This window comes from Podarcis muralis, chromosome 9 (genome assembly GCF_964188315.1).
Source record: "Podarcis muralis chromosome 9, rPodMur119.hap1.1, whole genome shotgun sequence".
Taxonomy (NCBI): domain Eukaryota; kingdom Metazoa; phylum Chordata; class Lepidosauria; order Squamata; family Lacertidae; genus Podarcis; species Podarcis muralis.
This window is the reverse complement of record NC_135663.1, coordinates 76,330,652-76,451,137: the sequence shown is the minus strand read 5'-3', so window position 1 is coordinate 76,451,137 and position 120,486 is coordinate 76,330,652. Positions and strand designations below refer to the sequence as shown.

The 120,486-nt window shown below is 48.1% G+C and overlaps 6 protein-coding genes across 10 annotated transcripts; 4 read left to right on the top strand and 2 right to left on the bottom strand.

The window, feature by feature from the left end:
- Positions 1–2,855: 2,855 nt before the first annotated feature.
- ISLR2 (immunoglobulin superfamily containing leucine rich repeat 2) lies at positions 2,856–8,742 on the bottom strand. Its single transcript, XM_028744475.2, has 2 exons — positions 8,104–8,742; positions 2,856–6,497 (listed from the first exon to the last, which is right to left on the bottom strand). The coding sequence occupies exons 1-2, from the start codon at positions 8,109–8,111 to the stop codon at positions 4,373–4,375; spliced, it is 2,133 nt and encodes a 710-aa protein (XP_028600308.2). The 5' UTR covers positions 8,112–8,742; the 3' UTR covers positions 2,856–4,372.
- A 17,005-nt stretch (positions 8,743–25,747) lies between these two features.
- Positions 25,748–43,174, bottom strand: PML (PML nuclear body scaffold). 3 transcript variants are annotated; one of them, XM_028743664.2, is made up of 9 exons: positions 42,902–43,174; positions 39,916–40,385; positions 37,431–37,808; positions 35,857–36,065; positions 33,456–33,511; positions 32,877–32,960; positions 31,593–31,884; positions 30,578–30,630; positions 25,748–25,959 (listed from the first exon to the last, which is right to left on the bottom strand). In XM_028743664.2, exons 1-9 carry the CDS (start codon positions 43,172–43,174, stop codon positions 25,957–25,959), a joined length of 1,818 nt encoding a protein of 605 aa, XP_028599497.2. In that variant the 3' UTR covers positions 25,748–25,956. The 3 variants fall into 3 exon arrangements, with proteins under 3 accessions (XP_028599497.2, XP_028599498.2, XP_028599499.2); XM_028743665.2 differs by having other exon boundaries at positions 42,869–42,994; XM_028743666.2 differs by lacking the exon at positions 42,902–43,174 and adding an exon at positions 40,579–40,672.
- Positions 43,019–58,406, top strand: STOML1 (stomatin like 1). 2 transcript variants are annotated; one of them, XM_028743667.2, is made up of 8 exons: positions 43,019–43,125; positions 45,118–45,349; positions 47,874–47,980; positions 49,449–49,598; positions 50,282–50,485; positions 51,916–52,147; positions 54,805–55,032; positions 57,641–58,406. In XM_028743667.2, the coding sequence occupies exons 2-8, from the start codon at positions 45,202–45,204 to the stop codon at positions 57,841–57,843; spliced, it is 1,272 nt and encodes a 423-aa protein (XP_028599500.2). In that variant the 5' UTR covers positions 43,019–43,125; positions 45,118–45,201; the 3' UTR covers positions 57,844–58,406. The 2 variants fall into 2 exon arrangements, with proteins under 2 accessions (XP_028599500.2, XP_028599501.2); XM_028743668.2 differs by lacking the exon at positions 43,019–43,125 and adding an exon at positions 43,164–43,300.
- Positions 58,407–63,787: 5,381 nt separating this feature from the next.
- On the top strand, positions 63,788–84,455 carry LOC114604613 (protein PML-like). Its single transcript, XM_028744881.2, is given in 10 exon segments — positions 63,788–64,061; positions 66,040–66,512; positions 67,810–68,384; positions 70,324–70,361; positions 71,651–71,779; positions 73,567–73,831; positions 75,168–75,223; positions 77,413–77,530; positions 82,963–83,663; positions 83,665–84,455. Coding segments are annotated over 10 exon segments (2,433 nt in total). The 5' UTR covers positions 63,788–64,022; the 3' UTR covers positions 83,704–84,455.
- Positions 84,456–85,452: 997 nt separating this feature from the next.
- LOC114604651 (zona pellucida sperm-binding protein 3-like) lies at positions 85,453–98,567 on the top strand. Of its 2 annotated transcripts, none has more exons than XM_077934452.1 (9): positions 85,453–86,705; positions 88,634–88,752; positions 90,681–90,784; positions 93,923–94,100; positions 94,936–95,053; positions 95,751–95,842; positions 96,547–96,695; positions 96,809–96,934; positions 98,393–98,567. In XM_077934452.1, exons 1-9 carry the CDS (start codon positions 86,322–86,324, stop codon positions 98,506–98,508), a joined length of 1,386 nt encoding a protein of 461 aa, XP_077790578.1. In that variant the 5' UTR covers positions 85,453–86,321; the 3' UTR covers positions 98,509–98,567. The 2 variants fall into 2 exon arrangements, with proteins under 2 accessions (XP_077790578.1, XP_028600818.2); XM_028744985.2 differs by having other exon boundaries at positions 96,809–96,937.
- Positions 98,568–101,118: 2,551 nt separating this feature from the next.
- On the top strand, positions 101,119–111,023 carry COMMD4 (COMM domain containing 4). The gene is made up of 8 exons (XM_077934451.1): positions 101,119–101,139; positions 102,121–102,192; positions 103,081–103,146; positions 104,498–104,537; positions 105,441–105,560; positions 106,950–107,030; positions 107,551–107,727; positions 109,908–111,023. The coding sequence occupies exons 1-8, from the start codon at positions 101,137–101,139 to the stop codon at positions 109,946–109,948; spliced, it is 600 nt and encodes a 199-aa protein (XP_077790577.1). The 5' UTR covers positions 101,119–101,136; the 3' UTR covers positions 109,949–111,023.
- The last annotated feature ends 9,463 nt before the right edge of the window (positions 111,024–120,486 follow it).

The following is a 120,486-nucleotide window of genomic DNA, read 5'->3' as shown; positions in this document are numbered from 1 at the left end:
GCCACTATCCTGCTAATTTTGTCTGGCAGTAATTGATATCCAAAGGCATTTCGCTATCCGTCCATTTTCGCTGCCCTGGCCCTGGAGAAGCCTCTCTTAGAAAGACCCAGCTGTCTGGGCAGGAGAGGACTTGGGGGCAGAAGTCCGCGCGGCGGAATGGTCAGGAGGGGGACCCCCAAATGCAGTAGGGCTTTTGCATTAAGTAAGGTACAATTTGCATTGTGTAACCATTAAGGCTGCAACTCCCATGCCCGATTCTGGGAGAAAGCCCCGCTGAATTCCATGGGACTTACTTCTCAGTGGACGTGCACAGGATTGTGCTGTTAAGTCTCGAATCTAAAATTACCTAAATGCACACAACGGCAGCTGTGCGCACATAATACAAACATGTGCTAATCATATACCGATATGTGCCAGACAGGCATAGATTGCCTACGTAGTCAATTAAGAATCCATCTTTCCACAATGGCTAATAATGTTGGGTTTAAAAACCTTTTTATATATGCCTTTTATTGTATATTTTTTGTTTCATTGCTGCGAACTGCTTTGATATTTTTCTTTTGATGATATAGTGGTATATAAATATTTTTATAAATTAAAAAAAAAACCATACCTTTCAAGGATCTGGTTCTGGCTGCTTCTCATGTGTTCGTATTTGGATTTTACTTCCGTCCAAGAAAATGCATGATATAGCCCAAGATATGTATTTTGATATGTATTTTGCTGGGCGCATGCACAGCAACAAATAAACATGCATTTTGTTGCATGTTGTTGCATCAGCGGTGTTGCACACACTCTCTCCTTTCCTATTTGGAATAGCCAAGTAGGAATTCCTGTGGCTTTGATCGTGCCATCCCTTTCCATGCACGGGGCTGCAATCCTTTGCACACTCGAGCAAGCTCCGCTGCAGACACAATGGAACTTACTTCCGCGTAAACGGGCACAGGATTGTGCTGGAGCGCCTGAGGACTACGAGCTTTTCCTGCTCCCAAAAGCAGTTTGGAAAAACGCATTGGCCGGGTCAGTTTGTGGGACCTGGCAGAGCACACCGATAGTCCCGGTGCATAAGGCAAGGCTGGCTGCACATACGCTCAGCATTGCCACTTGTGCTTAACTGTTATCTTGAAAGAGGCATGTTCGAGCCTCAGGTGGGATGCGGATGGTTCGGAGGGCTCGGGGGTCCCCACCCTCAAAGCCCCTTTGCGCTTCCTGAAAGACGCGCTCCCTTTGCGTTGTCCCAAGCGTGAGACTCCGCTCGCGTTGGAATTCAGCCCTGCGCAAATACGCGCGCATTTCCAAGCTGTTCCGCGCAGCGGTGAGACCTGCCGCAAGCTGCGCGGCTCGGCTCGGGCCTGCTCTGGGCGGTGGTGCTTAGTGGGCGCTCCTTGGAACTGAGATGGCGAAGGAGGCCAGCAGCAGGTGGCGCCAGAGCCAACGGACACGCGGAACCAACGAATTCCTATCGCCGTCCCTGCCCAGCTCCCCTTCGCTGAGTTCCGCAAGGGAGCTGGAGAAGCTGTCAGGAAGAGCCATCCCTCTAGGCTGGAGGGATTGGGAGAAGGTAGGCAGGTGGGTCCTGGCCGAGGGCAGCTGAGGTTGGTGGGCTGGGGGCTCCGTTGAACCTAATAGACCAACATCCTGCAGCTCTGGGATGGGCGACGCACCCTTTGCCTGGCTGAGAGTTTCCCTGAACCAGCCATGATTCCTGTATTGCAGGGGGTTGGATTAGACGACCCCCAAGACCCCTTCCAACTCTACAATTGATTCTATGATAGGGGGCTTACGTCGCTCTGCTTCTCTACGCGGCAGACTGGGATCAGGTCGTGGTGGCCACCCTATTTTGTTCTTTGGCCCAGGCAGGTTTTTTCAAACTCAAAGTAACCCAAAGCCAGAGTGCCCTTCGTGGGGCGTAGGCCGGGGCAGGGTGTCCAGATGACAGGACCCCCCCCCCCTTAGGGTGAGAATAGGAAGCGATGAGGGGTATTTTCATTTTAGGGGTCTTTCCACTTTGCCTTTTTCAAAGCACCGCAAACAAAATGTCGTGTCCAGTCTGACACCTCATTTATGGCAGTTTCTTCCCTAAGAAAAAGAATGGTATATCCCCTTACCTGAGAGTAAACTCCATTGGACGCAGCGGAGTTTCTCCCGAGTGGACATGCACGGGAATTGCAGCAGAAGACACGTTGGGTTGTATTCAACTGCTGGTTACTCAGAGTCGACCCATTCAAATTTATGCATCTGAATTATCAATGGACCTTAATGGGTCTACTCTGAGTAAAAGTCTGTTGACTACAACCCGTGTTTTACAACGCAGTTCCCATGCATGACTACTCGAAAGTAAGTCCCATTGCGTTTACTGGAGCTTACTTTCAGGTAAGACTTTCAGGTATGATTGCGGCGGCCTTATGTTTCTTAGCGAACAAGTGCGTGCATTTTTCTTTTTCTTTTGTACATTCCGCCCACCAGGAACTGAGGACTTTGCATTCTTCCTCGCCCATAAAAGGCCATCCATACCATTCACCTGTCCATAAAAATCCATAGCAGGTAGATGCAGCCTAGAGAATCCCATATCCTTTAAAAAGGGAATGATTTGGGTATTAAAGACTCCGGGGTGGGCCGGGGGTGGGGAGCCTGAAAAATAGATGCGGTTTGCTCAGCGCAGCTGTTTTAATGTTCAAAGCCGCCGCGGCATCTGGGTGCAACGTTTGATCGCCAGCTCCGTTTCATGCTAAACGGATCCTGGGGAGATTTGCTCAGACATTCCCTTTCGATCTAGCGCCGCTTTCATTCTCGGCTCTGAAATCTAACATAACACACTTTGCCTATTTGCAAATTACAAAACAAGGCTCCGAATGTCCACTTTTAAGTCTGTTTTTATTATCATTATTCTTGACTTTCCACATACAGAGGCACGGTGAAAAAAGGTTATCGTTGCTCAGCCTGTTCCTTTCTAAAGGATTCCTTGCACAATAATAATTAACAATCACACATTAGTGATACCATCGTTATTTTTTCCCCTCTCCGCTCTGGAGACGATTGTGCTGGCTTTCTTAGTTGACATTGGGTTGCATATATATCTCTCTCTCTTTCTACTTTAACAGAGGCAAAAACCACCATGATCATTCCAAGCCAAGCACGACTGCACCCTTTGCAAACGATATTTAAATTGTTTCCACTCTCAACACAGCAAAAAAATCAACCCACCGGGACCTCCCATCGTTTTTGCCTTTGAACATCACAGAACCACATCAAGGGCAAGCACGTTTCTCTAGAAGCAAGACTACTCTACCCAATAAACATTTAGCAAATACGGATCTTCGTGGAGGTGACATGACTCAGACAGGGCTGCAGGAAGGGGGGGGGAAGGGGGTCAGTATCCAGACCAGGAGCTGGGAGCCCTTAGGACTCAAACTCCACGCGTCCACCAGCGGTCCAAAGTCACGCACAGACATAACACACATTTATCTACAGCACGGCTCCATTTATTTAACACAGGTGATCCTGACCAGCCGATGAGACAAGCTGGGGATCTGGGCCGCTGCCTGGCACGGATCCTCATTTCACTGACCTCCTTGACCGCAAGCTCCTTCACACGGGGTTAAGGGGCTGGAGAGGGGAAGGCAATTCGGGGATGGGGATTCGGGAGCTGTCCAGCACCATTAACCTCCTGAACTGAAATGGACACCCTTTCCCTAAACGCCAAGGGAGACTCTCGCTCCCAGACTAGGGCCAACGACTTTTAATGCGTTGTTGTCGTCGTGTTTTCGTTAATTTCCTTTTTAAAAAACAAAACAAAAAAAGCAAACCATAACCAATTGTAAATTTCAATTTTAGAAAAGAAGTTGCATCTGCGAAAACGCGGAGGCGCGTGGGAAAAGTGGGGTGCGTATTTCAGAATATTGGTGCGGGAGCGGACCCTAACCAATTTAGTTTCCAGCCTATCAAATCCACGAGGGAGTGAGTGGGAAAGGGGGTGCATTGTAGAAGACAGGTGATGGAGTGGGGTGGAAAACGTAAGCTTTTGTGTTTGGAGCATATGCAGTAGAGGGTTTTCAAGAAAGGGGGGGGGGGTGAATTTCTCCAGGCTGTGTTGCCCATACCCAATCCATTCTTTTGCCCGAATATTTAAGACATCTCTATAAATCCGTGGGGGGGGGATCCCTCCTAAAATCAGCCCCTGAACAAAGCCAGCCTTAGGCGCCGGCTGCTGGACGCTCTCGGTGGTGGGGAGACGTCCCTTCCCGGCGGCAGGAGCACCTTTCCAGAGAAGGTCGCAGCCGATCAGGCAAGCGGTGCCCGAGCCCCAGTGAAGAAGGGCGCTTCCCTTCGGTTTCTGCGCGCCCGGAGCTCCGGGAACCGCCCGAGGGAAGCCTCAACGGGGCGGTTGCCTGTAGTTGCCGTTGATCTCCTGGGAGATCGTCACAGCCTCGGCTCCGAGCGGGAGCCGGTCACTGTATTCGGAGCCCACCTCGAATTCCTCCGGGTTTGTTTTGGATTGGGACTCCGGGATGGAGCTGGCGGCCAGGCTCTCGTCTCTCTCCAGCTGTCGTCCCCCAGAAAGCCCCCTCCGCCCCTCCGCCTCTCCCTCCGCCCTCGCCTCCTCCTCCTCTTCCTCCTCGCCTTCCCCTTCCCCCACCTCACTGGGGTCGTAATTCTTCTCGGATTCCAGGTAGGAGGCCCGCGGGTCGAAGTCCGCCGCCATGTGCTTCTCCATCTGGTCCGGGTTCTGGGCTTTCATGATGAGCTTGTAGGTCTTGCCCTGGTACTTGGAGAGCAGGTGGCAGCAGGTGGCGCCCAGCAGAGGGATGGTGGCCAGGCCCAGGAGGAAGACGCTCACCACCACGATGATGACCAGCGAGGGCACCTCCCGCTTGGTGGTGAAGACCACCTGCACCTGGCAGTCCTCCCCGACGTAACTCATGCAGACGGAGTAGTTGGTGCCGGGGCTGAGGCCTTGGAACCAGTAGGAGTTCACCCCTTCCTCGATCTGGGACCACTGCACCAGGGAGTGGCCCCTCCGGCCCGCCTCGCACAGGTAGAGCCTCCTCAGGTGGACCTTCTCTGGCTGCGTGTAGAAAGGGGTGATCTGCACCTTGGCCTCCCTCTCCGAGACGTCCAGCGCGATGACCCCCAGGTCGAAACTGTGGGGCTTGAGGGCTCCGCTGCGGTTGAAAGCGTGGTTGGAGACGTACTGGGGGGCCTCGCTGGAGCCGCACTGCTTGGCCAAGACGGGCGGCCCCGACGGCCCGCTGGCGTTCCGGGGCCCGGGCGCGTGGTAGCTCCTGGGCGTGGGTCTCTCCGGAAGGAGCTTGGTCCTCTCCTCGGCCTTCATGACGCTGTTCTTGGAGGCCTTGCCCTCCGGCTTCCGATCCCCGGGCTGGGCCTTGCGGTCCCCCAGCGAGCCCGCCGAGTCCTTCGCGGGGGCGTCCGCCACGGCGACGTGGACCGAGCTCTGGTTGCTGCCCATCTCGTTGGCAGCCAGGCAGGTGTAGGTGCCTTCCTCCTTCTTGCTGAGGTGCGGGATGAGCAGCGTGCCGTTGGCGAAGGCCTGGAACCTCTCCCGGTCTCCTCTGGACCAGCCGTCGGAGGGCAGGGCGTTGCCTTCTCCTTCCGCCGCCGGCGCCTTGATCTCCAGGGTCTCGCCGGCGGCCTGGATCCTCCAGGTGACCTCGGGCTGCGGGAGGCCCAGGGCGTGGCAGTGCAGGGCCAGAGCCAAGCCGTAGGAGAGCCGGGTGCGGTCCAGGTTGGGGTGGTAGCTCAAGCGGACGCTAGGGGGCGCGCAGTGCAGGTAGGGCACCTTGGCCAAGGGGAGCCCCTTCCAGGGCTCCGGGGCGGCGCAGGTGATGGCGTTGCGGTCTGGGATGGAGATCAAGGTGTTCTCGGTCCAGTTCTTGAGCCACATGAGCTGGCAGGTGCAGTTGAAGGGGTTGTTGTAGATCTGCAGGTGGGACAGGGAGGTGAGCGCCTCGAAGGTCCCCTCGGCCACCTCGGAGAAGCGGTTGTTGTTGATGCGGAGGGAGCGCAGGTCCCGCAGGGTGCGGAACGCCTCTCCCGGCAGGTGGGACATCAGGTTGTTATTCATCTTGAGGAGCTGGAGGGCGCTGAGGTTGCGCAGGTCTCCCCAGGGGAAGTCGGCGATCTGGTTGTGGCTGACGTCCAGGTTCTTCAGCTGCACCAGGATGGCCAGGGTGCCCTCCTCAATGACCCCGATCCGGTTGTGCGCCAGCCACAGGGAGGTCACCTGCGTCACCTCCACAAAGGAGCCCCTGCGCAGCTCAGCGATCTTGTTGGCCGACAGACTCAGGGTGGTCACGTTCGACGGCAGCCCGGACGGCACCGCCTCCAGGTTCTTGTAGGCGCAGTCGGCGAACTGCTGGGCGTACTTGTCCACGCAGGCGCAGGGCTCCGGGCAGCCGCGGATCGGGGCCCACAGGAAGGTCGCCGCCAGCCAACAGCGCAGCAGCAGCAGCGGGGACGCCCCCGACAGCATCTTAGCCCTACAAGGGTGCGGGGAGAGAAAGCAGAGGACCACCGTCAGAGTTGGTCTACAGCACAGCCAGCAGGCCGTCTCCTACCTCCAAAAACATCCGCCGTCAGCCACCGAGGCCACTCAACTACAAGTCCCATCACCCATGACCATTGGCCACGCGTGCTGGGGCTGGTGGCAGTGGGAGTCCTTAGGCGTCTCCTCCTATTTCTCCGTTTGCCAACGTAGGAGGCCGCGTTAATCCATCTAGCCCAGTATTGTCGATACTGGCTGGCAGCAGCGGCTGTCCAGGATTTCAGGCAGGGAGCCTCTCCCAGCGCTACCTGGAGATGCCAGCGGGGATTGAACGGGGACCTTCTGCATGCCCAGCAGGGGCTCTGGCGCTGAGCCACGGGCCCCTCCCTCCTTTCCGCGCGCTCTCTGCCGAGACTACCCTTTCCCGGGCCCTGGGAAGCAAAGCCCCTCGAGCTCTGCAACGCTGGTTCCCTCGCCAGAGCGTTCCGGGTGCCTCTGAGGCTGTAGCCCTAACCGTGGCTTCCCGTGGATTCAGCGGGGTTTGTTCCCAGGATTGCAACCTTACTCTCTTTCTGTGGCGGGCAGGAAAGTCAGTAAATGAGAGAGGGGCTTCTCAGGAGAAAAGGAGCACCCAGCCTCTTTCCCGCTCGCTCTGTTTGACTGCCAGCGCCCAGAAAAATAAGGGGTTTCGAAATGATAGAGAGCAGGCTTGTCCTCTCTCTCTAGCCAGCCCCTCTCCTCTCCTGCCTCGCTCCTTCTCTTTCTCCGTCCAATTTGCAGATCAGCCCCGAGTCACCCCCTTGTCACCAGCTAGCCCCGCTTGTCCTCCAGGTGACACGTAGATCCCAGCGCAGACTTCCTCCGGTTTCTATCCCCGACGGCAGCCCCTCGACGTCACCCCACCCTCTACACAACCTAACCTCCATATGGAGATAAGAATATCAGAATAATGTAATCCTGTATTGCAGGGGGTGGACTAGATGACCCCTAGGGGTCCTTTCCAGTGGCCCATCCAGTCCAGCATCCTGTTCTTACATTGGCCCCCCGGGTGCCCATTATGCGAAGCCCCCCAGCAGGATTTGAGCACAAGAGCCCTCTCCCCTCGCGGCGTTGCCATCAACGGAAGCATCGCTGCCTCCGACTAGCGTGCGCATCGTGGCTAGTAGACCTCCATAGCCCCCTCCTCTCCATGAATGGGTCCCATCCTCTTCTAAAGCCACGAGAGATGTCGAGATTCACACCTCTTCCCGCCCCACCACACACCCAGCCACTGCTTTCGGGAGGTGCACGGCGGTTTATCTTTGTGTTCCCAGCCTGGCTCTGCTATGTCCCTTCCCAAGCCTTTACTCTGCGCTTTAGGAGAGCCTTCTGGTCTGCAAACCGGGGGAAGCAGCTTCAGCGCCGCCCCCCCAGCCCCCTCCCCTACAGTCCGCTGAGCCCCGACAGCGGACTCTGCCCTGCGCCAGCGAGCGAGCGAGCGCATCCTTCCTCGATCATCTCCCTGGATGCCTTGGGTACCAACATCCCATCTTCCCTGGGTTCCTTCGCGGGATGTAGGTCCCCTCTCTCACGCAAGCCCAAGCCGTGCCCGCCTCCCTTACCGTTCCATCCTGGGCTCCTAAGGGTTCCTTCTAGGGCGGCAGCATCACCAGGAGGGACCCCACGACCGGACGAGTCCTGCGGAACTCCCGGCGCAGGACCGAAGGCGCCGCCATGGAGGCTCCTGTCCGGAGCGCGAAGAAGAGCGGCGGAGAGGCTCTCCCCGGCCCCGGAGATGCCTCCTAGTCCTGGGTCTGCCTGAAGGCGGCGGCGGCGGCGGCGGCGCTAAGCTCGCCCCCTCCTCTCCCTTCCTCCCGCACCTCCTCAATTCCAACCCACTTTAAAAAAAATAATAAAAAAAATCACAATCTCGATTACTAGGAGAGGCCAAGCGCGCGCCCGAGGCGCCCGGGGATGCGCCTGGCTTATCCCACCTCCTTGGGTGGATGTAGAAATCGCAGCCTATGCCCACCCCCAAGTAAAGACCATGCAATATTTATCACGTCAATATGTCTCCAAGTCACCCTCCTTCGCCCTCCGCCACTCCGCAGCAATCCAGCCGGCAGGTGGGCTGCTGCTGTTATGATTATTAATATTATTACTATTTAATCCGCCTTTGAGGCGCAAATTGGAAGCAAATAGCTGAGCAGAGAATTGTATCTGGGGATCCAGGAGGAGATCAGAACGGATGGAAGGCAGGAGCCGTCGAGATCCCTCTGATCCCCCGCCCCGACCTACTCTCATTGCCTCCTCTCTGCCCCACCCCCCATTATTCCCGCTTCCTTTATTAATTAATATTTTTTATTGATTTAAGTACAAAGTGCAAATTCATTATAAAAACACGAAATAATCTCAGGCCCTCAGTAAAAACAATCTCCCTCACCCCCACGCGGCACAATAATTCACACGATCCTGACATTTGAGAGGAAAATCAGCTGTTGCAACAAGAAGCTTCGTGAAGGGTCCTGGTGCAAATCCTCCTTTTTCTCCTTGCCACCCGCTCCTGAACTCAGTTCCAGCAAAATATCCCAAGTGTTTAATTGCCAGAACTGGACTCCTGCGCCAGCCTCCATGGGAGAGATTCTGCACCCCCGCACACTAAAAGTATAAGTTTGACAGGCTGTTTTTCAGGTTGTACTTGATAATTTAAAGAAGGGAACGTGTTGCGGGGCAGAGTGCTGGAAGTGACATTTGTCCTTGGCGGGGGGTGGCATTTAGCCCAAGGGCCACATCTTATTGTGGCGACCCTTCTTGTACCAACCTGTCTGGAACAAAAAGCGGGCAGAGCAAGGCATGTGACTCTGACCTCTCTGAACAGTAAGCAGGGCTGGCCCGAGACATTCGGGAACCTGAGGCGAATTAGAAAATTGCGCCCGCAAGAATACTCGTTTGTTAAGTGTCCTACGCGCGCGCGCGCAAGAGACGCGCCTCTTTCTCATAGCAAAGGCCACGGCATAAATCGCACTGCTGGTGCATATGGTGCTTCTGACAGTTCAGAACGATACACAATTCAAGGAGAGGAAAGTAGGTGGTGCTGGCTGTGCTCCCCGCTTCCAATGCCTGCCTAGTTTTCTGTGCTTTGTGCAGGAGCAGCAACCGGGCCAGGGAGAAACCCGGCGCTTTTGAAAGTAACTCTGTCGAAAAGCCGGAGGTTTGGTTGCAAGTGAGGGTGTCTCCAAAGGAGGAGAGAAGGGGAATCAGAAGGCGAAAGCGAGACAATAAATGAAAACGAGGACTGAAGTTGGTGCACACTCTTACTTGTGTAAGTAAGCCTCATTGTTCTGAGTAAACACACCCGGGAATGGAAGTGAGAAATGCAAATTGCATTTCCTGATCGCCAAACCAGGAAGCAAAGCTGAGCACGAACGCGGTCGGTCGGGATGGGGAGGGGGGCGGACTCTCAGAAAAACCACCTGCAAGGCTTTGCTCGATGGTCCCTCTCCGCCCTGTGGGCGAGCAGGTTGCGGGCGACGCCAGGAAGTAACGCTGCGCTTGTTTGTCGGAAAGGGACGGCAGCTGGAGGGGAAGCTGTAGCAGCTGCAGCCGCTGCTGGGGCAGACATAGCAGCAGCAGCTGCAGCCGCCAGGGCTTGGCGAGGGCCACCCGGATCTGACCGCGCCCCGCGGATCCTGCCGCCCGAGGCAGTCGCTTCACCTCACCTCATGGGCGAGCCAGCCAGCCCTGGCAGTAAGCTATGTGCGCGCCGCGCAAAAGCCGGTGGTTTTCTATGGATGCGCTCTATAGAACCCACCTCTACAATCATAATTGCAGAGTTGCAAGGCACCTCTTAGGATCATCTAGTCCAACCCCCTGTCACGCAAGAATCAATAATCCGGGACAGATGACCATCCAACTTCTGTTTAACCTCCTGTGCAGTCCATTCCCCTGTCGAGCAGCTTCAGGCAAGCGAGGCATCCTGGCAGTTCAAAGGCACCTTATAGCCAGGCGAAGGCGCTCAAGGAGAGGGCAGAACAGGGCTGGGGAGGGGGGTGGCATCGGAGGTGCAGAGCTGGGGTGAATCCCGAGGCCTAGAGGTCAGCAGCCATGCACCCACCCACCCAGCCAGCAAGTGAAGGCAGCACAGGTCTTCTTCCTTACTCAATCAAAATAGATCACATGTCGGCAACCTAAGGCCCATGGGCCACAAGTGGCCCACAGGAGTCGTTTAACCAGCCCACGAGCCACCCCCGAACAGAGCTGCCCGCTCGGTGAGTCCCCGTGCACTGCGCTAAACCAGTGCAGCGCCTTGCTTCTGTGGTGCCGAAAATCATGCCTGCGCACGCGCAGTTGCTGAAAATCACATCTGCACAGGCGCAGACATTGGAAATCGCACCTGCAGACGCCGGAAATTGCGGGCGCACACGTTCGCTTGCGCATGCACAATACTACGCACAGAGGGATCTCCACTGGAGTGAACCGGCCCAGACAAGGTAAACCTTGCTGACCCCGGAAATAGACTCTTTCTGAAGGACACTTTGCATGGCCCACTAAGGGAACCATTAATTGCAATTAATTTATTCACACTCCCTGTAAAACTTTTTATTTTAAGCAATTCAACACAAACTATGAACTTGATCCAGTGGTAGTCAGCGAGTCATTTACACCTCCTCACACGCACACCCTGCTGTGAGTCATTTACACCTCCACACAAGCACACCCTGCCACCCCCAGGGTCTGTCGTGCACACCAGTTAACAGTCCACAGTTCTTTGAAGGTGGCCCATCACTGGTTTATAACCCAGATCCCACTAGCTCAGATCTGGTTTCCCCTTATGCTGGTGGGGTCGGAAGGTGCGAGGAACATACTCGCCTATGTGGTGGGGATGTAACTGTGCTCAAGAGTTCTGGAACCACTTTGAATGCTGAGTTATGTCTTTTGTCCATTTTTGATGGTGCAAGTGCCAATCTTTTTTGTCAGCAATTCTATATCTGCTGACCACCACTAGGTTTGTGATCTCTTGAAGATGGATGGAGGCATCTTTCTACTCTTTGGACTTGTGATTTTAAAAAGTCATGTTTCTCACCATCTCTGAAAAACAGGTCCCCAGGGGGTGAGGCAGACCCCACAGACTTTGCTTCTGTTTGTGGGGCTGTTCATGATTAATATGACTCAACAACCTCATGGCCGACACGTTCTTGGTACATAAGGTTTTGTCTGGTGGTGTTTATGAATAGATTTTACTTTACTTTACTTACTTACTTATTTGTTTGTTTGTTTGTTTGTTTGTTTGTTTGTTTGTTTAATATGCTGTCCTTCATCAATAGACCACATTACAACATAATGCAGCAAAACTGTACTGCAGATAAAATTGCAGACAAAAACATCATGCCTCATCTCCCAGTGAGCAAGGAACGTATGAAAAGGTTTAAACGATTAATTGTAGAACAATATTAAACCCAAGAAATAAACAGACCACTTCAAGTATAAACACAATGTACTGAAACCATATAAATTCTATATTCCAACCAAAGGCAAAAATATGGCTAGGGATTGCTCTTCATTTAACAATATGGAGATTTAGACTGCCAGACTTGCTTCAGGTGTGCAGTTCATTTCCCCCTGTGTGCTCTTTTCCATGAGGACACTGAAGGACTTGTGTCAGAGCGTTCATTTTGTAAAAATATGAACCTTGTATCCCACTAATAGGGACGCGGGTGGCGCTGTGGGTTAAACCACAGAGCCTAGGACTTGCCAATCAGAAGGTTAGCGGTTCGAATCCCCACAACAGGGTGAGCTCCCGTTGCTCGGTCCCAGCTCCTGCCAACCTAGCAGTTTGAAAGCACTTCAAAGTGCAAGTAGATAAATAGGTACCACTCTGGCGGGAAGGTAAACGGCATTTCCGTGCCCTGCTCTGGTTCGCCAGAAGCGGCTTAGTCATGCTGGCCACATGACCCGGAAGCTGTACACTGGCTCCCTCGGCCAATAAAGTGAGATGAGCGCCGCAACCCCATGACTGGACCTAATGGTCAGGGGTCCCTTTACCTTTACTTTTATCCCACTAATGTTTTGCATTAGGGGCCACATTAGGGGCTGTGTGTGTGTCCTGTCTAGGGCCACATGTTGATGCTGGGTGGGGCCAAAGCTGGGAGTGGGTGGAGCCAGTGTCCCCCCAGACATAGTGTGAGTATTTTAAAAATATGATCCCCAGAACTAGTTTAAATGCTGTTGTGCTCAGGTCCTGCTTATGGGCTGACCACTGGGGCATTTGGTTGGCCACTGTGAGAGCAGGATTCTGGACTAGGTGGACCACTGGCTGGATCCAGAAGGCTCCTTTGATGTCCAGTCCAGTAATTTTTGACCTTCCTGAGCTAACCTCCCAAGCCAGTTCAACTGCAGCATGCACAGCATAAATGAGCACAAAACTGCCCCTTTGTCTTTCATTATGGCACGGAGCGGGTGGTCATTGCACTCTCTGAAACAGACTCTGCCACAGGCTCATGCAGATCTTTTTTATGAATGGTTTAAATTAAGCAATACATTATTGATAACGCCGAATCAGGCAAGCTGCATATTGAACTGCGTTTGGGGAGATTAGTTCAAATGAGCAAAGCAATATATTCCTTCAAAAAGTAAATGTTATTTCACAGGCTGTTAAAACATTCATGCTTTATTTTCACCAGGATTGGCTGGACCAGGCTTCCTCAACCTTGGCCCTCCAGATGTTTTTGGCCTACAATTCCCATGATCCCTAGCTAGCAGGACCAGTGGTCAGGGATGATGGGAATTGTAGTCTCAAAACATCTGGAGGGCTGAGGTTGAGGAAGCCTGGGCTGGACCAACATAAACAGCAACAGCAACAACAGTATGGCCACAGTTCAGAGAAAGAGTGGGCAGTTTGTGTTATTGGACTCCAGCAAAGCCAATGGACTAGGGAGCTGGGAGCTGGGGTCCACAGCAACATCTATAGGGCCACAGGTTACCCTTCCCTGGGGTAGAGTGGAATTTCTGTTTCAATGCTTCCCACATATGCATTCAAATCCCAGGCATATTTATTTATCTCATTTACAGTGGTACCTCGGGATGCGAACAGGATCCGTTCCGGAGCCCCGTTCGCAACCTGAACAGAATGTAAGACGTGACAGCGCATCTGCGCGTGCACGGGTCGCTTTTTGCCACTTCCGTGCATGCATGTGACATCATTTTGAGTGTCTGCGCATGCGCGAGCGGCAAAACTCGGAAGTAACACGCTCCGTTACTTCCAGGTTGCTGTGGAGCGCAACCCGAAAGCGCTCAACCTGAAGCACATTCAACCTGAGGTATGACTGTATATTCCAACTTTTCTGTGGATGTAAGTGTGGCTAACCTGGTTCTCTCTTCCTTCATTTAATCCCAACAATAACCCTGTGAGGTAGGTTAGGTTGAGAGAGGGAGCGACTGGTCCCCAAGGTAACCCAGTGAGCTTCATGGCTGAGGGGGTGGGATTTGAACCCTGGTGTCCCAGGTTGTAGCACTCTAACCATTACACCACATGGGCTCTCGGATTTAGAGCTCTCAGAGCTAGAATTCCTATCACCCTTGGCCAACTATGTTTCCCAGGATTCTTTGGGGGAAGCCAAGTTGTGACCCAGGGAAGGGATTGGGGGCAGAAGGCTCAGAAGAATGAGCAGGAGGGCCCCCCCGAACACAGCAAAACTGACTTACCACATTTGGGAGCAAGTGAAGCAGTACACCTTGCTGTGGGATGTGAAACACAAGAGCAGTCAACGTTCCTAGAGTGAACATGTTTACACATGGGGAGGAATGTTTGTCCAGCCAGCAGGTAAACTTCCTGTTTCCTTCTGGGCTGGGACAGACTTCCTCTGCATGTGACTAGAGGTGGGTGTGGCCTCACCTGTGCAGGTAATGACAAAAGCACAGGGCAGGGCAGCCATCTCTCTCTCTTTCACTACATGCATCGAAGAAGCAACATCTGCTTAGCCAAAGATGCCCTCTTGGCTTCCAGCCAAGAGAGGACAAAGGGACTGTCTCCTTATGAGATAGTTTCCAGGTGTATGTTACTTTTCTAAGCTAAGTCTGCCTTCTGGGATCCGATTGTGAACAGAATGTGAGTAAACTCTTTTTATACTTTTATAGAAGACTGTCGTGTCTTATCTTTTATGAGGGAATAAGGGGGAAATACCAGAACAGTTATTACAGAGGCTTTAGCGAGCCTGAACAAACGCATCCGCTGCAAGTTTAAAAAGGGGAGTGTTACTCTGCTAAATTGTGAACTTGTTTACACAAGATGGAAAAGACTACAGTGGTGCCTCGCAAGACGAAAAGAATCCGTTCCGCGATTCTCTTCGTCTAGCGGTTTTTTCATCTTGCGAAGCAACCCCATTAGCGGCTAAGCAGATTAGCACTATTAGCGGCTTAGCGGCTATTAAAGGATTAGCGGCTAAGCTGCTAAAAGGCTATTAACGGCTTAGCGGCTTAAAAAAAGGGGGGGAAAGCGGGTGGGAAATGGCGAGACTCGCAAGACGTTTTCGTCTTGCGAAGCAAGCCCATAGGGAAATTCGTCTTGCGAAGCGCATCGCAAACGGAAAACCCTTTCGTCTAGCGGGTTTTCCGTCTTGCGAGGCATTCGTCTTGCGTGGCACCACTGTATAAGCAAACAATATATCCTCTCCTGCATCCCTGAACATTCCCACACTTGCTACCTAAAGAACCCACACGCACGCACACCGTAAGATAGCAGAATCATAGAATCATAGAGCTGGAAGGGACCCCCAAAGGTCATCTACTCCAACCCCCTGCAATGCAGGAATGACAACTAAAGCATCCATGATGGATGGGCATCCAGCCTGTGCTCAGAAACCTCTAACAAATGAGAGTCCACCTTACAAAGGAGTCCATTCCACTGTCAAACAGCTCTTACTGATAGAAAGTTCTTCCCAATGCGTCGTCCGAATCTCAATCATTTCTTGTCATCTGAATCCGCTGGTTCAGTTCCTCTAGAGCAGCAGAAAACAAGCTGGCTCCACCTTCCATCTGATTCCTGAGGACTCTTGGGGTCCCTTCCAATTCTACAATTCTATGTTATGATTCCTGGTGACAGCCCTTCAGATATCTGAAAATGGCTCCATCTTGGCGCCATCCGCAAACCAACAAAATAGCGTCTTTCCATCCATCCCTTCCCCCACAAACAAGCCTCTTGCTTTTAGTCATACGCAAATATACGTGTGTCAAATGATTAAACACTCATTTGATGAATCAGCTAAGATTTCTTCAACCTGGCAATGGCCTTCCTGTCTTCCCCAATGCTGCTTGCCAATTTGCCTTGACATGGCAGCTGTCCATCTTGTGTGCTCACTGTGTGTGCTGCGAAGTGTGAAGGGGAATTGCACGTCTTCAAACTCACTGGGAGAGAGGTGGTGGACGTGCGCTAGGAATGGCCCTTGGCCATGCTCCCTGACGCTTCTGCATCACATAGGGACCACAGCTTAATGGCCAAGCCCTGTGTGTTGCACACAGCAGGAACCAGGTTTGATTCCCGGTCTCTCCGCTGAAATGCTTGGTTGCCATGTGGCAGGAAAGTCCACAGCCTGAAACCTTGGAGAGACATGGAAGGATTTGAAGGGCCAATTTTCTGGCTCAGGGTGTAGGGAGGGGAGGGGAATTTGCTCCTGTTCGCATTACAAAAAAGAAAAATCTTCACTGAATAATAATTTAAAAACATAAAGGGGTGGGAAATGCAGCTTCAAAGAAACAAACAGACGATAGATAGAACGATAGAACGATAGAATGATAGAACAATAGATAGATAGATAGATAGATAGATAGATAGATAGATAGATAGATGATAGATAATAGTTTAGATGATAGATAGATGATAGATAGATAGATTAGATAGATAGATGATAGATAGATAGATAGATAGATAGATAGATAGATAGATAGATGATAGATAGATAGATAGATAGATAGATAGATAGATATAGATAGATGATAGATAGATAGATGATAGATAGATAGATGATAGATAGATAGATAGATAGATAGATATAGATAGATGATAGATAGATGATAGATAGATAGATAGATAGATGATAGATAGATAGATAGATAGATAGATAGATAGATAGATAGAGATAGATAGATAGATAGATAGATAGATGATAGATAGATAGATAGATAGATAGATAGATAGATAGATGATAGATATAGATGATAGATAGATGATAGATAGATAGATGATAGATACTGTAGATTTAGATATATAGGTAGATAGATAGATAGATAGATAGATAGATAGATAGATGATAGATGATAGATAGATAGATAGATAGATAGATAGGTGATAGATACTGTAGAGATAGATAGATGATAGATAGATAGATAGATAGATAGATAGATAGATAGATAGATAGATAGATAGATGATAGATGATAGATGATAGATAGATGATAGATAGATAGATAGATAGATAGATAGATAGATGATAGATAGATAGATAGATAGATAGATAGATAGATAGATAGATAGATAGGTGATAGATACTGTAGAGATAGATAGATGATAGATAGATAGATGATAGATAGATAGATAGATAGATAGATAGATAGATAGATAGATAGATGATAGATAGATGATAGATAGATAGATAGATAGATAGATAGATAGATAAGATTAGATTTATATACTGCCTTTCACCAAAAGATCTCAGGGTGGTTCACAATATATAAACACAAGATAAACACACAAATAAATAGTTAAAACGAAAACAAGAAAGTAATTAACTCCCGCTATCCCACAAGCACATTTAAAAGGCTGTAGAATATTAATCACCTCAAGGCCTGGTTGAAGTCGAACATTTTCACCTGGCACCTAAAGGAGAGCAATCCACAAATGGGGAGCTATTGCGGAAAAGGCCAGTTCTCATGTTGCCACCCTCTGAACCTCACATGGAGGAGGCATGTGAAGAAGGGCCCTAAATGATAAGTGCGGAATTGAGGTCAGTTTTTATGGGGACAGGTGGTCCTTGAGGTATTGTGGTCCTGAGCCATATCCAAAACATATCAGCCAGGCAGGTAAGCTTGTAATCCATTTCTCTCCGAGTTCAAAATAATTTCCAGAATTTATACATTAAAAACCAAACTTTTTTTTTGCCGTGTTAGGTACATTGTGTGAAAAGGAAAGGGGAGCCTATGTCCTGTTTGCATTTTCATTAGGAATTTCTTGGTTCATATTTCTCAAAGCAGAGTGCCAAAATGAAACTAGACTTCTCCCAATCCTGCAAGGCAGTTCCCCAGCCGAATGTTGTGTGCTTGTATCGCAGGAAAGTGTGCATTAAAAACACACCTATACTGGTGAAAAAAGCATACAAAAATGCATTAGATTAAGTGAAAGTGCTTGCAAAAATGTGCATTGCTCAAGACTGCATACAAAGAAAATACGTTTATTGGGAGAAACTGGCACTAAAATTCTGATGAAGTTTTGTGAGTACAGTGGTACCTCGGGTTAAGTACTTAATTCGTTCCGGAGGTCCGTTCTTAACCTGAAATTATTCTTAACCTGAAGCACCACTTTAGCTAATGGGGCCTCCTGCTGCTGCCGCGCCGCTGGAGCCCGATTTCTGTTCTCATCCTGAAGCAAAGTTCTTAACCCGAGGTAATATTTCTGGGTTAGTGTAATCTGTAACCTGAAGCGTATGTAACCTGAAGCGTATGTAACCCGAGGTACCACTGTACTTCAGAGAAAAATTGGCAAACTGCTGTAGAAAGGTAGATAACTGGATTTTGGATGGGGGGGGAGGGAAACTGAAATTAACAAATTTGTCCCTTTCCCCTTACAGGACAGGTGCCCCCCCTTCAGGCTTGGTGGTGTTCTTGATGAATCCCCGAGGCCATTCGTATGGCACTTGACTCATGCACACATCTCTGCAAGCTGTTTTCCTGAATGCCATGCATTTTGGATATTCTTTGCACTCCTGCCTTCATTCCTGTGCATGCCTCGCTCAAATGTATGGATTTTTGTAGACACCAGTTAGAGAACTGCATCGCAACATTCAGAGAAGTGCCAGTCTCCAAGGATGGCTGTGTTTCAGTTTGCATATTTTGGGGGAGAGTGTGACTCTCGTAGATCCCATCTGTTAGGGATGCTTTCAGTTGCGATGGGTGGCGCTGTAGGTTAAACCACAGAGCCTAGGACTTGCCGATCAGAAGGTCGGCAGTTCGAATCCCCGCGACGGGGTGAGCTCCCGTTGCTCGGTCCCTGCTCCTGCCAACTTAGCAGTTTGAAAGCATGTCAGAGTGCAAGTAGATAAATAGGTACCACTTCAGCGGGAAGGTAAACGTCGTTTCCGTGCGCTGCTCTGGTTCGCCAGAAGCGGCTTAGTCATGCTGGCCACATGACCCGGAAGCTGCATGCTGGCTCCCTTGGCCAATAAAGCGAGATGAGTGTCACAACCCCAGAGTCGGCCACGACTGGACCGAATGGTCAGGGGTCCTTTTACCTTTACCTGCATTGTAGGGGTTGAAGTATTTGACTCTTGGGGTGTCCCTTCCAACTCTACCATTCTGTGATTTTATGAAACAAATTCTCGCCTCCATCCCCAGCTCCCGTATATTGAATTGGCGGAAGCAGGGGTGCCATCAAAATGTCTTGGGGTGGCCTTGATTATTTCCCACTGCCTTTGCTGAGTTGAGAAACTGAGACGAGGCACTGTTCTTCCTGGGGCAGAGTTAAAGGTCTGATTTCTATCATCCCATCCCATAATTCCTAGTCTTGGATTAGGAGACGCTGAAGGAGTCCCCTTTGCAAAAGACCTCTTATCTTTCAAGGCAGCCTTCCACTTGGCAGCAGCTAATCGTTCCACAGTAGGATACAGCTCCAAGGTATTATGGCTTCCTTGCAAGCAAACTCCCTTCGCACCAAGCTCTGCAGGGCCGCTATTATTAGCCCAGGGTGCTGTGTGCTCTGCAAGCCACCCAGATATTTCAACACAGGAGGCCAAGACAAGGGAAACTGAAAGAGGGGAAGGCGATGGGCTGGGGCAGGGGTCAGCAACCTTTTCCAGCCGTGGGCCGGTCCACTGTCCCTCAGACCTTGTGGGGGGCGGACTATATTTGGGGGAATGAACGAATTCCTGTGCCCCACAAATAACCCAGAGGTGCATTTTAAATAAAAGGGCACATTCTACTCATGTAAAAACATGCTGATTCCCAGACCATCCGTGGGCCGGATTGAGAAGGCGATTGGGCTGCATCCGGCCCCCGGGCCTTAGGTTGCCTACCCATGGGCTGGCGAGTGACTGTTCCTTAGCTCTCCCTCCCTGCTTTGATTTCAGTCCAAGCCCTGCCTTAAATCAGCCCTAGGAAGCCTGAGTTGCCTCGGTTACTGGACCGAAGGTCAGTCTCCAGCTAGGCGTTGGGTGCTTGGCTCCTCTGAGAGTGGCTTGAGCAGGTGCTGCGTTTGCTTGCTGCTTTGACCCCCCTCCCTCTGGAGCACAGTACTTTTGACAATAGCAGGAAACTACTAACCAGAGACTGCAAGGTTGCAAAATTAGTTGGCGCTGTGGGTTAAACCACAAAGCCTACGACTTGCCGATCAGAAGGTCAGCGGTTCAAATCCCCATCACGGGGTGAGCTCCCCTTGCTCAGTCCCTTCTCCTGCCAACCTAGCAGTTCGAACGCACATCAAGTGCAAGTAGATAAATAGGTACCGCTCCGGCGGGAAGGTAAACGGCGTTTCTATGTGCTGCTCTGGTTCTCCAGAAGCGGCTTAGTCATGCTGGCCACATGACCCGGAAGCTGTACGCCGGTTCCCTAGGCCAATAAAGCGAGATGAGCGCTGCAACCCCAGAGTCGGCCACGGCTGGACCTAATGGTCAGGGGTCCCTTTACCTTTACCTAAGAACAACAGACTTGCAAGCTAAGTGGGTCAGAGCAGCTGGTTTGTGTTGCCTTTTTCCATATGTGGTGGGAGTGTCCCAAGATGAAAGACTTCTGGGAAAAGATTGATAATGAGTTGAAAAAGATGTTGAACTTCTATTTAAAAACCAGAAGCCTTTCTACTTGGAATAACAGGTTTGGAATTGCCCAAGAAAGATGTTAGACTGTTTTTGTATGCCACAACTGCAGCAAGAATTTTGTTAGCCAAATATTGGAAATTACAAGAAATACCAACAGTGGATGAATGGCAGATGAAGATGATGGACTTTTTGGAGCTGGCCGACCTGACCGGAAGAGTCCGCGAACAGAAGGAGGAGGAGTACCAAGAAGAAGGGAAGAAATTTAAGGAATATTTAGTAAAATATTCTAAGATAATATAAGTAGTACTATTTGTGAGTACCAAATTGGCTTAGGAGTTAAATGTTTTAAATTGTATAACATTATGGATATATGTGAATATGATAAGAAAGAAAGATGTTAATTGATTAGGTTAATTTTATTAGAAATTAGTATTGGAAAACTGCTACAATGACTCCTATGGGAACTCGGCTAGAGGGATTTGAGGAAGTCATCTAACAATGGTAACATAAGTGAGATTATAATGGTTAGGATAAATGTTTGTTTGTTTGTTTGTTATATTGTAATGTTGTTGTTGTTGTTGTTTTTGTTATAAATTTGGAAAATCAATAACAATTTTGGAACCAGGCAGGCTGAGTGCGAGTGGGGATGCATCATGGTTGAACTCATGTCAGCTGGGTCTGTGGCCTGGGTCCCCGTCCAAGTCACACCCCCAGTTGGCAATTGATCTTAGGCTTTTTATTTCAAAAGCAGGGGGTGGGGAACTGAAGGCAAGGTTTGCAGATTGCGCTGGCCCTAACAGGAAGCACGTCCCTGCCCAAGGGGTGGGGGCAAGAAGCAGCTTTGCACAATGGGCTCAGTGCCCCCTGGCAATTTCAGTCGAGCAATGCTATCACATTCATAGAATTGCAGGTGGAGGGGTCCCAAGGGACATCTAGACCAACCCCCTGCAATGCAGGAATCACATTGACTGATTCAACGCTAGCCTTGTTCAGGCATCTGAGGAATGGGTCCATATCCCCTGGCCAGGCCTCTCATGTCCTCGTCTGCTCCATTAAGCAGAAGCTCTGAAGGTGCCTTTGGCTGAGCAGTGCGGGGATGGAGGCTGCAGTGTCAGAATGTGACCCGGGAGACCAGGGCTGCAATCCCCCCTCGGCCTTGAAGCTCACTGGGTGACCTGGAGATCCAGTCACTGTCCCTCAGCCTGACCCACCTCACAGGGTTGTTGCAGGGATTAAATGAGGGGGAGAACCCACTTGGAGAAAAAGGTGGGATTTAAATGAAATAATAAATGAGGGAGGGTTGTAAGCTTCAAGTTATTTTCTCGTGGGACGTGGGTGCTCCCCGTTTCCACACACCATTGTCAGGACCTGGAGTATTCACAAAGCCACTACAGTTCTTTGAATTGTGCCTTTGCTGCAGCAAGTAGAGCCACATTCATTATTGTCCAAGGGCGACACCTGCTGCCTGACATGAAGAAGTCTCATTTGAATAAAGGTAAAGGTACCCCTGTCCGTACGGGCCAGTCTTGACAGACTCTAGGGTTGTGCGCCCATCTCACTTAAGAGGCCAGGGGCCAGCGCTGTCCCCAGACACTTCCGGGTCACGTGGCCAGCGTGACGAAGCTACTCTGGCGAGCCAGAGCCGCACACGGAAACGCCGTTTACCTTCCCGCTAGTAAGCGGTCCCTATTTATCTACTTGCACCCGGGGGCGCTTTCGAACTGCTAGGTTGGCAGGCGCTGGGACCGAACAACGGGAGCGCACCCCGCCGCGGGGATTCGAACCGCCGACCTTTCGATCAGCAAGCCCTAGGCGCTGAGGCTTTTACCCACAGCGCCACCCGCGTCCCAGAGCCACCCACGTCCCAGCTCTTTTGAATAGGAGTCTTCAAATATTTAACACAAGAAAAAGAAAGAAGTACAGTGGTACCTCAGGTTACATACGCTTCAAGTTACAGACTCCGCTAACCCAGAAATAGTGCTTCAGGTTAAGAACTTTGCTTCAGGATGAGAACAGAAATTGGGCTCTGGCAGTGGGAGGCCCATGAGCTAAAGTGGTGCTTTAGGTTAAGAACAGTTTCAGGTTATGAACGGACCTCCAGAACGAATTAAGTATTTAGCCTGAGGTACCACTGTACCGGAAAAGAGCAGAGTCTGTTCATGGTTTAAACCAGGCATAGGCAACCTTCAGCCCTCCAGATGTTTTGGCCTACAACTCCCATGATCCCTAGCTAACAGGACCAGTGGTCGTGGATGATGGGAATTGTAGTCCAAAACATCTGGAGGGCGGGAGGTTGCCTATGCCTGGTTTAAAATCATTCAAAGATAAGAACTCAAGAACAGACCTGCTGAAGAAGAAGAGGAGTTTGGATTTGATATCCCGCTTTATCACTACCCTAAGGAGTCTCAAAGCAGCTAACAATCTCCTTTCCCTTCCTCCCCATAACAAACACTCTGTGAGGTGAGTGGGGCTGAGAGACTTCAGAGAAGTGTGACTAGCCCAAGGTCACCCAGCAGCTGCATGTGGAGGAGCGGGGAATCGAACCCGGTTCACCAGATTACGAGTCCACCGCTCCTAACCACTACACCACACTGGCTCTCTGAACCAGTGGCCCATCTAGTCCAGCATCCTCTTCTCACAGGGGCCAACCAGATGCCCATTATGTGAATCCTGCAGGCAGGACCAGTGCACAAGAGCAACTCCAGCAACTGGGATTGGGAAGCAACCATGGAGGCAGAGCAGAGACATCCTGGCTAGGAGTTGCCGATAGCTTGATCCACCATGAATTTGTCCCATTCCTCCTCATCTGCAGCCTGACATGGGGCACCCCCTCTACAGAGCCCCCATCAGGAGTTCAGCCTACACTCGAGTAGGACCCTGGCAGAGACACATGCCCGAACATTACAGTGACTGATGCCAACTGACACTGGCACACTTAGGGATCCGCAGAGTTAGCGCAGTTGCGTGACAGACCTCAGCAACTCAGCAGTTAAAACAATGGAATATGCTGAAATGGCAAAACTGACAATGAAACTAAGAGGAAGAGACATAAATGAATTTAAAGAAGAATGGGAAATGTTTATTGCATATATAGAGAAGCATTGCACACAGGTTAATACATTAGCAGGGTTTTAAAATTACATGTAATTTTGTTATGAATGGATAATGAGTAATTTAAACAGGTTTCAAACTGGACAATAGACATGCGCTACATTGATAAGTAACGGAACCAAGGAAGGGACTAGAGGGAAGTCAATTACTTCTGTTTCGTTTTGTCTTTTGTAGTGTTGTTGCTTTTATTTTTGTGTGTGGAAAATCAATAAATCGTCATTTTTTAAAAAAAAAGTGAAATCAACCAGCAACAGACATGACTGAAACTTAAGCTCAAATTTCCAATCAGTGCAGATCCCACAACTTCCTGCTAACTTTTCATACCACTGATCTTGCAGGGTTTTTCTAACATCCCTCCTTCGTCGTGCTACAGGGCAGGAGCGTCCACCCAGAAAGCAATAATGCGGCAACGCAGGGAAAGCGTCTCAGAACAACTAATGAAGCGGACTGATCTGGGGACAACCCACAATATTGCACTGATCCTGCGTCAAGGAGTTGCTGCGGAAGGAAAGCAAAAGCAAGACCACAACACCAGGCTGGAGGGGCCCTAAATAATCTGAGTGTGTCAAAGGAGCCTGGCTGCCGGATGAGGCCCATGACTCCTGTTCTCACAGTGGCCAACCAGATGCCTCAAATGGGAAGCCCACAAACAAGACGTGGAGGGAATAGCCCTCGTCTTCTAGATTTCCCCCCAACAACCAGTAAAGAGTGTCATGCCTAAAGGCCAAATTAAGACATCCACATTGCTCACAGGCACTGCCTCTATTGCCTTTTTGCTCCCTCCAGTCTTTTAAGTGGGTATCCATGTCCCAGTCTGTACCTGTATACAGTGGTATCTCTACTTACGGACGCGATCCATTCCGGGCTGCTGCTCACACACCGAAAAGTCCGCAAGTAGAGCGCCGCTTCTGCGCATGACGTGATAGAGCACTCCTGCGCATGCACGAAGTTTGCAAATCGCTCCTGCGCATGCGCAAAGCGCGCAGATCGCTCCTGCGCATATCGGCGAACCCGGAAGTAAACGCTTCCGGGTTTGCCACATTCGTAACCAGAAAAAACACAACGTAAACCTAACACTACTAGAGGTATGACTGTAACTATTTTTAAAAAATCTATTTCTACAGTTAATGTCTTTGGGATGTTTTGTCATGAGTAGCAATCCAGAAATGAAATAAATGTGCCTAATTCTCTGTTAATGCCCTCTAAGGCACCGGCTGGCAGCAGTGAATTTCTGAAATGAGTCAGAATCCAGGTGGGGCTATTGATCTCCCGCTTCTTCTAAACATCTGGCTGGAAGACAGGCTGGGCCTTTGCTCTGACCCAGCACTGCGCTCCTGAATTTCTAGCCCCCCATACAAAAAACTGGGCATAACGTTTAGTCTTGCCAACCCTCCTTGATTTTTTCAAGCCTCCTGGGTGCATCTGTTCCCATGGCAGGAGAGAAATTAACCGAGGGGCTGCATGTAGCAAACAGTCAGCTTTCCACATTAAACATGTTTCATGACAATAGTACCTTACAAAATTCCTAAGCTAATAATTGGACAGAAGGGATGGCACAGGCCAAATCTCAGCTGCCTTAAGGCTGCTACCAGCCCCTGCCAGATAAAAGGAGAGGGGTAGCAAACTATCGGGGAGAATCGTTGGGCGGTGCCTTGGCCCACCGATGGGCTTAAGGTAAAATTCACTGCTGACCAGGGAAACACGTGTTCCTTCTCAGAAGACCGCTACCTGTGATCCGCCTGTGATCAGCTGTTGCTCCTGGTGGATGCGAAGTACTCATAAGGTATTGCAGCAGCATCACCTAAAGGCACTTGTGTTGTCCGGGCAGGAATGAGGAGTGGGCAGCCTTGGGGTCAAGAGTGGCACAGCTCAACACAACCCTGGGACGAGCAGGAAGAAGAAGAGTTTGGATTTGATATCCCGCCTTTCACTCCCTTTAAGGAGTCTCAAAGCGGCTAACATTCTCCTTTCCCTTCCTCCCCAACAACAAACACTCTGTGAGGTGAGTGGGGTTGAGAGACTTCAGAGAAGTGTGACTAGCCCAAGGTCATCCAGCAGCTGCATGTGGAGGAGCGGAGACGCGAACCCGGTTCCCCAGATTACGAGTCTACCACTCTTAACCACTACACCACACTGGCTCTGGACTGTCTGTGTGCAAACGAACTGTGAGAAAGACGTTCTCTGCAGAATCAATCAGCCAGTGGAAGGAAGGAGGGAGCGAGAGAGATGTGGGCATCTTGGCAAGCGATGTCATGGCTGGGGTTTTGAGGTCAGCTTTGGAAAAGGCACCTCTGCCCTGCTGCTGTCGACACCCCCTCAGACCTCGGGCGGACATTCCAGCGGCGGTGGTCAATCACTGAAAGGAAACAGACCATAGTGAAAGTTTTCGTCCAGCAGACCAGGAGGAAACGCAAGTGCAGCGGTGTAATGGCAGGTGCCAATCTGAACTTTTTGTTTTAATTTCTTTCTTTCATAAAATCTGTGCACGGCTTGATTGTGGGGGGAAACCTCGAAGCGGTTTACAAAAAGATAAAGTGAGACAACATGAAAATGCAGCAATACTTTAAAACATACAAAAAGATAAAATACTAAAACAGGTTAAAATTCTCCCCAGTATTTCTAAGCACCTGGGTAGGTTTGTCTAGGCACGAATGTTTTTAGCAGGCATGGACAGGAATACTGTTGAAGGCACCTGGCTTGATATCCATAGGTGGGGAATTCGAAACTTTTTCTATGGCTTCTCATGGCATCAGTACGGAGGGCATAAACTTGATGTAAAATATATCCTTCAGTGAACGAAGGAGCAATCCTAGAAGAAATTGACAAGACCCTCTTTCCTTAGACATTTTTGAAGAGACTGGATGGCCAGGGATACTTTGGTTGTTATTCCTGAACTGCAGGAGGTTGGACTAGATTACTCTTGGGGTCCCTTCCAGCTCTACAGTTCTGTGGTTCTATGATTTCCTAAGTCTTTATATGTAAAGGTCAGCATGGTAATAAAAAGGATGGTTCCTGCATTGATTATGGTAAGATAAAGTTAGACATTGATGCCAAAATCCAGCATCGCCTGAGCTCTGTGAGTGCGGCTTTCTCCCGACTAAAGTGCAGAGTGTTTGAGGACCGGGACACTCGCAGGGAAACCAGAATGCTTGTTTACAAAGCTATTGTACTACCAACCTTACTATATGCTTGTGAAACATGGACCACTTACAAAAGCCATCTCCAACTTCTCAAAAGAGTCCATCAACAGTGTCTCTGAAAAATCTTACACATCACTTGGGAAGACAGGCGAACTAATATCAGTGTACTGGATGAAGCAAAGATCACCAGTGTTGAAGCAATGATTCTTCAACATCAACTTCGTTGGACTGGTCATGTTGTGTGGATGCCTGATTATCGTCTTCCAAAGCAACTACTCTATTCTGAACTTAAAAAATGGAAAGCGTAATGCTGGTGGTCAACAAAAGAGGTTTAAAGACTGTCTCAAGATAATCTAAAAAAATGTAGTATAAACACCAACAACAGGGAAACACTGGCCTGCGAGTGCTCCAGTTGGAGAACAGCCTTTACCAAAGGTGTCATGGGCTTTGAAGACACTCAAACTCAGAACGCAAGGGAGAAACGTGCTAAGAGGAAGGCACGCTTGGCAAATCCACATTGTGATCAACTCCTGCCCGGAAACCTATGTCCCCACTGTGGAAGGACGTGTGGGTCCAGAATTGGCCTCCACAGTCATTTACGGACTCATTGTTAAAACCGTGTTTATGGAAGACAATCTTACTCGGCTATGAGTGATCGCCGAAGATGGTAAACTAAAGTTAGAACTCCGGAAACAAAGAAAGATAACCTGTTATTCATTTCTCACTAGGAATATCTTCTTTAACTAGCGACTAAATAAGGTTAACAATATAAGGGGCAAACAAGAATTTGTAAGAAATGGACAATGAAATGAAGGAATTGTCGTGGAATTCTACTCTTATGATCCAAAGCAGAACTCAATGTATAGTTAGCAGAGTAAAAACTTAAAACACGTTACAGGATCCCCAAACAATAGACCAGAGGCCATTGTATTTCATCCAGCAGAGCTTTACTGCCACTGAAGGCAAATGAGCATAATGGTCACAAATGCAATACATTCAGGATTGGCACTGTCCATTAGAAATCTAGTTGCAGCAGACTTAACTTAAACTTACAATAACTTATAGGAAGACTAAACCAAAACACTATATGCAGAACAAAACATCACACCAGAACAAAGAGCTAGAAAGAGAAAGTAAGTGAAGACCCAGGTTCCTTTTGGCCTTGCTATTATAGTCAGTATGACCTTGATGGAAAGAGATAACAGAATCAGTTTAAGCCAGCTGTACACAGCTGCTCTGAAGTAATAACCCAAACACCACAAACCGTCTGCTTGTTTCTTTCATACAGAGAAGCTTCCAGAACCCTATTGAATTTGAACCCAGTGGAATTTGCTGCCAAGGAGTGTGGTGGAGTCTCCGTCTTTGGAGGTCTTTAAGCAGAGGCTTGACAACCATATGACAGGAGTGCTCTGATGGTGTTTCCTGCTTGGCAGGGGGTTGGACTCGATGGCCCTTGTGGTCTCTTCCAACTCTATGATTCTATGAATTAATTAGAGTAGGAAAGATGTCTACACACCAGATCAATACTTTCTGTACTAAGAAATGCATACTGACAGGAATGTCTGTAGGTGTTACAGCCAAATCCTCAATCCGAAGACCCCCTCGCCTCACCATAACCAAACATGGGCTCAAAACAGCACTTAAACCCCAGATTTGCGATGGTGGGTGAGCTCTCACAAGCTCCAACATGGATCCCCTTTGCTTAACTCAATGAAGGGGGGGAGCCCTCTCTGCAACCAAATGCTTTTTCCCCATCTCCTCTTAATCCCCCTGCTTTTCTACTTCCTAGGAGCCCCAGCTGCCAGTCTGGCCCAGTCTGCTGCCTTCCAGCTCCCTGGCAGCGTGGCCAATGATGGACACGGGAGTCCAACCAGATCTGGAGGTTAGGAGCCTGGGAGAGACAGCAACATCATCATCCTAGCAGCACCAGCAAACTCACTCCCTGCATTGCAGGGGGGCTGGACTAGATGACCCTCAGGGTCCCTTCCACTAGTCTATTACCGCAAGACCTCAAGGACCGCCTCTCCCCATGTGAACTGAACCCTGCAACCCTCTCCTGAGGACCTTCCTTGGGTGCCTCCTCCATCTCTTTAGGGGCCAGGCAAAAACATTACTCTTCTCTCAGGCCTTTGGGTAACTAAACAATGTATGGCCTTTTAAACTGGGGGGGGGGGGGGCTTTTGTTTGCTACTATGGCATATATTTTTATATTATAAACCGTCCTGTGATCCTCAGATGAAGGGCAGTATAGAAATTTAATGAATGAGTGTCTGGTGGCGGTTGGAGGATGGATGGCAGCTAACAGATTGAGGTTGAATCCTGACAAGACAGAAGTACTGTTCTTGGGGGACAGGAGGCGGGCAGGTGTGGAGGATTCCCTGGTCCTGAATGGGGTAACTGTGCTCCTGAAGGACCAGGTGCGCAGCCTGGGAGTCATTTTGGACTCACAGCTGTCCATGGAGGCGCAGGTCAGTTCTACGTCCAGGGCAGCTGTTTATCAGCTCCATCTGGTACGCAGGCTGAGACCCTATCTGTCCGCGGACTGTCTCGCCAGAGTGGTGCATGCTCTGGTTATCTCCCGCTTGGACTACTGCAATGCGCTCTACGTGGGGCTACCTTTGAAGGTGACCCGGAAACTGCAATTAATCCAGAATGCGGCAGCTAGACTGGTGACTGGGAGTGGCCGCCGAGACCATATAACACCGGTCCTGAAAGATCTTCATTGGCTCCCAGTACGTTTCCAAGCACAATTCAAAGTGTTGGTGCTGACCTTTAAAGCCCTAAACGGCCTCAGTCCTGTATACCTGAAGGAGCATCTCCACCCCCATCGTTCAGCCCAGACGCTGAGGTCCAGCTCCAAGGACCTTCTGGCAGTTCCCTCATTGCGAGAAGTGGGGTTACAGGGAACCAGGCAGAGGGCCTTCTCAGTACAGTGGTGCCTCGCAAGACGAAATTAATCCATTCCGCGAGTCTCTTCGTCTTGCGGTTTTTTAGCGGCTTAGCGGCTATTAACGGCTTAGTGGCTTTAAGAAAAAGGAAACAAACTCGCAAGAACTCGCAAGACGTTTCGTCCTGCAAAGCAAGCCCATAGGGAAATTCGTCTTGCGGAACGACTCAAAAAACGGAAAACCCTTTCGTCTAGCGAGTTTTTCGTCTTGTGAGGCATTCGTCTTGCGGGGCACCACTGTAGTGGCGCCCACCCTGTGGAACGCCCTCCCATCAGATTTCAAGGAAATAAGCAGCCTTCCTATTTTTAAAAGACATCCGAAGGCAGCCCTGTTTAGGGAAGTTTTTAATATTTAATGCTGTATTGTTTTTAACACTCGATTGGGAGCTGCCCAGAGTGGCTGGGGAAACTCAGCCAGATGGGCGGGTAATAAATGATGATGATGATGATGATGATGATGAATGATTCTATGACCTTGCAAGGTGGTGGGCTCTTCTTCCTTACGGGAGGCTTTTAAGGAGAGGCTGGATGGCCATCTTTATGTCGTTCCCGTCGTTCTGTGGCCATCAATGGACCCTCAATGTACAAAGGGCGTGAGAGAAATCAGCAGGCTTGAAGGAACCTCAAGGTTTGCAGGAATTGGGGGGGGGGGGGAGAATGCAATGCTGAGTGTCCAGGGAAAGAGGGGGACCCAAAAACAGACAGACTGGAGTAGCCTGGGAGAGGGCACAGCTGCCTATCTGGAACCCTGCAGAGAAGACCAGAGAAGAGGATGCCACTCGCCTCCTCTAACTCCTGTCACCCCGGGAGTCACGGGACCTCTTGAAATGTGCAGGCTGGAGCTTTCCTTTCCACGGAGCCTGCTGGGTGGTCTCTGGCCTACTCACCATCATGTCGTCTTCAGTGTCCTCGGAGCTGCTGATCAGGATGCTGGCGACCTCTGCAAGCAGATGGAGGGCAAACAATGTGTCACCCACACCTCAGAGCGCATAAACCGTGGAACTCCTTCCTAGCCAGCGGGGCTCTGCTCTGCCCCCCCACTTGCTGGAGACGGCAGGAGCCGAGAGAGCTGCTCTTGTGCTCGGGGGTCCTGCTTGCTCCCTTCCCACAAGGAAAAAAGCACACCAAGAACTCAGGCCAACCTAAGTTTCAATAGTGGGAGTGCTCCTTACTCGCAAATCAATAGTCAATAGTAACAAAAACTCATCCATTCAAAAGTATGTATTCTGGCAAGGATTACAAACTCAAATAGAGATTACAAACTCTAACATAAATTACAAACTCAAACTCATAAGGATATGTATAACACAATAATTCGTTACAGAATTAGGGATAAGAGTTTATGAGCAGAGACCAGTTCATGTTAGTCCATAGTCAGATTCGACATGAAAGTCTTAGTTTCATTCATTGAGCAGAAGTCAGAAGTCAATTATGGATCAGAAACCAGGACAGGGCCCTGTTTCGATGTATACACCTTCATCAGCTAATTTTTAAAGGGTCGTGTAAGTTTGAAGACCTTCGGATAAATGTATCCTGTTATTTTCTACATTTCTCGTCGAATCTGACTATGGACTAACATGAACTTGTCTCTACTCATAAACTCTTATCCCTAATTCTGTAACGAATTATTGTGTTGTACATAGCTTTATGAGTTTGAGTTTGTATACTCTATTTGAGTTTGTAATCCTTGTCAGAATACATACTTTTGAATGGATCAGTTTTTGTTAAAATTGACTATTGATTTGTGAGTACGGACCACTCCCACCACTGAAACTTACATTGGCCTGAGTTCTTGGTGTGCTTTTTTCTTGGTATATTTAATAACAAGAACTCCAACTTATTTAACCCTTGCCACAAGGGGCATCTGGTGAGCAGAGGAGGCCGGGCAAGATGGGACGTTACCCGATTCACAGATCTCGTGAACAGAATTCTCCAGGAGCTCCACCGCGTTGACCGCCCCACACTGCTCCCTCTCTGGGGTCGACTCGCGGGGGGAAGGGGACCAGGAACTCAGCCCAACATCCTGGACATGCATCTCGGAGTTCTGCCCGTCGTCATGGTAATGGACCTGCATCTTGGAGCTCTGCCCGTTGTCATGGTAGTGGTCCTCCAGCTTCATCGCCTTGGGAGAAGCCTGAATGGACTTTTCCGTCTGTCCCATCAGCCGTTTCACTGGGCAGCTGATCGAGGAGACCTAAAAAGCAAGAGTAACACAAATTTAAAAACGAGAACCAGCTATTTTTATTCACAATAAATCGATAATAAATTATTATCAATAGTAAATCCATTGGAGAACCTCAGGAAATCTGCATTTGTGCAACGTAAGAAGTTGTGCGCTTGGGCGACTGCGGAAAAAACGGCAGACGAGCTGTGTGTTTCCAAAACACTTTTTATGACGCCTGGTGGGATTTTATTTCTTGAGCTTCAGATTTAAGATACTTGACTTAAAGATACCCTCCATACCCTCATCCACAGGGAAATATGGATGCCTCAGTTGGTATTGGTGGGTAACCATTTTCTTTTATTATATAATGTTTGCTTGCTTTGTATATGACATGAAGTAACACACAGGTGGCGCTGTGGTCTAAACCACAGAGCCTAGGGCTTGCCGATCAGAAGGTTGGCGGTTCGAATCCCCGCAACGGGGTGAGCTCCTGTTGCTTGGTCCCTGCTCCTGCCAACCTAGCAGTTCGAAAGCACATCAAAGTGCAAGTAGATAAATAGGTACCACTCTGGCGGGAAGGTAAACAGCGTTTCCGTGCACTGCTCTGGTTTGCCAGAAGCAGCTTAGTCATGCTGTACGCCGGCTCCCTCGGCCAATAAAGCGAGATGAGCGCCGCAACCCCAGAGTCGGCCACGACTGGACTTAATGGTCAGGGGTGCCTTTACCTTTACCACCCTGATACCACACTTTTGGGCTGCTAGTAATGGCAACGAGGGAAATCATTCTTAATAATAATAGTAATTCACAACTCAGGGATCCTTTAGCTGTGATTCCTGCATTGCAGAGGGGTGGGCTAAATGTCTCTTGGGGTCCCCTTCCAGCTCTACAACTTTATGATCTTCCCTTGGCTGAAAGTACAGCACCCATCAGCTCAGAAGGAGCTGGGACAGCCTGTCAGGAAAGAGAGGGAAGAATCAAAAGAACAGAAGACACAAAACTGTTATGAGCAGCAGAGAACTTACAAATCCATGAGGTGTCTTCCTGAGACTGAGGGTGTAGGTGGGCGCCTGGCTCCTTGGCTGGCTTTTCTCATTATGAAGACCTTTCTGGACGCAAAAGTGACAAAGGCAGGATTTTTAAAGCGCTGTAACACTTAGGGGGCGTCTGACAGTGAACCTTGGAGACCAAGAAGACAGGCTGATCTTGTGCTTCAAGAAACAGAACAAGCACATCGTTCTCCCGGGCAGACTGTCATCTCACATACCAACTAACCTTACATTCTTCTGTTTTATTTTCAAGAGATGTGTCCTTAAAGTGTTCATACCAGAAAAAAAGGAAATTTGCAGCGATATGAATCTGCTAAATTACAATACATCAAGAGGTTCAGTCCTATTGCTTGGGCACTGAACTCAGGAAATGATTTTTATTTATTTTTTTATCCTACCACATGTTACCAGTGCCAAGATATCTGTGTTCTCAACAGCAGCTGTTTCATGAATGGCCACTGCTCATTTCCACTGTCTTGGTACTTTCTACATTTTGTTCCCCTCTCAGCTCCCTCTTTCTCTACGTCCACTTCCACGTTTCCTATCACAGCTTACCGAACTGACCGCTGGGGCAACTGGCCGAGAAACAGAAGGCAGGCAGCCGACAGCATCTGCAAGAAAGGAAAGAGGGCAGAGTGTTCCAACATGTTTGGATGAGGCCCCTGCCCAAGAGGTTTCTGAAGGGACTCATTGTACTTCATTTCCCCCATATTATACTATCTTTTTCTCCATGGAGGTCATGACTCTCCCCTGCTCCTCATTTAATTCCAACAACCCTGTGAGGTAGGATAGCCTGAGAGCGAGTGACCGGCCCCAGGTCACATGCAGTGAGCTTCATGGCTGAGTGGGGATTCGAACCCTGGTCCGTCCCAGGTCCTAGTCGCTCTCTTAGCTCAGTCGGAATGGACTCAGCTGTTCAGCACCAGAGTCTAAGCAGAGCTAATAAAAGTGCGTGGTCTAAAATTGTGCACCAAAAATTCCTCTCCTGCGGACTCCACCCACATCAGCTTCTCACGATGGGCTTTATTAAAGCAAAAGGGCTAATTGGACAGTGTCTGAAGGACTTGGAGCAACAGAACAATCTGGCCATTATAAAGAAACTCTGTTCTTGGTATGCCTTTTCCCCCCCTTCTCAGTTTGATTCCCTGGCACCATATTTGTATAAATCAACTATCCCAAAATACAGGCGTGCCGTCACACTGGCCAGATTGGATGTGATGCCCTCTGCCATACTTGAGGGCAGATACCAAAAGATTCCAACTGAGAAACGACTCTGCCCCTGTGGAGATGGCAATGTGGAAACAGTGGCTCATGTTCTCCTGTCCTGTCCTCTTTATAAAGACCTGAGGAATGAGATCATCACCCCACTCCTACTCACCATCCCAAGCCGCCCATCTGTGGCTACATTGTTCTTTCTTTTATCAGATCAAAATGATCAGACAACAGCAAAGGTTGCTAGGTTTATCGAGGGTGCAGTGAGATTAAGGGCCACTATCTGAGCGATAATCTTGGTCATTTGATTGCCCTTTTTACCCATTGTTGTCTTTTTAATTGTATATATTGCTTGTTTTAAGGGACGTGGATGGTGCTGTGGGTTAAACCACAGAGCCTAGGACTTGCCGATCAGAAGGTCGGCGGTTCGAATCCCCACAATGGGGTGAGCTCCTGTTGCTCGGTCCCAGCTCCTGCCAACCTAGCAGTTGGAAAGCACGTCAAAGTGCAAGTAGATAAATAGGTACCACTCTGGCAGGAAGGTAAATGCCATTTCCGTGCGCTGCTCTGGTTCGCCAGAAGCGGCTTAGTCATGCTGGCCACATGACCCAGAAGCTGTATGCCAGCTCCCTCAGCCAGTAAAGCAAGATGAGCTCCGCAACCCCAGAGTCGGTCACAACTGGACCTAATGTTCAGGAGTCCCTTTACCTTTTTTATTGCTTGTTTTATGTTGCTACGGCCGTTGGCTAATGCGAATAAAGTTTATCTATCTATCTATCTATCTTTGCACAGAGCTCAAGTCAGCAAAGGAGGACCCACAGGTCCAGGGTGGAGAACTTACATTCTTCCAGGTGCGGCTGGAGTCCAGCTCTCACCATCCTTGACCGCTAGCCATAAGGACCAAAGGAGAGCCTGCTGGATCAGGCCAGTGGCCCACCTAGTCCAGCCTCCTGGTTGCACAGCAGCCAATAGGATGTCTCCAGGAAGGCTGCAAGCAGGATTCAGTACAAGAGCCCTCTCCCTGCCCCCTTGTGCCTCTGCAGCTACTGGCATGCAGAAGAAAGGCACCTCTGACGGTGGGGGCACAAAAGAGTCCCTATCGCTAGCAGCCATCGATAGCTTTATCCCCTTCTGGTGCATTCAGTGCTAGTCCTACTCATAGTAGACCCATTGATGTTAATAGACAAGACTAACCAAGGTTCATGCTTTTGAATTATGGTGCTGGAGGAGACTCTTGAGAGTCCCATGGACTGCAAGAAGATCAAACCTATCCATTCTGAAGGAAATCAACCCTGAGTGCTCACTGAAAGGACAGATCCTGAAGCTGAGGCTCCAATACTTTGGCCACCTCATGAGAAGAGAAGACTCCCTGGAAAAGACTCTGATGTTGGGAAAGATGAAGGGCACAAGGAGAAGGGGATGACGGAGGATGAGATGGTTGGACAGTGTTCTCAAAGCTACCAGCATGAGTTTGACCAAACTGCGGGAGGCAGTGGAAGACAGGAGTGCCTGGCGTGCTCTGGTCCAGGGGGTCACGAAGAGTCTGACATGACTAAATAACAACAACAACCAAGATTCAATGATCAAAGGCGCCCTGTGATTCACATTCATTCTCACAACCAGTGGGACAGGGTGACAGAGAATTACGGCAACCAAAGCCCAAACCTTTTTCTTGCCAAAGAAGCCAGCAGGGCCCCCTGGCAAGGGAGGGGCGAAGAGAGCAGGATTGCAGGAAGTGCCTCACCTTCGCAGCCTCTCACTCTGTTAAACAGGGCCTGGAGTTCGCCTCTGACCTCCGAGATGTTATCTGCCTGGACCCGAAAACCCACGGCCAGCACCTTCTCCCTGCGGAGATCGTCCAGGGACTCCTTGACGAAGGGGGCCATGTCCAGCACCTCCTGGTCCGAAGCAAAGAGGTTCATCTTCTCCACCAGCCGCTCTCCGGACTCCAACCTGCAGTGGTTATAATCATTTAATAATAATTTATTATTTATACCCTGCCCACCTGGCTGGGTTTCTCACTGAATCATTACCGCTTTACGGAACTGTCTTGGTTGCTCGGATCAATTTGTTGCTGTGCATTGCTTCAGTTAAATGCTATTGTGTTTTAACATTCATATCGATGGCACTGTTTTGCTGTTTCTTAAATTATTATCACTTATTTTATAACATTTATAAACCTCTTGATTGGTAAACGAAAAACAAAAAACAACCCTTAAAGCGGTTTACAGAGAGAGAAAACAATAAAATAAAATAAAAACTTTAAAATAATGCTTTAAAACATACAAAAATTTAAAATACTAAAACCGACTTTTTTAAGAATCTAGGTAGGCTGGTCTAAACAAGAATGTTTTCAGCAGGCCCTGAAAGGAATACAGTGAAGACACCTGCTTGGTCTCACTAGGCAGGGAGTTCCAAAGTGTACATGACATCACACTAAATGACCGAGTCCTTACAAAGGCGGAATGGAGATTATGGGGCATCTGTAACAGGGCTCATTCCATCAATTGGCATGGTGCAGTGGACATACGTCAGGTAAGCAGATTTTGTAGGCCAACTGGTCTCAAGTTGTTAAGGGCTTTATATACTGTATCATATGTGGTGGGATTGTAGCAAAATTTAAAAATTTTGGGAAATGATATATGATGAGTTGAAGAAAATGTTCCATTTAACATTTGTGAAAAAGCCTGTAGCTTTCTTGTTAGGGATTGTGGAGAAAGACCTGCCAAAGAAACTAAAAAACATTTTCATGTATGCGACAATGGCGCAAAAGTCTTAATAGCACAAGGATGGAAGAATGAGGAAATCCCAACTAAAGAACTGTGGCAAGAAAAACTGATGGACTGTGCGGAATTGGCAAAATTGACACACAAACTACATGACAAGGATAACTGTGACGTTAAAGATGAATGGGAACCTTTCACGAAGTATTTGAAGAAACAACAAAATGAACTGGACTCCTTGGCAGGTTTTGAATAAACATTCACAAACTCTTTATCGGTAATATATAGATAGATAAATTGAGGATCTTTACAACATGCAGATAAAATTCTTTTTTCTCTTTTGGGTGGGGGGAAATAATGTGAATGATGTATTTCTGTTAAAATTGTTATGTTGGAATTCTTAATAAAACCATACAATAAAAAAGGGCTTTATATACTGAGAGTATCGCCTTGAACTTGGCCTAATAGAAAATTGGCAGCTCCAAGGATCTGGGCATAGACATTTTTGCACATATGCAAAACCCTTGGACCCAAAACCCCAAGTAAGAGGCAAACGGGCTGCACAAACATTAAACCAAATAAAAACGAAGCAAACCTCTTGACGATGCGCTCGGCGCACTGCAGCTTCCTCTGCACGTCCTCGCGCTCCTGGTGGAGCTGGCTGTCCACCTTCGCCAGGAGCTCCTCCCCCTTACTCTGGATCCACTGGACCATCTCCTCCACCTTCTCCTGGATCTCCTCTCGGGTCTCCTTTCGCACCTTCTCCAGCTGCTGCAGCCGTTCGTGGACGGCGCTGTACGTCTTCTCGTAGCTCCTCCTCTTCTCGCCAAGCTCCGCCTTTATCCTGCCCAGCTCCTCCTTCCTGCCTTCGATTTCCGCGCGGATGTCGCAGTACAGCTTGGCGTTGTAGTGCTCGCCGTCGAGCAGAGCGCAGGAGCAGCAGAGGGGCTTGCGGCACCCGCGGCAGTAGATACTGTCGACGTAAATGCAATGTGCAAGGAATGAATGAATGAATGGTCGCAGCAAGAAAAAGAGACTGGACTACAGTGGATGGGCCATTGGCTTGATCCAGGAGGCTTTCCTTAGAGTCTTAAACAGGAAGGTAGTGTGGCACAGTGGTTAGAGTGCTGGCCTAGGACCTAGGAGACCCAAGTTTAAATCCCCACTCAGCTACGAAGCCCCCTGGGCGGCCTTGGTCCTGTCACCACCTCTCAGGCTCACTTCCCTCACTGAGCAGAATTCCTTGGAGAACAGGTACAGTGGTACCTCGGGTTAAGAACTTAATTCATTCCGGAGGTCTGTTCTTAACCTGAAACTGTTCTTAACCTGAAGCACCACTTTAGCTAATGGGGCCTCCTGCTGCTGCCACACCGCCGGAGCACGCTTTCTGTTCTCATCCTGAAGCGGAGTCTGTAACCTGAAGCGTATGTAACCCGAGGTACCACTGTATAAGTGTAATAATAGATAGATGATGATAGATAGATAGATAGATAGATAGATAAGCAACACCAGGCTTTGTGCTATCAGTTTCTCTCTGGAAGGGGAAGGAGGGAGAACACTGGGAAGAAAGGAAAATGAAAACAGAAGGGGAAGGAAGTGGGAAGTTATGGAGGGACAGATCAACCTGTTTCTCCCCAATACAGTGGTACCTCAGGTTACATACGCTTCAGGTTACAGACTCTGCTAACCCAGAAATAGTACCTCGGGTTAAGAACTTTGCTTCAGGATGAGAACAGAAATCGTGCTCCGGCGGCGCGGCAGCAGCAGGAGGCCCCATTAGCTAAAGTGGTGCTTCAGGTTGAGAATAGTTTCAGGTTAAGTACAGACCTCCAGAACCAATAAAGTACTTAACCCGAGGTACCGCTGTATCAGTTTTCCATGTGCTTGGAGCACAGGTCTATTCCATCCAGTTTTTTTCCAGATTTAAAAACAACATGCTTGGAAAAAATTGCATTTAAACTGTAAGCATTAGAGTGCATTTAAATGAAAGTACTAATTAAACCGTAAGTATAAACTGTAAGCACTGCATTTAAACTGTAAACATCAATTTACTGTTGGTAATAACAATGATCATAATATTGTGCCTTTCCCCCACAAGTAGGATTCAAGGTGGCTCACAAAACTCAGAACAAGCATGGAAGAAAAACAGAAAGGTAATGTTTAAAAGTGATTAAACTCTTGAAAAATGAAAACTGTATAAAAAACAAAGCTATTAAAATACAGATAATAAAAACAGCACAGCGCTATTAAAAGCCCTTTCCTTAAAAAGCAGTCCATTCCCAAAGGCCTGTTGGAGTAAGAAAGGTATCCAACTGCCAGCGGAAGGCCTACAATGAAGGCACCAGTCTGGCTTCTCCGGGAAGGGTGTTCCGAAGTTGCCTGTGAGAAGCCACCACCAAAAAGGCCCTCTTCCCCTGTCCCCTACCCAGGCCTCACCTGCTGATCGTGGGGTCCCAGGTGGCTGGCAATGCAAAATGAAGTTGCATGTGTGCCGTATGAGTGGGGCACAGCCCGGATGAGGGCCTGTATTCCCTCTCCCCCTTCACAGGCAGTGGCCTGGTAAAGGTAAAGGGACCCCTGACCATTAGGTCCAGTCGTGACCGACTCTGGGGTTGCGGCGCTCATCTCGCTTTATTGGCTGAGGGAGCCAGCATACAGCTTCCGGGTCATGTGGCCAGCATGACTAAGCCGCTTCTGGCGAACCAGAGCATCGCACAGAAATGCCGTTTACCTTCCTGCCGGAGCGGTACCTATTTATCTTACTTGCACTTTCAAGTGCTTTCGAACTGCTAGGTTGGCAGGAGCAGGGACCGAGAAACGGGAGCTCACCCCGTTGCGGGGATTCAAACCGCCGACGTTCTGATCGGCAAGTCCTAGGCTCTGTGGTTTAACCCACAGCGCCACCCGCGTCCCTTCAGAGAAGTGTGACTAGCCCAAGGTCACCCAGCAGCTGCATGTGGAGGAGCGGGGAATCAAACCCGGTTCACCAGATTATGAGTCCACCGCTCTTAACCACTACACCACACTGGCTCATAGTGGCCTGGTAGCTTCCTGCAAACTATGCATCCCCACCCCATTACCTTATAACCTGGGTGTGCTCCGAACATAAAAGGTTGCTGGACTTCTTTGCCCCCTCCAGGAAGCTCTGGGCAGTATCCTTCTTCAGATCGGCCAGTTTCTGGGTCTCGTGGCTCTTCTGCTTCAAGTACCACTGATGAGACTTGTAGCATTTCAGGCAGAGGAACTCGGAGCACTCAGAGCACCAGAACTCGGCCGCATCTTTGCAGTTATCGCACACCAAATCCCTGTCACCGGCGATCTTCCGGTAGGTGCTCAGCTTGGCCTGCAGGCTTGAAAAGAGCACGTTATCTTGGAAGGGGACCCCGCTGGCGCGCGCGAAGGAAAACCGGCAGACGGGACACTGGCCCACGGGCTTGTTCTCTTCCAGGCACTCCATGCAGATGGTGTGAAGGCAGGCCAGGAGCTTGGGGTTCGGGGCCTCTCTCTGGCACCTCCCGCACAGCAGGAACTCAAATTCTTCCTCCATTTCCTGCAAAAAAAAAATATTTTTTTTAATGAGGAGAGGATGAAGAAGAAGGAGGAGGAGGAGGAGGAGTTTGGATTTGATATCCTGCTTTACCACTACCCGAAGGAGTCTCAAAGCAGCTAACATTCTACTTTTCCCTTCTTCCCCCACAACAAACACTCTGTGAGGTGAGTGGGTGTGACTAGCCCAAGGTTACCCATCAGCTGCATGTGGAGGAGCAGAGATGAGAACCCAGTGCCTCAGATTACGAGACTACTGCTGCAGTGATACTGGGAAATCTTAGCAGGTTAAAAATGGCTCATGCAGAAAAAGAGCATTATGGGAGAGCCAAAAGCTGTAGAATGCTGGGAATGCGTATCTGGGTTTAATTACAGACTTTCTGTCTTTAAAAGTGTGAACCGGGTTATCTCCTTCATCAGAATCTGGTCTGTCTCTGGGAATGAGGGGAGTGGGGCTGAGAGACTTCCAAGGTCACCCAGCAGCAGAAAGGGTTAGAGTTCAGAATTGCCTCTCTCTCTCTCTCTCTCTCTCTCTCTCTCTCACACACACACACACACACACACACACACACACACACACGAACCAGGGAATCTGTCAACATGGACTAGTGCCCTATCTTGGCTGCACCAACAGCGTGGCTCACAGCCAAGTAAGAGGCGATGTGTTTATAAAACGATGCACAGTGACAGAGAAAGATTTTAATCCCTCTGTCATCAGACTGGATCTTGTGGACAAAGCTCAATGTTGGAAGATTCTGGGCAGATCAAAGAAAGTCCTTCTTCAGGCAACGCAGTTAAACTATGGATGGCTTTTAAGAAAACAGAACACAATGGCAGAGTGCAAAGACTTGAAGGAACAGAGGTGCCAAATACTGGAGCTTTGATTTTGGAAAAACAAAAGGGAAACCAGGAGTGGAGGTGCAGATGAAAAAGGATAGACTCTGTGTGTAGTCTGAATGGAACCTGGAAAAGTGGGATGTTAATACAGCTGCATTTCTAATGAACTGGACGAGGAGGAGGAGGAGACGAAAGAACTGAGAAACAAGATTGATGGACTGATGTATGAATACAAACCAGGAAGCTGTGGCCCTCCAGATCTTGTCGGCCTCCACTTCCCTTGGGCCCCGGACATCATGGCTGGTGCTCAGGGAATGGTGGGCATGCACAGCGTAGTCCAAGAACACTGGGAGGGCCACAGGACCCCCCAGCCCCAGGAACCTGCCCTATACATTGCTCTTCGGGCCGTCCTGTGGGGCAGACATCCGGGCAGGGGGGGCTCAACTGTGGGAAAGGGTCTTTGCATACCACAATTCAGAGTAAGTGAAGTCAGGCACCCCGTCACTTGAAGAGAGGCACACACGTGTATGACAATTCCTAAGAGCAGGGGAAGAGGCTGCTGGATGAGGCCAGTGGCCCATTGAGTTCAGCATCCTGTTCTCTTAGCGTCTGAACAGTTGCCTGTGGGAACCTGCAAGCAGGGGGTGAGCCAAAGGTTTCACTAGGGCGCCACTCCGACCCCCTGGTCATTTTGGTGACCTTTTCGGAATCTTTACAATATCCTTTTGGACATGGGTAGGCAAACTAAGGCCCGGGGGCCGGATCCGACCCAATCACCTTCTAAATCCAGCCTGCGGACGGTCCGGGAACCAGCATGTTTTTACATGAGTAGAATTAGCGCTTTTATTTAAAATGCATCTCTGGGTTATTTGTGGGGCATAGGAATTCGTTCATTTCTCCTCCCCAAAATATAGTCCGCCCCCCCCCCCACAAGCTCTGAGGGACAGTGGACCGGCCCCCTGCTGAAAAAGTTTGCTGACCCCTGCTTTTGGAGGATTCCCTCGTTCCTGACCCTTGTCCACACTGGCAGGGGCTAATGGGAACTGTAGTCCAACAGCACCTGGGTGCCCAAAGGTCTCCTTTCCCCCCTGATCTATAGGAGGCGTCGTCCAGCTGCACATTAAGAGGCTGTTGCGTCCAGAAAAAGCAGATAAAGTGTGTGTACATGGGAGAACAAAATCCACTCCCCCCCCGCCCCCCATCTCCAGGCACAGAGGCCCCCCCCACAAGGCTCTTGGGCATTATAGGAGGCTGTTGAGTTAAGCAGGCCCCGCAGATTCAGCCAAGCCAAGCCCCCCCCCCCCCCCACGATTCTTCGGAGGAGGGAAGGGAATCTAGAGGGTCGGAGAGATCAGGACATCACAGGGGGTTGGACTAGATGACCCTCAGGTCCCTCCCGCCTCTAGGGTTCAAATCCTCCCCCCCCCCGCCGCCCTGAAGCTCCCTGGGTGACCTTGGGAGCCAGTCCCTCCTTCTTTCAGTCCAACCGAGCTCACACGGTTGTTGTGGGGGTGAAATGGGGGCGGGGGGGGACCATGCACGCCCCCTTGCGCTCCCCGGAGAGTCAAGACGTGGCGTATCGACGCAATGCACACATAAAAGTTAATGCATGAATAAAAGTTAATGCATAAATAAAACACAGCCACGCACACAATTCAAAGGAACTCAGCTGAAAGGCGCGACCTGCAGCGGTGTCCGGATCGCGAAGCAGCAGCAACCGCGACTGGGGATGGCGGCGGCGGCTGCGAGGCGTCTGGGTTCACTTTCGCTTTGTCCCTGCGAGGAGGCGGCGGAGGAAGCAGCGCGGGGCTGCCGGGAAAGGAGGGCCCTCCGGGAGGGAGGAGCAGCGCTGGACCGGCCCGCCTGCAACGGCATCCGGATCCCGGGGATTCTTCGCGCCGCTTCAGGTGCTTTCTCGGGGCCAAGCTCCAGGCCTCTCCGGTCCCGTGCATGCATTTACCCGGGAGTAACAAATAGGAAAAGGCCGCGCTGCGTCCGGCAGGACTGCATAGCATCCCAGGGAGCGGCTGTTGCAACGATAAGCCCCTGCAGCGCAGAGTCCGGCGGCGCCGCTACAAGGCTGTGTGTACATGCGATGGCTTTAAAGCATATTTTTTTTTCATCGCGAAGGATTCTGGCTACTGTAGTTTAAGGGCTGGTGGGGATGGGAAGTTAGGGAAGAGTAAACTGCAGAGGAGCCCGGAATCATAAAGTGGGTGCCTCAGGTTTGCTTTAGAAACGCTGCACTGTAGCTTTAGGGTGAACCCCTTTGTTGTTGTTTATTCCTTTAGTCATGTCCGACTCTTCGTGACCCCCTGGACCAGAGCACGCCAGGCACTCCTGTCTTCCACTGCCTCCCGCAGTTTGGTCAAACTCATGCTGGTAGCTTCGAGAACACTGTCCAACCATCTCGTCCTCTGTCATCCCCTTCTCCTTGTGCCCTCCATCTTTCCCAGCATCAGTGTCTTCTCCAGGGAGTCTTCTCTTCTCATGAGGTGGCCAAAGTCTTGGAGCCTCAGCTTCACAATCTGTCTTTCCAGTGAGCGCTCAGGACTGATTTCCTTCAGAATGGATAGGTTTGATCTTCTTGCAGTCCATGGGACTCTCAAGAGTCTCCTCCAGCACCAGAATTCAAAAGCATCCATTCTTCGGCGATCAGCCTTCTTTATGGTCCAGCTCTCACTTCTGTACATCACTAGTGGGAAAACCATAGCTTTAACTATACTGGCCTTTGTTGGCAAGGTGATGTCTCAGCTTTTTAAGATGCTGTCTAGGTTTGCCATCGCCTTTCTCCCAAAAAGCAGGCGTCTTTTAATTTTGTGGCTGCTGTCACCATCTGCGCTGATCATGGAGCCCAAGAAAGTAAAATCTTTCACTGCCTCCATTTCTTCCCCTTCTATTTGCCAGGAGGTGATGGGACCAGTGGCCATGATCTTCATTTTTTGATGTTGAGCTTCAGACAATATTTTGCGTTCTCCTGCTTCACTCTCATTAAAAGGTTCTTTAATTCCTCCTCACTTTCTGCCATCAAGGTTGTGTCATCTGCATATCTGAGGTTTCTTCCGGCAATCTTAATTCCAGCTTGGGATTCATCTAGCATGTCTGGAACCCAGGCCAGGCTACTGATACACAATGATCTCTGTGCTGTTTTTCCTGCACTGCAAGGGGTTGGACTAGATGACCCCCCTGAGATCCCTTCCCGTCTTGCAGCTCTTTGGCTCTGATGCCTTTCATAGCTTGTCTGCAAGGGGACACTGAGATTTCAAAAGTTGGAATCGGGCTTTAGAAACCCATGTGCTTCCCACAGGCTCTTAATGCATCGAAGTCCTCCTGATGGCAGAGGGAGTAAGTCTTGCAGCTCCCTGGAATTAAAAAACACTCACACGCCAGTCTCCTTCCTCTCCTTGTTGTTTGTGTCACTTGTCCAGTGTAACTGATCAAACAGGAAGGAGAAGAGAAGCACCATCTGCTCTCCTGTGATCAGAGAAAAAGTGTTGAGTGCAAATGTGCTTCTAATGCAAAACGATTTCAGCTGAGGTGCAAAATGCATTCATAGTGCCAGTGTGTGATTTCTTGAACACAGTGCAATTGCTGATTGCTCAGGGGCAGAAAATCCGAAAGAAGAGCGGATGAAGATTTGAGATTTCTTGTTGACATGGCTACAACTCAGGCTTTAGCGCTCATGTTGGAGCTTTTTCCTGTGGATAAGTGGGCAGTCATTCCCTTTATTTCTAATGTTCAGGCTGTGGGAGCGCTGATGTTTGCAGCAGTACTAAAAGCATTTAGGAAAACATAAAACAGGGCATTTCGTACAAACAAAAGAGGCGTCAAAACAAGGAGGTATGTTCCAAGCAGAAACTGCATGCAGACATCTTTCTGCTGATGCTTTGTCTTTGCAGAGTTAAAGGATGGAGGGCTCTTTATAATGCACATAAAGGGGGAAAACTAAGAGAGCTACCGGTAACTTGGGAGCTAACCAGAACATGTTCAGCCGGTCAGGATACCAAGCGTTGCCATTAGGAGACACTGACCAGTACCAGCAGTCGGGCAACTGGCCAGATGAACCTCGGAAGGCTTTCTTTCCACCTGGGCACACATGGAACACACTGAAGCTGATGCAGAAGGGAACAGGTAAGTGGCTGGGTTTGAAGATAGGAGAAAAGTCCAACTGGGTCAGATCAAAGGTCTGCATCAGCCCTGTCCCAGATAAACTAATCAGATGCACTGGGGAGGCATGCAAGCGAGAGCCCTCCTTTACTCTTTATTATGACAAGTAAAAAGGATCCGGGGGTCTTAGGAGACCACAAGCTTAACATGAGCCAACAGTGTGATGCAGCAACTAAAAAAGCGGATGCTATTCTCAGCTGCATCAACAGAAGTAGGGTGTTCAGATCAAGGGAAGTAATAGTACCCCTCCATTCCACCTTCGTAAGACCACAGCAGGAATATTGTGTCCAATTCTGGGCACCACAATTTAAGGAGGGTGTTGATAGGCTGGAACATGTGCAGAGGAAGGCAGCCAAGATGATCAAGGGTCAAGAAGCCAAGCCTTATGAGGAATGGTTGAAGGAACAGGGTAGGTTTAGCTTGAAAAAGAGGTGACTGGGAGAAGATACGATAGCCATGTTCAAATATCTAGAAGGCTGTCACATGCAAGTTAGTTTGATCCCACTTTAGAGGGTAGGATTCAAACCATTGGCTTCAAGTTACAAGAAAAGAAATTTCAACTAAATACCAGTAAGAGCTGGTCAACAGTGGAATGGTCTCCCTAGGGAGGTTGTGGACTCTGTTTCCTGGTGGTTTTTAAGCAGTGGTTGGGTGGCCATCTGTCATGGATGCTTCAGCTGAGATTTCTGCATTGAAGGGGGTTGGACTAGATGACCCTGGGGTCCCTTCCAACTCTATGATTATGTGGTGTGGATTGGAGATACTGTACTGTTGTCTGTGCTCTGGTAACATTTTTAAGTTATATTACTGCAACAGGGTTTGAGCATATTGCACCGATCTTGGCCAAACTGCAGTTGCTGCCAATTAGTTTCTGGGCCCAATGGAAAGTGCTGGTTCTGACCTATAAAGCATGGGTAGACAAACGAAGGCCTGGGGGCAGGATCCGGCCCAGTCGCCTTCTAAATCTGGTCCATGGGCGGTCTGGGAATCAGTGTGTTTTTACATGAGTAGAATGTGTCCTCTTATTTCAAATGCATCTCTGAGTTATTTGTGGGGCATAGGAATTTGTTCATTTTCCCCCTTCAAAATATAGCCCAGCCCCCCACCAAGGTCTGAGGGACAGTGGACCGGCCCCCTGCTGAAAAAGTTTGCTGACCCCTGCTATATAGCCTTAAATGGCTCCAGACCCCAATACCTCAAGGACCACCTCTCCTCATATGAACCTTCCCGGACCCTGAGATCATCCTCTGAGGTCCTTCTTTGTGTGCCTCCTCCACGAGAGGTCCAGAGGGTGACAACGCGAGAACAGGGCCTTTTCTGCAGTGGCTCCCCTTTTGTGGGATGATCTCCCCAGGGAGGTTTGGCTGGTGCCTTCATTATACACATTTAGGCACCAGGCGAAAACATTCCTCTTCAACCAGGCCTTTGGCTGGTTAATATTCTATGGCCTTTTAAATATTTTTGTGCAGGGGTTGTGTTCTGTTTTGTTTTTGTTTAAGCTACAGTGGTACCTCAGGTTAAGTACTTAATTCGTTCTGGAGGTCCGTTCTTAACCTGAAACTGTTCTTAACCTGAAGCACCACTTTAGCTCATGGGGCCTCCTGCTGCTGCCACGCCGTCGGAGCACGATTTCTGTTCTCATCCTGAAGCAAAGTTCTTAACCCGAGTGCTATTACTGGGTTAACGGAGTCCGTAACCTGAAGCGTCTGTAACCTGAAGCTTATGTAACCCGAGGTACCACTGTATTTATTTGTACTTTTATCCTGTATCTTGTGAACAGCCCTGAGATATTTGGATGAAGGGAGGTATATAAATTTAATGCATCCCTACATAATAGGGACGCGGGTGGTGCTGTGGGTAAAACCTCAGTGCCTAGGACTTGCCGATCGTATGGTCGGCGGTTCGAATCCCCGCGGCGGGGTGAGCTCCCATCTTTCGGTCCCAGCTCCTGCCCACCTAGCAGTTCGAAAGCACCCCTAAGTGCAAGTAGATAAATAGGTACCGCTTTATAGCGGGAAGGTAAACGGCGTTTCCATGCACTGCGCTGGTGCCGGCTCGCCAGAGCAGCAATGTCACACTGGCCACGTGACCCGGAAGTGTCTCCGGACAGCGCTGGCCCCCGGCCTCTTAAGTGAGATGGGCGCACAACCCTAGAGTCGGACACGACTGGCCCGTACGGGCAGGGGTACCTTTACCTTTTAAATTTGGCTGACCAGATGGAGACCCTGCCCTGCCCTTCAGAGGTCCTGCCTTGGGGCTTCCCATGGAGGCACTGGGAAGGGCCACTAGATGGGCGACTGGCCGGGTCCAGGATGCGGCCTTCTTGTGTTCCTCTACCCACACCACACATTGACAGCACATAGCTTCCTGGGAACTGGTGAAATGGTGCTGTGTGAGGGGTAAACTATAGTTCCCAGGATTTTTTTTTGGGGGGGGGGGTGCTCTGTGAATGTGCATTAATTAGTTTGCTTCTCTTTCTTTTCCTCAGATCCCCCTCAAGAGTGTTTGTCATGGGTTTGCCATGGGGTGGTCACCACTTTTGTGTTGCTGGTCACAGTCCTCCTCTTCCCCATCTCGGCCTGGTTTGTTCTGAAGGTAGGAACCGGAGATGGGGAGACCTGACGCCTGTTTGCTTTGGGTGGACGGGAGGGAGGTTCCAACCAATCAGTTTCATCTCCCTTGCAAATCTCTCTTCTCCAAGATGAGCCCTAATGCACGTCCCGCGTAGCACTGACATTGCTAGTGGCCATCGAGAGCCCTCTCCTCCATTTGTCGGAGGCAGAAATGTGGGATGTAAGAATCGGGCGCAGTCAAACATAACATGGCTAGAGTAGACATGAAGGTTGTCTCAGTCCTCCAGACAGAACTTCCTGCTTTCTAGGACTGAGACCAAACTTCTGATGTGTAACTTGAGATGGACGTAGCCTCTCCTGAAGGAGAAAGAACCAGAAGCGCAGGCTGGCGACCATCTTGTCTTCTCTTGTCTCTATCGATGCCATCTTAACAACAGCACTACAGTGGTACCTCGGGATGCGAACGGGATCCGTTCCGGAGCCCAGTTCGCATACTGAACAGAATGTAAGACGCATAGCTGTCAACCTTCCCTCTTTTTTTGCGGGAAATACCCTTATTCCAGCGCCTTTTCCTGCTGCTATCCCAGATTGTTAGATATCCCGTAGATCCCGTAGATCTGCTGATCCCTTATTAGAGCTGCTGATCTCTTACTAGAGCTGCTGATCCCTTACTTTCAAATCGGAAAGTTGACAACTATGGTAAGACACGACGGCGCGTACACAGGTCGTGTTTTGCCGCTTCCGCACATGTGCATGACGTCATTTTGAGCGCATGCGCGAGCGGCGAAGCCCGGAAGTAACGTGCTCCATTACTTCTGGGTCGCTGTGGAGCGCAACCCGAAAGCGCTCAACCTGAAGCACATTCAACCCCAGGTATGACTGTACTGAAATGCACCCTTGGCTCCAGGCCGAGAGAAGAGAAGGGGGTCTTTCTCCCATAAGGAGATAGTCACCACATTTAAACTATGTTCTAACCTTTTAAGTCTGCCTTCTGGAAACCCTTGTGTGAACAGACGATTACTTGTGAGTAAACGTTTTATACTTTACAGAAGACTGTGTAGCGTCTCATTTTAGGAGGGATTAAACGGGGGAAATACCAGGACATATTTACAGAGACTCTGACGAGTCTGAGCAAGCGATCTGCTGTGTGTGTGTTTAAAAGGGGAATGTTAGCTCTGCTGATTTTGTTGAACTTGTAAAGACAAGTTGGAATAGGATATCGTAGACAATATATCCTCCCCCGAATCCCTAAACAATCTCACAAGAAACACCTGAAATATTTTTCAAGCAGAGGTTTGACTTTACCAGATCACAGGGATCTGCCTTAAACAAGGCCAGACTATTTATCTATTGGGCCCAGTATTGTCTACTCTGACGGCTAGCAGTTGTACTGGGTTACTCTGCAAGCCAGAGCGGGAATGCAAAGAGCCTTCCTTTCGTTTATATGTGCACCTCTCAGTACTTCTCTTCTCTTTCCATTTCATTTCCAGATAGTGCCTACTTATGAGCGAATGATCATGTTCCGTCTGGGGCGGATCCGACCCCCCCAAGGGCCAGGGGTGGTTTTGGTGCTGCCCTTTATTGATCACTGGCAGCTGGTGGACCTCCGGACACGGGCCTTCAGCATCCCGCCATGCAAGGCGAGTTGCTGCCACCTTGAAAGAAGCGTCTCCAAAGAGCAAGGCTGCCCTGGACACCCAAGGGAGCCGGTTGGGGTGAAAGCTCAGAGCAGTGCGGGGGGGGGGGGGGGCAACAGTGGAAAATGAAACTGCCTCCCTCCATGCAGCCTGTCAGTGCTGGGGTGGGGAACCTGTTGCCCTCCAGATGTGAGACTACAACTCCCATCATCCCTGACTCTTGGCCATGCTGGTTGGGTCTGATGGGAGCTCTAGGATGAAGGATGCTATAGGGCCGTGTGGTCCCCAGAGTGGGCAGTAGTGTCCCAGGAGGAGGCAGGTAAAGAGGTGCAAATGATTACCAGGCTTTGAACAGCTGGATCAAGTTGATCAGTTTTGTTGAATTAATTGTGCTAAATAGTTTAAATTGGATTTTCAATAAATGTGCAACTTATGGATGCTATTTTGAATTTTATTATCTTCCTTAGTGGGTTGTGCAAACTGCTGCTCTGAATAATGTTTTTCTAGAGTAGGGAAAGGGCACCGGGGATGAGTTTTTGGAAGCAAGGAGACAGCAGCCCCCCAAAAGTTTGAGAACTGCTGCTATAAGCGGTTTATTTATTTCCATTGTGCTTGAAGGAATTGCTCAGGGCAAGTTTCCCCGTGAGGATCACAAAGTTCACTGCGACTGTCTCTGGCCTTTACAGCTGACGTCTCGGGATGGAGCGTGGGTCTCTGTGGGGGCCGATGTCCAGTTCCGTGTTTGGGATCCGCTCCTGTCAGTCATGATGGTGAAAGATCTCAACATTGCCACGCGATTGACGGCCCAGAATGCCATGACCAAGATTGTGCTTAAGAAGTACCTGCGGGAGATTCAAACAGAGAAGCTGCGGATTGCAGACCAGCTCCTGGTAATAATATCTGCTAATCTCTCTCTCTCTCTCTCTCTCTCTCACACACACACACACACACAGAGAGAGAGAGAGAGAGAGAGAGAGAGAGAGAGAGGTGAGGCTGGGACTCTGCTTAAAAAAAAGAGAGTGTGTGTTGGTGTTTCCTGAGGGCTGGCTGGACTGGTGCCCGCCTCTCGCCCCCTAGCAACGTGGGCTGGGAGGGGAATGCTGGGGGTGGCAGTGAGCAAAAGGAATATCTGCAGGGGCAGCAGGTCGTGTGAGGGGGGAAATATGAGGGGCAGAACACACACAAGAGACATGGCTCCTTCCACCACAGCAAGAAATCCCAAGGCTACCAGGTGGTGGGGAACCACACACACACACACCCTCACCGCCCCCTTTGTCCTGGACGGAACTGTGTGCCCTCCTCCCCAAAGCAGGAGGCGGACCTCTCTTCCTGCTTGGGGAGGAACACTCTGCACATGCTCAGAGGCACTCTGATAAATTCTGATTTTAAAAATATATATCCTTGCTTTCTGGGGCTTCCAGAGGCTGCTGCCCCAGCCGCAAATGGGGCGCAGTTGGTATTATATGCTGCCCCTCCATAGCCTTCCAGAGGGGTCTCAAGCGTGCCCGGGTACTGCCTCGTCTCCCCCGCAGCGCCCTTTGCCACCTTCCTTTCCTCTCTCCCTCCCTCCCACGTGCCCTCCTGCCCATTCATTCCCTTGCCAACTGCGTGAGGGAGCAGATTTTGCACCCCCTCGCCTGCTGAGACCATGCTCCCCAGATCCCCAGGCAAGAACACCCCCCCACACACACACACAAACACTCCAGCCCTCTCTCAGGGCGCCATGTCCTGCTCACCCCGCCACCGGCACTCTAACCCCCGAGAGCGCAGCACAGAGCGGGAAGGAAGGCAAGGAGGCTTGGCTGGAGAAAAAGGTGGAAGAGGAGGACAAGATGGCGCTGCTCAGGCTTGGCCGTTGAGACTGGCCTCTGCTGCTGCTGCATCCAAGGCTGTGGAGAAAGGCTTTTCTTTCTCGGCCTGCAATCCACGAGAAACAATCCCGCAATTGACTCCTCGGTTGTGATCGACGTGTTGGACATGCCTGGACTAGATGACCCTTTAGTTCTCTTCCAACGACAGTGGTACCTCTGGTTACGTACTCAATTCGTTCTGGAGCTTCAGTTCTTAACCTGAAACTGTTCTTAACCTGAAGCATCACTTTAGCTAATGGGGCCTCCCACTGCCACCGTGCGATTTCTGTTCTCATCCTGAAGCAATGTTCTTAACCCAAGGTACTATTTCTGGGTTAGCGGAGTCTGTAACCTGAAGTGTATGTAACCCGAGGTACCACGGTATACAATTCTACAATTCCATGAACACCTGCAGGGTCCCAGTTTTCGCATGCCCTCGATCTAAATCCCCTGCCTTCTCTTCTTTCTAGGTGGAAATCAATGACATCACCAAGTCTTGGGGCCTTGAGGTGGACAGGGTGGAACTGATACTGGGAAGCGTCCTCCAGGCGTCCCAGGAGACTGTCCCACAGGCGCCGGGCTCAAGGCCTCCGATCCCAGGACTGGAAGGGCTGGACAGCACCATTCAGCAGCTGGCTCTTCATTTCTTTGGCAGGACCCTGGCGGCTGCGGCCACCCGTCCAAATGGAGATTTTGAGACAGGTGACCACATGTCAGCTCCCCAAGCATGACTTAGTAAAATAATAATATTAATAATTTCTTAGGGCAGCCATCCCTTACTGTTTATCCCTAGTCACTCCTTGGTGTAATACCATTGTAATACAACAGTGTAGTGTTGGGCTTGGACTAGGGAGACCTCGACTGGAATCCTTGCTTGGGCCATGACGCTCATGGGGCGACCTTCAACCAGCTTGCAACAAAAGACTGTAGGAGCATGCTGGATCAGGCCAGTGGCCCCTCTAGTCGAGCTTCCTGTTCTCACAGGGGCCAGCCATAGGACCTGTGCCCTGGCCTCCTAAGGGCAGGTGTAAAGGGAGTTGGGGTTGCTTGTGCGTAAAGGGGGCTACTGTTCTAGGCAACGTAGCCTGGCTAAACCTTTCCCTGGCTGGACAGCCCTTTCTCCATGGCTGTGTCAGTCGCTGGCAGAATCCGTCAGTGGGCGTTTCCTGAACTTCTTCCAACATAGAAACTCTTTGACGCCAAGTCTCCTCCTCGCCTCCCTGCGTGGAAGTCTCCTGCGCAGAGTGGGCGTGCCCAACGGAGGTCCTGGGCTCTCCCCGCTGGTCTCTGTGGAAGAGTCTTGGAGCCCTCTCTCCGCAGTTCCCCCTTGCTTCCTGGTGTCACTCCCATTTCCTTCCTCAAAGGAAGTGTTCTCTCTCTCCCTGCTGGTCCCTTCTCCTGCATCGTTGGGGAGCCTTACCTCCACTCTAGGCTCCGATGGCAGTTCCCTGACATCCGGTAAAGGTTTCAAAGGTTAGCCCCATCAGTTCTTTCTGACCAGATGCCTGTAGCAGGCTCCAAGCTCAAGAGCCCTCTCCCCTCCTTGTGGATATTTTCACCCCCTCCCATTGCGAGAATCTCCTGACAATGTTTTCGGGAAAGAGGGGGCAGAAACTGCTCTTCCTGCCTGACTCTGGGAGTCTGAGTGTTATCTATGTAGTGATTAGATGGCTGAGTGAGAGCTGTAGCACTCATGCAAACCAGTACAGTGGTACCTCTGGATGCAAACGGGATCCGTTCCAGAGCCCTGTTCGCATCCTGAAGCGAACGCAACCCGCGCAGGTCGCGATTTGCCGCTTCCGCGCATGTGCGTGACGTCATTTTGAGCGTCCGCACATGCGCGAGCGTCAAAACCCGGAAGTAACGCGATCCATTACTTCCGGGTCACCGCAGAGCGCAACCCAAAAATGCTTAACCCGAAGTTACTTCAACCCGAGGTATGACTGTAACTCTTTAGTTTTAGTTTGTGGTAGCTATTAGAAAATAAAAAAGTTATGCTTCACAGCTTTCTTCCGTGTTGTTCATACTCTGCTGAGTTTGGTGCTCACAAGTCACAGTTGTGGGTCCAGTGCACTTAGACCTGATTTCCAAAAGTGGAAGGTCTCTGGAAGTGTGATGAAGAGCCAGTGTGGTGTAGTGGTTAAGAGCAGTGGACTCGTAATCTGGTGAACTGGGTTCGATTCCCCCGCTCCTCCACATGCAGCTGCTGGGTGACCTTGGGCCAGTCACACTTCTCTGAAGTCTCTCAGCCCCACTCACCTCACAGAGTGTTTGTTGTGGGGGAGGAAGGGAAAGGAGATTGTTAGCCGCTTTGAGACTCCTTAGGGTAGTGGATATCAAATCCAAACTCCTCTTCCTCCTCCAGTTCGCCCAGCCCAGTCGGAGCAGAACTAGTTGTTGAGCCCAGTCGTTGGCGTCGGCTCAAAGGCAGACTGACACTCCTGTGGTTTCCAGCAACTGGTACTCAGAAGTGTTTACTGCCTTCAACAGTGGAGACATGAGCTCTACCACCTTTTCAACAAGCCTTTTAAAGAAGAGATCTTTCCCAGTATGTGTTGGAATTGTTTTTAGATGTGCCACTTGTGTGTGGAAAACCCCCGAGTTCCTTTGTTGAGAGGAAGGTCGCGATATGGATTCAATAACGATACGGATCATAATTAATTAATACCACTGTGTTGTGGTCTGTCCGTAGGCAATGGCCATGATCTCTGGGGCTGATGGGAATTATTCTGCATCTGAGAGCCAGTGCAGTATAGTGGTTATAGCATGGGTAGGCAAACTAAGGCCTAGGGTCCGGATCCGGCCCAATCACCTTCTAAATCAGGCCCGCAGACAGTCTGGGAATCAGCGTGTTTTTACATGAGTAGAATGTGTCCTTCTATTTAAAATGCATCTCTGGGTTATTTGCGGGGCCTGCCTGGTGTTTTTACATGAGTAAAATGTGTACTTTCATTTAAAATGCATCTCTGGGTTATTTGCGGGGCATAGGAATTCGTTCATTATTTTTTTTCAAAATATAGTCCGCCCCCCCCCCACAAGGTCTGAGGGACGGTGGACCGGCCCCTGCTGAAAACGTTTGCTGACCCCTGGGTTGGAGTGTTGGGTGAGAACCCAGGACAAACCAGGGCTCAACTCAGCCATGAGTGGGTGACCTTGGGGCCAAACCCTGCCTCTCAGCCTAACCTACCTCACAGGGTTGCGGTGGGCATTCAGTGAGGAGGGGAGAACCATGTATGCAGCCTCAAGCTCCTTGCAGGAAAGGGTGGGATATAAATGCACCAAATAATTATAAGCTGGAGGAGGGCGCTGCTTTGGCCACGCCTGCCATAACCTACGTACCAATTGCCCTTTTTCTCCAGCTGAACATGTGGAGGTAGAAAACAAGATGGAGGAGCCACCGCACGCTGTCCACACAGAACCAGGCAGCAGCAGTGAAGGAAGGAGGTTTAAAGTTGAGGAGCACCTCTCCGTGTTGGAGCGTTGCTTGTCTGAATCCTTAGTGAACCAGGTCAAGGCTTGCTACCAGATCAATGTCCGGCTGGCCAGTGGAGCAAAGACTACTACTTATTTCATTGATCTCTCTTCAGGTCAGTTTCTTTTGTTGAATGTAGCCATTGACAAAGGCCCTTTCCTGTGGGGCTTCCCTCACTCAGCATCTGGAAGGTGCCGTCAGTGCAGAATGCTGCAGCACGATTGCTGACAGGTGTGAGGAGGCCTTGCCAGCATAGAACACCTGTGCCCAGAGATCTGCACTGCCTGCTGATTGGCTGTTGGGCCAAGTGGGACAAGTACCTATGAGATCTCATTGCCCCACATATGCCCACTTGACCGCTTTGAAAGGCCCTGTTGCCGGGGCTACATGATACCCATTCATAAGAAGTCGGCCTTTGGAACTCCCTGCCTATTGACACGAGGAAGGCGCCTTTGCTGTCTCCTTTTGGCATCTGCCAAAAACATTATTGTTTAGACAAGCTTGCACCCAGATGCATAGGAAGTAGGTGTGAGTTTTAAGCTGTTTTTAGCCTATTGTCGTTTTAACTTTTTGAAAGCCTTAATTTGTTGCTGTTAAATTTTCCTTGTTGATAATTTTACAGTGGTACCTCTGGTTACGTACTTAATTCATTCTGGAGGTCCGTTCTTAACCTGAAACTGTTCTTAACCTGAAGCACCACTTTAGCTAATGGGGCCTGCCACGTTGCCGACTCACAATTTCTGTTCTTATCCTGAAGCAAAGTTCTTAACCCGAGGTAATATTTCTGGGTTAGTGGAGTCTGTAACCTGAAGCGTATGTAACCTGAGGCGTATGTAACCTGAGGTACCACTGTATTGTTTTCTCTTTGTTGGGTGTTTGCTGTTTTTTACAATCAAGCAATGTGTACATTTTGGGAAGTAGGTGGCCCTAAGGCAGCACATTGGATCCAGCCATTGGGCTTCTCCACCGACAGCACCGAGAAGATTTACCAAGCCTCTGAAAACAGCCATGTTGGGCAAACCCCAGGGGGCCCACCTGCTAGTTACATCACATGAGAAACGGCCAATCTGAGGTGGCCATTTGGGTCCTCGGGACCTGTCAGGGTGGGGTGGAGTTGGGATCATAGAGTCTGGGCGTAACAGTGCTCTGGGTGTTAAAATCATCATCATCATCATCATCATATATTTATTTATAATAATAATATTTATTTATTTATACATAATATTTATACCCTGCCCATCTGGCTGGGTTTCCCCAGCCATTGTGGACGGCTTCCAACAAAAGATTAAAAATACATTAAAACATCAGTAATTAAAAACTTCCCTAAACAGGGCTGCCAGAACAGAGCAGTGTTCACTGCTCAGGCAAAAGAGGGAATGTGCAAATCCTAACATTGATGTCGTGGGTTTTGTATTTTTTAAAGGTGCATTCTGCAGAAGGCAGAGTGGACTTTCTTGGCTGCTGTTCCAGAGGAGAGGGCTGGAACCAACAGGTGGAAATGTCAGAGGAACAGAATTCACCTAAACATTAGGCGGTGACCTTGTTCTTCAGCTGTGATTCCCACATTGCAGGGGGGTGGGACTAGATGGCCCCTTAAGGTCCCTTCCACCTCTACAATTCTATGATTTTATGATAGAGGCACCTCCCCAATAGTGAGAGCTGTTTGACAGGATGGGCTCTCCTTTGCTGGAAGTAAATAAATAAATAAAAACTAAATTTTATTTGTATCCCGCTCTCCCCAGCCAAAGCCAGGCTCCGAGCGGCTAACATCATATAAATAAGACAATATGCATAATACAATATACAATATGCAAATAAAATAACATTCAACATTCATTAAAACAATATAGAATCATATTAAATATCAGCATTTCAAAATTAAACAGAAATCCACTCAACAGTTACAATAAGTAATTTCGAAACTCCCAATTTCTAAGTAGTTAAAGCGGTGTGAAATTCTCTTTGGAGGGGGTTCAAGTTTTGTATTTTGATTTTGTTCTGTGAAACGCCCTGAGACCTCCGGGTATAGAGCGGTATGTAAATTCAATAAATAACAACAACAAACAAACAACAACACAGAGGCCCACAGTAAACTCCTAGTTTATTCAGTAAAGCATTACTGGACACAGTCCAAAAATCCTGTGGGAGCATTTCTATTAGGACAGGCACTAATCTGTCAAAATATACATCATGTTAGCTGTTCATCCTCTCTCCAAACCGTTTCTGCCAGCCCAGCTCCCTATCCAACCACAGTCCCTGGAAACCCTGACTCAACCCTGACTCAGCCTGAGTCATGTTAGAACTGGAGTTGTTTTTCACTTTAGCATTTAGCCGTTAGGTTCATCCTAAGCTAGTTCTTTTTGACCAAACTGCGGGAGGCAGTGGAAGACAGAAGTGCCTGGCGTGCTCTGGTCCATGGGGTCACAAAGAGTCGGACACGACTAAACGACTAAACAACAACAAAGCTAGTTCTTGCCAGCTAGCGTTCTTGAATATGTGACACCCTCCTCACGGATAATGGATTTAACCAAAATTCCATGTCGGCAGAGTGGTATCAGTCAGGGATGCTGTAGTTAAAACACTGCCCTGAAGTGGCTGCCCTGGACTAGCGAACCTCCAACAAATTTTCCTTTTCTGTTATTTAGTGAACACTAAATCAAGAGCTGCTGTCCTGATTTGAATTCCTAGGCCTACTGGTCTTCCTCCCTTTTTTCCCCCTGCAGGACGAGGGCGAATAGGCCCTGGGCCGCCCGACCACAGTCCCGACGTGGTCTTGGAAGTATCTGAGAGTGACCTGGAGGCCTTCGTTCTGGGGGAGCTCCATCCTCTGAATGCCTACGTCTGCGGGAGGCTTCAGGTCCATGGAGACCTGAGTGTAGCCCTCAAGCTGGAAGAGCTCTTCAAAGTGATGAAGCAACGAAGATGAACACGTTGGGAGTCCAAGAGGAGGAATCATTCAGTTTGCTGCCTAAGGGTTACCGTATTTTTCACCCTATAGGGCGCACCAGCCCATAGGGCGCACCTAGGGGTTTTTTTTTGGGGGGGGGGAATAAAGAAAAAAAATTATTCCCCCCCCCCCCGACCCCAGGAACTCCCCCCGGAACTCCCCCCGGGCTCCCAAGGCTTGCGGATAGCTTCCTGACCCCTCTCGCTTTCCAGGCTTCAGCAAAAGCCTGCATTCGCCCCATAGGACGCACACACATTTCCCCTTCATTTTTGGAGGGGGGAAAGTGCGTCCTATAGGGCGAAAAATACGGTAATTCTGTGCTCAGGAAGCCAGCTTAACCTAGGTGGCGGGAAGGTGTTGCTTAGCAACCAGACAGAGTGGCATGATGCTTACTGGCATAGCGGTTCTGAGGGAGTTTTAACTCTGTATGTTAGTTAAGTGTCTCCCTGCCTGAACTAAGAAAGACACAGCCTCTCTTCCTTTCTCCACAAATGATACCCAGGTTTTTTCAGTTTGCTCAGTAAAGTGTCATCAAGACTTTTCTCTCTGGCCTCTTGTCTACGTTATTGAAGTGACTTTACTAACAGAACAAAGCCTGTGTAGCTATTTGAGTTAGTTCTAGTACAACAACCAGACTGTGGACTGGGTCCAGTTATGGGGATCATGTGCTTCGTGTGATGGAAACAATTGTGCATGATTCCCAGTTTATTTTCAAACTCCACAAAGTGCTGCTTATGACCTACAGAGCCCTAAACGGCTTGGGGCCTGGCTGTTGGAAGGGCCACCTTTTTCTGTACAAGTCTGACCTAATAGTAGTATTGTTAATTGTCTCTTATCTGCCCTTCAGCAAGTGATCTCAGTGCAGGTTACATGAATCTTAGAACAGAAGAAGCTAAGAAGCATTGTGCTGGATCCGGCCAATGGCCCATCTAGTCCAGTATCCTGTTCTCACAGTCCCAAGGGGAAACCTGCAGGCAGGATTGAGCACAAGAGCCACAGTCTGTCCTCTTGTGGTTTCCAGCAACTTGTATGCAGAAGCATGGCTGCCTCCAGCTGTGGAGACAGAGCTGGTAGCCATTGAGAGCCATCTCCGCAAATTTTTCCAGTTGTCTCTCAAAGCCATCCACGTTGGTGGCCATCCCTGCCTCATGTGGGAGTGAGTTCCATAGGTTAACTTTGTTCTGCATGGAGAAGTCCTTTCTTTCAGCTGCCCTGAACCCTTCTCAACATTCATTAGATGTCCCAAAGTTCTAGTGTGGGGGAAATCAAAGTACAATATTAAAAACAGTTAAAACCAATTATATTCAAGAGCAGAGGGTGTGTAGCGTCCGTCCGTCTGTCCATATGTGTATATCTGGGGAGGGGGGAGTCCCTTCCAACTCTGTTATCACAGTAACATTTGAGTTTTTAAGAGCAATGCCAAAAAAGGCAGACGTCTCCTACATGTTCCTGCGTGTTCGTCATGACTAAACCAACTCAATTTCTGTTGATTCACATAAATGTGGAATTGGTTAACAATGTATTGTCTTTGAATTTGGGAATTGGGGAGAGACAGGAAAGTCCTCACAGTGCCGGTTCTTCTCTGAGCTGGGTTTATTTACAGACACCCATCTGAGTCACCAGTCACCACCCTGCCCATTTGGGGTTGATTTACTATAGGACGGTGAGGGAGGGGCGAGAGCACTCCAGAGTTTCAGGACTCCAACTCCCATCTTCCCTGCTTGTTGGCCGTGCCAGGGTGGGTGGTTGTACGCTCATGGGAACTGGGATCCCACAGCCCCTGGCAGGGCAAGGCTTGCCCATCCCTGCCCATTAACACAGTAATAGCAATCTGGCTTCTCCAAGTGAGGAGTTCTGGGCACCCCAGTTTAAGGAGGATGTATGAGCTGCTTGACCGTGGAAAAGACTCCCTCAGAAGGTGGGCTCTCTTGCCTTGGAGGTTTTTAAACTAGGGTTACCAGACGTCCCCGTTTCCCGGGGACAGTTCCCAGATTTGTGAATAAGTCCCCGGACAAATTCCATCCCCAGAATGTCCCCGGATTTCATCTAATGTCCCCGGGAAATGCAGCAGCGGCAGTCTCAGCAGCCCGGAGCAGTTGGCTCTGGCTGGCTTCAGGAGATGCTCGGAAGTCCCCATATGATGGCGGTGCAGGGGCTCTCAGGTGCAGCTTCTGGGCTGCCTCCACCTTCCCTGGCCCCAGCAACTCAGCTGTGAAGGGAGGCTTCATGCTGCCTATCGGAGAAGAAGAAGAAGAAGAAGAAGAAGAAGAGGAGGAGGAGGAGGAGGAGGAGGAGGAGGAGGAGGAGAAGAAGAGGAGGAGGAGGAGGAGTTGGAGTTTGGATTTGATATCCCGCTTTATCACTACCCGAAGGAGTCTCAAAGCAGCTAACATTCTCCTTTCCCTTCCTCCCCAACAACAAACACTCTGTGAGGCGAGTGGGGCTGAGAGACTTCAAAGAAGTGTGACTGACCCAAGGTTACCCAGCCCGCTGCATGTGGAGGAGCAGAGACACAAATCCTGTTCCCTAGATTACAAGACTACCCCTCCTAACCACTACACCACACTGGCTCTCAGCTCCTACTTGTGTGCAAGCAGGAGCGGGGACGGGGATCTCGCAGGCAATAGGAAGCCTCCCTTCCCAGCTGAGGGATCCTCGGACCTCCTGCTTGCACGCAAGTAGGACTGCCGCTCTTGGCCCTCTTCCACCTTCCATGCCTGACCGCGTACCGCTTCACCACCACCACTACCACCGAAGAACCAACAACTCAGGGGCTGCCCAGGCTCATGGAGAAAGCAGATAGGAGCCTCGGAGGAAGGGGAAACATAGCGGTTGAGGTCAAGGCAGCGGCCGCCCCTTTGCCACCACCATCGCTGCAGCATCAACATCCCAAACGTGTAGTATTTACAGTGGTGCCACGCAAGACGAATGCCTCGCAAGACGAAAAGGTTTTCCGTTTTTTGAGTCGTTCCGCAAGACGAATTTCCCTATGGGCTTGCTTCGCAAGACGAAACGTCTTGCAAGTTCTTGCGAGTTTGTTTCCTTTTTCTTAAAGCCAAGTCGTTAATAGCCGCTAAGCCACTAAGCCGCTAATAGCCGTGCTTCGCAAGACGAAAAAACCGCAAGACGAAGAGATTCGCGGAACAGATTAATTTCGTCTTGCGAGGCACCACTTTATTTATTTATTTATTTATTGTGTCACTGGATTCATTGAAAAAAATCTGGTAACATTATTTTAAACAGGTGGGGCGGGGGAGGAGATCTGCTAGAGCAGGGGTCAGCAACCTTTTTCAGCTGTGGGCCAGTCCACCATCCCTCAGACCATGTGGTGGGCTTTGGGGGGAGGGGAAATGAACAAATTCCTATGCCCCACAGATAACCCAGAGATGCATTTGAAATAAAAGCACACATTCCACTCACGTAAAAACACCAGGCAGGCCCCACAAATAACCCAGGGATGCATTTTAAATAAAAGGACACATTCTATTCATGTAAAAACATGCTGATTCCAGGACCGTCCACGGGCCGGATTGAGAAGGCGATTGGGCCGGATCTGGCTCACAGGCCTTAGGTTGCCTACCCCTGTGCTAGAGTTCCTTTAGCCATGATTTCTGTTTTGCAGGGGTTGGACTAGAATGGATGGCCCTTGGTCCAACTCTCCAGTGCTATGATACTATGAGGGCGGATGAGTCTCTGGCTCCGCTCCATCTTTGAGGGGTGCCGTCACACACCCTGAGGTGCCTTTCTCAGGGCAGGTATCTCAGTCATAAGTGGTGAACCTTCCCCTGCCCCCTGGGCTTGTCATCGCTCTCTGCACTCGATGACTCCGGTTATGAACTTGCTCTTTTCTCGCACAGTCTTTGCCAACTGTCGCCTCATGACAACCCATCTGTGGCTGCCACACCTGGACTGTAGTTCGGGGTTCATCAACTGCAGAGCAGGTAGAAAAAATGTCCTAGGGCCAAGGCCAGTTGGGTCTCAGGAAGAAGGCCTTTCCCATGAAGAAACCAGAGGCCTTTCTCCTGGGCATTGTCGGCCAATTGGTGCTAAAGAAGGATAGAACTTTCTTTATGTATGCCACAACAGCAGGGAGAATACTTATTGCAAAGTATTGGAAGACACAAGATCTACCCACACTGGAAGAATGGCAGATGAAGGTGATGGACTATATGGAACTGGCGGAGATGACCGGCAGAATCCGAGACCAGGGAGAAGAGTCGGTGGAAGAAGATTGGGAAAAGTTTAAAGACTATCTACAGAAATATTGCAAAATTAATGAATGTTCGAATGATGTTGGAATGAAGTTAAGTGATTTTAGCAGCAATGTTATTAAGGAGTATGTAAAAATGGATTATTAACAGGTGAGAATCTAAAGTCATAATATATTAAGATAAAGGATTCAGATAAAAACAAAGAGGGAAAGGATTTGCTGAAATAACTAACTGAACTGGAATGCAAAAAAGGGAGGTGTGAGGAGGTCAGGGAAACAAGTGAATGAAAGACAAGATATGGAAAGACTGATTTGTTTTTAATTGTTATTCTATTTTTTGTATTTTCTTTTTTCTTTTTCTTGTATTATTGTAATTTTGTTTGAAACTTTAATAAATATTATTTTTTTTAAAAAAGGAAGAAGGCCTTTCCCATGACCTGCTTTTAACAGGAGATTATAAGAACTGAAGCCTCCGGCATGCAAAGTATAGTATCCTAGAGTTGGAAGGTTCTCCAAAGGTCCTCTAGTCCAACCCCCTGCTGAAGCAGGAGATCCGCTGCCACTGGATCCCGCCACCTTCTGAGACAGTCTGTTCCATGGAGCAACACCTCAGGCCATCGCGATGTTTTCTTTATTTTTATTATGTATTTTGTGCTTTGCATATTGTAACTTTGTGCGGTGCTCCGCCCTGAGACCTATGGGTATAGGAAGTATGCAAACAACAACAGCAACAACAACACTCTCAGGTAGCATTTCAAGAGGAACAGCAATGAATGGTGCCCAGTATGCATAAATCCTTGTGGTGAGTGATCTTTCTCTTGCAACAGAAACGGAGATATTATTAACACCGAATTGCAGCAAGATGAGAGAAAGTAGCCGGGCAGGACAGGGAACAGCAATGCCAGCAGAGAAGCTAGGAGAAGATAAACAGAGCAGCTATTTTCAGCAGCTCCCCACTAAATCAAGGAAATAAATGCAATGGTACCTCGGGTTACATACGCTTCAGGTTACAGACTCCACTAACCCAGAAATAGTACCTCGGGTTAAGAACTTTGCTTCAGGATGAGAACAGAAATCGTGCTCTGGCGGTGCAGCAGCAGCGGGAGGCCCCATTAGCTAAAGTGGTACCTCAGGTTAAGAACAGTTTCAGGTTAAGAACGGACCTCCAGAACGAATTAAGTTCTTAAACAGAGGTACCACTGTACAAATACCTCGGGTTACAGGTGCTTCAGGTTACGGACTCTGCTAACCCAGAAATAATACCTTGGGTTAAGAACTTTGCTTCAGGATGGGAACAGAAATCGCAGCGGGAGGCCCCATTAGCTAAAGTGGTGCTTCAGGTTAAGAACAGTTTAAGGTTAAGAACGGACCTCCAGAACGAATTAAGTTCTTAAACAGAAGTACCTCGGGTAACAGGTGCTTCAGGTTACAGGTGCTTCAGGTTACAGACTCCACTAACCCAGGTTAAGAACTTTGCTTCAAGATGAGAACAGAAATCGCAGCGGGAGGCCCCATTAGCTAAAGTGGTGCTTCAGGTTAAGAACAGTTTCAGGTTAAGAACGGACCTCCAGAACGAATTAAGTTCTTAACCTGAGGTACCACTGTATTTAACTGACCAGTCGTGTTGCAGATAGCTCAGTTCTGGTCCTCCCACCAATAAATCCTCGCCCCCCCCCCCCCCAACACATAGCTGCCAACCTTCCCTTTCTTGCGGGAAATTCCTTGTTGATCCCTTATTTTGGAGGCTGCTGATCCCTTATTTTCAAATTTGAAAGTTGACAGTTATGCCCCGACATAAATCTTAGCTACGCCCACGGGCGCACACAACAATCAGGAAGCCTTTCCGTTTCTATGAAAACGAAACCTAAAAAGCAGACGTTTCTGGGCAGCCTCCCTCCTCCGTTAAGAGCTCCTCTGGAAGAGGAAAGAGCTTCGTGGGAAGACAAGGATGGCTCAGGGGACCTCAGCATCCCTCTCCGAGAGCCAGGTAAGACCCTGGACTTGTCCTGGGAGGACTCGGCTGAGTTTCAGGGAACAAGGAAACTCTCGGGGGCATTTGCAGCCAAGGCATCCTTCGGAAGCTCTTTGCAGATTTGCTCCACTTCCGTGCCGTGACAAGAGATCAGTTTTTAGGGGGTCCAGCTTTTAGGGGGTCCTCAGTGCGCCCACCCCTCCTTTTCAAGCTACTGCAGCCCAGAGGGAGCTGTTCCTCCCTCTCCATTCCTTTGCCTTCTTTTGCATGGTGGGAAAAGGGAGCGGGGGGGGGAGGAGGGGGGGGAAGCTGCAAGACCAGAGACGCTCAAGGATGGTAGTGCGCCCCCCCCCCAGCCCTGGCACTGGTCCTGCAAGTGATACGCTCTAACATAGGAACTTGTGTGTGTGTTAAAAGTAGAGGAGAGGAGGGTGAAAGCGAAGGAGGTGGGGGGGGGGGAGAGATATAGAGAATTAAGGACAGGGCAGGGGGGGGGGACTCGGTTCAGTAAGGAAACCCAGCCAGATGGACGGGGTATAAATAATTTGTTGTTGTTGTTTACAGCTAAATCTACCAAGTTAATGTTTTCTGGACAATAGTCAAACCGAAACAGAGCTATTCTCTAAAATTTCCAGTTGTCCAAATTTTGCAATGTTTACAGAAATGCATATTTTACCAGCGAAAATGAAATGCAAGCATGCATTATGCTGGGAGGAATTGCAAAAATGTGTGCATTAGTCAAGACTGCATCTAAAGATGTGTTTATTATGAGAAAACTGCACTAAAGTGCTGGTGAATTTTCATGACAATTTAAAAAAACAAAAAACCCACAAATTCCTGCAAAATGTGGAGAACTGGATTTAAGATGGGGGAAAATGAGAAACTGAGGGAAATGAAATTGGCTTCCATCTGTAATACAGGGCTTGGTGGGAGTGAGGCTCTGAACAGAATCAATATCACAGTCACCAGAGTGGAACCAGCAAATACTCTGTCTTACCCAGGAAAGGGATTTGCTCCAATCTAAAAGTGTTTTGGGAAAAGGCATTTTTCATGCCCGCTATTGGAGGCAGTAAGACTTTGCATACCAGTCACAGGGGGCTGGGAGTTGTGCTCATGTCCTGCTTGTGGGTTTTGCAAAGGCATCTGGTCTTCCACCCTGAGAAGAGGATGCTGAGCTAGATGAACCATGGGCCGGATCCAGATTCTTACGTTCTTGTGTGTCCTTGCAAGAATACCTTCATCTTGGTTTGGTCCTTTTCTTACCTCAGCAGGAAGCTGAAAGTTATCAGGAAATGAGTAATTATTAACTCATTCTGCCTTCAATTGTGTTAGGCAATGCTAAGTACATAGTTTCCATTATAAATAATAATTCATGCCCTGCCTCAACCCGAAACTGTAAAAAGGAGAGCTCAGGGGGGCATATAAGGTGTTGGGACAACATCTTATCTTATGCCCAGCCATGTGCCTTAGTGCTCTGATACAACTGCTGGCTTGTGTACCTTGTAACCTGATCTGTGCTTGAGCCAGTTGTGCATTTGGCAACAGTGGCAGCTGAGAGGCCAAGTGTCAGGAGAGGCTCCCCTTCTCCAAAGGAGTAGGTAGCCATGTCCTCTGGCTCAAGAGGATGCAAACCCTAGGAACACCTGAGCGCTGAAGTTCCAAGATCTGGGACCAGAGCAGCAACCCCCTCTGAGAAAGGCCAGGCCTGTGAGTCACTAAACCCCTGGGCTGCTTCAACAAAAGCCGGTTCTGGGCCAGGAGATTCAGCTGCAAAGTGGGGCTTGTGGGATCTCTGATAGACAATGTAGATTCACCTTTGTTTTCCAAAATGTGCAGTTACAGAAAAAATGTCATACAGAAATGTGTAAGTTGGGGGGAATTTGCAGCAAAATGCTGATGATTCCCACCCCCACCCCCCATTTTCCTATCCCTACTTGAAGCTTAATGGGCACCTTCCAAACTATTGCCCCTTATCCTTGTTTTTTCACAACAGGAGATGGGTGAATTACAGTTCCTCTTGTGTGAGAGTTGCCAGGGGGAAGTTCAGAACCCCAAACTCCTGCCATGCCTTCACAACCTGTGCGCCCAGTGCCTCGAAGAAAACCAGCCCAGTGGTCACTGTGCCATATGCAGATCCCCGTACTCTCCGCCTGAACTGAAGCGCAACAAGCTCTTTGAAAACCTTCAGTCCCAGCTGAGCATCTTCCAGAAGATCAGCCAAGGCCAAGAGTTGGCCTGCAGCTGTAGCTCTGAGAGAGAGGCGGTGTTCTGGTGTTCCGAATGTGACTGGCACTTTTGCGACGGCGTGTGTTTCACAAACCACGAGAGAGTCAAGAAGAACAGCCTCCATGAAGTCAAAACACTGAAGAATCTCCAGGGCATGTCGAGCGCAAAGTTCCTTGCAGAGACCAGAAAGCAAAGTGTCATGAACTGCCCCAAGGAAAACCACAATAACGATACTGCAAGGTAGGTGGTCCGTCAGCGCTTCGTTCTCGGTCTGAGATCCAGGGCCGTCTTAAGCATACCCTGCGCTGTGGTGCCAAGATCCCTTTGGCGCCCACCTCCCCCCCCCCCCCCATTTCCAGGGATGTTGACCTTTTCCCAAGCCTCTGCAGGGATCACTCTCCTCCCGCGAAGGCTTGGGAAGGAAGCTGCACGCCCACCAGCCATATGGTTGACGAGGCACAGCTGGCGGGCGGGCAGGGAAAGGGGAGGCCGCCGGCAAAGCCGCACAGCTCCCCCACTCACTGCGGCGCCCCTGAAAGTCTGGTGCCCTGGCACAATGCACCACTAAGCCCAATAGGAAAGACGGCTCTGCTGAGATCTTATTTTGAGTGCCAGGGTTGAGCCCACTGTTCCATCCTCTGAATGCTTGTGGGTTTCCTCCCATGGGTGTCTGGTTGGCCACTGTGAGAATAGGATGCTGGACTAGATGGGCCATTGGCCTGATCCAGTGGGCTGCCTCCAACGGAATCCAACTTCCTGGATTCAGACGGATCTAAGGATGAGGTTTCCTTTTTGACTGTCTGGTCTAATTTTATTTTATATACAAATACAGCAGCTCAGAAGCATCAGGTTGCATGTATTTATTTAGAGCATTTGTGCCCTGTGGTTGAGCCAGAAATACTCCCAGAACAGATTACATACAATCAAAATGAGCCAGTACCGCAGGTCTATGTGAGTGTCTGGGTTCAGTAAACATTCTTTCCCTCTCTGCATGTTTTATCATCAACTCAGTGCATCAATATTGGCAATTGTGACAACTTATCTTTTTAAAAAGGATGCGGGTGGCACTGTGGGTTAAACCACAGAGCCTAGGACTTGCCGATCAGAAGGTCGGCGGTTCGTATCCCCGCGACGGGGTGAGCTCCCGTTGCTCGATCCCTGCTCCTGCCAACCTAGCAGTTCAAAAGCACAAAAGTGCAAGTAGATAAATTGGTACCGCTCCAGCGGGAAGGTAAACGGTGTTTCCGTGCGCTGCTCTGGTTCGCCAGAAGTGGCTTAGTCATGCTGGCCACATGACCCAGAAGCTGTACGCCGGCTCCCTCAGCCAATAAAGCGAGATGAGCGCCGCAACCTCAGAGTCGGCCACGACTGGACCTATTGGTCAGGGGTCCCTTTACCTTTAGCTTTATCTTTTTAAAAAGAACTAATTTTTGGTGTTACTAGAATTTAAAATAATCATAGTGAAAAAACTATTAATAATAATAATAACTATGAGCAGCAGTCCCAATAAGCAAAGCCAATGGCATTTGATTTACAGAGTCTATTGCAATGAGTGTAAGCGGCCCATGTGCGTGGTTTGCGCTACGCTGGACAGCAAACACCAGAGCCAGCACTGCGAAATACCGGACGAAATCAAGCGCATGCAAAACGAGCTGCAGAGCATGCAAAGAGAGCTCAAGAAAAGCAACCACAGCGAAGCCTACCGCAGCCTCCAGGAGCTGGTGGCAAGCATGGAGAAGACGAGGAACGAGACGAGGGAGCTGATCCAGCAACAGATTGGCAAGATGGTGAAGGTGCTGCAAGAAAAGGAGGCCAAGTTCCTAGCAGAAGTGGAGGACCAGCACCAGCAACAAGTCAAGGATGTAGAGAGAAGGCTCAAGGACGTGGAAGGCCTGGTCAAGAGGATGGCATCCAGCGAGCAGCTGGTGGAGAAGATGCAGCAATATGCCTCTGACCAGGTGGTCTTGGAGATGCAACCCTACATCAAAAGTTCACTGGAGAAGCTCAGAGATAACCAGCCACCAGTTGTCAATTTCCAGATCCAAGCGAGTGACTTTGCAGAGGTCAAGATCCAGCTCCAGGCTCTGTATGAAAGAGTGACAAAGGCCAGAGGTGAGAGTCTTGAAGAGCAATGACTGGCTGGTGTGACTGGCTAGGAGAGGAAGTGAGCCCAGTGGCAGACCTCCTGCTCTGTGTGTGGAAAGGCCTAGGCCCAGTGGTGGAACCAGGGCAGGACTTCTACACTGGTTCTTTGCCAGAGCAAAGAAATAATCAGAGCCACCTTGTTGGTGTTTCCTCTTACACACCCGCCAGTCAGAAGCTCTCAGCATACTGACTGTCATAGCTCATGTGCAGAGAGTTTTCAACTTTCAGAGTATCTAGATTGAATACTTTCTGCAGCTCGTCTCCAGATAGGCAGAACAAAAATATCTGCGCAGCTGCTGCCCACTTTTTGTGTGACAGATTTGCACAGATTGTAAGAGGTCATTTTTTTTGTATGCGGCCATCACTGTGACAAACTTTTGAGTGAAGGAGAATTGTTTAGCTGGTAGGCTTCAGGGTGGAAGTCTAGAGACCCCATCAACAGAATGAGCAGGAGGGGCCCCCAGGATCCCAGGTGAAGGAATGCACATGACCCATCTCAAAAAGTGCCGCCCATAAGACCATTAAGCCCAGAGTCTGGACTTAATGGAAAGGTGCATGCTCTAGTTATCTCCCACTTGGAGATAACTTGCAATGCGCTCTACGTGGGGCTACCTTTGAAGGTGACTCAGAAACTGCAATTAATCCAGAATGCGGCAGCTAGACTAGTGACTGGGAGTGGTTGCTGAGACCATATAACACCGGTCCTGAAAGACTTATAGTGGCTCCCAGTATGTTGGTGCTGACCTTTAAAGCCCTAAACAGCCTCTATCCTGTATACCTGAAGGAGCATCTCCACCCCCACCATCCAGCTCAGACACTGAGGTTCAGCGCCAAGGGCCTTCTGGCGGTTCCCTCACTGCAGGAAGTGAGGTTACAGGGAACCAGGCAGAGGGTCTTCTCGGTAGTGGCGCCTGCCCTGTGGAATGCCCTCCCAGCAGATTTCAAGGCAATAAACAACTATTTTACTTTTAAAAGACAACTGGAGGCGGCCCTGTTTAGGGAAGTTTGTAATGTCTGATGCTGTATTGTTTTTAATATTCAGTTGGAAGCCGCCCAGAGTGGCTGGGGAAACCCAGGCAGATGGGCGGGGTATAAATAATAAATTATTATAGTCTAAAATTTTCCTACCTGCACCACTGGCCCTGGTTGAAATCCTGGCATCTTGACACTGCCAGCAATAGCAGACAACACACAGCTGCACAGACCAGTGGTTCGACTCGGTATATAATTTGTCACCTAATCTTAGGTGACAAACACGGATGCAATGTTTTGCTGATACTTCATCCCTGCCCACAATTTGACAAAAGCTGGATGCTCCCAGGTCTACTATGCAAAGTCATAAGAAAAGACTGCTGGCCCAGGCCAGAGAGCCATCTCGTTCTCACCGTCAGCCAACTGGCTGCTCTTTGCAGGAAGCCCCCAGAGCAGAACCCGGGCGCAAGAGTAGCCCTCCCCTCAACCGCAGCTCCCACCTACTGTTGCTCAGAAGCAAGCTGCCTCTTACAGTTTGTGCTGTTGCAAAATGGAGATGGTCCTAAGAAGTGAGAGTCTGTAGGATTTATGATTATATAGAACAATAAGGATGATTGACAGGAAAGTTTAAAAGGTGTTTTCCTTAAAGCTTTATGGTGCAAGGATAGTCAGTTTTATAGAATAGTAAAGTTTCAAACTGTCAAAACAAAGTTTCGACTGGCCCGTACGGGCAGGGGTACCTTTACCTTTTACCTTTAAAGTTTCAAAGTGAAATACATTCCTTAACATTTTGTGCACTGAATAGGAAGATGGAAAACTAACAGAGATATGCCAGTAACGGCTGCAAGATTGAAATACTTGGTGATTCTGTCTCTGAATAGGAACAGACCAGTTTGCTCCATTTTCTAATTAATAATGCCTCACTCTTTTTTAGAAGCTGTCCCAGGTGGACCGGAAACTGCACCCAACCAGGTGAGAGCTGCTTTTGCATACATTGGGACTGGGGAACAAGTGAGCCTCCAGACGCTACTGGACTCCAGTTCCCATCAGTCCTAGGCGGCATGGCCAATGGCTAAGGATGATGGGAGTTGTGGCCCTACAAATTCTGGAGGGCTGAAGGTTCCCCCATCTCTGGTGTTCATCTTGAACTGTCGTCTCCACATTGACAAACTCCAGCTGCATATATAAGGGATCTTTTCAGAGACGCCACTCAGGAGAGAAGAGAGTTTAAGGGAGAAGCTGACAGTTTAACCATTGGATAGCGAATGGGGTTAGATAGGCAGGGCAACATGCTTTCGAATCCTTGAGCGGAAGTGAAATCCCATCAGGGGCTGAATGGCTTGGAAAATATGCTCATAGAATTAGAATCCTAGAGTTGGAAGAGCCCCTGGGGGTCATTGTCATGACTGAGTTGAATAGGATTCAGAAGGCAGCAGTCTGATTGGTTCTAGAATAATAGGATCCAAAATGCAGCAGTCTGATTGGTCCTAGAACAATAGGATACAGAATGCAGCAGTCTGATTGGTCCACAGGAGCCACCCAATCCAGCTCCAGGTGGAAGTAAATCCGCAACCTGATTGGCCTATAGGTGAATCCCGGAATTAGCCAATCATGTGGGGCCCATTGTGTAAATAATGTATATAAAGCAGACATCCTGGGGGAACTTCCATTCCTCCTCACCACTATGAGCTGAATAAAGAGCATGAAATCCACTCTCAACTCTGAGTATTTTCAGTCATCTAGTCAAAGGCAGTTCACAGATAAAACAGAAACAGCTAAAAACTGGGGAGGGGGACATCCTTAAAAACATTTAAGCGTGTGTGTGTGTGTGTGTGTGTGTGTGTGTGTGTGTGTGTGTGTGTCTAGTAAGATATACAGATTTTTGCAATAAAAACGCCCCAACACCAGTCCTTTCCTTAAAAACAGGCAGTTCCCAAAAGCCTGTTTGAAGAAGAAAATCTTTGCCTGCCATCAAATTGGGCTGCTTAAAATTGTCTGTAAACGGTGTATGTCTTGAACTAAGTTTTTGTGCCTCACTGTGGAAACCTTCACAGAGTGTTCAGAACACAATTAGATACACACATTGGAAGTGACTCCTCACATTTTGGACCTCTGGGGAGGGAATGAGTAGAGCCTTCACCTTGCTACTGTTTTATTATAAACACTACCACAAATAGCTAACTTCAGGGTATTCATGAAATAATAAGGGGGGTTTTCTCTAGTAAAACACTCATAAAACTGTTTGCATTACCCATCCGCAGGGAGGGTCTGAAAAACAGCCTCCCCGCCATATGGTGGCCAGAAAGACAGTGGCCAATGCGTTGGCCAGAAAGACAGATGCCAGCGACCCAGATAGCCCCAGCAGCAGCAACTCAAGCACCAGTAATCTGGTAAGTCAGAAAGCACAATTCACCTCCCTCTGTTCCCCTCCCACTGTCCTGCATTCTCTGGTTGTGACGAATGTGGGAAGGGGGCTTCCTTCTAGGGTGTGTGTGTGTGTGTGTGTGAGAGAGAGAGAGAGAGAGAGAGAGAGAGAGAGAGAGAGAGAGAGAGAGATTGGAACAGTAAAAATGTGGGATAATGCTAGGAATTGCTAGGATAATGTCTGGAATTTCCTGGTAAAGGTACCCCTGACCGTTAGGTCCAGTCGCAGATGACTCTGGGGTTGTGCGCTCATCTTGCACTATAGGCTGAGGGAGCCGGTGTTTGTCCGCAGACAGCTTCCAGATCATGTGGCCAGCATGACTAAGCCGCTTCTGGCGAACCAGAGCAGCGCACGGAAATGCCGTTTACCTTCCCGCCGCAGCGGTACCTATTTATCTACTTGCACTTGACGTGCTTTTCGAACTGTTAAGTGGGCCAGGAGCTGGGACTGAACAATGGGAGCTCACAGGGATTCGAACCGCCGACCTTCTGATCAGCAAGCCCTAGGCTCTGTGGTTTAGACCACAGCGCCACCCACGTCCCTGGACATACACATAATACTGCAGTTGGAAGCAGTTTCTGGGTGGAAATTGCAAAAATGCCAGTCGGATGGCAACCCATGTCGGCAGTGTTGGTCTGGGCAACTTTCTTTAAATTAGCTTTAAAGCTCAACAGCTTCAGGCAAACCCCGCCCCCCCAAAAGCTCAATAACTTTTGCGTCTGGATTTTATGGCAACACTATATGATGTGGAAGAATCAGAGGGCTCATCTATACTTCCCCTACTTCCAATACTTCTCAAACATATTCTGTACTGATTTATTATCCTGTGTCCAATACCTGATTTTCTTAAAATCAGTTAAGATTTTTATTAAAGTTTTGTTGTGATACAGTAAGGTATAGAAAACGAATGTAAATAAAAAACAGAAACAGCTACCCAAAGTAAAAATAGAATACGGAGCCCTCTCTTAAAAGTAGTTCTCTCATCTCTCACCCTGGGAAACCAGCACTTCCCAGTTTCTCATCCAGCGTCCTCCATCAACTATTTTCCATGGCATGCAGTCCCTGGACGCTAATAAAGATCCCAGACATGGGACTCGAAAGAAATAAGGACAGAAAATGAAGAAGAGAAAGGGAGGGATAAAAAGAAAGAAGCAGGAAGAAGAAAGGAAGGGGGGGGGGAGAAAAGAAAAGGAAACAAATAAAAATAAAACAGACTTCCGATTTTCCATCTGCCAGTTACATAAATAAGTTATTTAAGATATGCACTCCATGATAGCATCCATCTTCTCCACTTTCTGTTAAACAATATTTCTTTTAAATTCAAATGTCTCAAAATCACTCATTTCTTTTCCCCACAAAAATGCAAAGAGCCCAAAGTAGTAGTATTAATAATATAGTAGTAAATGCAACTGTGTTCAAAGATTAAAACCTCTCAGCTGAAAGATCAAGAGGGAACTTGGTTCACTTTTTATTAGGGGACAGGTCCCCTTAACATTTCTGACAAGATGGTCTGCACTGTCTTTAGAGTAGCATTTTCAATGAGAAATATTTGTGGGCCTAAGTTGAATTCTTCAGAAGAGCAAATTTTTATTAGATGGAATGCCTAACTTTAACGATTATTTTAACTGCGTAATATTTTTGTATGTGTGGTTTTGGGGTTTTTTTGTATCTCACTTTGTAGTGGCTTTCGCTGCACAAAGGAATTAATTAATTAATGGCCATATCATCCTATTCCGTGCTCTTGTCTCCCAGGGCCACCTCCCGAAGTCACCAGCAAAGAGGAACTATGCCTACCTGGAAAGGGCTGTCCAGACCCCTACAAAAGTGGTGAAAATGGAACATGATGATGATATTGCCAGATCCAGGCAGTTGCCTAGCAACAGGAGGCTGGAACAAACTTGGACCAGTTCTCAATCTCCAGGATGCTCCCCTTCCACAGGGAGCAGGGACAAGGCAGGAGAAGGCATGGACAGCTCAAAGTGTCCCCCCATGTCTGACCCAGAGCTGTCTGAGCCAGGTACAGACAGAAGCTGCTGTTTTACTCAGGGATTCTTGAGACCCAGTCACACATTTTTGATATCTTTTTTGAGGGGGGCGGGATACTAATGGCTTCTCATTGTGAGAAGTGAGCTTCTCATTGTGAAATCGACAGCCTAAAGAAGGCTGAATTGTTTAATCCAGGTATTTTTATTTATCTGTGGCATTCATATCCCACCTTTTTGGCCAATGAGCACCCCACCTCCCCATTCTTAGGCTGAGGGGCAGGGACTGGCCTCAAGTTACCCAGTGAGCTTCATGGCTGAGTAGGGACTTAAACCCTGGTCTCTCCCCGGTGATCTTCTGACCAACTACTACACCATACTAGCTCTCAAATAGTAACATTGGTATGTCGTCAGCAGGATTTGAACCCGTGGGGCGAGATCCCAGTGGATTTCTAATCCATCGCCTGAACCACTTGGCCACCAAGTGTGAGGAACCTGGTGCCCTGCAAATGTCGTTGAACTACAACTCCCACCCACATCCCTGACCATTGAAATCTAACAGCCTCTGGAGGGGTGCGGTCTCCCTACCCCTAGTTTAATAAGTCAGGTCACGTAGTGCATTGAAACCTTCTCTATTGATTAAAAAGCACCCACAATCAATCAGGTTTTCAAAAATACAGTGGTACCTCAGGTTACATACGCTTCAGGTTACAGACTCCGCTAATCCAGAAATAGTACGTCGGGTAAAGGACTTTGCTTCAGGATAAGAGAAATTGTGAGGCGACAGCAGGAGGCCCCATTAGCTAAAGTGGTACCTCAGGTTAAGAACAGTTTCAGGTTAAGAACGGACCTCCGGAACGAATTAAGTTCTTAACCTGAGGTACCACTGTATATATTTTTAATATACGTACATACACAAATCTCGGAAGAAGCATTACCTGAAAGAAAGGCAGGAATGCCTCTTTTAAACTGGAGCCAGCTGTGAGAGAAGTGTGCCTCGTCCAAAAATAATAATGTGTTTGTTTGTGTGTACAGTGGTACCTCAGGTTAAGAACTTAATTCGTTCTGGAGGTCCGTTCTTAACCTGAAACTGTTCTTAACCTGAAGCACCACTTTAGCTAATGGGGCCTCCCGCTGCCACCGTGCCACCGCTGTGCGATTTCTATTCCCATCCTGAAACAAAGTTCTTAACCCGAGGTATTATTTCTGGGTTAGCGGAGTCTGTAACCTGAAGCGTCTGTAACCCGAGGTACCACTGTATATTGTAACTTAACATTAGAAAGTGCTTTCCGATACTAAGAGCGACTTGGCAGTGGGAAAGGCCAGCGCAAAAGGCTAGCCTTCATTGTATGTCCGGCTTTTCTCTTGCAGGTGATGCTCCTGTGAGCATTTCCTCGGGAGACGAAATCACCGACGACGAATCTGTGGTGAGTGCAGAGACCCAGGTGCTGCCACGCTGTCGCTTGGTGCCCTCCTCACTGCCCCCTGGACAACGGAGTCCCTTGTGAAGGCCGTGGTCTCACAGCACGTTGGTGGCCCTTTTCAACTATACAGAATAATAAAAGAGCAATCCTTTTCTTGCACCTGATTGTGACATAGGCGCAGCGACGCAAACCTTCGATGTTCGTAGAATTGCAGAGTTGGAAGGGATGCCAGGAGTCATCTAGTCCAACCCCCCTGCAATGCAGGAATCTCAGCTAAAGTATCCAAGGCAGATGGCCAGCCAACCTCTGCTTTAAAACCTTCAAGGATGGAGAGTCCACCACCTCCTGAGGGAAATTGTTCCACTGTCAAACAGCTCTCACTGTCAGAAAGTTCTTCCTGATGTTTAACCAGAATATCCCTTCTTGTAACTTGAAGCCATGGGTTTGAGTCAGTACCATATTTACATATAAGCTAAACAAGCTATAGCTTAGGGCCCCACTCCAAAAAATATACTTTTTCTTAATTGTATTTCACTAATAATATACTTCTTAATTGTATTTCAGTTCAACAATTACTTGGATAAAATACATATTTTGTTATGTGCAAATGGCTTTAGATACCTATTAGGTCCATAAATTTCCATATAGCATATATTCAACAGACACACACAAAAAAGCAACATTTTGTTGTTGACAAAGGACAGCTGGACATATAAAGGGCCCCATTACCTTCAGTAGCTTAGGGCCTCATCAACCCTAAATCCAGCCCTGGTTTGAGTCCTACCCTCCAGAGCAGGAGAAAACAAGCTTGTTCTATCCTCCATGTGACAAGCCTTGAAATATTTGAAGATGGTTATCATATCTCCTTTCAGTCTCCTCTTTTCCAGGCTAAACATACCCAGCTCCTTCAACCACTCCTCATAAGGCTTGGTTTATAGACCCTCAATCATCTTGGTGGCCCTCCTCCGCACACCTTCCAGCTTGTCAACATCCTTCTTAAATTGTGGCGCCCAGAATTGGACACAGTATTCCGGGTGGGGTCTGACCAAGGCAGACTAGAGTGGTACTGTTCCTTGCCTTGATCTGAGCACTAGCCTACAATAGCATTCACCATTTTTGCTGCTGCATCACACTGTTCATTCATGCGAAGCTTGTGGTCTCCTAAGACCCCTGGATCCTTTTCACGTGTACTGCTAGTAAGCCAGGTGTCGCCCATCATATATTTGTGCATCTGGTTCCTCCTGCCTAAGTGCAGAACATTTGTACCCATTGAAATTCATTTTGTAAGTTTTCAGTCCAGGTCTCCAGTCTGTGAAGGCCCTTTTGAATCCGGAGTCTGTCTTCTACGGCATTGGCTACCCTTCCCAGGTTGCTGTCACCTGCAAGTTTGATGAGCACCCCCTCATTTCCTTCATCCAAGTCATTTGGAAAGATGTTTAACAACAATGGGGCCAGGACAGAACCCTGCGGCATCCTATTTGTCACTTTTCCCCAGAATGATGAGGAATCACCTTAATGGTCCACTTTGTAAATCAGCCGAAAGGTGATGTTTGAGTACAAAAATCTTACTCGTGACATTTTCACTGCAATTCCTAGGGGTTTGGACCAGATGACCTTTGGGGGCAGGGCCAGATTTATGTACAAGCTAAACAAGCTATAGCTTAGGGCCCCACTCTCTTGGGGCCCCCCCAAAAATATACTTCTTAATTGTATTTCACTGTTAATATACTTCTTAATTGTATTTCACTATTAATATACTTCTTAATTGTATTTCAGTTCAACAATTGCTTTGATAAAATACATATTTTGTTATGTGCAAATGGCTTTAGATACCTATTAGGTCCATAAATTACCATATAGCATATATTCAACACACACAAAAACAGCAGCAATTTGTTGTTGACAAAGGACAGCTGGACATATAGAGGACCCCCATTACCTTCAGTAGCTGAGGGCCTCATCAAACCTAAATCCGGCCCTGCTTGGGGGTATCTTCCTTCTTGACAGTTCTGTGATTCTGCGAATAAAATCTTGTTAGTCTTTTAAGTTGTCACAATGCTCTTTTTTCTGAGTCGTGGAACCCTCCGTCCCCAAGGCAGCAGTGCAGTGGTTGTGGCTGGGGGAGGGAGGTGAGTCAGTGGCCCATAATCTCTGAAGTGTCCCCCCCCCCCACTTGTCTGTCTTCTCGCCAGGAATCTAGCTTGCTACGGGACATCAGGAACAGATCACAGAATAGCCAGGAAGAACGCCTGAGGCAGGAGTTTCAGTTGGGGCAAGGGACCATGGTGTTCTTCGACCTGAAGCTTCTACGTAAGGGGCTGAGAGCCACTTTTGAAATCAGATACTGCAAAATTATCGCTTGGGAAGAAGGGGTGGGGGAGAAATTCAGCTCAGTTTGCATTTGAAGGCGAATCCACTTGATTTGCACTTTCCAAAACAATGCATAAACCAAAATCCAGCCATTCTGCAAAGTCTGCGCTTCTGCACAGTCTGAATTTTGCAGTGCAGTTATCCAGCCAAGTCACGGGCACAAAATTGCATATCCCAGGGTAAAGTGTGCATAAAAACACGCATGTATTGCTTAAAAGGATATATAATAATTTATTATTTGTATTCCGCCCATCTGGCTGAGTCTCCCCAGCCACTCTGGGCGGCTTCCAACAAAGATTAAAAATACATTAAAATGTCACACATTAAAAACTTCCCTAAACACAGCTGCCTTCAGATGTCTTCTAAATGTCAGGTAGTTGTTTATCGCTTTGACATCTGACGGGAGGGCGTTCCACAGGGCGGGCACCACCACCAAGAAAGCTCTCCACCTGGTTCCCTGTAACCTCACTTCTTGCAGCGAGGGAACCGCCAGAAGGCCCTTGGCGCTGGACCTCTGTCCGGGTAGAACGATGGGGGTGGAGATGCTTCTTCAGGTATACAGGACTGAGGCCGTTTAGGGCTTTAAAGGTCAGCACCAACACTTTGAATTGTGCTCGGAAACATACTGGGAGCCAATGTAGGTCTTTCAGGACCGGTGTTATGTGGTCTCGGTGGCCGCTCCCAGGCACCAGTCTAGCTGCCGCATTCTGGATTAGTTGTAGTTTCCAGGTTACCTTCAAAGGCAGCCCCACGTAGAGCGCATTGCAGTAGTCCAAGCAGGAAATAACTAAACCTTGCACTGCTCTGGCAAGACAGTCTGCGGTCAGATAGGGTCTCAGCCTGCGTACCAGATGTAGCTGGTAGACAGCTGCCCTGGACACAGAATTGACCTGTGCCTCCATGGACAGCTGTGAGTCCAAAATGACTCCCAGGCTGCGCACCTGGTCCTTCAGGGGCACAGTTACCTCATTCAGGACCAGGGAGTCCTCCACACCAGCCTGTCCCCCAAGAACAGTACTTCTGTCTTGTCAGGATTCAACCTCAATCCATTATCTGCCATCCATCCTCCAATTGCCTCCAAGCACTCACACAGGACCTTCACTGCCTTCACTGGTTCCAATTTAAAAGAGAGGTAGAGCTGGGTATCATCCGCATATTGATGGACACCCAGCCCAAACCCCCTGATGATCTCTCCTAGTGGCTCCATGTAGATGTTAAAAAGCATGGGGGAGAGGACAGAACCCTGAGGCACCCCACAAGTGAGGGCCCAGGGTCTGAACACTCATCCCCCACACCACTTTCTGGACACGGCCCAGGAGGAAGGAGCGGAACCATTGTATAACAGTGCCCCCAGTGCTCCTCTAGATAGTCCAGAATGATATTATGATCAATTGTATCAAAAGCCGCTACAAGAAAGTATTATATTCTGGAAAACTGGTTTGCTGAAATGTGCAGATTGGGCAAAACTGCACACAAATGTGTAGATGAGGAGAGATTTGAACTAAAATGTTGGTGGCTTTTCATGAGGAGTTTCTCTTTTTTAAAAAACTACAAACTGATGTGGAATTGTGGAGAACCAAACCTAAGACTGGAAAAAGAGAAACCGAGAGAAACCAAAATTGGCATATGTTCCCATCCCTATTCACTATCTGGGAGTGAAGGGAGAGGCTGGCGTATCAGAGGGGCATCGGGAAAGGGGCTGCTCACCTCCTGCCCTCCTTCCAGCAGGGAAGATGCTACCAACTTTTTCTTCTTCCAACATACATTCCAATGAGAGCACAAGCTGGTATCAGATCAGATCAGCCTTCTGTTTTCCAGTGGTGCCTAGCCAGGGGCCACAGGGGAAATCCACAAGTACCTGATGATGCCACAAACCCACCTTGACTTGGAGGCTCAGTCAGGGCAAGGAGAAAGCTGACAAGGCTCAGGTCCTGTGGCAGGTGGCCTGTTCCGGTGGGTGGGTGTGTTTGTCATGCACATACCCTTGAAAGTCTGGGGGTGCTCCCACATTGGGAGCCCCTTTCCCCAACTTCGTAGAAAGGGATATCCTGGCCACCTTGTGGTTAGATTACTGTGATGTTCTTTACGTGGGACTGCCCTTGAAGATAGTTTGGGGACTGCAGCTAGCGCTAAAGTCTTTTCGTAAGGCCCTTTGAGGTTTCCTCCAATCAAGCAGTGTTTAAATTTAACAAAATACAGTGGTACCTCGGGTTAAATACTGAATTTGTTCCGGAGGTCCGTTCTTAACCTGAAACTGTGCTTAACCGGAAGCACCACTTTTTAGCTAATGGGGCCTCCTGCTGCCGCCGCGCCGCTGGAGCCCGATTTCTGTTCTTATCCTGAAGCACTATTTCTGGGTTAGTGGAGTGTGTAACCTGAAGCGTATCTAACCAGAGGCACCACTGTAGATAAATAATAATATAATAATAATAATTTATTATTTATACCCCGCCCATCTGCCTGGGTTTCCCCAGCCACTCTGGGCGGCTTCCAACTGAATGTTAAAAACAATATAGCATCAGACATTAAAAACTTCCCTAAACAGGGAATCCTGTTGTCCTCAGTTGTCTTTTTAAAGTAAAATAGTTGCTTATTGCCTTGACATCTGCTGGGAGGGCGTTCCACAGGTCAGGTGCCACTACCGAGAAGGCCCTCTGCCTGGTTCCCTGTAACCTCACTTCTTGCAGTGAGGGAGCTGCCAGAAGGCCCTCAGCGCTGGACCTCAGTGTCCGGGCTGAATGATGGGGGTGGAGATGCTCCTTCAGGTATACTGGACCGAGGCCATTTAGGGCTTTAAAGGTCAACACCAACACTTTGAATTGTGCTCGGAAATGTACTGGGAGCTGATGAAGATCTTTCAGGACCGGTGTTATATGGTCTCAGCGGCCACTCCCAGTCACCAGTCTAGCTGCCGCATTCTGGATTAGTTGTAGTTTCCAGGTCACCTTCAAAGGTAGCCCCACGTAGAGCGCATTGCAGTCTCAGTCACCAATCTACTGTAGCTGCCACATTCTGGATTAATAAAGAGGTATAAGGGCGCTTTAAATGTATGGTGGTGATCTGATCTGAGCTTAGCTATGGTCTTTCCGGCTACAAGGTGTGCTGATGGTCACTAACTCAGGTGGTTTCTAAGCAGGGAGGAGCAAGGGTATTGCAAGGCACTTAAAAGATGCAGGAGCACAGATTCATGACACCCGCTGATTGGCCTCTGAGCAAACTGGATAACCACAGTGAATATGTTTGTAGGGAAGCGGAAGGAGATCAGGTGCTCACACACACACACCCCGGCGTTGCCTTCTAAAAATACCCTTAAAGCTCGGGGGGAGGAGGTCAGTCTATCAATGGCATATGGCTACCTGGAACGTAAGAGCCTGCTGCGTCAGGTCAGTGGCCCATCCAGACCAGCATCCTGTTCTCACAGTGGCCAACTAGATGCCTCTGGGAAACCTGCAAGCAGAATTTGAGCCCAAGAGCAACTCTCCCCTCCTGCTCTTTCCAGCAGCTGGGATTCAGAAACATCACTGCTTCCAACAGTAGAGACAGAGTAGTGGCATCCTAAAGGTAAAGGGACCCCTGACCATTAGGTCCAGTCATGGCCGACTCTGGGGTTGCGGCGCTCATCTCGCTTTATTGGTCGAGGGAGCCGGCGTACAAGCTTCTGGGTCATGGGGCCAGCATGACTAAGCCGCTTCTGGCGAACCAGAGCAGCACACAGAAACGCCGTTTACCTTCCCGCAGGAGCGGTACCTATTTATCTACTTGCACTTTGACGTGCTTTTGAACTGCTAGGTTGGCAGGAGCTGGAACCGAGCAACGGGAGCTCACCCCGTCACGGGGATTTGTTGGGTTGAAATAACGAGAGACAAGTAGCGAGTGTCATCTGGGAGGCATCTCCTGAGCAAGTCTCAAGGAGCCTCTTTTATTGAATATTACACCATTGCTACATATGTGCTTATTGCTGATTGGTTAACACAAGTACAAAGCAAAAGGTTGCATATAGGCATTAATCACCAAAGGATTAAATGGTGGGAAAGGGAACACAGAATTGGACAGGCGTGAAAACCTCCTTATTAAACTTTTACTAGTGATTGATATAGCATTCATCCGTAGATGTGGTCAACTATGCATTAAGAACAAGTCAGGTACGAACTCAATGTGAACTGAACATTCTAGGAATGTTTCAGCTTAGAACGGTTTGCGCAGCATCATATGCAGAAGTGAAGCTTTCCTTCAGGGATTTGAACTGCCGACCTTCTGATCGGCAAGTCCTAGGCTCTGTGTTTAACCCACAGCACCAGAGGCATTCTGGCTAGTAGCCATTGGCAGCCCCCTCCCCCTCCATGCATTTGTCCAGTTCTCTTTAAAAGCCACTGAAATGGGTGGCCATCCCTGCCTCCTGAGGAAGCAAGTGCAAGTGCCATAGTTTGAATTTGTGCCGTACGAAGGAGGACTTCTTTTCTCTGTCCTGAATCTTTCGGCATTCCGCTTCAAAGAGAAAAACAACTACAGTAGCAGACTTGTAGAAGACATCTGAAGGCAGCCCTGTTTAGGGAAGCTTTTAATGCTTAATAGGTTATTGTATTTTAGTGTTCTGTTGGAAGCCGCCCAGAGTGGCTGGGGAAACCCAGCCAGATGGGCAGGGTATAAATTATTATTATTATTATTATTATTATTATTATTATTATTATTACTACTACTACTACTACTACTACTACTACTGCAGACCATGTCTGGAACTATGTTTTTGGCAGAAGAACCAGGTCTGGGAACATAAGCCTCCAAACATTCTAGTGTTATGAGAGAGGGGGAAAGACTTTTCTCTATTCACTTTCTCATGCCATAGTTGGAGGCGCTTTGCCACTGAACCCCAACTCAGCCATGAAGCTTTCTGGATGACTTTGGGTCAGTCACCGCCTCTCAGCCCAACCTACCTCACAAGGTTGTTGTGTGGGATTAAATGAGACGCGGGGAGAACCATGAAGAAAAAAGGTAGGGTATAAATGCAATAAATAAATGATAATAAATAAATCAGCAACCCATTTGGCCTGGCTTCTTGCCTGAAATAACCTGATGGCTCTTGAGTAATATTTATTTACAGTGGTACCTCGGGTTACAGACGCTTCAGGTTACAGACTCCGCTAACCCAGAAATACTACCTTGGGTTAAGAACTTTGATTCAGGATGAGAACAGAAATCGCATGGAGGCAGCGGGAGGCCCCATTAGCCAAAGTGGTACCTCAGGTTAAGAACAGTTTCAGGTTAAGAACGGACCTCCGAAATGAATTAAGTTCTTAACTCGAGGTACCACTGTATTTGTGATGCCCATGCCTCTGTGGTCAATCTGGACTAACCTCCTCTCACTGCTTTTTCAGCGGGTGACATCCTGCACCTGGTTGCCCTAGCAGAAGAAGCATACTGCTGCTCTGTCATGATCCGGCCGCTGTTGCCTTCCTCTGGCGGAGATGCAAGAAGCAAATTCTCCGAGACTGGGCTGGAGGGGTTCTTCGACTACGTCTGCTCCCTCTCCCTGCCCATTTTGGTGGGGTATGACATCTGGTCTGTGGACCATCTCCCAGCCCTGGTTGGCGCCCTGCAAGCTATCAACAAGGAGGAAAGATTTGAAGCCTCCATCTTTGGTTTCATCGATGCCTTGCCCCTCATTAAGGAGAAGTTCCCAGAGTTGCCCAGCTACACGCTGAAAAGCCTGGACTACACATATCGCTGGGGCGACCTGAACGACACGCGGGCCGACGACTGCGCCAAGGCCCTGAAGGATTTGTGTACTGTCTTGGAGGTTAACCCTGTGATGGAGAGAAGGACAGTCATTGCCTACTCCAACATACGGTCCTACGCCTCCCTGCAACCCCTCCTGTCGCAGAAGCTCCTCTCTGAGGCCTCTGCAAAGACCTTGGCGCTGCACAATGTCTGCCTTTCCATGCTCCAGCACATCTACCAAGAAGACCCAGAAAGGGGGCTAAGCAAGTTGTGCAGGTTCCTGAATCGCCACCGAAAGGACACGGAGGAGAAAATCCAAAAGCTGAGCAAGATTCGCTTCTACTTCCAACAACTGCAATTCGGCTTCTTGGCATCTGCTGCCGGCAGCAACCTCCTAGAATCTCAGAACTGGAAGGGACCCAGAAGTCATCTAGTCCAACCCTCTGCAATGCAGGAATCGCACCTGAAGAATCCCTGACTGTCCGGCCGCTGCTTAAAAATCTCCAAGGAAAGAGAGACCATCACCTCTCATGGGAGTCTGTTCCACTGCTGAACAGCTCTTACTGTTTTTGCGAATCTTTAGTCGGAATCTCCTTTCTTGTGACTTGAAGCCATTGCCTGGAGTCCAACCCTCCAGAACAGCAGATTCTACAATTCTATGCTTCTACCATGTTAATGAAATAAGTACTAATTATTTTTATTTTTATTTTTTTACTAAAGCAAATCTTTATTTTGCAATTAAGCAATTAAGATCCACAAGTAAACTGTGTTTTTTTCTTCAAGTTTGTGCCTAGACAGCTATTTGTCAATCAAAATGCAGTCAGGGAACCATAATAGAAATACTCACACTGGCCCAAGCATAAAGAGAAGGGAGGGAAATTAACTCAGTCAACCTGTAACATCGTTCCATGCAGCTGCATGAGTTGATAAGGGTCAGCCATTATCACCAATCTCTGGGCCATAGCTGTCCACTTTTCCCTTTTCTTGTGAGGAATCCTATTCAGAATAAGGGAATTTACCTTTAAAAAGGGAAAACGTTGACAGCTATGCTCTGGGGTTGACTCATCTCAGCACTGGAGTTCCATTTTCAAGTCCAGCTGAAACCTTTTGAGTAGAGCTATCTTTGTCCTTTTTTATATATATATAAAATTTTTATTAGGGTTTTTACATTACAAAATAGAAAAAGAGAAAAGAGAAAATACAAAATAAAAATGGTTAAAAACAATCAATCTTTTCATCACATTATTTTTCATTAACTTGTTTCCCGGACCTCCTCATACCTCCCTTTTTTGTATTCCAATTCAATTTATTAGTTCAGCAGTTTCTTTCCCTCTTTAATTTTACCCTGATTTTTAATCTTAAATTATTTTAATATTAAATTTTTACTTATAGAAAATCTTTTTTTTTCATATTCTTTTATGCCATTACAGCTAGAAACCACTTAATTTCAATACAACATCATTCTAACATTCATTAATTTTACAATATTTCTGTAGATAATCTTTAAACTTCTTCCAGTCTTCTTCCACCGACTCTTCTCCCTGGTCTCGGATTCTGCCAGTCATTTCCGCCAATTCAGAGCTATCTTTGTCCTCTAGGACAGGGTTGGGGCCCCTATGGCCACCCACATGTTGCTGAACTAAAACTCCCACCATCCCTGACCACTGGCTATTCTGGGCAGGGTTCATGGGAGTTGAGAGTCCAACAACCTCAGGTCCCCAAACTTTCCTACCCAGGGGCGCCGACTTATAAAAAATATTGGGGGGGCCCATACCGACTTATAAAAAATATTGGGGGGGGCCAAGACCTCCAAACCGCTGCTGCTGGGGGAACGAAAGGGGCGAGCCCCGGGCTGCCCCGACCTTAAGTGAACCTGTGAGGGCCCGCCCTTTGTGGCAGCCGATTGGCTGCCGCCGTGGGCGGTGAATATTAATGAGCTAGGGGGAATCCCCGCTACTCGAGGGGGCTGACGGCAGCCCCGCGAGATTGTTGATGGGTCGAGAGCCCGCAACCCCACCCCCTCTCTAAATAAGCATAATATAACTAATGATTTTCTTAAATTATTGGGGGGGCGGAGCCCCCCCAAACGAATTTTTGAGGGGGCTCAGGCCCCCTCAGGCCCCATGGAGTCGGCGCCTATGTTCCTACCCCAGCCTAGAAAATGGCCCACAGGGCAACCCTATACGTCTACTCGGAAGTAAGCTCATTGAGTTTAATGGGACTTACTCTCAGGTAAGTGGGTGCAGGATTGGAGCCTAAATGTTGTCTCTCAACATCTGAAGAGCACAACCAGATCGTTTGCCCATTGCTTTGCGATTCCTGATTCCTGGCAGGCAGTAATAGCTGTGGGCTGTCCATGAGAGAATTTCAGGAGGTGCTGATTTTCTTTGCCTTGCATGACACAAGTTGCCCTTCTAAAATCCCCTGAAAATGGAGGGGCTCTACTGCACTGCAAGGGGTTGGACTAGATGACCTTTGGGTGCCTTCCAACCCTACCATTCAGTAATTCTACAATGCAACAGATCACCCTAATGCAGATATAGCAGCCAACCCAATTTAATATCGCAGCTCCAGACCACGTCAGTTTAAAAGCAGTTTCAGAACAGTTTCAGTTTCAGAACCCTTTTAAATGTGTGTGGCGGGTGGAACTATTAGTTTCTTATTGTTCTTATTTTTACTCTGCATTCTGTATTTTTTATATTGTATTTTTATGTTGTGAACCGCCCTGATATCTACAAATGAAGGGTGCTATGTAAATTCAATAAACAATAATAATAATACATTCAGGGACTAGTTGACCTCCATTTGCTGTCTGCTACAGCTTTCCCCAACAAGCACTGACTTGCACCTGAGGCTAATTTTAGTTCCTTCCTTTTTCCCTCCAGAGTTTGCATTTAGCACAAGGTGTGTTTGGGTTCCTCGTTACCTGAGTCAGGTGAGAGTGGACTTTGGGGGTGGGATATAAAGGTTTGCAGAGAACAGTCGTGTTTGTTGCTGGATTTCTTGAAGAAGCAAAATGGGGCTTGGGGCAAACTTGGCTGTTGTCTTGCTCTGCTGGGGGGTTGCTGCTTATGACCCCTGGCAGTTTGCTCCGAGGAACTCAATTTGGAGAACTGCCAGGCCCGTGTCCCCTGCTCCCTCCTGGCCTGAGTCCTCTCCCTGGGCTTGGGTTGATGCTTCCCAGGTGAGAGCGCTGTCCTACTTCGCTCCTGTGGCTGTGCAGTGTGGAGAGGCCCAAGTGGTAGTAACCGTGAACAGGGACCTGTTTGGGACTGGAAGGCTTATCCAGGCAACGGACCTCAGCCTGGGATCTTCGGGCTGCCACTACACCTCCTATGATGCTGCCAAGGATGTAGTGATCTTTGATGTTGGGCTCCATCAGTGTGGCAGCATCCTACAGGTAACTCTGTATTAATTACCTATGTTGACCTATCCTATGCATGCTTCTGCATTTGTTTCCAGGCTAGTTAAATGGCTTGGCCTGGGGTCCAGTTAAGAGGCCTAATCCTTACCCTTCAGGTTATTGTGACACTGGCTACCCTGGGTTCTTTGAAACTACAATAGGTTCTGTGAAATGCTGAGATCCTGAAAAGTTTAAACCTGGGGGTAGGAACGTGGTGCCCTCTCGGATGTCTTCACATGTGAACTGAATCAAATTCTTCCTCCATTCCTTGTTGCTCCTCCTCCTCTGCATCACCTGAGGGCTAGTCCTGAGGTTTGCCCTTTTTTAATCTTTGGATTCAGCCAACAGCTGTTTCACTTTGTGCAGTTGCTTGTTAGCAGGCTTTGGCATGCAAATTTGAAAGGGAGAATGTAAACTGCACAAGGCTTTCTAGCTACTGAAATCTAGATAAAGGTAAAGGGACCTCTGACTGTTAAGTCCAGTTGCGGACGACTCTGGGGTTGCGGCGCTCATCTCACTTTATTGGCCAAGGGAGCCGGCGTACAGCTTCCAGGTCATGTGGCCAGCATGACTAAGCCGCTTGCGGCGAACCAGAGCAGAGCACGGAAACGCCGTTTACCTTCCCGCCGGAGCGGTACCTATTTATCTACTTGCGCTTGACGTGCTTTCGAACTGCTAGGCTGGCAGGAGCAGGGACAGAGCAACAGGAGCTCACCCCGTCGCCGGGATTCGAAGCCCTAGCCTCTGTGGTTTAGACCACAGTGCCACCCGCGTCCCTGAAATCTAGATAAAAGGACTGTATTAGGAGACTTAGATTAGGCTCTGTGGATCATTATCTGTCTGAAGCATTCTGGCCTGACATCCTTCCCAACGGACTCCTTACACATCCTTGGTCCAGGTGTTTGTAAACAGTAGCTGAAACAATCTCAAAAGTCCTCTTGCACAAAAATTCCCTCCTGCTTTTATTTTAATATTTTATACTGCAACTTCATTTTTAAAAAAATCAAATTGATTTACAACAGTTGGATAGATACAAAGTCACAAATCACCAGCTGACTTTTACAGAACATTCTTAATTTTTCTGCATTAGCCTGGAAAGTTTTCAGCAAATGTTTGTTTTCCAACTAGGACATCTTCTGAATTGCTATTAGCAGAGCATTTCACAGGACTGGGCCAATGACACAAAATGCTTGGTTTCTCCCAAGTGTTCATTTTTCAGCAAGCCAGTTTTTTTCTAGGGAGGGAGAGGGATTTTTATTTGTTGCTATTGTTGGACATTTGGTAGTCAAACTTTCTCTAATCCACTGCAAAGCACCTAGACAATCTTCCTTTTAAAAAAATAAATATTTCCAAAACTGAAAAAATAAAAACTACAAACATCAAATTCAACATCCATATTCATTTTCTAACATAAACCTATTACATAATTAACTAAATTAAAATATACCTAATTACTCTAAACTTCTCTTTGCTGTATACAAATATAACAGTTAAAAATTTTATATTAAAGCTTTTATATTATAAATATTTCAAATTCCCCTATACCCCCGTTCCCCTTAACCCATGTGTGATCTTTTTTTTCCTTCTTCCGTCTTGTTGTGTTATAATTTAATCATTGTTCAGCTGGTTCTTTTATTATTTCCTTGCTTACCCCTGCACGTTTTACACGTTATCTATTAATATTCCAGTTCCGGAACCATATTTTTTCATGCATTCCTTCACTCCCTCCCACTCTTTAATTATTCTGATTTGAATGGCCTCTAATAGTTGCCGTCATTTTTGCCATTCTAATAACGATGGTACCAGCATCTAGACAATTTTCCTAAAGCTCCTGCAGTACATCTGCCCAGCTGTGGTCTTAAATTATCCTTGGACTAAAAGTACACAATGAGGCTCAATGGGTCGTCTTGCATTCCCTCTTCCAGATGACTCCAGAATCCCTGGTCTACAGCATAAGCTTATACTATAAGCCTAGTCCCAGCGCCAATGCAGTTGTCATGCGAACCAGCCCAGCTGAAGTCCCTATTGAATGTCACTATCCAAGGTGAGTTGGGGAGATGGCGGCAATGGCAGGCACTTAGGAGCCGTTCACATGCACAGCAGGGCAGTGGCTCCCAAATATTTTTGGGCTACACCCCCCCCCCCCGGTTGCATAAACTCATTCCTAGTGCCCCTACCATACCCTTTGCACGACCCACTAAGGAAGATTTTAAAAAGGTAAAGGACCACTGACAGTTATGTCCAGTCGCGAACAACTCTGGGGTTGCGGCGCTCATCTCGCTTTGAGCTGAAGGAGCAGGCGTTTGTCCACAGACAGTTTTTCCAGGTCATGTGGCCAGCATGACTAAGCCGCTTCTGGCGAAACCAGAGCAGTGCACGGAAATGCCGTTTACCTTCCTGCTGGAGTGGTACCTATTTATCTACTCGCAGTTTGACGTGCTTTTGAACTGCTAGGTTGGCAGGAGCTGGGACTGAACAAAGAGAGCTCACCCGGTTGCGGGGATTCGAACTGCCGACCTTCTAATCTGCAAACCCTAGGCTCAGTGGTTTAGACCACAGCGCCACCCGCGTCCCTGGTCTAAGGAAGATAATAATGCAATAATAGTTACGATTATGAATTTTTATTGCTCATTTCTTCAAAATCCAATTAAAACTTTCATTAATTCAGCAAAAGTGATGAACTTGATCCAGTGATAACAGCTATACAAGGTCTAGTAGTCATTTGACCACTTTGAGAACCACATAGCGTGTTCTGACTAGCAGAGAGCACGTGTTGCGGTTGGGGAGCAGGCCACCATCATGATTAGGCAAAATTGGAGATCCCAAGCTAGTAGGGGGTTAAATTGGGTTGCTGGGGATTTTTCGGTGTTGCTAATTTGGAGGAGGAGTCAGAGTCTATAAATTGAGGAGTAGGACTAGGGGACGTCCTCTTGGCCGTTTTGCATCGGATCACCCGCCCCCCTCCCTTTTATAGGGTGGTTCTTGGGTTCATTTGACCTTGCTATGCCTGTCATGGGGTCGTTCGCCTTTGAGCGGGGGCCTGGTAGGAATTTTGCCATTTGGCTGATTGGCTGTTGCCATTTGGTTTTTGCTTACTGCGTAGCAAATCGTCACAACTTGTAAGGTTGGCGGTTAGGCATTGGTTAAATTGGTGCTTGGAGGGGTAAGGTGCCTATCCCTCCAAATGATGCGAATGGGAATTCCGTTAAAGGAATCCAGGGGCTTGCCATTCTTTCGTCCTTGTCCGTGGTGCCGGGCTTGGGCCGTGCAAGCCCCACCGGAACATGAGGGTGAGAGGTGTTGGACTGCATTTAAAAAGGTAAAGGTACCCCTGCCCGTACGGGCCAGTCTTGCCAGACTCTAGGGTTGTGCGCCCATCTCACTCAAGAGGCCGGGGGCCAGCGCTGTCCGAAGACACTTCCGGGTCACGTGGCCAGCGTGACATCGCTGCTCTGTCGAGCCAGAGCCGCACACGGAAACGCCGTTTACCTTCCCGCTAGTAAGCGGTCCCTATTTATCTACTTGCACCCAAGGGTGCTTTCGAACTGCTAGGTTGGCAGGCGCTGGGACCGAGCAACGGGAGCGCACCCCGCCACGGGGATTCGAACCGCCGACCTTTCGATCAGCAAGTCCTAGGCACTGAGGCTTTAACCCACAGAGCCACCCGCATCCCTGTTGGACTGTTGGACTGCATTTACCCAGCCTCATTTCTCCCCAATACTTGTTTCCCACGCTGGCTTCCGGTGGTGCCCGGAAGTTTCAGCTCTGTCCTCGGGGGCAAGGACAGATAGTCATAACCAATGCCTAAGCAACCACTCACATTTTCTGTATTTTAATAAAGTTGTGGCCAAAAATTATGCCAAAAACCTTAAACAAAAATGAACGTGTGCTGTGTGAATTTTTGGGGGGTGGCACTGCGGAACTCAACACGCAACTATAGGGGCCTTTCACCTTATTCATTTCTCTTTCCAGGAGAAGCAACGTGAGCAGCGACGCCATCAAGCCAACTTGGGCTCCCTTCAGCTCCACCATTTCTGCAGAACACAGGCTGGGCTTCTCCTTGCGCTTAATGAATGGTACTTGAAAATTACAAAACAGGCCATTAGCCCAGTATAGGGTGGCAGCACTAGGCAGGGCCCACTGCTGAGGCAAGGGAGTTTGGGGGCAGGAGGCACTTTCACCTTTTTCCAAGCAAGCACCAGGCAGCTGGATCTGGCCACCCTAAATGTATCTGCAGCATCCCTAGCCGAGCACCACTCTGTGGGAATCAAAAGAGGGTAGCTAGACAGTGCTGCCCAGGGCTAATGGGTCCAGTGACCATAGCCAGGCAAGCCTGCCAGCTGGGCCAAGCAGGGGCCACTAACACCAAAGGAGCCCCTGAAAGCTGGCAGTGCTATGGCCATCTAGTCCTAACTTCCTGTTGGTTTTTCACCCGGTCACTTGTTTGTGATGGGTTCTACCTATTCTGCCCCTGAGGGGTGTCTGGATCTGGGGGTGTCTTTTTTTTTATATAAGATATTTATTAAACTTTTTCCAAAAACAGACATAAATTTACACAATAGAGAAAATAAGAACAAAGAATTACAAGAATCAAGAAGAAAAAAAGAGAGATAACATCAAAAATAGAAAAGAGATAAAAAGAAAAATACAGGTGTTATCAAAAATGCATAGAAAATACATACAAAATACAAACAACAAAATAGCTAAGAAAAAAAGTTTAAAAACAAATCCAGTTTTCAATATGTATAAACTCATTTGCTTATTTTCTTGACTTCCTCACACCTCCCCTTTTTGTATTCCCATTTATATAATCTATTCAGCAAATCCTTACCATCTTTCATTAATCTTTACTTTAAATCTTAACCTATTATAACAATATATTTTCATCCATTATCATTCCGTATTTACATATTCTTGTTAATCTTGTTACCAATACCACTTGTTTTCAATCCAACATCATTTTAACATTCATTAATTATACAGTATTTCTGCAAGTAGTCTTTAAATTTCTTCCAATCTTCTTCCACCGACTCTTCTCCCAGGTCTCAGATTCTGCCAGTCATTTCTGCCAATTCCATGTAGTCTATCACCTTCGTCTGCCACTCTGGATCTGGGGGGTGTCTAATGTGGTTAATTGAACTGCAAGCCATTGGCCTCTGTGAAGTGTAACTTTATTTGGCAATCTTTATTTTTAAAAAATATTTTTCGCTGCAGGCCTTCCTTTCTTTTAGACTCCCCCTTGAAACTTTGCTCCTGAATAGCCTTGTTTTTTTGCTTCACCTTAAATACTTGCCGCCTTTTCCTCTGTTCCTGGTTTTGATCAATGCAGCTGACATACTACCTACTTTTGTTCCTTTTTCAATTTAAATACAATTCAAATGTTGTTAATTGAGCAGTTTTTCATAGCTTTGAGCCTTGTTATGCTGTATCCTCTCCCCCACACAAATCATGGAAACTGGAGGTGACTCCTCATAGAGCTACAATTCCCTGCACCCTTAAACTACAGTTCCCAGGATTGGGGGTGTGTGTGTGCTTTAAATGTAATAAATAAAGGCCTGGGACAAGAGTTTATCTTCTGATAAACAAGAGTTTAAATTTTAGGTGCAGATGTGACCGTAATCTTTTTAGAGCTTAGAAATATTTCTGTTTTATACATTGTATTATTAAGGATATAAAGAGAACCTGCTGGTTCAGGCCAAGGGCCCACCTAGTCCTGCTCTCACAGTAGCCAACTAGATGCTGGTGGGATACTAGGGATGAAAGACCTTCCCTTTTGTTCCTTGTGATCCTGGGAGCAGTCAGAAGTCGTTTCAAAGAGTCAACTGACAGCAGTAAAATAATCATTTATTTTGCCATGACAAAAAAGGTTCAGACAGGCTAATGCTCATTGCCTGCCCTGCCTGCCCTCTCTGGGCTCGCCAGCCTTTTTATACCCTCTAGGATGGATGCTCATTTGATTTCCAAGAAAACATGTGATTTACGAGAAATGGCATAGAATTTAGCTTTCGTTTCTCCATATTTGGACTAACTTCCTCATTTCACGTATTTCCAGTCCCTCCCTCCCTCCTGTTTCAGGAGTCGGCATAGCAACCCGTTCTCTCTCTTCGCCTGAGCCACCTACAGCCCTCTCTCACAGCCCAGAGTTTATTGTTTAAACACAGAAGAGTTTATTTATTGTTTTATGGCCTTGTAGTAATCTTGACACCTCCCTGCAAAGAGAACAAACTGGCCTTTGTTCTGTTACAGACATTAATGAAGGAAGGAAGAAGCTTCAGGGATAAAAGGCAAAAGGCAGCGTTGGATATAAAAAAGGAAATAATATACTATAAAATAATAGTCTTATGGCCCTTCAGGGAGCTAAACATGAGTCCAAGAGCCCTCTCTCTCCCTCCAGCAACTGATATTGCTGCCTCTGACTAAGGAGGCAGAGCCTAGCCATTGCTGCTCATCGAAGCCATTGATAGGCCTCTCCTCCTCCATGAATTTGCCTGGTCTGCCCCGCAGAGGACCTCTAAGGTCCATGAATAATCTTAGTTTAGAGGTCCCGTGCCCTAAAGAAGTCAAACTATCCTCCACCAGGGCCTTCTCAGTGATGGCTCCGACCTGGTGGAATGCTCTGTCCCAGGAGACTAGAGCCCTTCAGGATTTAACCTCCTTCCATCAGACCTGTAAGACAGAGCTATTCCGCCTGGCCTTTAATTTGAATTCAGCCTGATCTTTTATTTCCCTTCTCTTCCCTCCCCCTCCCCTTTTATGAAGATTACCCACTCTGAGACCCCACTGCTAATTCTCCCCTGGCCTCCTCGCTGGCCCAAGTAGGACCAATTCACCCAGCTAGCCCTGGGGATTATCTAATGCTTATTTCCCCTAAATTGATTTCTGAATTTTGAATTTTATTGTTGTTCATGTTTTTATACTGTGTTTTATGCTGCTTTTACAATTAAGTGTTTTAAATTTGTTGTTAGCCGCCCGGAGCCCTGTTTTTGAACTGGGAAGGGTGGGGTATAAATAAAAATTTATTATTATTATTATTATCCTCTTTTAAAGCCCTCCAAATTGGTGGCCATCACTGCCTCTTGTGGGAGGGAGTTCCGTAGTCTAACTCTTTGCTGCCATGATGATGCATCCTTGGACAGGACAAGCCAGGGCTGAGGTCTGTGCTGGATAGCTTTATTTCCCTCTAGGTAAGATTCTGCAACTCTCTTGTCTTTCAGATGACTGGAGCGCTGAGAGAGCTTCCGGCACGTACCAGCTGGGAGACGTGATGTACATCCAGGCTGACGTGAACGCAGAGAACCACCTTCCTCTGAGACTGTTTGTCAACCACTGTGTCGCCACGCTGAGCCCAAGCAGGGACGCCACTCCCCGATATCCCATCATTGACCACAATGGGTAGGAGCTCTCTAGGGTCGTCCCTGCCAGTCGCTACGCCCTTGGGCAGGCCAGCGGCTGCGAGGGAGAAGGGACAAAGAGCAGAACGGGGAAGCCATGTGGGCAGAGCTACGCCTGCAGGCCACCAGTTCCTCACCCCTAGACTAAGACAGCCAGGAACCTCATGTTACAGGAAGTACAGTGGTACCTCGGGTTACAGATGCTTCAGGTTACAGACTCCACTAACCCAGAAATGGTACTTCAGGTTAAGAACTTTGCTTCAGGATGAGAACAGAAATTGTGCTCCAGTGGCACGGCGGCAGCAGGAGGCCCCCTTAGCTAAAGTGGTGCTTCAGGTTAAGAACAGTTTCAGGTTAAGAACGGACCTCTGGAACGAATTAAGTTCTTAACCCGAGGTACCACTGTACTGCTGACAGCTAGGGATGGGCGGAGGGGTTGATTCTGTTTGCATTTAAATGCAAATCTGGCGAGCTTGCTTTTCCTGAAACAAGACATCCTTTGAGAACTTCACTATTCTCTGAATTTTAGAGTGCAATTATCCATCTCCATGTGTAAGAAATGCATGTAAAGTGTGAATAAAAATACATATGTTTGGAGGAATTAACATACATAATACCAGGAGAAATTGCTCTGCAGAAACATGTATACTAATGGAAAATGGATACAAAAGCATATATTTAATAGGAGAAATTGACACTAAAATCTGGCAATTTTTCATGAGGTGTTGTTTTTTTTAAAAAAAGCTTGCAAACTGATGTGAAAATGTGAATGGCACTTAAGACAGCCTTTCATTTTCTTCCTTCCTTCCTTCCCCTTTCCTTTCCTTGTGTTTTAGCTGCCTTGTTGATGGGAGGTCAGATTCCAGCTCAGCCTTTGTGTCTCCAAGGCTCAAGGAGGATTTGCTCCAGTTCACGGTGGACGTTTTCAGATTTACAGGACATCCTCAAGAGCTGGTGAGAAGCCTCGTCTTGCACAGCCTTCCTTGAACTGAAGCCTAGAATGTCTAATGAAGTTTTTTTGTCTACTTGGCTTCTCACCCAGTGAGAAGTGTTCACCCAGTGCTTTTCAAACTGCACTGGCTCCTGGTGGAGTACAGGGTCAGATTTAAGGTGCTGCTTTTGACCTTTCAAGCCTTTCACGGCCTAGGACCCTCGTACCTACAGGACCGCCTCTCCTGGTATGCCCCACGGAGAGCCTCAAGGTCCATAAATAGCAACACCCGAGAGGTCCCTGGCCCTAAGGAAGTTAGATGGCTTCAACCAGAGCCAGGGCCTTCTCAACACTGGCTCCAGCCTGGTGGAACACTCTGCCTCATGAGACCAGGGCCCTGCAGGATCTGATTTCTTTCTGCAGGGCCTGTAAGACAGAGTTGTGCCACCTGGCCTTTGGCTTGGAGCCAATTTGATTCCCTCCCCCTCTTTCTTTTTTCCTTTCCTTCTCCTCTTGCGATGAGGCTACATTTTAATATTTTAATGTTTCAATATTTTAATGTTGTATTTTAATTTTGTTTTTTTAAGTTGTATTCATTCAACTTGTTTTTATTATTGCTTGTAAGCCGCTCTGAGCCCAGCCTTGGCTGGGGAGGGTGGGGTATAAATAAAAATTACTATTATTATTATTATTATTATTATTATTATTATTATTATTCAGATCTACATCACTTGCCACCTGAAAGTGACTGCAGCCAGCCAGGCCCCTGATCCTGAAAACAAGGCTTGCTCCTTCAACCAAGCTAATAACATGTGAGTGAGCCAGCATGGACTTCCTCTGGACTCTCCTTCGGTGGTTTTTAAAGAGAGCTTGGGTGGCCACCCGTCAGGGATGTTTCAGATGTGATTCGTGCAGGGGCTTGGACTAGATGAACCGTCCAATTCTACAGTTCTATGATTCTATGTTAATAGCCCTAGCCAAGCCTGCCAATGACCTTTCTATAGGACTAAATAGTTGGCTGTCAAAGAAGCAACTAGCTAGTGATGTTTCCTGTTTTTTGTTGTTTTTTGAATTTGCATTTTTTTTATTTGTTAACATTCTTATATTACATCGGTAAATATTACATTACAGGACTTACTATAATTTCCAACATGCATACAAAAATTATATAAAAATTTTATATACCTAGAAAGAAAATGAAACAAAAAAAAGAACAAAGGGGAAAAAACAATTTCCCCCCAAAATCATATACATACCAACACTAGTGATGTTTCCAGAAGCTTCCCTCCAACCCACCCAACATCATTTTTAAAATTTCATTCCATTTGTTATATTTTCCATGCCATTTTTCGCTCAAGTCTCAAAGCATCTTACATTACAGCACTCATAATCTCACTATGCAGAAATTGTGGTGCGGCGTCTAACAAAGTTATGTTGAGTATTTGACCTTGTTGCCCAAGCAAACCAATTCTGCAGGTAACAGAGGCCTTTCTCTTCCTTTTCCCCATCCCTCCAGGTGGATTCCAGTTGAGGGTACCCAGGGGATCTGCACCTGCTGTGAGACTGGGCACTGTGGTGTCACTGGAGGGCAGCCGAGGAGCGTCAACCCCTGGGATAGGTGGGCAAGAGGAAGGAGATCTGGCAGAGATGTATCCACTAAGCATGGTGCGTTCCATCCATGTTGGCGGGGGAGCCAATCTGTTCTGTGCAGGGGTCTCCAAATGAGGGGGGTGAGGCTGACCTACTGATGGGTAAGTTTAACCTTGTTCAAAATGCAGGTAAAATGGTGAAGGAACTGGAGACTGACGTGATGATTGGCCCTATTTTCGTCCGTGATGCATACATGGGCTCAAGGAGTCTTTCGGCCCAGCAAAGTGAAACCACGGAATCTCCAGAAGAACATGGTGGTACCTCCTCCTGCTCCTCCTTTTTTAGTAGTAGTAAATATTTCAAGAATGCAGGTGAGGGCAGAGTGAGAATTTGATTCAGGAATCTAGCTACCAAATTAGAATAAAATTCTGGGGCCAGTGATAGTAACGTGTGATTAGTTAGGGATGGCTTCTTTTTGCACTGAAAGGTTTGTAACTGGATAGCTTGTCTGGAAACAAGGAATTGGGTCACAGCATGAGAATAAGTGATGCTCCAGACTGTGTTTTGGGGGCTGCATTCTAGGCAAAAGCATTCAGGGTGAGATTTTGGGGCTTTGAGCTGGAGGGTCTCCCCTCCTCCTGGCTTACCATATTTTTCGCTCTATAGGACACACTTTTTCCCCTCCAAAAATTAAGGGGAAATGTGTGTGCGTCCTGTGGAGCGAATGCAGGCTCCTTGGCTTCAGCGATAGCAACGCGAAGCCTCCGAAGCGCAGAGGGCGCGCTCCCTCCACACTCCGGAGGCTACGCGTAGCTTTCGCTGAAGCCTGGAGAGAGGGGTCGGTGTGCACCGACCCATCTCACTCTCCAGGCTTCAGGGATAGCCGCCTGAAGCCTTTGGAGCGCAGCAGGAACTCGCACTGTGCTCCGAAGGCTTCGGGTTCCTTTTGCTGAAGCTGGGAGAGCAAGACTCTCCTGGCTTCAGCAGAGAGGGAGAGCTGTGCAGCGCCCCTTCAGCTAAATGGGAGGAGAAATGGAAGGGGCTCCGTTTCTCCTGCCGCTTCACTGAAGGGGCACTGAGCAGAGGGGGGGAGTTTTTTTTCTTGTCCTCCCCCTCTAAAACAAGGTGCGTCCTATGGTCAGGTGCGTCCTATAGAGCGAAAAATGCGGTAATCCTTCTCCCCCATCATAAATCTGCTATGCTTAGAACTTCCAGGGGCTTCCTTTAGGAAGAGACTGCTGGAGGCTTGCAGGTATTTGTGTTGTATTTACAAAAACATGCAAGTTGGATATAAGCAGAGAGAACCAAGAGCCCACTCCTTTCACATCAGATCTTTTACGGGGGGGGGGGGGAGCCAGTGCTCTAAGATGCTTACAGCAAGTCTAACACTGACCAAAAATGTAAGTTAGATTGCAGCATGAAGCCCTCCAGGTTTACTTGGAGGCAAGTTCCCTAAATCAATACAGTGGTACCTCGGGTTACAGACGCTTCAGGTTACATATGCTTCAGGTTACAGACTCCACTAACCCAGAAATAGTACCTTGGGTTAAGAACTTTGCTTCAGGATGAGAACAGAAATCGTGCTCCGGCAGCGCAGAGGCAGCTGGAGGCCCGATTAGCTAAAGTGGTACCTCAGGTTAAGAACAGACCACAAGAATGAATTAAGTTCTTAACCCAAGGTATCACTGTAGTAAAAGAGCTTGCAGCCTTATGACAGCTTTGATGTAAGTTGAACTTGTTCTCTTTCTCTCTCCCCCCCCCCCCATTTGCAGGATTCCTCTCAGCGCCTGGGCTGCTGGCTGGACTCGTCTTGATGTCTCTGGCTTTGCTTCTCGCTCTGATTACTTTTGGGGTCCCTCTGCTCAAAAAGTGCCGGGGGTCCCCTTAAAATGTAATGTAATACGTATCTCACTGTGGAAAAAAACTAAATAAAGAGATACAAATGGCTTTCTTTCTTGCTTCCTTCCACCTTTAAATGAGAAAGAGGGTAATAAGGGCTGGTGACTATATATGGGGGGAAATTATATATGATATATATAAAGCCTGAGTTGCGTCACTTTGCACTTTTTACAGTGAGAGGTGAATCTTTGCTGTTGATGATGGGATTTGGGGAATCGGGCTTTTTGGCAGGGTAGGGTATGTTTGGGGTTGCACTTGCTTCTCTAAAAATAAAATTCAAAATCTAAAACATTTTTAAATACAAGCAAATAAGTCTCACCTACAAGCCTGGTTTGATATGTATGTCCCTCTTTCCCTTCCTCAAAGATCTGGGCAATTTGCATGAGGGTTCTACTCACTTATCCTCACAATACCTTTGCTGTGGTGTTTGTTAAGATAACAGTGTGGCTAGTCCTGATTGAGGCCACCCGAGTTCCAAGGAGTGGGGATCTGCAACCTTCTCTCTGTTCCAACAGATACTGGGGGGCTAGAACCTCGGGTCTTTCACACTGAGACCCAGTTTCTCCCTCCTTACATCCCTTGCTTTAAAAAAACCCACACACAATTGTTTTACTTTGCTAACAACGGAGCTGGGTGCTCTGCAAAGCCTGAGAGGGTCCAGGCACTTGCCGTCTTAATTTGCCCAAGCAAATTTGTGTCCAGGGCCTATGTCCTGAGTTGTTTTTAAGTAACCAGCAATGTGATTCCTGTACTGCATGGGGCTGGACTAAATGGCTGTTTCCCCCCTTCCAATTCTGCAATTCTACCCCTGGGGTCCAGTATTCTAACCATGGCAAATGACGGACTCTCCTGCAGACAGAATCAACATCTCCATCTGGAACAAGAAATATTACTTAGCTTAACTCGCTCAGCCCCTGTGCATGTTTACTTGAGAGTACAACACACACCACAACTTGGCCTTTGTTATTCTCACCCATATGCAACTGTGCCCTTGCTTTTGTTGTTTAGTCGTTTAGTCGTGTCTGACTCTTTGTGACCCCATGGACCAGAGCATGCCAGGCACTCCTGTCTTCCACTGCCTCCCGCAGTTTGGTCAAACTCATGCTGGTAGCTTCAAGAACACTGTCCAAAAATCTCATCCTCTGTCATCCCCTTCTCCTTGTGCCCTCCATTTTCCCCAACATCAGGGTCTTTTCCAGGGAGTCTTCTCTTCTCATGAGGTGGCCAAAATATTGGAGCCTCAGCTTCAGGATCTGTCCTTCCAGTGAGCACTCAGGGCTGATTTCCTTCAGAATGGAGAGGCTGGATCTTCTTGCAGTCCACGGGACTCTCAAGAGTCTCCTCCAGCAGTGCCCTTGTTACCTGCCTGATTTATAGTTTTGTTTTTCATGTTAATGGAGAAATCTGAGGGCTCCCTTGGACCAAGAAACAAGGATACCAGCCAGGAATACCAGAGCAAAACAGCAGCCAGTAGGTTTGGTCTTTATTGAAGACTGTCCCGACAGGACTTCCACCTGCCACAAGGTGGAACAAGATGGAAGCCCCAAACAAAAGAGCCCCCAAACTTTTATTAGCTGCTAATCTCCATGTTACACCCCCCCAAACTATATCACTCATACATTACGGTTACATCATGAAAGGGGAGGTCTGGTGGCAGTAATCTTGAGTATCCTGGACCCTGCCCCATGGTTCCCCTTGCCCTCCACCAAACACCCATCAAGTGTAACAAAAGAGATATTTACATTTCCCTGTTTCCCAGCCAAGTTCATCACACCCTTTTGTCTTCATCTGGGTTTGTTATTTCTGGAATGGCCACCTGTCTGGCACTCGGGTATCAGGATGCCAGGGATTATCACTCAGGCAGAGAGGCTGCTGAGTAGCTGAGCTCACATGTCTATATGAATTTCTGAAGTTTTCCAGTGAGCCAGTACATAGATACATTTATCAGTGAATTCTTACATCTGGTATTGTGCGGCAGAGGCCCTTTGAATAGATAGGAAGAAACTGTGATGAAGTGTTTTGTGGGGACAAATCACAAAAGTCACAAAAATGATTGTGCTGGTTAGTGGGCTGCATGTGCATGATATCTGCTGGAGGGGCAAACCCCCCCCCCAACCTATACATAAATTCCTGCAACATTCGTCTGCTATAATAATTATTCTCTCCATCTCGTACATATTATAAAATGAAATAAAAAATATAATCTCTCTCACACGCGCCCACAGTTCCCCTTAGTGCTCAAGGAGCCTTATTACTCCCGTGTAACTCTGTCGGCACTGCAACCTCTGGAAATGCTGCAATTTCCCTTTTTCCTCTTGCTGTTGCAACCCAGCGTTGCTTTGCTTCCTTTTTTAAATTTGTTTTTTTCTGCTGGAAGAAATCTCTCCATGCCACGTGTAAGCGGACGCGCTGGCGCAGCAACGGCGAGAACAAGTTTCCCGGAAAACTCGCCCTCGCCGCCGCCCGCCCACCAGAGGAGGAGCCGGGAGGCTGATCAGCTGATCGCCCTGGCGGGATCAGCTGGTGCTGCTGGATCCCTTCCGCGATTGGGTGGCAGGGAGGAGTCAGGTGATCCAGCCTTGCAGGGCAGCGAGTAGCCGGCGCCGCGCGGGACAACATGGTGAGCCGGGGGCGCGTTGCGCGCGGGTGCCCAAGAAGGGCTTGCTGCGCCGCCTGGAGGACGGGTGCCCACGCCCTGGGGCTCTGGTTGCCCGAGCACCCACACCTTTCGGTGCCAGGCCCGCTCACGCTGCATGGCACCCATGGTGGCGGGGCCAAGGTGGCACTCCTGGCTTCGACGCAGGGGCTCCCGGGCTCCGGCGCGGGCTTATGAAATTGCAGCACGAGTTCTCGGGCGAGGCTCCGAACTAGGCTGGTGCCAGAGATGGGCACCCCGGGATGCTCGCCTTGCGCCTTCCCTCGCGCTGGATCCGGAAGCGGCAGCTGGCGCGGCGGGATGCTGCAGCCCGAGTGCTGACGATCCTGTCGCCGTGCGCCGCTTTTGCGTATTCGCGCACAGCCCCGGGCAACTTGGCACATAGCTGTCAACCTTCCCTTTTTTTGCGGGAAATTCCCTTATTCCGGCGCCGCTTCCCGCTGCTATCCCGGATTGTTAGATATCCCCGGGATTAGACTGTCCCCGGGACAGGTGAGGCTGCTGGTCCCTTATTTTCAAATCTGAAAGTTGACAGCTATGACTTGGCACCGGCCTCTTGGCGAGGGCCCAGTGCCACACACGCGCTGGCCACGCGCCAGCCGACGCAGCCAGGAGCATTGGGACGGGGTGGGGGCGCCTGGTTCACTCCCCCTCGAAAATTGTGTGCCTGGGACCGCACATCCACCCCGACACACACATACACTATGCCCTTGGGCTACGGAAATGTCTGCCTTACCTTTCGGGTTTTCTGCTGTCAATAGGAGGCTGTATTCCGAGTTTTTTCACTGAAATTTCTACTGAAAAGGGGAAAGCATGTAAAGTCTCGTTCAAATTCACTTCTCCATGGGTTAGATAGCCTCTTGTTTTCTGCTACAGACTGAAAAGTGGGTTGCTAAAACAAACTCTTGACTGTTCACAGGCACTAATGTTATTTCTTCCATCCAGAGGTTTCGGTTCTGCGGCGATTTAGACTGCCCTGATTGGGTCTTGGCAGAAATCAGCACATTGGCTAAAATAGTAAGTGCTCTTCTTTTCTCTGCTAAGTGTGCATGCCATTTCTGTTAGGATGTGTTGGCGGTGACACTTGACCACTGGTTCCTTGTTGGACTTACTCCGATCTCTGTAGAACTCATGGCTGACCAACACTGAGGCCTTGTCAGCTTGTGATTCCTTTACTCAAAGAACTGCACTAGTTGGCAACTTGCTACTGGGCTGAGTTCAAGGCCCAGTGAGCTATTAGTATATCAAGCCCTGAACATCTGGGGACTCAGATGTGCCCACCCAGCCACTTTGATCAGCAGAATTGGCACTCTTACATATGCCACATACCTATCTATTCTGCATCTGCAAGAAATTGATCTTTTCGCGTGGCAGCACCTACACATTGGAACTCCCTGCCTTTTGATACCAGGTATTCTTTTGGCCAACTGCTATAAACATTTTTGTTTAGACAAGTCTACCCAGATATTTACAAAGTTGGTGGGAATTTTAATAGGTTTTTAGTCTATATTTTATTTTATATTTCAAAAGTTTTTAATTATAATTTTTTTTCTTATGGATAATTTTGTTTTATCTTTTTTGTATACCACTTTGAGGGTTTTCGTTGTTGTTTTTTTACAATCAGTGTATAAAGTTTATGGAATAAATAAATAAATAAATGTTGCAATATTCCACTATATATCCAGAAGCTTGAAAAAGTCAGAGTGTTGATGGGGAGGTGTAAGTGCTTCTGTTTTCTTGGTCAGAAACAGTTGGACGCTACCCCATCAAAGACAGCATTATCCACTGTCGCTTCAAAAGTCCAGGCTGTTGTGGGACTGATCAGCTTTGGGTGGAGTTTATGAAAAAGCTGGTGTTACAGGCAAAAAATCACCAGGTGTGTTTTTGTTCTTGTTATTCTCCTAGTCCTCAGTGAAGCTGAAGTTGATCTGTGCCCAGGTGCTGAAGGATCTGCTTGGGGACGGGATTGACGTAAGCCAGTTTTCTCTTGTTTGACGCGTATTTGTGTAGACCCAACAATTGTACGAGATTTGAGCTTCCATCATACAACTTCTGGTGCTGTGTTTTGACCTCTCCCAGCCTGGGGTCATCCTGATGGACCTGCAGCTCCCATCACCCCTGACCTTTGACTGGTCTGGATGGAGCTGATGGGAGCACCAGGCTGGGGAAGATTGGTTTAAAGCAGGTAGGAGATCTTCTTGATATTTGTATGGCCAACACTTTCAGGCTTGTGTTTTTGAATGGACCCTTGCATGACTTCCTGAGAGGTCAGGAAGAGTAAACCACTCCAGATTCACCTGCGCAGGCCAACTGCATTTGTCTTTTCTGATGCTTCCTGAGCAGCAGAAGCAACAACAACATTGTACTGTAGCTGCAGCCCTAGAAATTTAGGGGCATGTCCAACTTGGAATCCCCACAATCCAGTTCTTCCTCCAGAAAAGTGTTTGTGTGTCGTGATAGAGCACCCCAAAACTGGAGATCATGCTTGAAAGCATTACATATTTGGGCTGGTGCCGCTCCCCCCCCCCCAGTTCTACAGTGGTGCCTCGCAAGACGAAAAGAATCCGTTCCGCGATTCTCTTCGTCTTGCGGTTTTTTCGTCTTGCGAAGCAAGCCCATTAGCGGCTTAGCGGGCTTAGCGGATCAGCTGATAAGCGGCTTAGCGGATCAGCTGATAAAAGGCTTAGCGGATCAGCTGATAAGCGGCTTAGCGGATCAGCTGATAAGCGGCTTAGCGGGTCAGCTGTTAAGCGGCTTAGCGGATCAGCTGTTAAGCGGCTTAGCGGATCAGCTGATAAGCGGCTTAGCGGCTTGGGGAAAAGGGGGGGGAGGAAAAAAAACCCTGCAGGAACTCGCAAGACACTTTGCGAAGCAAGCCCATAGGAAATTCGTTTTGCAAAGCACCTCCAAAATGGAAAACCCTTTCGTCTAGCGGGTTTTCCGTCTTGCAAGGCATCCGTCTTGCAGGGCACCACTGTATTTTCAACAACAGCCTTATGAGGTAGGTTATGCTGAGAGACAGCAATGGTCCCAGAGTTACCCATTGACTTTTGTGGCCAAGCAGGTGTTTGAACCCGGATTTCCCTAGTCTTAGCTCAAGACTCTTAGCCCCTATGCCACCCTGCCTGTCCCTAGCGCAATTTACACACAGTTGACATGATTCAGGAGCCACCCCGGGAAGTGGTTTTGCAGTGGAAGCTGAGCTGCAAATAGGACTCTGTGCCTGTGGAGGAACTGGGACTTCACGGTGCATTGAAGGACTTGGAGGTGGTGCAGATCTCCCAAAGTTAAGTGTGATCTGATTTGGTTTTTTCTCTTGCAGTATGAAAAGGTTCTAAAGCTAACGTCAGATGCCAAGCTTGGTAAGTGTCGTTTTCTACTCTTTCCAGTATGACTGACTCATGTGTTTTTCCTGCCTGAATTCATTAACCAACTGCTTTGATCGGCAGAATTGGCACTACTACATAATACCTGTTCTGCATTTGTAAGAGCTTGGTCGTTTAGTGTGACGGTGTCTGCACTTCAGAACTCCCTGGCTCTTGAGATCAAGCTGGTTGCCTTCACTGTACACTTTTGGGCGCCTACTAAAACATTCTTGGGACCCGGGTGGCGCTGTGGTGTAAACCACTGAGCCTTGGGCTTGCCGATTGGAAGGTCGGCGTTTCGAAGCCCTGCAACGGGGTGAGCTCCCGTTGCTTGGTCCCTGCTCCTGCCCAACTAGCAGTTCGAAAGCACGTCAAAGTGCAAGTAGATAAATAGGTACCGTTCCGGCGGGAAGGTATACGGCGTTTCCGTGCGTTGCTCTGGTTTGCCAGAAGCGGCTTAGTCATGCTGGCCACATGACCCGGACGCTGTACACTGGCTCCCTTGGCCAATAAAGCGAGATGAGCACCGCAACCCCAGAGTCGGCCACGACTGGACCTAATGGTCAGGGGTCCCTTTGCCTTTACCTTATCTTCTTCCAGAAGGCAGAAGCTGAAAGAGATCATTTCCGGGGTGCGTACTATCCTGCGCTATCTCTGCAGCTTTCTTATGGCACCTGGAAGCATAGATTTGATCCAAGGTGGGAAGAGTGCACCCAATTATTCTCTCCGCAGTCTTTACAACCCTGGACAGCATTGTTTTTTTCCCTGGCCGTGCAGCTCCCAAACCACACACACAGACCAGAAGTTAATGCATTCTCCACAGCACAATGGTAAAATGCCATTGACCTGATCCCGCAGGCTCTCACATCTGCTGCGCATGTTTCTCTCTCCTCTCGGCAGAGTCTGGGGATGTGAAGGCTACCATTGCTGTTCTGGGCTTCATCCTCTCCAGCGCTGCCAAACACAACGTTGACGGCGAGTCCCTCTCCAGCGAGCTCCAGCAGTTGGGGCTGCCGAAAGGTGAGCAGGACGGGACACGGGTGGCGCTGTGGGTTAAAGCCTCAGTGCCTAGGACTTGCCGATCAAAAGGTCGGCGGTTCGAATCCCCGCGGCGGGGTGCGCTCCTGTCACTCGGTCCCAGCGCCTGCCAACCTAGCAGTCCGAAAGCACCCCCGGGTGCAAGTAGATAAATAGGGACCACTTACTGGCGGGAAGGTAAACGGCTTTTCCGTGTGCTGCGCTGGGTCGCCAGATGCAGCTTTGTCACGCTGGCCACGTGACCCGGAAGTGTCTTCAAGACAGTGCTGGCTCCCGGCCTATAAAGTGAGATGAGTGCACAACCCTAGAGTCTGTCAAGACTGGCCCGTATGGGCAGGGGTACCTTTACCTTTACCTTTTTAAAGGTGAGCAGAGGAGACAGAAAAGGAAGCAGTGATGAAGGGCGAAGGAGGATCTCTATTCCAGCCCAAGGGCCACATTTCCTTGTGGGCAGTCTTCCGGGGAGGGACACGTGGGAGCGGTAGGTGGACCCAGAGGCAAATGTGGGCAGAGCAGCAATTGTGACTTTGCAATATAGGCTGCATTCCAGCTGTGTAGAAGCCTCTGAGATGGGGATCTCCCAGTCCCTTGAGTCCCGGCCAGCAGAGTCAGGAATGATGGGAGAAGGGGGGAGCTGTAGTCCGGCAACCTCTGAAGGACCACAGGTTCCCCTGCAACAACCTGAGCCCTTGGGAGACTGGCAGTCAGCCTGCTTTCTGGGCAGTGGTGCTACATCACCTTAAAATGGTGGGAAGGTGTGGAGCAGGGGTAGGCAACCTAAGGCCCGGGGGCCGGATGCGGCCCAATTGCCTTCTCAATGCGGCCCATGGACGGTCTGGGAATCAGCGTCCTTTTACATGAGTAGAATGTGTGCTTTTATTTAAAATGCATCTCTGGGCCTGCCTGGTGTTTTTACATGAGTAGAATGTGTGCTTTTATAGTGGTACCTCGGGTTAAGAACTTAATTTGTTCTGGAGGTCTGTTCTTAACCTGAAACTGTTCTTAACCTGAAGCACCACTTTAGCTAATGGGGCCTCCCATTGTTGCTGCTGCGCCGCCGCCATGTGATTTCAGTTCTCACCCTGAAGCAAAGTTCTTAACCCGAGGTACTATTTCTGGGTCAGCAGAGTCTATAACCTGAAGCGTATGTAACCAGAGGTACCACTGTATTTAAAATGCATCTCTGGGTTATTTGTGGGGCATAGGAATTTGTTCATTCCCCCCCAAAATATATATATATATATAGCCTAGCCCCCCACATGGTCTGAGGGACGGTGGACCGGCCTACGGCTGAAAAAGCTTGCTGACCCCTGGTCTGGAGTGAGAGCTTACTTTTGAACTATTTGTTCCCCATCCCTCTTTGCATTGCAGAACATGCCACAGGGCTGTGCCGGTCCTATGAGGAGAAGCAAAGCCCCTTGCAGGACAGCCTTAGGGGGTGCAGCCTGAGGTGTAAGTCAAGCCATCGGAATAGCCATATATATATTCATATATTTGAATATCTATCTATCTATCTATCTATCTATCTATCTATCTATCTAGGCTGAATCCTATTGCCACCTATCAGACTAAACAAAATTGGAAAGATCTGTGTGGGGAAAAATGCTCCTTTAAATATGACCTTTCTATACATTTAACTATATTTTTTTACATAAATACATGCCTTTCACTTTTATTTTAATGCAACTCCCCCCTGCAATGATGAGTCCAGTCTCTTGTTTTCCTTATAACTTTCCTTTACTTGCTTTCTGGCACCAAACTTCTTTCCGTGCTATGAATCTCTGTTTTAATTATCTCTTTTTTTTAAAAAAAAAAAGTTTTTTAAAAGAAACAAAAGTAAACATGGCACGCTTCAGAAGTGAGTGTGATTTGCAGTTAGATTAATTAATTAATTTGCAATGTGCTCCATGGATCTGAGGGTGCCAGGCCTCGCAGAGAGCATTCCTGATCTCTCGGCAACCTCTGCCTGCAGTGAACCGCCTGGATTCTGTCTCCTGGAGAGTGGATTACACCCTTAGCTCCAGCGAAATCCAGCAGGTCAATGAGCCCGTCGTGCACCTCAAGCTGAACGTGAAAGATGTTGACCGTGGGGTACTGGAGCCTGTTGCCATGATGCTGTCGGCAGAGAAGTTCCGCGTCTTGCTTGCAGGTGAGATGTCAGAAATCATCATGGGGGAAACAGGGACTGGGTTCAGGGGCACTTTTCTGCAACCAGGTCCTGTATGTTGTAACACACTGCCTGAACTCACGAGAGGATGGTGGTGGTGGTGCGACCTGGCAGGGATTCTGAGGCTATTTGTAAGGGCTGGGCAAGTCCAGGGGGATAATAATAATAATAATAATAATAATAATAATAATAATAATTTTTTATTTATACCCCGCCCTACTCCAGCCAAGACCAGGCTCAGGGCGGCTAACAACCAATAATAAAAACAAGTTGATTAAAATACAACTTAAAAAACAGGATTAAAATACAGCATTAAAACATTAAGATGCAGCCTCTTCAGAGGAGGAGAAGGAAAAAAGAAAGAGGGGGAGGGAATCAAATTGATTCCAAGCCAAAGGCCAGGCGGAACGACTCTGTCTTAGAGGCCCTGCAGAAAGAAATCAGATCCTGCAGGGCCCTGGTCTCATGAGGCAGAGCGTTCCACCAGGCCGGGGCCAGTGTTGAGAAGGCCCTGGCTCTGGTTGAGGCTAATCTAACTTCCTTAGGGCCTGGGACCTCTAGGGTGTTGCTATTTATGGACCTTGAGGCTCTCCGTGGGGCAGACCGGGAGAGGCGGTCCCGTAGGTATGTAGGCCGTGAAGGGCTTTAAAGGTCAAAAGCAGCACCTTAAATCTGACCCTGTACTCCACCAGGAGCCAGTGCAGCTGGAAAAGCACTGGGTGAATATGCTCCCATGGCAGAGACCCTGTGAGGGTGATAAGTTGGCATCTTCACTCAACTTATTCAATATTTATTAAATTTCTCGACGTCTCTTCACCCAAGGATGACATGGCAGTTTACAATATAAAGACACAAAAATATATAACATATAGTAACAAGCAAACAAAATGCCCCCCACCACACACAGTTTAAAAAGTCATAGATTGTTTAATTAGCTAGAGGCCTGGGAGAAGAGGGATGTTTTTGCCTGGAGCCTAAAGATATGTAATGAAGGGACCAGGTGAGCCTCCCTAGGGAGAGCATTCCACAAACAGGGAGCCACTGCAGAGAAGGCCCGTTTTTGTGTTGCCACCCTTCGGACCTCTCGTGGAGGAGGCACACAAAGAAGGGCCTTGGGTGATGATTGCAGGGTCTGGGTCGGTCCATATGGGGAGAGGCAGTCCTTGAGGTATTGCGGTCCTGAGCCATTAAGGCTTTATGGGTCGAGACCAGCACTTGGGCCCAGAAACTAATTGGCAACCAGTGCAGTCTTTTTTTTTTTTTTTAAAAGATATTTATTAAGGTTTTCAAATTTAATACAGTAGAAAAATCAAAAAGGAAAAAAGCAAAAAGGTTTAAAAACACATAAAGTTCACAATACTTATTTTTCAATAACATATTTCACTGACTTCCTCATACCTCCCCGTCTTGTATTCCAATTCAGATTATTAGTTCAGCAAATCCTTATCCATAATTTTAACCTATTTTTATACCCTTATTTTTTTCCCCCATATTGCATTACAGCTATAAACCCCTTAATTTCTATCCAACATCGTTCAACACTCATTAATTTTGCAATATTTCTGTAAATAGTCCTTAAATTTCTTCCAATCTTCTTCCGCCGACTCTTCTCCCTGGTCTCGGATCCTGCCAGTCATTTCTGCCAATCCCATGCAGTCAATCATCTTCATCTGCCATTCTTCCAGAGTGGGTAAATCTTGCGTCTTAGTACTTTGCGATGAGTACTTTGCGATGAGTATTCTTGCAGCTGTTGTAGCATACATAAAGAAAGTTCTATCCTTCTTTGACACCAATTGGCCGACCATGCCCAAGAGAAAGGCCTCTGGTTTCTTCAAGAAGGTATATTTAAATACCTTTTTCAGTTCATTATAGATCATTTCCCAGAAAGCCTTAATCCTTGGGCACGTCCACCAAAGGTGAAAGAATGTACCTTCATTTTCTTTGCATTTACAACAATTATTATCGGGCAAATGGTAAATTTTTGCAAGCTTGACTGGGGTCATGTACCAGGCAACCAGTGCAGTCTTGCCTCACTGAGCACCCTGGCCGCTGAATTCTGCACCAGCTGAAGTTTCTGAGCAGTCTTCAGAGGCAGCCCCATGTATAATGTATTTTTCCACCCTCTGACCCTTCCTGTTTTGTTTTGCTTCTCCTGCTGCTAGAACTGAAGCAGGCTGAAGCAGTCATGAAGACGCTCGACTGAGGAGCCTCCAGGATGGATGGTGCTGTGGCTGGAATGAGCTTTTGCCGCAAGCTGAAAAATCTTAATTGGACGGTTGCTTCAGAAAGAGGGAGACCTTGCATCCAGCAAGTTTTTTCCCAGTCACTGCAGGGCAAGAGGCTGTTACCAGAATCCATCCCTCTCTTCCGACTCGTCGTGTTCAAAGCCTAAGGCTGTTCTCGTTGTTTGGTAGAGCACTCTGGTCAGGGTGGGTAATACTTCTGAATGCAAATGACGGGTGTCCATGTTTGTTTAAACATTTTAATTCACTGAAAGCTCTTCGCAGTCAGAAAGTTAGTGCAGCGGGGAGTGGACTGGAATAGGACCTGTGCCCCTGATGTCCTGGACTTCGTTGTCCCCCGCCAGGAGAGAGTTCAAGAAATGGCACCACCGCCCCACTTTGAGTCATGGCCTGTCAACTCAGAACCACAGCAGCTTAGAGAACCCCAAGAGTTTCTTGGCCCTTGTGACGGTATCCGTGTCTAGCGCCGCAAGACCATTGTGGGAATCAAAATCGCCCCGCCTCATTCTCTCCGGAGAAGGCACATCAATCTCATCCTACCCTGTTCTTTTGTTGCAAATGTTGGAAGCCCCAACTTCCATTCGCGACTTTCTTGCTCCTGTTTTCTTAAGAGCCTTCTTCCCCTATTGCAGGGACATTGACCTGTAACCCTCCAGGTGTTGTTGGACTACAACTCCCATCATCCCTGGCAGTGCTGGCTGGGACTGATGGGAGTTGGAGTCCGGCAATACCAGGAGGGCTACAGGCCCTTCTTCTCCAAGTAGAAGAAACCTGGTCTGTTCCTTCTGTTTTCCAGCAATCCATCTGTGTGTGGATTGTGGAAGGAAGGGCAAAATAGCCTGTCCTCTCTCTTGCCAGATTCTTGATTTTTTTTGTGTGTGTCCTGTATCTTTGTATCACAGGGAAGGAAAGGTATGTGTGTCGACATCTCTCCATGTGCTTGAACCTTCATATCTTTAAATCCCAAAGGTTGCTCTTTGTAATGTTTCTATATTTTGCAGAACAGGAGAAAATTAAATCTTACTACACGCAGAACTCTTTGTCAAGTGTTTTTATTGAGTCCTCCTGGACACACAGTATTTCTGGTGACAAGAGAAGGAATTGTTGAGTTATCAAAGGTTTAAGACTGCAATCCCAAATATTTTATAGATAGTGTTTGTTGTTTAGTAAGAAGACTCAACTAGAGATAGCTTCAGCAGTAAAAAAAAATAAAAAGATTAAGCAGAAGCAGATTTGGTAAGAAACGAACATTTCTGTAGCAGAAGCCTGAATAATCAGAAGAGGTGCTGGGCATTCCACAGCAATGCCTGTGTCTGAAAAGGTCCTGTCTCTATAGGGGACAAAAACCGCTGAGCTTCCGAAGGAAGGCCAGGGCTTCTGAGCTCGAGAATGCATGGGAGGAAAAACATATACCTGTGAGATCACCTTACTCCAATTTGCTTTCCCAACTGCTTCGATCTGTGGAACTATTTATGCAATAGATAAATAGAGGAAAAAGTAGCCCATAGGGAAACGTGGAAACTTTTGGGTTCCCTGAGCCAAGGCAATCCAACTTGTCATGCCAAGTGGGCCACAAGAATACAGTGGTACCTCGGGTTAAGTACTTAATTCGTTCCAGAGGTCCGTTCTTAACCTGAAACTGTTCTTAACCTGAAGCACCACTTTAGCTAATGGGGCCTCCTGCTGCTGCCGCGTCGCCGGAGCACGATTTCTGTTCTCATCCTGAAGCAAAGTTCTTAACCCGAGGTACTATTTCTGAGTTAGTGGAGTCTGTAACCTGAAGCGTATGTAACCTGAGGTACCACTGTACTTGGACACGGAACTTGCGAGTTGTACACTGCCTTGTCACGCAGGAGGAGGCGGAGAGCAAGGCCAAAATTTGATGCCCTTGCGCTGCCTTCCCCAAACCAGCTAAGCAAAGTGCCAGGCTTTGGGGAGGAGAGCAAATTTCTTACACTTGATTGTAAAAAAACAACCCTCAAAGTGGTTTACAAAAACAAGATACCTGCTACTTGTGCATGGATGATACACATTTGGCTCAATGAGGATGATTGGCTCTCAGTAAGAAACAAGTAGGAGCAAAGGAAGTTCCCTTAAACGGAGTCAGGATTGGTCCACCTCGTACCATTGACACTGCCTGGCTGTGGCTCTCCAGGGTTTCAGAGGGTGGCTGTATTGTCCCTCCTAGCCCCCCCCCCCCCATGCTCAGGGTTGAAACAGGGGGCTTCTGTGGGCAAAGGTGATGCTCCAACACCAGGCTATGGTTAATAATAATAATGGGATTTCTTAACCACCATATGGCCGCAAGGCAGGTTACAGCAAGATCAAAATATCTGAACAATTTAAGGGGCCATTGGTTCCCCCTCCTCCTTGAACAATCTCCCTCCAAGCAGGGGATTAGAAGAACAAGGACCCAGTCACAATCGGTGCCTAACACATCATTATTTATCCCTTCCCTTGCCTGACTTTAAAGAAAATGAAAGAAAAACAAGTCCTTAATGCTGAATAAACTTGGGGTACTTTAAAAAGGACAGCATAAGAGCAGGATAAGCAGAGTCTTCTGGATCGGGTCCCACCTGCTCTTCTTAACCATGGCCAACCAGGCGCCCATGATGGGACGCCCACCACCAGGAGCTGAACACACGGGCCGCCCTCTCCCCTCCAGTGGCTTCCAGCAACCGGTACTGGGAAGCAGAGGGTTGCCCTTTTGGCTAATAGCCCTCCCTAGCCTTCTCCTCCGTGACCTTGTCTAATCTTTTCATGCCGCCACCGCACACCTCCAGTGGCAGCGAGTTCCATAGACTCTGCAGGCTGAAGAAGTTTCTCCAGCTTTCCTCGAACTTGGGTACCCCCAGGTGTTGTTGTTTAGTCGTTTAGTCGTGTCCGCCTCTTCGTGACCCCATGGACCAGAGCACGCCAGGCACTCCTGTCTTCCACTGCCTCCCGGAGTTTGGTCAAACTCATGCTGGTAGCTTCGAGAACACTGTCCAACCATCTCGTCCTCTGTCGTCCCCTTCTCCTTGTGCCCTCCATCTTTCCCAACATCAGGGTCTTTTCCAGGGAGTCTTCTCTTCTCATGAGGTGGCCAAAGTATTGGAGCCTCAGCTTCAGGATCTGTCCTTCCAGTGAGCACTCAGGGCTGATTTCCTTAAGAATGGAGAGGTTTGATCTTCTTGCAGTCCATGGGGCTCTCAGGAGTCTCCTCCAGCACCATATTTCAAAAGCATCAGTTCCTCGGCGATCAGCCTTCTTTATGGTCCAGCTCTCACTTCCATACATCACGACAGGGAAAACCATAGCTTACCCCAGGTGTTGCTGGACTACAACTCCCATCATCCCTAGCAACCAGGACCAGTGCCAGGGATGATGGGGGGCGTAGTCCAAACCACCCGGGGGCACCCTAGTTCGAGATCAGAGCCGGGCGCGCCCCAGCTCTAATCGGATTCTGTCCTGGCACGGATCCTCCCCTGCGTGGGCGTGGAAGCGCGCCTGCCCTCCCCTCCGAGACTTGCAAGCGCAGCCTCCGCGCGACAAGCGACGAGCCACGCGCCTCTCCGCCCGCCGAGGGGCGCTTCTTGCGCGGATTCTCTCGTGGGTCGGAGCCGGGCTCCATCCAGGCAGCTGCGCCCTCGGAGGGAGAGGCGGCTAAAAGCGCACGGGCGCTGCGCCCTTGGAACCGCTCGGGGCTGCGGTTATGCAACCAGCCGTCTGGGCGGTTCGAGGAGAAGCCGCGAAGATAGCCTCTGGGCATACGCAGAGCGCCTTTCCCTTCGCTCCTCCTCCGGCGCCGCCATCTCCTGTCCTTTCGTCTAGCACGCGTTATAGCTTTATTTTTCAGATTTTCTTGAAGGTTGGCAACGGTAGAGGACTCAAGGAAAGCCCAAATAGACGCCGTGTCCCGTGGAGAGGGAGTCCCGGGCGTCCCTGTTGGTGGTACAGAATATTTTTTTAAAAGCAGCAAACAGCACAGAATTCTCCCAGGCTTTGGCAACGCATCACCGTAAGTGGAAAGAGGCGTCTTCCCCCCCCCCCCCCCCATAACCCCTCCAGAGTTCTATACTGCATTTCTATGCTGGCCATTTCCTCAATTAATTTTATTTCTTTACTGCGATTCTATCCCGCTTTTCTCTCCGAGGAGCTCCATGCGCTGTGTTTGGTTTCCTCCCTCTTTGCTTAATGCCCAGCGGCCCCAGGTGAGATTGATGGCTGAGTGGCCTCTTCCCAGACCCCCCCCCCCCGTTTATCACCTGTCATCTCTGCTACACCTCCATTTCCAACCTCTGATTTCAGTCCTTTAATGCTTTACTGTCGCTTCCCTTCTGCGACTTTAACCTCTGACTTCCTGTTTGCATTTGTTTACTTTTCTCTGTTTTATAACTGCACATTTTAATGGATGTTCGTCATTCTTCTCCCACCTGGGAATCACACCTTTTCGGATCAGGGCCAGGGAACCTTTTCCAGCCCAGGGCCTTGCAGAGACAGGCAGGTAGATAATGTCCCCCCCCTTTTTTTTTACCCTGGGGATAAGTCTTATAAATAAGTAAGTATATAAATAGTTTTCACAAAAGTTATGCCGACAAATAATTTTATTTCAAGGCTTGCATATAAAGACAACATGGAAAATATAGATAAATATGCTGACTGAGGCCCCCTTTGGAATCAAGTGGCCCATATGGCCCCCACCCCCTCTGTCTGGGCCTGTGGGGGCCACATTCCCTTCTCAGCCATTTTTTGGGGGGTGCATGCCAGTGGTGGGCGGGGCCAGAGGCAGAAGTGGGTGGAGCAACAGCTTTCCTTTTACTTTGGTGCAGCAGGGCAAGTCTCTACACGTTCTAGGCAAGCGGGAGAATTGAAGGACACATTTCAGCCAGGTAAAAGCACTCCTGGAGGGTGCAGAGTGGGGCCAGTGAGGATTGTGGCCTGGGGAGAGTCCTGTGGGCCATACAGTGGTACCTCAGGTTACAGACGCTTCAGGTTACAGACGCTTCAGGTTACAGACTCCGCTAACCCAGAAATAGTACCTCAGGTTAAGAACTTTGCTTCAGGATGAGAACAGAAATCGTGCAGCAGCAGCAGCAGCAGCGGGAGGCCCCATTAGCTAAAGTGGTGCTTCAGGTTAAGAACAGTTTCAGGTTAAGAACGGACCTCCAGGGCTTCCGGTCGGCGCCAGCGTCTAATGGCTGCCTTTGCCTCGAGCTCCGAGGCAGGACTGCTCCGCGGGTTCGGGTCTGACCCGCTACGGCGAGCGGGGGACCCCTAGAATCACAGGCGCTGAAGCCTGTGGACAAGGAGATCCGGCGGGCACCTTTGCACCCCCCGGTATCGCGAAAGAGCCTTTTTAAAGGCTCCGGAGCGGCATCGGGAGTGAGTGCGGTGCTGAGGATCGCTACCCAGCCTGCGGAGTGAAGCCGCGTCGCCATTGACGGAGAGCGCCGATTCCTTCCTGAAACAACTGATTGACTACAAACCCCGTGAGTAAGAACTGAAAAGTAAAGGGGACTTTAAATTTAAGAAGATTTGGCTGAAAACGGGAAAGGCAAAAAATAAGGAAGTCTGCCTCCCGGAGCTGCATGATTAACGGAGCAATGAAAAGACTGAGCTGCATTTAAAGGGAAAGTTCTTTTAATTCTGAAAACTTGTTAAACCTGACATCGAAAGAGTCTCCCCCCCTGGAGCAGGAGAAGGGGGAGAGAAAAATTGAACTAACCTTGCCTGTAAAAGGATAGAGTTTTGAACGGGGGACCCTCCACTGTCGACAACTCTGGCCAGACTGCCGGAGCAGCAGTTACCTAGAGACTGAGCTGTCAAATGAGCTGTCAAAATAATACTGGTGGCTACAAAGTAAGACTTACTTGATACAAATTAATGGGACGGTGGTGGACAAGAATTGGGATATTTTAAATTGCTACAAAGTAAGGACTTTGGTTGAACTCTTGCATTTGGGACTCTCTGTTTCTTTGTTTCCCTGGCACACTGGTGTGGATACAATTTCTCCCTCTAGAGGACTCTAACTGCATTACGGTGGACAAAGGGGGATTTTCCACTTGCAGCTTTCCTGTGAGAACGACCTTGAGTTATGAGCAACCCACTGGATGAAATATCAACAAGAAGCAAGACAAAACAGGCTCAAAAGCAAACTCAAAAAAGAGGTTCTTTATCAGGAGCAGCAGCTGCACAGGAAAAAGGAACGACAGCATCAATGGATTCTATGACACAGGCTCTGCTCAGAATAAACCAATCTCTAGAAGTACTCACTAAGCAGTCTGCAGAGCTCACTAAGCAATCTACAGAGAACTCTAAGAAACTAACAGAACTGACAACAAGATTGGACCTCAACACAACGACAATATCATCTAATACAGACTCTATAAACCGATTAATTCAAGAAAGCACAGAGACACGGAAAATTGCGGAGAGCGCGAAGAGCACTGCCGAGGAAACTAGAGGAAAAGTGGCGCCCATTGTCAAGAAAGTACAAGAACATGATGCAGCTTTGGCCCTTTTGGAGTTGGAGAGGAAAAATAAGAATTTGAAACTACGACTGGTACCAGAGGAGGAACAGGACAAACTTGGGGAATTTCTCACAGACAAATTTCAAGAGTTCTGGAATGACGAGTTAGAAGGAGAGGAGGACGAATTTGCAATAATCACTGCCTTCCGGATTGGCAGGAAGCAAGGCAAAAAACCAAGAGATTGTTTAATCACTCTGAGATCAAAGGAAGAAAGAGACAAAATACTAAATCTACATTTCCAGAAGGCTTTGGTCATTAAAAACTCCCAAATACAGATCTTTAAGGACATACCCAAGCACTTTTTGGAGGTGAGAACACAATTTAAAGAATTGGTGGACTTACTTAAAAAGAACAACATCCCATTTAGGTGGGAATTTCCACAAGGGTTGTCCTTCATCTTTAAAGGGAAGAAATTCAAAATTAAAACATACCAGGACAAAGAACAATTCTTGGACAGAAACTTAGAGGATCTCCAGAAAGGAAACGTAGGTGAGAGAGACATACCAGACATACCAGATATTGCAAATCTATCATTTGGATTGAATCCAGCGCCGACTGAAGAGGAGCAGGAACTTGGTGCAGTTGGTGGTAAAGCTACCCAATAACAAAAATGTCTCTGCAACTTCTGAGTTGGAACTGCAATGGTCTGAACCATCCCCGAAAAAGGGGTCAAGTGTTTCACATATTGAAGAAAGAACAATTAGATATAATCTGCTTACAAGAAACCCACATTGCCAGGATAAACAGGAAGCTTTTAACAAACAGAAGATTAGGACTGGAATTTATTTCCTCAGATAAAGTCAAGAAAAGAGGAGTAGTGATTTATGTTAAGGAGAAATTTGAACCAAAAATGATTTTTAAAGATGAACAAGGAAGATATCTGGCAGTGGAAATTCAAATCCAAGGAGAAAAGATTCTGATTGTAGGAGTTTACGCACCTAATGAGGGGAAGGCCGAGTTCTTCAAGAAGTTGCATGAGACTTTAATGGACTTTCTGGACCTGAAAATTATAATGATGGGTGACATGAATGGAGTTGTTTCTACAAACATGGATAAGGCCCAAAGACAAGTAATATCTAAAGATGGGAGATTACCAAAGACTTTCTTTGAATTGACTGATACCCTGGACCTGATTGACATTTGGAGAACTAGGAACCCTCTGGAAAGGGAGGGGACTTTTTTCTCTGAGGCAAAAATGACATGGACTCGAATTGATCAAATATGGATTTCCAGTAATCTGGCATCAAGGATTAAAAAAATAGAAATCTGTCCAAAAACCTGTTCTGACCACAATCCAGTAAAGATGGAAATGAAACTGACAACAGCTGGAACCTTTAGATGGAGAATGAATGACGCTCTATTTGGAGATGAAGCATTTTGTAAAAAGGCCCAAAAGACGCTGAAAGATTACTTCGAGATAAATTTGAATTCGGATGTTGAAAAGAGGATAATTTGGGACGCAAGTAAAGCTGTGATGCGTGGCTTCCTAATACAACAAAATTCTATAAAGAAGAAAAAACAGAATGAGAAGAAAGAGAAAATTTGGAACCTAATAAAAGAAGGGGAGAAGAAACTTAGGTTTAAACCTAAGTCCCATGAGATTTTAAGAGAAATAAAGCTCTACCAAACACAATACATGGAACTGATGAATCAAGAGATAGAATGGAAAATAAAACAAATGAGGCAAAAGACGTTTGAATCAGCAGATAAATGTGGGAAGCTACTGTCGTGGCAGCTGAAAAAGAGACAAAAGTTGAATACTGTGATATCCCTCGAAGTAGATGGGAAACTTATCAACAAACCAAATGAGATAAGTAATTGCTTTCAAAGTTTTTTTAAGAAGCTGTATGCACAGGGGCCAAAAAATGAACAAGAGATAGAAGAATTCATTAAAAAATATGGATTGTCAAAAATTTCTGAAAGAAACCAAAGAATTCTAAATGAGGAAATCACAGAGCAAGAAATAGAGCGTGCCATTCAGGACATGCAACTGGGAAAATCACCAGGACCAGATGGTTTGACTGCAAGATACTACAAAGCATTGAAAGAATGGTTAATACAACCATTGAAAGAAGTTTGCAACCAAATTTTGGAGGGGAGAAAGGCTCCCGAATCGTGGAAAGAAGCATTTATTTCACTTATACCGAAGACAGAAACTGAGAAACATCAAGTTAAGAACTACCGCCCTATATCACTCTTGAATACGGATTATAAAATTTTTGCAGATATTTTGGCAAAAAGATTTAAGAAAGTTCTACTAGAGGAGATCCATAAGGATCAAACAGGCTTTCTCCCAGGAAGGCATATGGCAGATAATGTAAGGAATATTATCGATATCTTGGAACTGTTGGAGACTGATATAAACAGAAAAGCGGTGTTGATTTTTGTGGACGCAGAGAAAGCCTTTGATAACATTTGTTGGAGCTTTATGAAGAAAAATCTTCAAGGGATGGGGGTAGGCCGAAACTTTGAAAACGGTATAGGTGCAATATACTTTGAACAAAAAGCTAAACTAATTGTGAATGGGGTGATTATGGACGAGATTCCAATTGAGAAAGGGACACGACAGGGGTGCCCAATATCCCCTCTACTGTTTATAACAGTACTGGAGGTTTTGCTGAACATGATCAGAAGGGATCAGTTGGTTAAAGGAGTACAGGTCGGAACGAAACATTATAAGTTAAGAGCATTTGCAGACGATCTAGTGTTGACATTGCAAGAACCAGAAGCCAGCACAAAAAGAGTCTTAGAATTAATTGAAATATTTGGGCAAGTAGCAGGTTTCAAATTAAATAAATATAAGACAAAGGTGCTGGAGAAAAATTTGACTATGGTGGAAAAAGATAGTTTTCAAAGGGAAACTGGGCTGGAAATAGCAAAAAGGGTGAAATACCTGGGGGTGAACTTAACATCTAAAAATGTGAACCTATTTAAAGATAATTATGAGAAGTGTTGGTTGGAGGTGAAGAAAGATCTTGACATATGGTCTAGGCTGAGACTCTCCTTGTTAGGCCGAATTGCTGTTATCAAGATGAATGTACTGCCGAGAATGTTGTTTTTGTTTCAGACATTGCAAATTATAGATAAGACGGAATGTTTCAAGAAGTGGCAGAAAGATATATCTAAATTTGTCTGGCAGGGCAAAAAACCCAGAATAAAATTTAAGATCTTGACTGATGCAAAGGATAGGGGGGGTTTTGCCCTGCCGGACCTCAGACTCTACTATGAAGCAGCAGCTTTTTGCTGGTTGAAACAATGGCTACTTCTTGAGAATGCAGATATCTTAGATCTAGAAGGTTACGATAACAACTTCGGTTGGCATGCATATCTATGGTATGACAAGGTAAAGGTTCATAGAAATTTCAAAAACCATATTGTCAGGAAAGCATTGTATAATGTATGGAATCGGTATAAAGATCTGTTGGAAAGTAAAACTCCCAGGTGGTTATCACCAGTGGAAGCCAAGGAGGTAAAAAAACTTAATATGGATTCAGTGTGGCCAAAATATTGTGAAATTATAGAATACGATGGTGAAAAGTTGAAACTAAAGAGCTTTGAGAAGTTAAAGCCTAAAGTCCGAGATTGGTTACATTACCACCAGATTAACGAGACTTTTAAGCAGGACAGGAAACTAGGATTCCAGAAGGAGAGGTCAAAATTAGAAACAGAACTGCTAGAACCCAATACTAAGAATTTGTCTAGAATGTATAATCTGCTGCTAAAATGGAACACACAGGATGAAACAGTGAAATCAGCTATGATTAAGTGGGCACAAGATATTGGACATGATATTATGTTTGCGGACTGGGAACAGTTATGGACCACAGGCATTAAATTTACGGCATGTAGTGCCTTAAAAGAGAACATAATGAAAATGATCTATAGGTGGTACATGACCCCAGTTAAACTTGCAAAGATATATCACCTGCCCAATAACAACTGTTGGAAATGTAATGAATGTGAAGGAACCTTTTATCATCTTTGGT

Bases quoted from the DNA above. Each gene is read 5' to 3' on its own strand.
- STOML1 (XM_028743667.2), top strand. From the start codon at position 45,202: ATGTTCAGCCGGTCAGGATACCAAGCGTTGCCATTAGGAGACACTGAC. The intron at 50,486-51,915 runs GTAATAATATCT...TCTTCTTTCTAG, and splicing joins GGATTGCAGACCAGCTCCTG to GTGGAAATCAATGACATCAC. The intron at 55,033-57,640 runs GTCAGTTTCTTT...TTCCCCCTGCAG, and splicing joins TTTCATTGATCTCTCTTCAG to GACGAGGGCGAATAGGCCCT.
- COMMD4 (XM_077934451.1), top strand. The intron at 102,193-103,080 runs GTAAGTGCTCTT...TTATTCTCCTAG, and splicing joins TCAGCACATTGGCTAAAATA to TCCTCAGTGAAGCTGAAGTT. The intron at 107,728-109,907 runs GTGAGATGTCAG...TCCTGCTGCTAG, and splicing joins GTTCCGCGTCTTGCTTGCAG to AACTGAAGCAGGCTGAAGCA.
- LOC114604651 (XM_028744985.2), top strand. From the start codon at position 86,322: ATGGGGCTTGGGGCAAACTTGGCTGTTGTCTTGCTCTGCTGGGGGGTT. The intron at 90,785-93,922 runs GTACTTGAAAAT...CTTGTCTTTCAG, and splicing joins CTCCTTGCGCTTAATGAATG to ATGACTGGAGCGCTGAGAGA. The intron at 95,843-96,546 runs GTGAGTGAGCCA...CCATCCCTCCAG, and splicing joins TTCAACCAAGCTAATAACAT to GTGGATTCCAGTTGAGGGTA.
- PML (XM_028743664.2), bottom strand. From the start codon at position 43,174: ATGCATGCACGGGACCGGAGAGGCCTGGAGCTTGGCCCCGAGAAAGCA. The intron at 31,885-32,876 runs GTAAGTTCTCTG...CTTGCTTTTTAG, and splicing joins GGAAGACACCTCATGGATTT to GTCTCCTCGATCAGCTGCCC. The intron at 30,631-31,592 runs GTAACGTCCCAT...ATCTGCTTGCAG, and splicing joins TCACGAGATCTGTGAATCGG to AGGTCGCCAGCATCCTGATC.